Below are 119,296 nucleotides of genomic sequence, written 5' to 3' on the forward strand. Positions count from 1 at the left end.
CCGTCAGGTTGTGTTCCCACATCATTATTAGTTTGGCAAACTCTTCATGAATGAATGAACCGTTTACTTCTGAATGGAAACAACGCCCATAATTCACGCAAGGCATCATGGAACATGAGGCTGGGTCTAGTCATGCTATAGATGGTGTTCGACAAAATGATAAAAAGTGTGCAGATGTTGCAGGAGATATGGTGTGTCGGGGGGGTCTGTATAGCTGGGGAAGATGGTTGGATATACGGTTGTAGAAGTGGTGAGGTTTTGGTTATTGTAATGTGTGGTGTTGTTGAGGACGTATCATTAAAGAAAGACAAAAAGTCTCTCCCTCTCTCAGCATTAGACCATTCCATGGACATGTGTGACAGAAGATTTTGAGTGTCCCAGACTCCATCCTAGTTAATCCAATAATGGATATATAGGCCCAGCTCCATACAAGGGAATACCGTCACTCTTGATAAAAACAGCATTTACTACTGGCAATCTCCCCTGCATGGAGACTTCCACTGGAGTCTTACATCTAATGTCCACATGAAATAGGGTTGAACAGTCTGAAGACAACATTTAGAACATCTAAAAGACCAGAGGGACTGAATCTTTCTACACCAGTGGAATAAGACTAAAATGTCACCTTTGAGGACACATCGGTTTCTGTCGTTTATCTGACAAGGGTATTTATAAAAACAAGACTAAAGTCTAGACATGAAGGCAGCTGTAGCATTTAGATAATCAACATACATTAATTCTAAAGTTTATCGTCAACATTTCAGAGATGTATTATATATATTGTATATGTGTATATATATATATATATATATATATATATATATATATATATATATATATACACACACACACACACACACACACACACACACACACACACACACACATACATACATACATACATACATACATACATACATACATACATACATACATACATACATACATACATACATACATACATACATATATATATATACACACATATATATATATATACATACACACATATATATACATATATATATACACACATATATATATACATACACACATATATATACACATACACACACACATACATCCATACATACATATATATACACACACACACACACACACACACACACACACATATATATATACATATATATATATATATATACACTGCTCAAAAAAATAAAGGGAACACTTAAACAACACAATGTAACTCCAAGTCAATCACACTTCTGTGAAATCAAACTGTCCACTTAGGAAGCAACACTGATTGACAATAAATTTCACATGCTGTTGTGCAAATGGAATAGACAACAGGTGGAAATGATAGGCAATAAGCAAGACACCCCCAATAAAGGAGTGGTTCAGCAGGTGGTGACCACAGACCACTTCTCAGTTCCTATGCTTCCTGGCTGATGTTTTGGTCACTTTTGAATGCTGGCGGTGCTTTCACTCTAGTGGTAGCATGAGACGGAGTCTACAACCCACACAAGTGGCTCAGGTAGTGCAGCTCATCCAGGATGGCACATCAATGCGAGCTGTGGCAAGAAGGTTTGCTGTGTCTGTCAGCGTAGTGTCCAGAGCATGGAGGCGCTACCAGGAGACAGGCCAGTACATCAGGAGACGTGGAGGAGGCCATAGGAGGGCATCAACCCAGCAGCAGGACCGCTACCTCCGCCTTTGTGCAAGGAGGAGCAGGAGGAGCACTGCCAGAGCCCTGCAAAATGACCTCCAGCAGGCCACAAATGTGCATGTGTCTGCTCAAACGGTCAGAAACAGACTCCATGAGGGTGGTATGAGGGCCCGATGTCCACAGGTGGGGGTTGGCTTACAGCCCAACACCGTGCAGGGCGTTTGGCATTTGCCAGAGAATACCAAGATTGGCAAATTCGCCTCTGGCGCCCTGTGCTCTTCACAGATGAAAGCAGGTTCACACTGAGCACGTGACAGACATGACAGAGTCTGGAGATGCCGTGGAGAACGTTCTGCTGCCTGCAACATCCTCCAGCATGACCGGTTTGGCGGTGGGTCAGTCATGGTGTGGGGTGGCATTTCTTTGGGGGGCCGCACAGCCCTCCATGTGCTCGCCAGAGGTAGCCTGACTGCCATTAGGTACCGAGATGAGATCCTCAGACCCCTTGTGAGACCATATGCTGGTGCGGTTGGCCCTGGGTTCCTCCTAATGCAAGACAATGCTAGACCTCATGTGGCTGGAGTGTGTCAGCAGTTCCTGCAAGAAGAAGGCATTGATGCTATGGACTGGCCCGCCCGTTCCCCAGACCTGAATCCAATTGAGCACATCTGGGACATCATGTCTCGCTCCATCCACCAACGCCACGTTGCACCACAGACTGTCCAGGAGTTGGCGGATGCTTTGGTCCAGGTCTGGGAGGAGATCCCTCAGGAGACCATCCGCCACCTCATCAGGAGCATGCCCAGGCGTTGTAGGGAGGTCATACAGGCACGTGGAGGCCACACACACTACTGAGCCTCATTTTGACTTGTTTTAAGGACATTACATCAAAGTTGGATCAGCCTGTAGTGTGGTTTTCCACTTTAATTTTGAGTGTGACTCCAAATCCAGACCTCCATGGGTTGATAAATTGGATTTCCATTGATTATTTTTGTGTGATTTTGTTGTCAGCACATTCAACTATGTAAAGAAAAAAGTATTTAATAAGATTATTTCTTTCATTCAGATCTAGGATGTGTTGTTTAAGTGTTCCCTTTATTTTTTTGAGCAGTATATATACATATACATATATACATATTACATATACACATATACATATACATATACATACATACATACATACATACATACATACATACATACATACATACATACATACATACATACACACACACATACACAGTAGCCACCCTTTGCCTTGATGGCAGCTTTGCACACTCTTGGCATTCTCTCAACCAGCTTCATGAGGCAGTCACCTGGAAAGCATTTCAATGAACAGGTGTGCCTTGTTAAAAGTTAATTTGTGGAATTTCTTTCCTTCTTAATGCGTTTGAGCCAATCAGTTGTGTTGTTATTAGGTAGGGGAGGTATACAGAACATAGCCCTATTTGGTAAAAGACAAAGTCCATATTATGGCAAGAACCGCTAAACCAAGATGGCTTAGCAGTCAGACATCTTTGTCCTTCGTCTTGTCGTGTCCCATGTATATATCTTTTAATATCTTTTTTTCGCATATCTTTTTATATTTTTTCTAAACCTCAACTTCAAAACACTCTCCTGCAACCCGCCTCACCCATGTGGTGTGGATCTGTTTTTTTCTAAAGTATTTTTATTTACCTCGGAACCGGAATCCCCCAACAGAAGCTAGCCAGCTCACTAGTTACTAGCCAGCTAACCCCTGCTAGCAGTCATCAGCTAACCTTAAACTCGGAAAGCTCTCGCCAGTTTGTACAATTCAAACCAGAGCATACCGGACCTATTTTCACTCCATATCTCCGGATTCCTACCGCGTGCTCTGGACCTTTTCACCTGGATCATCGTTGCTAGCTAGCTGCTATCTGAGTGACTACTCCTGGCTAACATCGGTCCCGAAGCAAGCACCAATTAGCCTGGAGCTAGCCCATGCTAGAACCTCTCTCCCGGCTAGCTAAAGAGGCCCATCAGCCACTCCTGGGCTACAATACCCGGACCCCTTCTACTGCCGGTTCAGGGCACGGAACCCCGCCAATCCTTCATGACTGGACTACGACGTAATCTGCTCGAGGGGGTACTCAACTGGCCCCTACATCGCAACGTCCCCTGAATGCCCGCTAGCTGCTAGCCGCGGCCCGCTAGCTGCTAGCCGCGGCCCGCTAGCTGTCTAGAGCCATCGGCGAATTTCTTGGGCCACTATACCTATTTTGCCAATTGGACTTGGACCCCTCTACTACTCTGAACCCTACTAACCCATCACGACTTGTCTATCGACGTCACCGCACATGGAGGCTAAAACAGACTTTCCTCCGTCGAGACGTCCCTCTAAGGCCCTTCTGCTAGCTTGCTAGCCCCGGCCTGCTTGCTGTCTGAATCGCCGTGTCTCCAGCCAGCCCAACCACTCACTGGACCCCTATGATCACCCGGCTACGCATGCCTCTCCCTAATATCAATATGCCTTGTCCTTTACTGTCCTGGTTAGTGATTATTGTCTTATTTCACCTTAGAGCCTCTAGCCCTGCTCAAAATGCCTTAACCAACTATTTAATTCCATCTCCCACACATACGGTGACATCACCTGGTTTAAACGTCTCTAGAGACAATAACTCTCTCATCATTACTCAATGCCTAGGTTTACCTCCAATGTACTCACATCCTACCATACCTCTGTACATTATGCCTTGAATCTATTCTATCGTGCCCAGAAACCTGCTCCTTTACTCTCTGTTCCGAACGCACTAGGCAAACCAGTTCCGATAGCCTTTAGCCGTACCCTTATCCTACTTCTCCTCTGGTGATGTAGAGGTTAATCCAGGCCCTGCAGTGCCTAGCTCCACTACTACTCCCCAGGTGCTCTCATTTGTTGACTTCTGTAACCGTAAAAGCCTTGGTTTCATGCATGTTAACATTAGAAGCCTCCTCCCTAAGATTGTTTTATTCACTGCTTTAGCACACTCTGCTAAGCCGGATGTCCTAGCTGTGTCTGAATCCTGGCTTAGGAAGACCACCAAAAACCCAGAAATGTGCTCAATGCAATGGCACTTATAAATGTAGATCCTTCAAACACCCCCAAACAGGGAAATCTATCCCAATTAAACGTGTTATTACGTGTTCCACTAAGGCAGTTATTTATCTTAGAACTTGTCCTTGTGGTAAAAATGATGTGGGTAAAACAAAGCGTGAATTAAAAGTACGTATCTCAGAGCATCGTAGCACCATTAGGTGCAAAAACTTGACTTACCCAGTTGCGGCCCACTTTTTGGAAGCAAACCATTCGATTTCGTCTCTGCGTTATATTGGCATCCATCTCCCGAGGAGAGGGGGTGACCTTGATAATTTATTGTTAAAACGAGAGGCTGCCTGGGTCTTTAATTTAAAGACCCTTGCTCCCTTCGGTCTCAACATAGACTTTGATCTGAAGCCATTCTTGTGATTATTGTGATTTTGCCATTGTAATTGTTTGTTAGATACATTTTAGACTACAAATGCTATGATCGTATGCTATCCATTTGGTTGTCTTTTTGTATGTTCTTTGTATGCCATTTTTTTAAATATTTGAGTTAACCAATGATATTAGGCCATACTTGGCCATGATTACAAACACCTGTGTGTCTCTTGACACTATATAAATGACTCATCTCGCAGTGTTTGTGATGATACCCTGATGAAGACAGCTTTGCTGTCGAAACGTTGGTTATTAAATTTTTGCATCTGAGCTCTTAGAGTGTGCGGCTTTCCCTTATTTTCTAGTTTTCTACTCCGCTAGCCAGCACCTCGCCTTTATAGGTGTGCGTTTCTTTTTTCTAGATTGGATGTCCTAGCTGTGTCTGAATCCTGGCTTAGGAAGACCACCAAAAACCCAGAAATTTCCATCCCAAACTATAACATTTTAAGGCAAGATAGAACTGCCAAAGGGGGCGGTGTTGCAATCTACTGCAGAGATAGCCTGCAGAGTTCTGTATTACTATCCAGGTCTGTACCCAAACAATTTGAGTTTCTACTTTTAAAAATCCACCTTTCAAGAAACAAGTCTCTCACCGTTGCCGCTTGCTATAGACCTCCCTCTGCCCCTAGCTGTGCCCTGGACACCATATGTGAATTGATTGCCCCCCATCTATCTTCAGAGCTCGTGCTGCTAGGTGACCTAAACTGGGACATGCTTAACACCTTGGCCATCCTACAATCTAAGCTTGATGCCCTCAATCTCACACAAATTATCGATGAATCCACCAGGTACAACCCCAAATCCGTAAACACGGGCACCCTCATAGATAACATCCTAACCAACTTTCCCTCCAAATACGCCTCTGTTGTTTTCAACCAAGATCTCAGCAATCACCGTCTCATTGCCAGCATCCGTAATTGGTCTGCAGTCAAACGACCACCCTTCATCACTGTCAAACGCTCCCTAAAAAACGTCCTGCGGCGTTCGGCATTAGCATCGAATAGTCCCCGTGATATGCAACTTTTCAGGGAAGTTAAGAACAAATATACACAGGCAGTTAGGAAAGCTAAGGCTAGCTTTTAAAGCAGAAATTTGCATCCTGTAGCACAAAACGTTCTGGGACACTAAAGTCCATGGAGAATAAGAGCACCTCCTCCCAGCTGCCCACTGCACTGAGGCTAGAAAACACTGTCAACACCGATAAATCCACTATAATTGAGAATTTCAATAAGCATTTTTCTACGGCTGGCCATGCTTTCCACCTGGCTACCCTTACCCCGATCAACAGGCCTCCACCCCCCACAGAAACTCGCCCAAGCCTTCCCATTTCCCCTTCACCCAAATCCAGATAGCTGATGTTCTGAAAGAGCTGCAAAATCTGGACCCATACAAATCAGCTGGGCTAGACAATCTGGACCCTCTCTTTCTAAAATTATCTGCCGAAATTGTTGCAGCCCCTATTACTAGCCTGGTCAACCTCTCTTTCGTATCGTCTGAGATTCCCATAGATTGGAAAGCTACAGCGGTCATCCCCTTCTTCAAAGGGGTGACACTAGACACAAACTGCTACAGACCTATATATATATCCTACCCTGCCTTTCTAAGGTCTTCGAAAAGCCAAGTCAACAAACAGATTACCGACCATTTCGATCCCACCGTACCTTCTCCGCTATGCAATCTGGTTTCAGAGCTGGTCATGGGTGTACCTCAGCCACGCTCAAGGTCCTAAACGATATCATAACCGCCATCGATAAGAGACTTTACTGTGCAGCCGTATTCATCGACCGGGCCAAGGCTGTCGACTCTGTCAATCACCATATTCTTATCAGCAGACTCATCAGCCTTGGTTTGGGATGTTAGACCGCAGAGTCAAGGAAAAGCAGCCAACAAGTGCTCAGCATATGTGGGAACTCCTTCAAGACTGTTGGAAAAGCATTCCAGGAGAAGACGGTTGAGAGAATGCCAAAAGTGTGTAAAGCTGTCATCAAGGAAAAGGGTGACTACTTTGAAGAATATAAAATGTAAATCTATTTAGATTTGTTTAGCACTTTTTTGGTTACTACATGATTCCATATGTGTTATTTCATAGTTTTGATGTCTTCACTATTATTCTACAATGTAGAAAACAGTACAAATAAAGAAAACCCCTTGAATGAGTAGGTGTGTCTAAACTTTTGACTGGTACTGTATATACAGGCTTTCCAAATACAAAGTATACAGCAAAAGGCTTCTTGATTTGGACAATTTCACCATTTGCATTTGCTGAATAACATGTATATAATGTAGGAACTATGAAATATGAACTTTTCTTAGAAAGCATCATGATTGCACTGATTATAAGTACACAACAATGATTCTCCTTTTCTACCACAGAAGCAGTTTGGGACATAAAGGCAGGAACAGGTCCTATTCTCTGGCACAGTCAGGCATTGTGCCATCCAGTACTAGACTGATTGAGGGTGGTATTTAACAGCACAATGGGGACTCAGACACAACAATGCTTCTCTCCTACTATGTAAGACGGGCAGGAAAGCTGCGTGTCAAACTGTAGAAATAATTATGCAAATAAGGACAGTCTGAGCAGGTTATCATTACAGAACATATGGCAATTATCACAATGCGCTGACAGTGTTACAGTAAAGGTGCAATTTGTAACTGTTGTTGACAAATATTGAAATTGACTGAGTAAAAATAGCAGCGAGTGGCATTGATTGTGCTTACATAATGTAGTAGGAACATTGTTAATAGAAAACAATGGCCGCACCCGAATACCCATACTAGCATAATACATACTCAAACGGCATACTATGTACTCGTCATTGCATACTACTTAGCACGAACCCTTTAGTAAAACATATGCAGTATCCTACAGCCGCAATGCAGTAGCGACTCCTGACTGGCTGAGTAGGTGGGGCGGGGCTGAGTGCGGGTGGATTTTATCAAATTCAACAGACATGCGTCACATTAACCAGTCTGATAATGGCTCATCTTCAATTTGATTATTATTATAGATTTTTTTACTGTGAATAGAAGAGGAATGGAGTTATAGGCCTACTCAGGCTGGTTATAGGCAGACTATCACTTGGACCAAAACCGTAGCCCATAGGGCCCATCTATCCTATTTTAGAAAAGGGCTGAAGATAGAAACAGATCATTTGGTCCCATTTCAACACAATTATTAGTGAAACCAAAGTGCTGTAACATATGTAAATGCAATCAAATAGCCTGGTACACGCACCAAAACTGTTCAAATGTTCAAATCAAAAGGCTACTGCACAGAAACAAGTGGACAGCTCGGTGCATCGCAAATTCAGAACCGCTGGACTGGCTGTTTGAGAAGATTTGAATCTGAAGTAAATACCAACATAGCTACTGTAGGTCAAAGCTGTGTGCTGGAAAACCTTGGTAGACATGGGTGAAATAGGCATTGTTGTGCTCATGTGAATTTCCTTTTGTTCCCGGCTTCAGACCAATACCTATTCTCACTTAAAAGTTTTTTGTTTATAATAAACTAAAGCACTCATCATTGGGAACAAGATCATAATGACTGCTAAGGCTTGATCCATAAATTAAATCGTTAAATAGGTAGCGTAGCCTACTAAACTAAAACAATCCATATATTCAAATCAAAACACCTGATTAACATGGCATCAGTAACGCAGCCACATCCAGTGCTGACACCGAGTCCCCCACATTCACAAATCAAAAGATGGTTTAGTATTTCCTTTAAAATCTCTGACCAAGGCTAAGAAACTCTTTTCAATGAGAAAACACAAGTCCACTTTGGGTTGTGCCCCTCATAGGAACTTCAAAAGTAGAGCAGTGCATGAAATTCAGAGATCATTGGACATTGTTTTTGATCGGATCATTACTGAGCCTGGCTGGGATAAAGAAACAGAAAATGAAGGATTTCATGTTACAAGTACATCAGCTGAAAGGTCATTTTCCTGTAAAACCTACCGATGCAATAGTCATGGACAAGAGAGACTCAAAAATGTAAACGGAAACGTGTGTGCTGCATGAACTTAAGTCCAGTGGAGTACATTTACATTTAAGTCATTTAGCAGACGCTCTTATCCAGAGCGACTTACAAATTGGGTGAGTAGGCTACTGTATGACAGAGTCATTTACCAATTTGCCAGCATGAAAGAGAGGATGATGGCATTCCTCTTACAAGTAGGGTAGGTCAACATGTTTTTCTCTTTGGACTGAATTGTTTTTGGTGTTTTAACATTTCTATTGTATTAGGCTGGGCATGTAGTTAATGTTTGTGTTGTCATCTTCGCTGTAAGATGATCCATTTCTATATGCGTACCATGATATTCATTGTTTTAGCTCAGTTTATTTCATGTTTGCTTCCATCTTCGCCACAAGATGGTAATACTTAACTATTTATCTAGTCTGAACTGTTGGCATATATTCTTCACATTTCTTCTAAGTTGCACATATTATTTTTATGAGTCAGTGTGAATGTGCTCGTTGAGATGCTGCCTCACTGCTGGTGCTGTCCCACTGCTGGTGCTGATAGCGGTAGGCCACGCTCTCCAGTAACTCTCCATGGTTCTGAACATATATTTAGAGTGCACTGTTTTAATGCACATCTTGGGGATACCACAGGTTAACATGAGTATTCTGGTGGCTTTTCTATAGTTAGCCTACAACATCTCAAAGTAGAAGTGCATGACAGGTACATTTCCCATTGGCTATTTTAATCTTGCTGCTTCGGAAACATGTTAGTAATGACATCATTACAACTTGAGCCAACAGATGGTGAAATTAACTTTCCCAAATAACTAACTTGCATTTGACCATGCTGTGTAGGTCATGTAACTGTTTGTTACATACAATATTTTTTCTTTGTGGACTTAAACAGGACAGATGTTACTCTCCGGTTTGAACTGTGATGAAACACAAAACGTATGTGGTTGATTTATTCCGCCACGGTGTGACCGTTGTCTTTTGGAACTGTCTGTAAACGAGGTTGGCTGTGGCTTATCAGCCTTATATTGGCTATCACGGTGCCCAATACATGCATTTCTAACGGGTTATAGAGCAAACAACGCAATTATCACAACACAGGTTGTAAAAAAATATATATCCTGCTTGGCTTCCTCATTGATTTTACCGCCCCACAGCTACTGGAATGGAAAGAGACATCTGTTACAAAACACCCAAAAGTTGAATGACATTCTGAGATTGTCAAGCAAAGCCTTCGATACTGGGTAAGCCTACAAGATTTGGAGGAATGTATTTTCTGTTTGTCGAGATTGACATAGCCTATTTATGGTGGTGTTGAAAACGCAAACCATGATATACTGCCCTTAGTCAGTATGCTTTGTTTATTGGTTGTGTGTTGCATTGGCACAGAAACCTGTCGGTGGGAAACTTGTTGCAAAAATTTATAGAATTCTAAATATGGCATCAACATGTAGAACAGCTGACTTCCTTCTAGCTGATCATTGTCTGCAGCCGGCGCTGATCGTAGTGTAATGAAACAGGCAGGGAGAGTGAGCTCGTCTGTGCTGGTCGGTGAACCCTCAACCTTCTGGCCTGTAGCCCTGCGTGGCATCGACTGTGCCACAAAAGCATGCTGAAGTGGCAATGTCGATATCCACATTTATAAACACAGGGTCACTAGAGTTAGTTTGTAGTCGTAAACATTATTTTGTGTTGATACTATGAGGGGGAGGGTGTGCAAATTATTTTGAAGTACACGGGGAGGGTCATGTGAAACTATTTGTAATGTTGGGGAGGGGGGTGCATTTTATTATGACACCTCGAGTTGGACCAGCCTTCCCCCCAGTAAATTTCGATCTGTCCCTAATCTGTGCAGAATCTCAAACAGCATTGTTCCCTTTCACCATGTACATTTAATGTATTCTCAACTGCAAACCAGGTCATTTGGTTCTGCTATTAGATCAAGAACAGTGATAATACATTAATGTTTTGTATAAATAAACCACATATCTGACATTGTATTCCTATTTGAACTTTGCTGTGCTTTTAAATGATTTAAAGCACATTGATAGACATTTGTGACAATTTAACCAAAAATAAGACATTGTTTTTCCATTGTAATGTGGTTGTGCTTTTAGATGGTGGTTGGAAAGATAGCGATAACACATTGTAAATTCAACTAACTTTAGGCTGTCTTTTTGAGTGGGTGAATATACGTCTCATTGATCAACGTCTCAACCAAATATTACCAAATTATCAAAGTTGAAATGACGTGGTGTGCCCAGCGGGCAACGATCCATCAAATCTCTCTGAAGCAGACAACGATGTGTGTATTTCACACCACGATCATTTTTCACAAGGGATGAAAAACATACGCCCAAGTTTTGTATTGTCAAAGTGCCCTAAGAGTGGCGCGGTTGCCAAAAAACGCACACATCGAATGCGTCTGCGCGTGAAATGTGGACAATGCTCATCACCAAATGTACAACGCATTCACGTTGCAGTTATAGCCTACCCTCGCATCAGAAGTCAAGCATAGCCTATTTGCGGCACACATACAATGCAGAGATATATTAGCAATTTAAAACATGCATTACACTGTGGGCTATAGCAGCTGAGTGTCTCCTGAAACCTATTTCCCATTACTAAAGTAACCTAATAAAACACGAACTATAAAGAAAAGTAGACATGAAACAAAAACACAAAAGTTAACAAAACGCACAATACCGTGTTCGACTGCAAGGATATAAACTCAGTCACTGAGCTTGTGAGTCTTCTGGACTCCACACTCGAAGAAGACAGTATGCGCCTGACAGAAATATTGTTCCCGTTTTAGTCTTGAGCAAAGCCGACAGTGAGCAAGTCTTGGGCGCCTTTCCATTGGCTCACTATCGCTCGCTCTGCCCTCCTCCCAACTTCGTGCGCAACAGTATCTGAATGGCGCTCTCGAGTTAATTAATTTATATAAAATACATTTGTTGGCCCTCTTCAACATTTACTTTTCTTTTATTGATATTATTGTTCACTCTGCATTGTTGGGAAGAGCCCGTAAGTAAGCATTTCACTAACTATACCTGTTGTTTACGAAGCATGTGACAAATAAAATTGGATTTGAACAGTCTGATATTTAAGGTGCTATTTATAGACTACTCTCACCTAACAACGTATTTTTTGGTTGGGAATACCACATCAATGCGCAAAAGTTCGTGGTTTCCTCATAGTGATTGGTGTTACCTTATAATTTATTTGAAATAGCCAATCAATAACAAAGACCATCGTGCATTGTTCTTTCAATCAATGATTGAGTCTGAGTATGTAACCTGAGCTATAGCGTGGGTCAGCTAACATTGTAGGTTATTGAGTCGCCATCAACATGCAAACACAATCCATATTGTCATTTCCTTTAGCCTGGGGTGCATTTTGGAATAACTACACAACCTTGGAGAGCTACAGTGAGCAATTTCCATTCTTAGAATAATAATAACCTACAACAAATGTATTCCCTGTGGTGATTCTCTGATGCTCAATAACTTCTACTTCAAATCATAAATTCTACTAGTTTGAAATTCGTGTTGCACATCTCATTTACACAGTAAACATTCACATGAGATTGATGAAAAGATATATAGCAAAATAGCCATAATCTCCACTGCCCTCTTGAGGAAGTTAAAACCATGAGGTGGTGACTGGGGTAGGCTTTATAATGTTTCAGATCAACCCGTGTGTGTGTGTGTGTGTGTGATCGGAAAGATGGCGAAAGCGGTTGATGAAGTGGACTCAATCTAATGGAGGTATAATCAAGGAGAATTGGAATAATGTCCAAAAGAAAGAAAAACAGAGCAAAGTAGAGTACAGGGATGAGAATGTCACTTGTAGGAGTGTACAGTCTGTAAATGAGGAGCAGCTGATGGAATTACCAATCTTGAGGAATCCATTTGAGATTTCCAAACTGGTGGAGAGAATGCTGAGTAGAGTGAAGGCTGTGAGGATCAAGAGAGGCGGGCTTGTTTATATTTTTTTGTGCTTCTGAGGATCAGAAGAAAAGTGTGTTGCATCTCACCCGATTTGATCAATTTGAAGTGTCGTGTGTGTCTCTTAGGAACAGGGCACCCCTCAAGGGGGTTAAATCTGGAGTCTCATGGGAACTAGATGTTGAAGAGATGAAAAATATTCCTGGAGTGATTCATGCACATCGGATGAATCGTGTGGTGCATGAAGAAAAAGTGAAGAGTATCTGTTCTTTTCTTTTTTGATATGGAGTCTCTCCCTACTCAAGTGCAGTTAGGATATATTAACTACAAAGTCAGAGCATTTATCCCAAGACCAACGCAGTGTGATCATTGTAAAGCTTTTGGTCATGTTTCAAGTGTTTGCAGAAGGGAGAAGCCTGAGATGTCCAAGTTGTGAAAAAGATCATATGTGTTATAAAAGTGATGAAAATGTGACGTTGTAATTGTGGTGGGAACCATGAAGCCTTGTCCTTTGAATCCCCCCCAAGGGTGAAAGAGAATGAGGCGTCCAAAGTCAGGGCTATCCAAAGCATATCATATGCAGCAGCTGTTAAAAGGGTTGAGGGTGTGAATGCTGCACTTGAAGAGTCCATGGTGGTGGATAGACCTTCACTGCAGGCTGCAGGGGTTGCCTTTCACCAGCAGGATCCTGACATTTTAAAGGTTAAGAAGGTGGACTTTGTGGCCTTTATAGCTATTGTGATAAATGGCACTGCCAAGGTAGAAAGAAGGTCCAGGAAGATATAAATCATTGTGGAAATGGCGGAGCGATTCCTGGGGCACAGGCCGTACCACTCTCACAGGCCCTAATGCCTGAGAAGGGAGACATGGAGATTTAAAAGGATGAAGAAGTGGGAGTTTTGTTTTGTCAATGTACTATTTTTATTTGGGTGGATTAAGTTAGTTTCACTATCACGTATGGATTTTATTTTTACCTTGTTTTGGTTTCAACCCATCCAGTTGGTGGCGGCAATACACCTTTTTGGGTTGTAGTCCACTGTAAACCCACAGAAGAAGAAGAATTTGTGCGAGATGGAACAGTACTGTACGGCTTGCGAACTCTGACCCAACTTTTCTCATTTTGTGATTATTTTGCTGTTTATCTTAACTTTTTTTGCACGAACTGTATCTGCTATTAATTTCTTATGATCGAACAAGAACCTTTGAACATTAGATCGGCAGTTACTAACCTCAATTCTGGCTTCAACTTCGACTCATCTGCCCTGGGCTCCTTGTGTAATTCCAACACAATTTTCGGTCTACCCAAGAGGAAACGCCGGCATTACAGAGGCAGGAGAAGGGGAGTCCTGGCGGGAAAACTAGCCACCTCTCCCTCCATTCTATTGGCCAATCAGTCACTTGATAATAAGATGAATGACCTCCGATTGCAGATTTGCTATCAACAGGACTCTTGTAACTGAAATATTCTTTGCTTTTCTGAAACATGGCTTTCGGACAAGATACCCCATGGCCATCCAACCCCATGGATTCTCCATTCACCGAGCGGACAGGGCATTACATTCAGGTAAATCGAGAAGAGGAGGGGTATGCCTCTTCATCAACAGCAAATGGTGCGCTGACAAGCGCAGTCGATCTCTCGACCCATTGTTCACCCATCTTGGAATACCTGATGGTCAAACGCCGACCCTTCTACCTCCTGAGAGAGTTTTCAGCTGTTATTGTGACTGCTGTAAATATTCACCCCAGGACAAGAAAAACAACAAGCTGACGTGTAAACTGTACCAGACTCTAAACAAGCAGGAAACAATGCAACCAGGTTAGGCCGTCATTGTAAATAACACATTTGTTCTTAACTGACTTGCCTAGTTAAATAAAGGTTAAATGAAAAATAAATAAATAAAACCGGAGGCTGCTTTCCTTGTTGCTGGTGATTTGATTTCCGCAGCATTAAGACACCTGAGGCCAAACTTCCATCAATATGTCTCCGCCACTAGGGGCGATAAAGTCATAGACCACTGTTAATATACCTAGAAGCAAGCATACAAGGACCTCCCTTGTCCCCTCTTCAGCAAATCAGATCATGACTCTATACTCCTGATCCTGTCTACAAGCAGAAGCTAAAACAGGTAGTACCCATGACGTGCTCCATATAGAGAAATGGTCCTCCATATCGGAAGCTATGCTACAGGACTGCTTTGCTAGTGCTGACTGGAATATGTTCCCGGACTCCGCCGATAGCATTGACGAGCTAACCACCTCAGTCACCGGCTTCATTTGGAAATGCATCGCCGACGTTGTCCCCACTGTGAATGTTTGCTGCTTCCCCAGTCAAAAGCCCAGGTCTACCTATGGCTGAGGACACAAACAAGTACAAGAAGTCCTGCTACGACCTCCGCAGAGCCATCAAAAGGACAATATAGGAACAAGATGGAATCCTGTTATACATGCTCCACCGCCCGCTGCATGTGGCAAGTGATACAGTCCATTATGGATTAAAGGATGACCCGGCCTTGATCTGCCCAACGATGCCTCCCTACCAGACAAACTCAACGCATTTTATGCATGCTTCGACAAAAACATTCCCAACATCTCACTCTCCAAGACCGTCGTGAGTAAGGTTTTTAAATCAGGTCAACAGTCGGAAGGCCACGGGGCCGGTATTCCAGGGCGTGTTCTCAGTGGGGCGGCAAGGTAGCCTAGTGGTTAGAGCGTTGGACTAGTAACTGAAAGGTTACAAGATCGAATCCCCAAGCTGACAAGGTAAAAATCTGTTGTTCTGTCCCTGAACAAGGCAGTTAACCCACTGGGCCATCATTGAAAATAAGAATTTGTTCTTAACTGACTTGCCTAGTTAAATAAAGATGAACAAAAGAGCATGCGCAGAACAGCTGGCAGGCATATTCAAGGTTCTTTTCAAAGTCCCCTTGTCCCAGTCTGTAATCCCTGCATGTCTCAAACTGTTCACCATCATTCCTCCTCCCAAGGCAACCTTCCACAATGACTACCAACCTGTAGCACACATCTGTAATCATGAAGTGATTTAAAAGGCTGGTTATGGCACACATCAACACCATCATCCCAGACACCCTAGACCAGGGATCATCAACTAGATTTAGCCGAGAGCCAATTTTTTCTTGAGCAGATGGTTGGGGAGCAGAACATAATTACAAATAATTAGCAAAATCGACCGCAAGAGTAGCAAACAGATATATGACTAAAACAACATTTCAAACCTTGCTTACGTTAGTATACGATCACCTCTCTATTATGCGTGGGAATACCTGGGAACAGATTTCCAAAATTAAAATCACTTGGAGCGGATGTCCTGGTGTTTTTACAATCTTTTATGTCCAACAATGAAAACTGATTTTTTTTTTTTCCTTGAAAGAAAAAAAATTGCCCTGAAAACTTGGGGGGCCAAATAAAAACACAGCCAGTTGGGGAACCCTGCCCAAGACACACATCAATTTGCACACTGCCCCAACAGATCCATGGACGACACAATCTCAATTGCGCTCCACACTGCCCTCACCCACCTGGATAAGAGGAATACCTATGTGAGAATGCTGAAAATCAACTACAGCTCTGAGGTCAACACCATAGTCCCCTCCAAGCTTGTCACCAAGCTTGTGACCCAGGGACTAAAAACCGCCCTCTGCAACTTGATCCTGGACTTCCTGACTGGCCGACCCCAGGTGGTGAGGGAAGGCAACATCACCTCTGCAACACTGACCCTCAACACGGGGGCCCCACAAGGGTGTGTGCTTAGTCCCTGACTGTACTCCCTGTTCACCCACGACTGCGTGGCCACGCACGACTCCAGCACGATCATCAAGTTTGCTGATGACATGACGGTGGTAGACCTGATCACCTACGACGATGAGACAGCCTACAGGGAGGTGGTCAGTGAAATGGCAGTGTGGTGCCAGGACAACAACCTCTCCCTCAACACCAGTAAGACCATGGAGCTGATTGTGGACTACAGGAAACGGGGGTGTGAGCATACCCACATGGACGGGGCTACAGTGGAGTGGATCGAGAGCTTCAAGTTCCTTGGTGTCCAAATCACCAAGATTTGGACAGCGCCTCTTCCCCCTCAGGAGGTTGAAAAGATTTGGAATAAGCCCTCAAATCCTCATAAATTCTACAGCTGCACCACTGAGAGCATCTTAACTGGCTGCATAACTGCTTGGTATGGCAACTACACCGCCCTTGATCGCATGGTGCTATAGAGGGTGGTACGGACAGCCCAGTACATCATTTGGGGCTCCCTGCCATCCAGGACCTCTGTATCAGGCATTGTGAAAGGAAGGCCTGTACAATTGTTAAAGACTCCAGCCACCCAAACCATAGACTGTTCTCTCTGCTTCCGCATGGCAAGCGGTACCGGAGCAACAAACAAGTCTGACACCAACAGGCTCTTCAAAAGCTTCTATCCCCAGGACAAGTAGCTAACTAAATAGCTAACAAAACGGATACAGACTATCTGCATTAACCCTTCTATTTTTGCTCTGACTCTATGCAGATTGCTACACACTCACTAACACACACTCCCACCCACCCACAACATGCACAGACATTCATACTGACTCTACACACACACACTCACATACAATCATAATATATACTGCTGCTACTCTGTTTATCATATATACTGATGCCTAGTCACCCTACCCCTATATATACAGTAACTACCCCTACCACTCCAGTATCCCTGCACATTGTAAATATGGTATTGGAACTGACCCTGTATATAGCTACTGACCCTGGAACTGACCCTGTATATAGCTACTGACCCTGGAACTGTCCCTGTATATAGCTACTATCCCTGGATCTGTCCCTGTATAAAGCTTACTGACCCTGAAACTGACCCTGTATAAAGCTTACTGACCCTGAAACTGACCCTGTATAAAGCTACTGACCCTGGAACTGACCCTGTATATAGCTACTGACCCTGGAACTGACCCTGTATATAGCTACTGACCCTGGATCTGTCCCTGTATAAAGCTTACTGACCCTGGATCTGTCCCTGTATAAAGCTTACTGACCCTGGATCTGTCCCTGTATAAAGCTTACTGACCCTGGAACTGACCCTGTATAAAGCTACTGACCCTGGAACTGACCCTGTATATAGCTACTGACCCTGGATCTGTCCCTGTATAAAGCTACTGACCCTGGAACTGACCCTGTATATAGCTACTGACCCTGGAACTGACCCTGTATATAGCTACTGACCCTGGATCTGTCCCTGTATAAAGCTACTATCCCTGGATCTGTCCCTGTATAAAGCTTACTGACCCTGAAACTGACCCTGTATAAAGCTACTGACCCTGGAACTGACCCTGTATATAGCTACTGACCCTGGATCTGTCCCTGTATAAAGCTACTGACCCTGGAACTGACCCTGTATATAGCTACTGACCCTGGAACTGACCCTGTATATAGCTACTGACCCTGGATCTGTCCCTGTATAAAGCTACTATCCCTGGATCTGTCCCTGTATAAAGCTACTGACCCTGGAACTGACCCTGTATATAGCTACTGACCCTGGAACTGACCCTGTATATAGCTACTGACCCTGGATCTGTCCCTGTATAAAGCTTACTGACCCTGGAACTGACCCCGTATATAGCTACTGACCCTGGATCTGTCCCTGTATAAAGCTTACTGACCCTGGATCTGTCCCTGTATAAAGCTTACTGACCCTGGATCTGTCCCTGTATAAAGCTTACTGACCCTGGAACTGACCCTGTATAAAGCTACTGACCCTGGAACTGACCCTGTATATAGCTACTGACCCTGGATCTGTCCCTGTATAAAGCTACTGACCCTGGAACTGACCCTGTATATAGCTACTGACCCTGGAACTGACCCTGTATATAGCTACTGACCCTGGATCTGTCCCTGTATAAAGCTACTATCCCTGGATCTGTCCCTGTATAAAGCTTACTGACCCTGAAACTGACCCTGTATAAAGCTACTGACCCTGGAACTGACCCTGTATATAGCTACTGACCCTGGATCTGTCCCTGTATAAAGCTACTGACCCTGGAACTGACCCTGTATATAGCTACTGACCCTGGAACTGACCCTGTATATAGCTACTGACCCTGGATCTGTCCCTGTATAAAGCTACTATCCCTGGATCTGTCCCTGTATAAAGCTTACTGACCCTGAAACTGACCCTGTATAAAGCTACTGACCCTGGAACTGACCCTGTATATAGCTACTGACCCTGGATCTGTCCCTGTATAAAGCTACTGACCCTGGAACTGACCCTGTATATAGCTACTGACCCTGGAACTGACCCTGTATATAGCTACTGACCCTGGATCTGTCCCTGTATAAAGCTACTATCCCTGGATCTGTCCCTGTATAAAGCTTACTGACCCTGAAACTGACCCTGTATATAGCTACTGACCCTGGATCTGTCCCTGTATAAAGCTACTGACCCTGGAACTGACCCTGTATATAGCTACTGACCCTGGAACTGACCCTGTATATAGCTACTGACCCTGGATCTGTCCCTGTATAAAGCTACTATCCCTGGAACTGACCCTGTATATAGCTACTGACCCTGGATCTGTCCCTGTATAAAGCTACTGACCCTGGATCTGTCCCTGTATAAAGCTTACTTACTTTCTCATGTTCTTATTTCTATTTCTCGTGTTTTTGTTCTACTTTAGTTTTTTTTTTAAATAATACTACTGATTACTGCACTGTTGGGAAAGAGCTTGCAAGGCATTTCACTGTACTTGCACATAACAATAACTTGAACCTAACCTCAAATGAAATGCATCTCTAAATTCTCTTCCACATGGTAGCTTGGGTCAGTTCCTATCATTTTAAATTGCAATATTTGGACCATTTCAAACCTAGTGCTAAATAAGCCCCTGTGCATTTTTTATTTGGGCCTAAAATAAACAGCATAAAAGAAAGGCAAATCTTTCGAAGGGAAAACATGTAACGTAATGTGTGTGATAAGAGACTATCATGCTATTTAGGTTTCATATTTATAAAGTCAATCTGACACAGGCTACAACTCAAATCAAATTATTTCCCTGGAGACCTTTACTTGGAGTCAGGAGTTAAATGCAACCTAGTATTGTGAACAGACCATAAACCACAATGAGCACACTGGACATACACACTCTAATGTACTCTTGAGTGAGGGAGTCTCCCTACTGTACACACTGTTCTGCCCCATTTGGCTTGTAATGAAAGGACATAGCGTTTGCTGCTGCAATCAGGCAACACAACAATGGCCATTACTTCACATTAGCCAACCCTGTACATATTGTGCTGGAGATGAGAGATGATGATTGGGTATGCCCAGCCTGAAGAGTGTGCAGAGATAGGACCACAGTATTTATTTCCAGTACCCAGCCATTCAACTCCACAATAATGTTCCTTTCAGGTTACAAGTGTCCAGTCACATGTAGTGAGCTAACTATTTATTACAATGCCTTTACTAATCTGTCGAATCTATTTTCCAGACTAAAATGCTCTAAGAACTATGTTTCACTGTTCAAGTCCCTGTAGTCTGCACACACTGAACTGCTTATGATTCCTGATTGATTAGTTCCCCAAGGTACATTATTCCTGTTCACCGTGTAGGCTGTTAATTGATTTTACATGTTCACTTAACTGTATCCAAAAGGTCTGAGGGGAAATCAATAGTGCTTTTAGGTGACAGTAATACTCTGATCAATACCTGGTCAGTACATTCTCACACACACACAAAAGTACATTTTCTTCCACTCAGGAGGTTTATTGAACACCGCACAAGCTGATTGTTCAGAATGTTCATCATGAAACATACAAGCATCGTCTTACGTCAGGTGGCATCACTCATACGCGTTACTCGTCCCGACACTCGATTAGTCACGCTATCTGACGTAAAACAATGACATACCAAAAGACACTAAGTATATCCAGATTCAAGCATTCAGACTGACTTTGTGAGTGCATGATAAGGTAACAGTCAGTCGATCCAACAGACAATCTTGCGTCTGAATCCGTCTCCCATCAAATGTGACTTTGCCTTAGCAACAATGCCCCATGCCTCTTTTTGTATAATTGCAGTCAAAGGCCTGATTGCTGCTTTAAAAGGCGTCTGCATGCTTCCCAGCCAAAACAGTTTGTGCATATATAATGACAGCACTGGGATGTTTTTGTTCGTTTTGGACTTCAATAAAGGTTTTTTTGGCTGTTAGGACACACAAAACAATGTTCTAGAGGCAAGCCAAAGTCAGTAGCCAGAGTCTACACCTCTTGGTCGTTGATTGGTCAACAGTAGGGATTCTTCAATTAAGTCTTTGTTGTCATTCAACGAGACGACTCGATTTCATGAACATTTTTTCATTGAAAAATACTGCACCAAACAGTTAAATGTAAAATTGCACGACTAAGTTTTCCTTGGCAAAAACATAAAAATGAATGAACGATTTTTTGAGTTATTCTGACTAGATTGAGGAAGTGTATACAACTAGTGTCTCAAAATGGACAAACATTACTATTGTCGCTTTTTCAAGCAAAAGTCTTTTAAGGGAGTATTCGAGCACACTCATTTGGTTCTCCAAGCTGAGTTCGGCTAGGTGCTAGCCAAACTGAAGCATGCTGACGCCTTCTCTTCCACAATTACCCACATCCTGGTGATTGTGATGTGCTACTTTGAAAAGGTGTCTCAAATTTGCAGTAGTCAAACGCCACACTCCCTTCAAGCTTAAAAATAAATATGCTAATACTAATCATTGATTCAACTTATATACTTAGTAAAAACATTAAGAACACCTGCTCTTTCCATGACAGACTGACCAAGTGAATGCTATGATCCCTTATTGATGTAACTTAGGTTGAAGAAGGATTTTTAAGCCTCGAGACATTTGAGACATGGATTGTGTATGTGTGCCATTCAGAGGGTGGTGAACGCGCAAGACAAAAGATTGAAGTGCCTATGAACGGGGTTTGGTATTAGATGCCAGGCGCACCGGTTTGGGTCAAGAACTGCAACGCTGCTGGGTTTTTCCAAGCTCAACAGTTTCTCGTGTGTATCAAGAATGGTCCACACCCAAAGGACATCCAGACAATTTGACACAACTGTGGGAAGCATTGGCGTCAACATGGGCCAGCATCCCTGTGGAACACTTTTGACACCTTGTAGTGTCCATGCCCCAAAAGGAAGGTGTCCATAATGTTTTGTACAGTCGGTGTATAGCGCTTTTGTAGACACCCAAAGAGCTTTACATTGTAACGGGGCCGCTCACCTCATCCACCACTATGACAAACCTTCAAGAGAAAGCGTGACACAAATTCCCTGGATATATACTTTTTGTCTACATGAGAGCGCTTCCAAAGAAAGTAAAGTAATTTTCAGTGCAAATAAACGCCAAACCACATAAACCCAAATTATATTAGGTCAAACTCATCCATTGTTTTGCCATGATAAATAGTCAAACAGCAATACTAATTGTGGTTAATATTAAAGTAATTTGTCTGTAGACTAGAGTATGTATTAAGTTGTAACAGTTAGTCTTACTGCTCAACCATGCAGCTCTCTCTCTTTGTAATATTAGAAACATTCAAGTCTGACCATTCAAGTCTTTTCTGAACACATTTTGGTATACGTAAACAATGCCTTTATATCGATTACTAATTTTTTAAAATATATATTATAATTTAAAAACAGCAGCACAATAATACTACAAAATAATGCCTTCTACATATGCAATATATTGGTTGCCAGTGTCACACACCCTGAGAATATTGACCTTAGAGGACGAGTTGGAGCAACTACAGGATACAGGAGCTCCCTTTTACCTTCCACCTCCAGTCTACAGACCTGAGTTCTCCCAATCCCTTCTCACCCTGGACCTCCAGTCTACAGACCTGAGTTCTCCCAACCCCTTCTCACCCTGGACCTCTGGGCTACAGACCTGAGTTCTCTCAACCCCTTCTCATCCTGGACCTCCAGTCTACAGACCTGAGTCCTCCCAACCCCTTCTCACCCTGGACCTCTGGGCTACAAACAAACCACTCTAGCCTGCCCCCTGCTGAAGGTTCCTGTCATAGTTCTCCTGGCAGATGCTGATGCGCTGGGTGAAGTACTCTGGGTCTGAGATGGCCCTGAGCAGGTCGTTCTGGACCAGACAGAGGTCATACAGCTCTGAGGTGGAGGCTGTGCGGGTCTCTGAGCCATCTCGGTCCAGAAACACCTTCAGAACCATGGAACAAGAACAAAAACAACATGAGAGGATATTTAAGGCAAAAAACGTATCTGCAAGGGGAAACTAATCCACATCCATATGGGTATGCATAAACCATCCAAAAGCACATTAACCGAGGCAAAAACACACCTTTGGATGGACGATGGTGTCTTTGTCATTCTGTCGAATGTTGTCGTCGATGAAGATGTGCTGGACATCCTGGTCGAAGGGGTCCACCCACAGAGGTTTCCCTCCCAGGATGGAGTAGGTGTTCCTGGCCCACCTACAGATAGAGAGCCCAGTGTCCTGACTACATCAACGAGACTGAAACAGGACAATACAGAAAGAACTTCTCCTTTATAACTCAAACTTGGACTAAATTACTTATTGAAAGATGGATTTATGAGCTTGCCCGAAAACTAGGGCACCTCCAATACTCGAGTGCCTTCATTGGTGTGATTAGGCTAGCCGCTAGTCTTTTGGAAAAGGTTCACCTACCAGTCAAAATGGTCCTGGAAGCCCCCCAGGCACTGGACAGAGCTGAGGTACTGGTACAGGGCTCGCTCCCCGTCACGGGTTGACAGACGCTCCCCTGCCCGGGTCAGGACTGCCCCCTTCTTACTGCAGCGGATCTGGCCTGGCGTCTCATTCACACTCAGCTGGGGAGGGAGCAGAAAGAACACAGCTGGCTTTAGCATGTTATACTCTCTCTGATCAGCAGCGTATTAGAGATGTACAGGTATCTAGCAGAAATTATGGAAATCCTCTGTACTTCAGCATAGCTATCATTTTAGATTCAGAGGAAACAATTAAGCTTACAGGTTATGCAAGTTCCAAACCAGCTAAGTCAAATGATCTTCTTTCACCCTCAATCTCTGTGCCGACACTCTTACACAAATAGCCCTTGACAGGAGACAGTTTGAATAAGTCATCATCTGGATGTTTCTTTTTTTTATTGCAGCTAACTGTGTGCCGTAGCAGCCTTTGAGCCTCCTCCCTGCAGAAATCGATGTGTTCTGCTCCAGTAAACGAACAGGTACAAGAACACGCTGAGGGGGCTGAGAAGAGACTGCAGGCACACTCTATACCCAGGGGAGTCGCACCACCCACCCTACATCTCACTGTGAATGACCTTCTGAACAGGGCACTGTTCCAACATCTGGGAACAAGCTTACAGATCAGATTTTTGACCCCTATATCCCACTGCCACAACCTCACAAACACACACAAGCCCAGATGCACACACACAACCACTGTAGTCTTTCAGATGAAACAGACTTGGCCCAAGCTTAAAAATGGGTCTATAATTGTGAAGTGTGGTTGACCTCTTCAAATCAGGCAGAGGAGGAAGAACATCACCTCTCTCAAAGGACTATGACTCACTCTCAGTAGCACATCCACCTGTAACATGGTGTCACCCTCTCAATGACAAGCTGCAACAGAGAGCAGCCCACAATGAGTAATGATTGCAAGTACTGGGCTATTGGCAGGTTAGCTAACAGTAGTGATTATGATAAGAGCAATGTGCCCATTTAATATGGTAGCCTGTGAGTAAGAGCTTGGTAAAATGCCAGGACAACAATCATTATTGCTACTGTCCTAATGACACCACATCCAGCATCACACCCACAACCACCACCCAAAGCACTCATCAAAATGGTGAAAGACTCCAGTAACCCAAGTCATAGATATAGGCTCTCTGCTACCGCACAGCAAGCGGTACCGGAGCGCCAAGTCTATGTCCGAAAGGTTCCTTAACAGCTTCTACCTCAAGCCATAAGACTGCTGAATAATTAATCAAATGGCTATTTGCATTGACCCCCCCCCCTTTGTTTTTACACTGCTGCTACATGCTGTTTATTATGCATAGTCAATTTTAACCATACCTACATGTACAAATTACCTCGACTACCCTGTACCCCCGCACATTGACTCGGTACCGGTATCCCCTGTATATAGCCTCATCATTGTTATTTTATGGTGAAACTTTTTTATATTTTACTTTAATTTAGTAAATATTTTCTTAAAACTGCATTGTTGGTTAAGGGCTTGTAAGTAAGCATTTCACGGTAAGGTCTACACCTGTTGTATTTGGCGCATGTGACAAATACAATTTGATTTGGTTTACCTTAAGTGCTGGAAGGTCAGGGAAGAGTGGGTGGGAGCCCTGAGTGAGTGCACGGGACACTGCAGACAGCACGCGGGGAAGGTCTGAGCCAAAAGTGCGGAACAGGATAGCAAAGTCCCTCCCCTCTGCCACCAGGTCTTTCAGTAGCTGGAAGAAGGAGGGCAAGATCCAGTGGTACAGCTGTCCATCCTCCCCCTTCACAGCCAGCTCCTTGTCCCCCTTCAGCTCCTTCGGCCATCGCAGCATCGCCAGGTGCTCATCCAGCACACCCCGGAACCGCCGACCTGCAGTGGAGCTGGTGAAGCCTGCCACCCGGCCAAACTGGGAGTAGTAGCTGACAGCGCCCTCACATGGTGGAAGTAGGGAAGGTGAGTCACTCATCCACATCCATTTACCTACAGAGCAGATAAAGAAGCAGGTGTTAAGCAATTGCACACAACAATGAGATCACCATGGCAGGTAGGCACAGTAGTGACTCCACTTATTGAATTGTCATGTCATTTATAGAAAAAGGATAGAGGTGTGCCACTACATTGTAAGTGGGGCATTTGCTCCTTGAGAAATATTTAGTTTCATAGACCACTACTTCAAATAAAACTGTCTACATGTAGGAAATAAGTGACCTTTTAGACTGAGGTCGCCTGGCCCCTCAGAGGCTTGTTACTTATATTGCAACCTGGTCTTACCTTGTTTACTCATTTGTCCCCATGTCACTGTGGAAATAAAGTAATCCAAAGCTGCAATAGTTCCTTGACCTGTCACAGCATCAGACACCAAGATGGTGTTATTGAGGTCAACGTGAAGGACAAGCTTTTTCTTCTTTACACACAACCCATGAGGGACAGACACTGTTCGGGCTTCTTCAGTGGCACAGCAATCGTTCGCATGTCCTTTGGAGTGTGGAGTCGGGTGCTTGTTTGTCGCTGGGTCATGTCCATTACGACTGTCCTCATTGTTTAGAGAAGCTGAGGAATTATCACCTGTCTTGTCGCAGTATGCCATTATGTGGCTCCACTCTCGAATTATCAGTTGTGGAAACCTGATTTTCTTTAACTAACGTTAGCTAGCTAACCAAGTTGTCATTGAGAATTGCCAGAGGGTTAAGGCAAGTTACTGAAACCAGAATCTCTTCGTCCACAACAGCAGGTGTATTTGTAGCTAACTAGCTACATGGCTATAAGACAGCTATTACACTTGTCAAAACAGGTTCGTTTTGAAAAACATAATTTAAAAGGGTTGTCTAAGTTGGTATAACTAGTCACATAAAAATACCACACTCCGGCTTTTCCGTTGACTTTTTACTTCCTCATTCTTTAGCGCAGTTTCTTCTTCTCTTACTGTAAAGTGTGGCGTCTGCAAGTAAATACAATAAGATGCGCCATCTACAGGAGCAGTGTCGGTTGGAGGACCAAAAACTTCACAAAACATACACACTGATGGTAAAAAAAATATCGGATTTGGTGAAAAATGAAATGTTCCCAAACTAATCTCTGCCATGAAACTTCATTCGCGTTACTACTGAATCAGTGTGTACACAAACAACCTTTTAGCGCTTCTCAAAAAGGGTTTTATTTATATTAAACCATTTATTATATTCACAGCAGCATTCTCATTATTCCCCACTTTATATATGCAGTCCATTACAAAGGAAGGGAGGGGTGTACAAGACAGTCCACTCAAACAGAAATAAAGATATGTAGCAGGAGAAGTAACCGCATTCTATTCTAGGGCTACTGTGTATCAACATGCACATTTCAGTGTATATCAAGCTGGTATCTTGCCAAAAATTGCATCCACAGGATTGGATAATTTACCAAGTAAAAATAAAATACATCTAAAGGAAAGCAACTAAATCCAGGTGAGTATGAAAGTAGTAAACAGAAAGATAGTAACTTGTTAAAAACTTAAAAAGGTAGACTCAGTGAAATGACGTGGCCACAAGCAGCACCAGAGAGATGAGCGAGATGTAACACGTTTGCATTTATTAGCCCCCCCATGCAACACTTTGCTCTCACACGGTATCTGCATGGGTTCGCTTCAGGCTGTTCACAGTGTGGTAGCCAGGGCACCAAAAGAGCAGAGAAACTTAGCCTCGCACGTCAACACTCAGTTTCGGAAATTGATCCACTATGCCATTTACTCTCTGCATCAGTCATACCGCTGAGTCTACCTTAAATTTCTGCACCGTCACACTTTTACATCAATTGCTACAATTTCAACCCAGCTTACAGAATACAACAAAAATTACAAAACACATCACACCAGGCAATACCTCAATGAGAAGTATCAAATAAAAACAAATGCTTACACACAGACACACACATCTCCCATCCTCCCACCTCACCGTTTCCCCTCATATTCACAACAGGTTGTTGTTGTTCTGGGGGGGAAATTAGTTTGGTGTTGGCGACTTCCCTTTGTGACCTCTGAGCCAAAGCATGATCATGGGATAAATAGGTGTCATTTAAAGTGGCGTTTTAGGGGATACCCAAACAAAGGTGCATTCTATCAGCCAACAATGGGCTGCAACCCAGAGGCTCTAGGACAACAGGGGTGTGGAGGCTTTTGTTGTATGTGCAAACATGCCGTTTGTATGCGTGTGTGCGCTTAGTATGTGTAAGGAAATACATTGCAAGGATATTAGTACATATACAGTATGAGTTGGTCTGGATCAGTCGATGTGTAAATACAGATGAACGTGGAAAATGTGAGTCTGTGGGTCTGTCCACCGCATCTGTGGAGACGGGTACATGTGCTGGTCTTTCGGCCACAGAACCAGTTCTTTCATTTCTAGCATTGCACCAGTGAGGGACACCCTAAAGATGCCGAGTTAATTAGTAAGCACTGAAGTGTCTTTTACTGAGGAGAATATTTCCACAACTGGAACTTTACGCCGTGTCGGTGGCGCCTCAGCTATGCCCTAATCCACCTCCTCCATGTTGCTGTAGGGCGGAGCAGCACATTCTCCAGAGTGTGCAAACAGCTCAGAGGTCACTTCTGGGGTCAGCGGAGGGGGTCCTTCAGGGTCCAGGTCTGTCCCAAAGAGGGCCTGGCTAGAGGCCTGTAAAATAAACCAGTGTAAATCAATCATGCCTTTTCTGGACCAGCTCCCTGACAGGAAGACCAGAACTGTCTGTAAACAATGCAAAAGCAAAAACACTGGACTGACAGAATGACCACTCCTTGCAGCAAAAATAAAAGCTGTGAAAACATAACAATTTCCATGTTTGAAATAAAATCTGAAAGATTCCTGACAGTAACTGAGTGAAAAATAATATTCATTAACACAGCATAAGATTGACAATTTAAGTGCTTGTTTATTGGAGCATCATTGAGATGGAAGTACCTGAACAAATTGCTGGGGAAATGCATTTCTTTTTAAATAATAGCAACTATTCCAATGACAGAGCACCCTTAAAAAGGAAAAATCTACCTAAAATCTATCTTTTGGTATTTATTCCATTAGTCCATTGTTGATATAGTCCCAAAATGTTTTGCATGTCAGCGATTACATTTTCAACATGCATCTTTCAAAATACAGCCAGTATGATGCATTTTAAGAATGAGATGAAATACATACTGCATACCATCACGATTGCATAAATCAATGTATGTGCCCAGACACATACTGGGCATTTAAATCAGATATAGTGACTAGACTCAGCTCTGAAAACCCACCTACAAGGGAGAGACATGACAGAATGCACTGTGAAATCTCTAAGACTTGAACATATTACTACACTCTTACACGGCGTAGTCTATATACCAGCAGCACCGATAATCATGAAACATTGTAGCAACTTATATTGAGACAGACAGCCTCTTTTTCCTAGTGTCTTTAAATCCCTGCTAAGCTAGGAACTGTTTAAACTGTACATTTGTGCACTTTAGAGGCCGCTTCTCAAACAGTCATAAAGCTCGGACATAGCTAGCTACTTCAAAAGTGTAATGCAAAGCAGCACATTAAAAATGTTACTTTTGCTTAAATGGCTTTCATGAAACAAAGAGAAAACAGTTCCAATACAAGTATGACAGGGATAAGTCAAATGAACGGGCAGAAATAAATAAACCTGCTGAATTAAGAGCCGTTGACATCATAAAATCTAAAATAATCAGCAACGTGACAAACAGGAAAGAGCTAGGGCATATAATAGCTTAGTGAGTCTAGAACACTATTCATTGAGAAGGCAAAAACACAATGTTAACTGTCTTCAGGCTGCAGTACAAAGTCATGACTGTACAAGCAAGCAGATATGGCCAACATACAATGACCAGGGTGGTGTTAAGGATGACATATCTGAGTGAGCAGTTCTAACCCTGTATTATTACAGTAGTCCTTCAAGTCATCTCAGCAGCCTTACTTGTGCAAAGGATGGTGCCATATCCATATGTGCATCCATATGTGCATTTCATATTTTAGTACAAAAAAACCTACAGGGTGAGAGACTTGGGAGGAACACAAATAAAGGGGAGAGTACAGTTGAGACCTGTCTTGGTATGTTCAACTAAAATATAGGGTAGATTATAAAATATAGGGACTAAATTATGGACTGCAGTACACAACAACAAAAATGTCAACCAGGCCAAGCCATGCTGAGCAAAGTAACTATTTTGTTTAATTGAACCTTTATTTAACTAGGCAAATAAGTTAAGAACAAATTCTAGTAGCAGTTCAGTGAGTTTCTCTTTAACGATGCATAGAATTGATTAAAGGATATCATGTGTATACTTTTGTTTAATTTCAATGTGTTTAGCAGAATGTTGATTTATAGGCCATCTACAAATACAAAACAATAAAATATATATATAAATAATGGCATAGACATTTAATTTAAAGTGCAATAAATTTGACATAATTTCTCAGTGTATAAGCTTTCATGTGCATCTGTATTGGGGTGTGTATGTAATGGGGTGTGAGACTGGCCACTTAGCCCCAGTTGGCTCAGTAGAGCAGGGGGTAGATCAGGTCCAGGAACAACGCTAGCAGAGCAGCCAAGGTGCCCAGGACCAAATATCGCACGCAGTCGTCATCGGAATAATCTGAGATCCTTTGGCGCCGCCGTCGCACCTGCCCCTCCACCCCCTCCTCCTCCCTCCTCCTGGCTGCTCTTCTCCCCAGGCTGGTGCGGAACAGGCCCCGGGGGCCCTCTTCAAGACCCTCCTCTTCCTCCTCCAGTTCCTGCCATATTAGAGAGGCCTGCGATGGCGGAAACCTGTGTCAGCTTCTGGGAAAGGCTTGGTTCTAAAGCACAGTCCCCTCACCACAGCCAGACTTCCAGGGGCAGGGGTCGGCAACAGGTGCTTTCTTTTGGCCACCCAAAGGGGAGGGGGGGAATTCAGCATAATCAATGATTGAAATGATTGTTTGAAGAGAACAACCTCTTTGTGGGCTTAGTTGTAGTCAATTTGCTTTGTAAATTATGTTCCGGCCCCCCCCGACCATCCACTTTGTCAAAAATCGTTCCGCAGTTGAATCGAGTTGCCTACCCCTGCCATAGGGTCAAGGACAAGCCAGACTCTTTCAAGGAATACATTACTGGGGTTCTGACAAATTAACCAAGATGCCCCTCACTCATTCACATGGCATACACAGCATGAGGACAGCTCAGAGCGAGGTGAGGGGTGCTTTTCAGAAAGCAGATGGATAACACAAATGTGGTGTCTCATATCTCATAAGAGTTAGCTAATAGATTAATTAAATCACATATTTAGACAGATTCCAACTCCCAATATAAACTAATGAGTTCAAGAGAAAATGTACCATACACCCAATCTTTCTCATAGGCATGAACAGACCACTTGCACAAAGGTTTGACTTGATGGTGAACACACACAGCCCCAACTTATTAATTCTGGCAATGAACTTCGTTTTCAGCATTTGGATAGAATACATCTTAAATGCCAATACAGATCAGATCAAAGAGTCAGGAGAAAGCCAATGTCTGTCACTTCAAAACTGTGCACAGGATAATAAGTTGTAAGTGTGAACGGCTTTTTCTCCAAGCACCTATTCAACTTAGAAACAGCTGGTCTTGTATCAAACACTTCTGATGAACAAACCAATGGCCTTGAGAGCAATGAAATTAGATCAAACCTCTTAGTCTCATCCATAGCTTTAGAAGCAGAAACACACATTAGCCCCTTGGCATCGGAGATCATTTCTCTAAAAGGACCACAAGCAAGCAATCAAATATCCCTCCATGAAGAGGAATAGATTAACACAGTATTACATTTCTTACTCAAGTGGTGAACATTTAATAAAAATTAATAATACGATATACCTCAAGAAAGTTTAATTGAATATACTCCTGCTGCACTACACTTTGAAGAGGTTTTCCTACTACCACCCTGTAATGGATCCTGGGCACCCTCACCTGGCTGGCGGTGGCTCCTGCAGCGGTGGGGGACTCGACCCCGAGGGGCCCTAGGAAGCGAGGTGGTCGTTCCACGGGGGAGTTGCGGCGGCGGTAGAACAGCACGTAGGCGTAGCGCGTCACCACCTGGCTCTCCTCGACTGTCGTCACTGTGCTGTCATCAAACAGACGCCAGCCTGGGCGAGAGAAAGGACGACGAGTTAAGTTTAGTTCTTTTTTTCCCCCCCAAGTACATTAGTATAAACAGAACACAACAAACATCTGTTTAAACCAATGTTTGCCATGGACAGAAATACAATATACACAGAGTATACAGTACCAAACATTAGGTACACCTTCCTAGTAGAGTTGCACCCCTCTTTTGCTCTCAGAACAGCCTCAATTCATCAGGGCATGGACTCTAAATGGTGTTCCACAGGGATGCTGGCCCATGTTGACTCCAATGCTTCCCACAGTTGTGTCAAGTTGGCTGGATGCCCTTTGGGTGGTGGACTATTCTTGATACACACGAGAAACTGTTGAGCTTGTAAAAACCCAGCATCGTTGCAGTTCTTGACACAAACCTGTGCGCCTGGCACCTACTACCATACCCTGTTCAAAGGCATTTAAATCTTTTCTCTTGCTCCTTCATGTCGCAATTGTCTCAAGGCTTAAAAATCCTTCTTTAACCTCTCTTGGGTATGTGGGATGTGACCGTCCTACCTGCGGGAGACACTATTCAACAGCCAGTGAAATAGCAGGGCTCCAAATTCAAAACAACAAAAATCTCATAATTCAAATTTCTCAAACATAGAACTATTATATCCCATTTTAAAGATAAGATTCTCGTTAATCCAACAACATTGTCCGATTTCAAAAAGGCTTTACGGAGAAAGCATAGCATTAGATTATGTTAGCACATCACCTTGACAAGAAAAACCACAGCCATTTTCCAAGCAAGGAGAGGCGTCACAAAAACCAGAAATACAGCTACAATTAAGCACTAACCTTTCATGATCTTCATCAGATGGCACTCATAGGACTTCATGTTACACAATACATGTATGTTTTGCTCAATAAAGTTCATATTTATATCCAAAAACCCCATTTTACATTGTTCAGAAATGTTTTTCCTTCAAAAACTTCAGGTGAATGAGCACATCAATTTATAGAAATACTCATCATAAATGTTGATAAAATATTAAACTGTTATTCAAAGAATTATAGATAAACATCTCCTTAATGCAACCGCTGTGACAGATTTCAAAAAAGCTTCACGGGGAAAGCACCCTTTGCAATAATCTGAGTACGGCGCTCAGAAAACAACATCAGGCAATAACAGATACCCGCCATTTTGGAGTCATCTAAAATCATAAATAGCATTATAAATATTCACTTACCTTTGATGATTTTCATCAGAATGCACACCCAGGAATCCCAGGTCCACAATAAATGTTGTTTTGTTCAATAAAGTCCATAATTTATGTCCAAATACCTCCTTTTTGTTAGCGCGTTCAGTAAGCTACTCCAAATGTAGGAAGCGTGCCGAAAATTTCACGACGAAAAGTCAAAAAAAAGTTTTATTTACGTTTGTAGAAACATGTCAAACGATGTATAGCATCAATATTTAGGGCCTTTTTTACATAAATCTTCAATTATATTCCAACCGGACGATTCCAATGTCTTAAAAAATGTAATGGAACACAGCTACCTCTCACGTGAACGCACGCCACTGAAGTCATATTATTTTCTGAGTCACCAACTTACCGGCCTTCTCGTTCGCTCTCTGTTAACTGTAGAAGCCTGAAACAACGTTCTAAAGACTATTGACATCTAGTGGAAGCCTTAGGAAGAGCAAAATGAACCCTAAGTCACTGTATACTGTGAAGGCAATCACTTGAAAAAACTACAAGCCTCAGATTTCCCACTTCCTGGTTGGATTTTTCTCAGGTTTTTGCCTGCCATATGAGTCCTGTTATACTCACAGACATCATTCAAACAGTTTTAGAAACGTCAGATTGTTTTCTATCAAAATCTACTAATAATATGCATATCCTACCTTTTGGGCCCGAGTACCAGGCAGTTTAATTTGGGCACGCTTTTCATCCAGAATTCCGAATGCTGCCCCCTACCCTAGTGAAGTTAACCTGTCTCCTCCCCTTCATCTACACCGATTTAAGTGGATTTAACAGGTGACATCAATAAGGGATCATCGCTTTTAACCTGGTCTGAGTATACACTGAGAATTTGTTGTTTTCTCAGTGTATACTAATGTGAAGCCTATTTCAGTCAACCACTCACCGACATCACTGCGCTGGCTGTTCTGGGCACTGGGCAGGCGTGCGTAGGCTGTGTAGTGACCTCCGATCATGCCCCCGTAGTGATTAATGACAGCATAGAGGTCATAGATTGGCGGCTGCTGCATGTCATCCTTCTGACCAATACAGAACTTACTGAGGTCCAGGTTCCTGAAAGACAAGAAAACATGCCGTGAAAACCTTGTCGTATTTGAGGGAATTCAACCAAGTCATCGAGTGGTGTGAAGGGTAGTATAAAGGGTGTGATATATTAAAGGGATAGTTCACTACACAATTATATATTGGTTTTCTTACCCTGTAAGCAGTCTATGGACAAGGTATGACAGCAATCCATGCTTTGGTTTAGTTTCCCTGGCACCGTTTCCACATGCTAACGTTTTAGCATTTGTGGCACAAATCCCATTCAAGTCATGGGACAGATATGAGCATTTTTTTAATGCATCATGTTCAGATAATCACACAATTCCACAATCAATGACACTTTTGGATGATTTAGACATGATGCGCTAAAAATGCTAGTAGCAGTCCCATGGCTTGAATGGGATTCGTGCCACAAATGCTAAAACGTTAGCGTGTGGAAACGGTGCCAGGGAAACTAAACCAAAGCATGGATTGCTGTCATACCTTGTCCATAGACTGCTTACAGGGTAAGGAAACCAATGAGTAATTTTGTTATTTGGGTGAATTGACCCTTTAACGTCTGTGTATGTCCTTTTTACCTGACAGGGAAGTCGACCATGTCGTTGATCTTGTCCCTCCAGATGAAGCTGCGGAAGGAGAAGCGCTTGAGCTGGATGATGAGGACGTTGGGCAGACGCCACAGCAGCAGCTGCTTGGAGGCTTCCCTGTGCTGCTGGCACTTTGGACAGTACCTGAGAGAGAGAGAAAGAGGAGCGGGAGAGTTCCTGTTAGCTTTGTAATCCATCAAAACAATGGCGAAATCAGTAAGAGAACAATGCCGACGTTAACTGTGCATGTATACGTGTTAGTTCATCGCATTATGTGACTGTAGGGCTACATTTGATTGAGTATGTGTGCGTGTTAGTGTATGTTGAAGGCTATGTTGATATGTGTGTTGTTCCCACCATGCCTCCTCTGGTGCCAGCACCTCAGGCCTAGTGAAGAGGTTAAGGCACTGCTCCAGGGTGAAGTGTCCAGCCCTGGCCGTCTCACTGACCGACCCAGGGTCCTCCTTAAAGTCCAGCTCCTTGGACCGGACCAGCACATACTCCTTGAGACGCTCATTGTTCTTCCACACTAGTGCCAGGGTGGATTCGTCAGGGAGGTCCAGAACAGCCTCTTCTGGAGGGGGGAAAGACATGACAAACACTGAAAAATACATATTGGAAAAGGAATAATGTTGAATAAAACACAGATCAATGCACTTCTGCGTTGCCTTACATTAGGGGTAAAGGATGGGTATGGGATAGTGACCTATCAGACCCTTGTCTTACCCTTTTCCTCCAGTTTCTGCTCCTTGCTGTTGGAGTCGAGGATGGAGATGTAGAACTGAGAAGTATGGCTGGACGCAGATTCTGATGGTTGCTGGTAGCCTGCCACTGCAGCTAACCACACAAACAGTAGAAAATACAGTCATAAATCACCGAGTGACAGGATTAAACAAAGAAAGATATCTATGGTCAGGTGAAAAATCTCATGGAAAAAATGGAAGTAAAAAACTATATTAAATCGATAACTCAATGACAGACTATGCTTGCCTTTACCTTCTGGCCTGACAGCCTTCTCACAGGACGTCTCCTTCTCTCCCTGGAGGTCCTGGGAGCAGGAGGAGGGCTCAGAGAAGCCAGAGTCTGTGGTGCGGGTGGAGAGGGCGTCTGGGTCTCCGGCTGGGTGTGCTGAAGCCTGGGCTGTTTCTAATGGAGACTCAGGGACCAGAAAGGGGCTCTCCTGATCAGAGTCCCCCGCCCCACCGCCCCTTGCCTCATCCCCTGGCCCCACACCCTCAGGGGTCTCTGCTGGAGGGGGGAGGTCAGCCCGGCACTGGGTGCCCTCTGGGGACGTTCTGCCAGACTGGAAGGGAGGCTGGAACACGTTCACTGAATACCTACACAGAGACGGGGAAAGGGGTGTGAACATAGGAATCAGTGACAGTCCAACGATGACAAAAATCAGCACGTTGTATTGACTAGGGATGTGACAAATTTAAAAATGTTTTTAAAATGTTTAAACTGCTATTTTTGCATTATTTAACCATCTAGAGTCGACCTCCATGCCCCCGCTGAAATCTAAAGGAGCATAATAATAGAAAATGTCCTTCAAAATCTGGCTGATTAGCCTAGAGGTATGTTTTTGTATGGGCTCATCTGAAGAAGGTACCGCCAATCTACCAACCTCTGTCTGTAGTGTCTGAACAGTTCGGGCTACACACTAATATGACCCCTCTGTGGATATCTGAGACTAACGAACATGTCGGTTGTTTTGCTTTAGGACGCCCAAAGTCTCACAAAACTCGTCTGAAGGTAGCCCGGTACCACGGATTACAAAAGGGAAAACCAGCCACGTTGCGGACTCTGACGTCTTGCACCCGGACAAGTTAAACACATTCTTTGCCTGCTTTGATGAAAACAGTGCCACCGACGCGGCCCGCTCCCGAGGACTGTGGGCTGTCGTTCTCCGTGGCCGACTTGAGTAAGACGGCATCCCTAGCTGCGGAGTGTTTACGGACATATTCAATCTCTTCCTATCCCAGTCTGCTATCCCCACTTGCTTCAAAATGTCCACCATTGCTTTCTTGGGTACAGGAACAAAGGTAACTAAACGACTATCGCCCCGTAGTACTCACTTCTGTAATCATGAAGTGCTTTGAGAGGCAAGTTAAGGATGATATCACCTCTACCTTACCTGACTCCATAGACCCACTTCAATTTGCATACCGCCCAAAGACTATGCAATTGCCATCACACTGACCTATCCCATCTGGACAAGAGGAAGAGAATGCTGTTCATGGACTATAGCTCAGCATTCAACACCATACTACCCTCCAAGCTCATCATTAAGCTCAGGGCCCTGGGTCTGAACCCCGCCCTGTGCAAATGGGTCCTGGATTTCCTGACGGGGCGTCCCCAGGTGGTGAAGGTAGGAAACAACACCTCCACTTCGCTGATCCTCAACACAGGGGCCCCACAAGGGTGCGTGCTCAGCCTCCACCTGTACTCCCTGTTCACCCATGACTGCGTGGTCAAGCACGCCTCCAACTCAATCATCAAGTTTGCAGACGCCACAACAGTAGCAGGCCTGATTTCCAACAATGAAGAGACAGACTACAGGGAGGATGTGAGGGCCCTGGGAGTTTAGTGCCAGGAAAATAACCTCTCACTCAACAAAACAGCAGAGCACCCCCCAATCCACATAGATGGGACCGCAGTGGAAAAGGTGGAAAGCTTCCGTGGCGTACACATCCCTGACAATTTGAAATGGTCCACCCACACAGACAGTGTGGTGAAGGCGCAACAGCGCCTCTAACCTCAGAAGGCTGAAGAAATTCACCTTGGCCCCTAAGACCCTCACAAACTTATACAGATGCACCATTGAGAGCATCCTGTCGGCTGTATCACCACCTGGTACTGCAACTGCACTGCCCGCAACCACAAGGCTCTGTAGAGGGTGGTGCCTCTGCCCAACGCATCACCGGGGGCAAACTACCTGTAGCACCCGATGTCACAGGAAGGCAAAAAACATCATCAAGGACAACAACCACTCGAGTCATGGCCTTCTCACCCCACTATCATCCAGAAGGCGAGGTCAAAACAGGTGCATCAAAGCTGGGGCCAGGCGACTGAAAAACAGCTTTTATCTCAAGGCCATCAGAGTGCTAAATAGCCATCACTAGCGGGCTACCACCCAGTTACTCAACCCTGCACCTTTAAGGCTGTGTTTACTTGGGTTATCTTTGTGTAATATTTACATTTGTTTGACGATCTGAAACATTTAAGTGTGACAAATGTGCAAAAAAATAAGAACTCAAATACTTTTCCAAAGCACTGTATATACTTTGTGTGTGTATACACACACACACACACACACACACACACACACACAAAAGTTTGGACACATCTTCTCATTCAAGGGTTTTTCCTTATTTTTTCTACATTGTAGAATAATAGTGAAGACATCAAAACTATGAAATAACACATATGAATCATGTAGTGACCAAAAAAAAATTAAAAATTAAAATCAAAATTTTATATTTGAGATTCTTCACAGTAGCCACCCTTTGCACACTCTTGCCATTATCTTAACCAGCAAGGCTACCACAGCATTCTGCCATCCCATCTGGTTTGCGCTTAGTGGGACTATCATTTGTTTTTCAACAGGACAATGACCCAACACACCTCCAGGTTGTGTAAGGGCTATTAGACCAAGGAGGAGAGTGTTGAGTGCTGCATCAGATGACCTGGCCTCCACAATCACCCAACCTCAACCAAATTGAGATGGTTTGGGATGAGTTGGACTGCAGAGTGAAGGAAAAGAAGCCAACAAGTGCTCAGCATATGTGGGAACTCCTTCAAGACCGTTAGATCATTCCAAGTGAAGCTGGTAGAGAGAATGCCAAGAGTGTGCAAAGCTGTCACCAAGGCAAAGGGTGGCTACTTTGAAGAATCTCAAATATAAAATATATTTTGATTTGTTTAAGGCCAGGCACCACAGGCAAAAACTGTGATTTTGCTTCCATCTGTCAATTTTCAGATTGAAATATTTTTTCAACTTCCATAAATTGTACAAATAAATTGGCAATAATGTATAGAAATACTTTATTTGTATAATTTTCTTAACTCTGTCAACTACACCTACCTAATATGTCATTCTTGATAGCATGTTTCATGTAAAACTTTAACCACTTTTTAAAAATATTTTTTTTTAACTCCAACTCCATGTTGAATCATATCATTCAAAAGCTTGTTTAGCGGTGCATAGTGTTAGCTAGTCCATACATGGCTATATCCTTTGTTGACGTAATGCTTCGTGCTGAAAGATTAGTAATTTCTTGACATTAGGTCCTTGTGTAGTGTGATGTTGCACCTCCTACCCAAATTGTCCTTTGAATATTATTTATATGTATATATATGTACTTCCTGTACTGATTGGTTGGTTGTTAAGAAAAAAGGTTAAAAAAAGAATACAAAAAAAAAAATCCTGACATCAATTGGTTACTGTCATTTAAAGACCCTATCTGGCAACCTGATTGCTTCCCCCACGAAGAAGAATCAACGTAAAGAGAGACAAAATCTCGAAGAATATACCTACAGTATGTGAACAAAACTAGGCTCGCTCCGTTTGCCAATGTCAGAAAAGCAGCTAATGAAAGAAAAAAAATGTGCCTGATCCGCTGATTGAGGCAGTGGCAGTACAGGTAGAGGAGGAAAAGGGAAGTACCCGCAGCAACGCATTTAGACGCAAATGAGTTGAGATGAAGATGACAACTAGCAGCTAGCAGCGATCAACCAGACAGCTGACAGTCAACAGCGGCTACTTATTTGAGACTACACGTCTCAAATAAACCAACTTGTACATGATTTGATTTCCCCTAAGTGTCTAAACACTGGACTGAAAATCACCATAGACTTCACCAACCAGTGATTCTGTAATTCTGTCATGATAGAATGTGCAGACTGACGGTGATCGTGATACATTTAGGAGTGTTTACACTTCCTCCAGGCTGCAGGAGTGCTCCAGGGGAGATGTAGCATTTTATATAAATGTGAGGATGGTTCTTCTAGTCCTAGGGATTCCTTCCTTGCGTCTCAGCTCATATCAGAGATATGAGAGAAGAGTGACAGGTAAATAAAAAGGGAGAATGGCACATTGTCAGGTGACTTGCTGTGTATACATAATATTTATTTCCTTGCTCCAGCAAATGTATTCAAAGTTAATAAAACAGAGTGATAGGAAAACAAACTATACAATAAGACTGTCACATAGGCCTACAGTGTCATAGGGCTGTAGCCTAATGCAGGGATGCAAACTGGTGAGGGCCCAAAAAGGTGACCTTTGTTTTGCACTGAAACATGCAACAACAAAAAATCCCTGCTAGGGGGAAATGCAGGTTAACTAATGAAACAAAGAATATGATCTACATGATCAGTCTGTGTAAAATAGTGGTTAATGTCAACCTAACTCAAAGCTAAAAAATGTAAAGAAAGCAATCCAATATTTGTTGCCTAGACTTTACTGCAAATGACAAGTCTTGAGAAGAAGAAAAAAACAATACACTAATATTGCAGTTAGCCATGACAGCCTTGTGACCATAAATATTGCACTTGGGAAAAAAACATCTTAAAAGCATAAATTGTTTCATTCTAACAAGCATTCTATTTTTGCTCTATTATAGTGGCCACTATAGACAACGATCGAGTGCACAAGGGTACATGTGTGCAAAAATAACATTCACTGAGTTTAAAAAAATTGATAATCCCCCCCTCACACGTTAATGTCTAGGTCAACACAAAAACAATATATTTGGCCTACACTGCACATTATACACTTTCTGCCTGTGGACATCTGTTCTACAATGTGCCAGCAAAAGTGAGAAAGAGGGAAAGTGTGTGGTGTTCCTTTCACCTCTAGAGGCATCCAGCTTAAACTTCTTCAGGCTCCTTTTTTTCTCTCCACTTCCTGTCTGAATGACGTGTCCAAAGTAAACTGCCTGTTGCTCAGGCCCTGAAGCCAGGATATGCATATAATTGGAAAGAAAACACTTTGAAGTTTGCTAAAAAAATTTAAATAACGTAGGAGAATATAACAGACCAATAGAAAAACCAACCAGAATTTTTTTTTTTGGAGACCATCCTCTGAGAAATGCAAGAGTAAGGTCATATTGAAAATGAGCTCCCTGGATGCAAATCCTATGGATTCCACAGGGTGTTAGCAGTCCATGTTCAAGGTTTCAGGCTTGGAACTTCAAAAACGAATAAGAAATAGTAGTTTTACAGAAGGACAGTCTTGGAAATTCATGTTTGTGCACACCATTAAGAAATCACGCACCTGCTAAAAATCGGTTTCCTATTGAACATACTTTTTTCCGTAAGAAATATCATAGTTTGATTACATTTTAGGGTATCTGAGGAGTCAATAGAAACGTATTTTGACTTGTTGAAACAAAGTTTAGGGGTAGATTTCCGATTTCCTTTTGCATGTTGAACAAGTGGATTACTCAAATCGATGGTGCCAACTAAACAGACCTTTTGGGATATAAAGAAGGATTTTATCTAACAAAACGACAGTACATGTTATAGCTGGGACCCTTTGGATGACAAATCAGAGGAAGATAATTAAAAAGTGAATATTTAATCGTTATTTGTAAATGTATGAACCCTGTGCCGGTGGAAAAATATTTTGATGTGGGGCGCTGTCCTCAAACAATCGCATGGCATGTTTTCGCTGTAATAGCTACTGTAAATCGGACAGCGCAGTTAAATTAACAAGAATTTATGCTTTCAGCTGATATAAGACACTTATATGTACCTAAATGTTTAATATCCATAATTATTATGATTATTTATTTGAATTGCACACCCTCCAGTTTCACCGGAAGTTCTCCCGCTAGCGGGGCTCCTATCCCTAATTAAGCCAGGCCCAGCTACACTTTTTTTATTTAACCAGATAGGCAAGTTGAGAACAAGTTCTCATTTACAATTGCGACCTGGCCAAGATAAAGCAAAGCAGTTCGACACATACAACAACAGTTACACACATGGAGTATAACAAACATACAGTCAATAACACAGTAGAAAAATAAGTCTATATACACAATGTGAGCAAATGAGGTGAGATAAGAGAGGTAAAGGCAAAAAAAGGCCATGGTGGCAAAGTAAATACAATATAGCAAGTAAAACACTGGAATGGTAGATTTGCAGTGGAAGAAAGTGCAAGTAGAAATAGAAATAATAGGGTGCAAAGGAGCAAAATAAATAAATAAATAAATAAATGTAGGGGAAGAGGTAGTTGTTTGGGCTAAATTATAGATGGGCTATGTACAGGTGCAGTGATCTGTGAGCTGCTCTGACAGCTGGTGCTTAAAGCTAGTGAGGGAGATAAGTGTTTCCAGTTTCAGAGATTGTTGTAATTTGTTCCAGTCATTGGCAGCAGAGAACTGGAAGGAGAGGCGGCCGAAGGAGGAATTGGCTTTGGGGGTGACCAGAGAGATATACCTGCTGGAGCGCGTGCTACAGGTGGGTGCTGCTATGGTGACCAGTGAGCTGAGATAAGGGGGGACTTTATCTAGCAGGGTCTTGTGTACAGGTCGCAGTGGTGGGTAGTATATGGGGCTTTGGTGACAAAACGGATGGCACTGTGATAGACTGCATCCAATTTATTCAGTAGGGTATTGGAGGCTATTTTGTAAATGACATCGCCTAAGTCGAGGATCGGTAGGATGGTCAGTTTTACAAGGGTATGTTTGGCAGCATGAGTGAAGGATGATTTGTTGCGAAATAGGAAGCCAATTCTAGATTTAACTTTGGATTGAAGATGTTTGATGTGAGTCTGGAAGGAGAGCTTACAGTCTAAACAGACACCTAGGTATTTGTAGTTGTCTACATATTCTAAGTCAGAACCGTCCAGGGTAGTGATGCTGGACGGGCGGGCAGGTGCAGGCAGCGATCGGTTGATCCCTTGATCCACTTGTTTAACAAGCAACGTCTCATTTTCACCTAATTCTCTCATTCTGAAAAGTAACCAAATCAACCACATACTGTTAACAGATAGTGGTTAGTTCGTTAGCTAGTTAACATTTCACACAGATTGCCAGGGTCCAATAAGCAACTAATGCGTTATAACTTGAGGAACGGCAAGGAGTCATATACACCAGTTAATACTATAGAGAATTGGTTAGATTACTAATGTTAGCTAGCTGAAGTTACAACATCAGATGAGCTAACGTTAGCTGTCTGACTTCATTAGCAAGCTAATTTTCACACCATAAACTCAATTATTTGATCAGGTGAGTTGGCTAATGTTGCTTAACATGTATCTGGCTAGCTAACGGAGAATTCGATCCAGCTAGCAAGATACTTAACAATGCTAATACTTGTTCCACCACACTTTCTCCCTCACCTCAAACTTGCCAGATGTTTTTCGGTTACAGCTCATGAAGTACGCTTCATCACCTTCTCACCCCGGTCTCCGTGGTCAGGCTTCTCACCTAACGTTAACTCTTCGTTATCGTTCCGGTCGTCGCACTGCCTTTTCCCTCTATGCGGTCTTTCCACAGTGCGCGCTGATGCTGTAACTTGCAAATTGGTTGTCTCTTCTCTCTCCTGTCACTTGTTGCGCTGCATTCTGTTGTTAAGTTAACGATTGGCTGAGCTTTGGATACAGCCAGTACTGCTCAAAACGCTCATCACTCGTTAGCTTACAACCAAATCCACCCCCCAAACTTTTCTCATGGGATCTACACGAATCAGGTAGATCACATATTTTGGATTCAAAACGGCTTATTTCGCCGAAAGGTGACTAGTTTGCATCCCTACTAATGTGATTAGTGAGAAATTAGCTTTACATAACATAAATACATGCTGATATGATAATATTTAGTCCTGCAGTTATGTCTAATGTCGACAGACATGAGTACTTTCCCCCCCACCTTAGTTGCAGAGATTCAGAGATGGCTACAGTCAATGGAGAGTGCCGCAAAGATAATTAGAAGAGCATACACAGATATAGACCCAGACAGGCGGCAGGTAGCCTAGTGGTTAGAGCATTGGGCCAGTAACCGAAAGGTTGCTAGATCAAATCCCCGAGCTGTCGTTCTGCCCCTGCACAAGGCAGTTAACCCACTGTTCCTAGGCGTCATTGTAAATAAGAATTTGTTCTTAACTGACTTGCCTGGTTAAATAAAAAAATAAAAGTAAAAAAATAGCGGAGATGCTGAAGGAGGATGAGGATGCCATCATAGACATTAATGCATCCTTCGATGGCACAAGAGAAGATTCACTTCCAACTATGGGATAGGTGTGTACATTGGTGCTGGTACCAGTGAGCCACAGAAAACAGTGAATATCCACCCTGTCACAAAAACCTTCCCGTATCCATCCATTTTTTAATAAATGTTGCACAGAAAATGGTACCTGTATATCATAGGATGTCAAATCATAATGTCCTCGAAAGAATGTAGCACGGAGGAACCCAGAATGTAAATGAATGTCTGAACTCTGTAATATGGTCACGATACCCCAAAACTGTCTTTGTGGGCAAAACCCGCATTGACAGAGCAGCCAGTATGGCAGTAGCTACGTTCAATGAGGGAGCCACTGAATGACAGCCCTTTGGTGACACTGGAGCAATCAGAGAGGAGTTGAGAGCCGATGCTGCTTCAATGGCGTGTGCCAAGCGTAGGCACAGGACTCAGTCAAGAAAGTAAAGCGACACCAGCAACAACTCATTGGGCCTTACATATGGGGCAGGCATAGCTAATTAATGTTCTGCACATTTCAACAGCCATACAAAATCCTTGTATGTGACAAATTGAGCAAAGTGACTGCCAGGTCGCCATTGCAAATGAGAACTTGTTCTCAACTAGCCTACCTGGTTAAATAAAGGTGGGGGAAAAAATTACAAATATATTTTTTTGCCCAAAACTGCATATTTGCCCAACAGACCAGTATTCAAAGCATATGCTCTATCGCTTCAAACAAATGTATTAAACGTGCCAATGTATTTGTAAAAGGTATATTTGTTGTTTGTCAGTTTAGAAGTGATCTATGAATAAGAGTTTAATTAAATGTAACATTTATGTAAAGTACATTTTAATTGTATTAGCCTATCTTTATTGGCCATTTTCTCAAAATAACATGTTCCCGGTACACAAATAAATTTCAGTCTTCAAAGGACGTACATTCCCATTATTCCACACACAGGTTCTTAGGTCTTATAGGCAGACTGAGGCCTTTTTCTAATATATTGTTTCGTTCTGATTTTAAGTTGTCATTTTATGTGTAAATATATGCAAAATATGCATCCGTCATACATGAAGTGTTTTTTAAATAATTCCATGAAATGACAATATTTTGATAAGACAATGGTCAGGCTTTCACAGATCAGTTTATCACAAAAGCATTCTGCCTTGAAGCAATGTGTTAAAAACTGATTCTCGTAATATGCAAATTAGCGCATATTTAAGAGAGGTTCTCTCATTTGCATAAAATTTGTAATACAATAATATATTGTATTTATGTATACTTTCAACTGGTAAAGATTCAGTCTGATGAGTGTAAAGAAAAAAAAATCCCTATTAGCCTGTGGTGCCTGGCCTTAACACTTTTTTGGTTACTACATGATTGCAGGTGTGTTATTTCATAGTTTTGATGTCTTCACTATTATTCTACAATGGATTGTCATACAGAACTTCACTGCTGTCGCTTCCCTGTCTAACTCTCTGCCATTCTTCCAACTCAACAACAATGACATGCAGAGCGCTTTCTATCCCTGGCAACTGTTAACAACGATGACGTGTGGATCGCTTTCTATTCCTGGCAATATTAACAACGATGACGTGCTTTCTATCCCTGGTAACTCATTTGAAAGATGCATATCTTCTCCTAACGTACAGCATTGTTGTGTTAGGTATTTGTTATGATGTACATATGATAATAATCGGACCTGTTAATGGTATTTTTGCGATAACTGCACTGATTTTAATTTTGTAAAAAACATATCCGTTTTAGGTTAAGAATTTTCTCTCTCAACTTTAACGACCTCAAATTCATTTAAACGTCAGACCCCTAGTAGTGGCATCTATATTTGATTTTATAAAGAGCAGCATTCATATCATCCATCGATTGCGGAGATCCAAGTGGTACCTTGAGTATCCTTCCAGCAGCTGGGACAGACGGACGTAGGTGAGTCTGGACTCAGGGACACTGACCAGGAAAGGAAGCCCCACATTCTCCATGTTGGGGTGACACAGACCCTTGTGGTTGGACCAGTGATTTTTCTGACAAGCCCTGAAACATGAAAAAAAAAATTGGGGTGTTTTTCACAAGTTAGGAATCATTTAGGAGACAAAGGGAAATAGTTGTGAAATAGTTATCCTGTGTCATTGTGTTATTATTGGTAGAGAAACTCAATTGCCTCGCGACATTAGTGCCAGCTGACATTTAGTGTGTTGACTCACTGGTTGCAGTAGCCCACGCGGTAGCAGCGGGTGCAGCGCTTCAGCTTCTCCTCCTCTGAGACGGGAGGCTTCAGGCAGGCAGCACACTTCGAGATGGGGATACTGGGGACCTGAGGCCTCTGGAGGGGGGACAGACACACAGATGTGACTTAAACACAGATACAAGGAACTTCTGTTATAGCTCCGTATGGCTTAAAATAGAAAGGCTAGGGAATTGAAGCTGCCGTTTACCTGCTGGACTCTGAGCACCACCACCCTCTCCTTGGCCAGCTCTTTAGACAGCACCTCGAAGCAGAAGAGCATGTCTGAGGAGGAGACCGTGTCCAGGGAGTGAGAGGGGAGGAAAATCCTGTGGAAGCGACTCTTCACCACCTCTGCCAGTCTCAGGTTCTCTGCCTTGATCCTCACACTCCGAGAGATTGACTCCAGGACCTCGGCTGTGCTCGAGTTCTCTTTACTCACACTCACCAGGAACTGACACACACAAGGTACGAGAATCAGAGTAAATAGAGAATAATCAAATTAATCTGTAAAATAAAATAAACTGAAACCGTCTGAACAAAACCAACATCTCATCTTACCTTGATGGGTTTCTTGTGAGGCTCTTTAGCAAAGTAGAACACGGTGAGGACCTTCTGCTTCTGGGGCAGGGGCACGGGCAGGTAGAGGAAGGGGTCAAAGGTTATGGAAACCTTGAGAGAGTGAGAGGAGAAAGACATCTGACCTTTACAAAACATACAGGTCAGAACAGTGGCACTGTGAATCAGATTACTGAGTTTTAGTGCTCCCTATCGCACCACTGAAGAAATAAGTTAGTTCCACTCTGCCACACAGCCAGCAAGCCATCCACACAGTAAATACTTCTGATGGGTCCATTTCCTCTATTATTAAATCAAGTTTTCCTGCATCTCAGCCTGACAGCCAGGCCCCTGAGTCTCTCATTATCTGCATCATATTAAAAACGGCCATTATCATGGTGCCTTTGGAGCAGACATGCCCAAAACAACAATCAGGGTATGTATTCAGGAGTGGACGGTCGCAACAGAGGTACTATAGTATCATCCCTGTGAGTTTGACTGATGTATTCTAAGACTGACAAAAAAGATCCCAGCTCCACCCTCAATACGAAACACACTTCAATACAAACACCTAGAAATATTCAGACAGGCAAGTATTGCTTGGGAATTGCAATAACTCCTCTGTCTCTTACCTTGGAGCACATAGGGCAGACAAGCTTGGACTTGTACTGGCCCTGGAAGAGGTCCACGATGAAAGAGTCATTCCTCATCTTGTGCCTCTGCCACGCCTCCTCTGCCACCACCTATTACGTCACAACCACACCATCATGTCATTTTCCAGGACAATTGGACTCAAGGGAACAGTGACACAGCAGTCATCAATGTGAATATGCGAATGGTGCTGATCGAACCTCTATTTCACCCACCTCGTCCAGCCGTCCGTCTGAGTCCACCGTCTCTGTGTAGGGCTTGTTCTGGATGCGGTTCAGGTCCTCATGGAGACCATCCAGGAGGAAGGCCATGAACTCTTGGGCATCGTGCTGGGCATAGCCTGTGAACTGGCTGGCCTTACTGGCCACGATCGCCTGGGGGATAAAAGACAAAATATCAAGTTGAGAAGACTAAAGGGAGAGGCTGTACTTAACCCGAATACTGCCGGTGTTAATCCGTGTAGAAGGCATGATGGTGTGGTGGTGAAAATAACAGGAGGGGGTTAAAGATGGGACTCTCAAAAGAGTGTGGATTGTCACCTTTAACTTGGAGGGCTGGAAAGCATGGTGGGTACCCTTCCACAGAGCCCGCAGCAACACAGCAAACCCGATGGCCAGCCGACCACCCGTCCCCAACGGGTTATTACAGTTGATCTCAGTTTCAAACGCCCGGTCTGCACATAGGGGGAAGAGAACATAGTTCATTGTTTAATATCAATCTACAGCAACAGATACTAGCTCCACATGCACATTACAAGATATTTATTTCATAAAAGTAAAATGTGATCAACTTAAAGAATGAAGAGTAGGGAAGACTGACCATGAAAGTAGTCCCTGAGTTCCCGGGTGTTGGACAGAGACTGGATAACGCTGTTCATGAAGCATGTGTTGCCCAGGTTGACCAGGCCTGTGAAGCCTGGCACACACACCTTCTCCTCCTCCTCCTCAACACTGCGCTCGCTGCCAGCAGGAGGCGCGTGGGTCATGGGCTGGACCATACAGGTGGGCTTGGGCTGAGGGGTAGAGGCCGAGAAACAAAGGGATGAAATACCAACCTTCGAAGCTCAAAGGATAGCGTGATAAAGAAAATGAATTCCTTCTCTCTACTCATTTCCAAATCACATTTTACATAATTTTTTTTTTTTACATTTTACTCATTTTTAGCAGACGCTCTTATCCAGAGCGACTTACAGTAGTGAATGCATACATTTTCTTTTTTTCCCCGTACTAGTCCCCCGTGGGAATCGAACCCACAACCCTGGCGTTGCAAACACCATGCTCTACCAACTGAGCCACACGGGACCACCTCAATCACCTCAAACCATTTCCCTTTTTGGCCCATTCTCTCACCATATCGTCCTTGTCAAACTCACCGTGACTGCAGGCTCCTGTTTGATAGGGGCATGGTCAGAGACGGTGCGGGAGGACACATTGTCCAGGCCTCCGTCTTCTGCCCGGGGGAGCTCCTCCTTGGCAGGGAGGGTGTGCTGGCTGCTGCCCGGCTGACTAGTCTGAGATGACGGCCCGGAGGGCACAGCAACCTTTGCGCCCCCCACTGCACCTTAAACAGAGGGGGATGGAGCTTGTGGTCAACGACAAACGACTGTCAGGACCAAGAGAAGAACAATTGCATACGGCCGATGAACTGAGTATTCATTTATCGAAGTACAAACATTATATTGTCTGCTTGCTGTGTTTAGACAGGAGCAACTCGTACAAGTACCACCAACTGCATCTAGGCCTACCAGTATTGTAAACTATATAAAAAGATACCAGTGCCAGCACAACAACAGATATTAGAAGTTAAGGACATACAGAAACACTGCAGTGCCTAAGCTAAGACACCCAAAGACCCGTTGGGTTGGGAGAGCAGCAGACGGGACTGAGGCACACATATTGAGTTACTGGATTAGTTCCAGTGCTCAGATTCCTGTCTGGAAGTGCTGTCTTGAATGTACACACCCACACGCCTGCCTATCACCCAAATCTATATAAGGTCCACACACAAATCCTGGTATCAACCCTCCCACGTAATTCACATGCTTACAGACATATCAGGACTAGCCTTACTGGTTTACTAGAATATTGGTTCAACTGAAAACGTATCCGTGTGCTTTCCAAAACAGCGATATAAAGTAAGTCAGTGAATACATTTGTGTGGAAGTAATTTTGTAGCAACATAAAGTACAGTAAGTCAGTGAATAAATGAGTGTGAAGGTAACTGTGTGTAATGTTGATAAGGGATGCTATATCTCAAACTGTGTGATAGCTAGTGTAATAGATGTGTGTATAGTGGTTGCAGTGTGCAGTAGAAGCCAGGCAGCAGGAAGACCTTGTGTAGCGGGGGCCTCCAGGCCCCCCCAGCGCTGGCTGTGTCTCTTCTTCAGAGTGATGTCTATACGGGACGGGGTGAAGGAGTACGTAGACTGCTCAGGCTGGATGAGGTTCCTGCAACAGTGGATCACCGCTTGTGAAAGTCATGATCTCATTGAGAGCCAAGGGCCCAATTCACATATCAATAGAAACTCCACACACCAAGTTCAACTTCAAAGTCTTACCTGAGTTTGACTTGCCACTTAAAAACGGTATTCGCTCCACAGTCCGCATGAAGGCGCAAGAAATTTGCATCGCTGTTAGAAAGGGAAGATAATTCAGTAAACCAGAAATACCACTAAAATCACATTAAATTTACAAAGGCCACTGAGGTGAAAAGTCAGAAGCACCAAGGTACCTGGTCTGGAAGAGGAGGGTGAAGTCCTGTTCCCTGAAGATCACCCTGGCTGTCTCTCTGCAGATGCTCTTCATGTAAACGTTGACCACCATTAGGTCTGTGCCTTTCTCGTACGAGTCGTTCTTCACAAAATTGAGGTTGACCATTGGCTCTGGAACTGCTAAAAGACAACCGCAGGCAGGCTACGTTTCGGATCACTGCGGACCTCAAAGCTTAGAACAGAGTCTATCCTCACTGCAACTGATCTGTCCATTTCACTTACAAACCACAGTTCTATAGTCATCTTCTGCCTAGAGCTATCCTGACAAATGAATGACGTGACAAAAAGCACATTTCAATCATATTTGTGAAATATCAGTGTCCTTTTGACCCCCAGTCTACTGACCTTCCTCCAGCTGCTTAATCTCCAGAGGTTCCTCTTTAGACTGGTCCTTCTTCTCCTCCTCTGTACTGCTGGTGAACTCAGCCTGCTTGCTTGGTGTTGCAGTCACAGGCTCCCCTGATCCTGGTCCTGACTGCTGGGTTGGTGTTAGAGTGGCCTGGTCAGCCTCATCCTTGGACTTTCTCACTACCGTAGAGGACTCGGTCCGCTCAGCCTCCCCTTGCCTCTCTGTTCTGTTTGTGGAGTCTTCAGCCTTGTGGCTGCTCACAGCACTGGACACAGTGGCTGCCGGTATGCATTCCTCTCCTGCCCGAGCCTTGAAATCAGACTCTGGGGCCTTCTCCAGCTGAAACAAGAATGGGCTTCACAAATCAGATCAAGAGCAGCAGCTAATCAAACACATCTAAACCCACACAGAACTCAGTGCCTGGTGAGATGCTACAGTCTAGAGAAACGGGCACTCACCTGAACTTTCATCTCCTGCTGTGTGTGGCTGACGGCCATCTCGGGTGTTGTACACTCATGACCGTTGCCTAGCCTTTCGACACGATTGTCACCAGCTGTATACGTCTGGGGGTCCCGGCCAGTGGGAGTAGGGGTGTGCGGTTTCCCATTGGCTGTGGACTTGGGGTGTGTATCCTTGGGTGTCTGTGAAGTAGGGTCCTTGGAGGCCTTGGGAGGACGGGCGGTGCGCTTGGCACAAGGCTCCTGAGGCAGGTCCCCTTTACTGACAGGCCTGGTCTGCCCCTCTTCCGCAGCTTTAAGCCCAGATTCTGGCCTGTCTGCTGCTGGTTTGTTCTTCATGGTGCGTTTGACACCTCGCTCAACTTTGCCACGTCTCTGTTCGCTCTGTGCCAGTGGAGCAGACGGGTGGGTGGACAGTTTGGGCTTGTCTGCCGTCTCAGGGACAGATTTCTCTGGCTTTACCACAGGCGGTGGTTTCTGCTCTTTGCCATTCTTGGCCTGCACATTCACAGGCTCCTTCTCCTTTTTAGTTTGCTACAGGGAGAAGAGACTAAATGTTTTTTTTTGTATGCATTTCTTTTGAAATTGTGTTGAAACCATCACAAGGCATAGGCAATAGGTACATTTAAGGTTAGCAGTTGATGCTTTTCAATGAAAGAACCATAAAGCTAAACGACAGGAGGGAGGCAGGAAGGAGGCAGGGAGGGCAGCAGGCAGACTCACCTTAAGGGAGGGCCAGGAGTGAAAGGGGATCTTCTTGTGCATGACCAAAAGCAGGAAGCCGCACTTCTCTTTGTACTGCACTTTGCTGCAGGAGCCCTCAATCTCCTCATGCAGGTGACAGTCCCACTGGCGACCATCTGAAGAGAGGGCAGCGGCCATCAGACTTGTGCTAATGCTGCACGTTCACAGTGAAAGACTAATGCCACGCAAGCACACGCAGCTCAGACACACACGTGTAAAAACAGAAATCATTCAAACACCATCTTAGCACACGCAGACAGGTACACTGCCTTGCAAAAGTATTCATCCCCCTTCGTGTTTTTCCTATTTTGTTGCATTACAACCTGTAATTTAAACAGATGTATTTGGATTTCATGTAATGGACATACACAAAATAGTCCAAATTGGTTTAGTACATTTTTTTTTTTTTTAAATAACATGTATTCACCCCCTTTGTGATGAAGCCCCAAAATAAGATCTGGTGCAACCAATTACCTCCAGAAGTCACATAATTAGTTTAATAAAGTCCACTTATGTGCACTCTAAGTGTCACATGATCTTAGTATCTATACACCTGTTCTGAAAGGCCCCAGAGTCTGCAACACCACTATGCAAGGGGAACCACCAAGCAAGTGGCAACATGAAGACCAAGGAGCTCTCCAAACAGTTCAGGGACAAAGTTGTGGAGAAGTACAGATCAGGGTTGGGTTAGAAAAAAATATCCAAAACTTTGAACATCTCACATAAGCACCATTAAAGCCATTATTAAAAAATTGAAAGAATGGCACAACAAACCTGGGCCGTCCAGCAAAACTCACGGACCAGGCAAGGACAGCATTAATCAGAGGCAACAAAGAGACCACAGATAACCCTGAAGGAGCTGCAAAGCTCCACAGCGGAGATTGGAGTATCTGTTCATAGGACCGCTTTAAGCCGTACACTCCACAGAGATGGGCTTTACGGTAGAGTGGCCAGAAAAAAAGCCATTGCTTCAAGAGAAAAATAAGCAAACATGTTTGGTGTTTGCCAAAAGGCATGTGGGAGACTCCCCAAACATATGGAAGGTACTTTGGTCAGATGAGACCAAAATTGAGCTTTTTGGCCATCAAGGAAAATGTCTGGCACAAACCCAAAACCTCTCATCACCTCGAGAACACCATCCCCACAGTGAAGCATGGTGGTGGCAGCATCATGCTATGGGGATGTTTTTCATCGACAGGGACTGGGAAACTGGTCAGAATTGAAGGCATGATGGATGGCGCTAAATACAGGTAAATTCTGTTTCAGTCTTTCAGAGATATGAGACTGGGACAGAGGTTCACCTTCCAGCAGGACAATGACCCTAAGCATACTGCTAAAGCAACACTTGAGTGGTTTAAGGGAAACACTTAAATGTCTTGGAATGGCCAAGGCAAAGCCTAGACCTCAATCCAATTGAGAATCTGTGGTATGACTTAAAGATTGCTGTACACCAGCGGAACCCATCCAACTTGAAGGAGCTGGAGCAGTTTTGAAGAAATGGCAAAAGTCCCAGTGGCTAGATGGGGTATGCCCCTATAAGCTTGGCACATACCCCAAGAGACTTGCAGCTGTAATTGCTGCAAAAGGTGTCTCTACAAAGTATTGACTTTTGGGGAGGGGGGTGAATAGTTATGCACGCTCAAGTTGTTTTTCTGTCTTGTTTGGTTCACAAGAAAACATATTTTGCATCTTCAAAGTGGTAGGCATGTTGTGTAAATCAAATGATACAAACACCCCCAAAAAAATCTATTTTAATTCCAGGTTATAAGGCAACAAAATAGGAAAAATGCCAAAGGGGGTGAATACTTTTGCAAGCCACTGTCTTACATGTACAATCATCATATACACTTAAGCAGAAGACATGTAGGCGGCCTAGTTAGTTTCATATGTGTGTTTGTGTAGCTTGTTATCTCACCTGGGAAGCAGGCCTGACAGTCTGTGTCAGTGAAGGTAGTGGTGACGTCCTCCACACTCTGAACCCCCTCTCCACAGCGCAGCCTCACTGTCACCTCATTCGCATTCTGCTTCCAGTCCACAAACACATCTACACAGCACCGAGCAGACAGAAAAATCTGTCAGAGGAATAATTGTACACTCAGCAGATCACAGAGAGCACCTTCAAAATAAGAAGAACAGCATGTGCTGTGACTGTTTGGCAAGTAAACAAATCGAAACCCAAGTCAGCCTACAATGGTCTACAATAGATGAACATACTTTGTTGGAGGACTACATCGATACCTTTACAATTACAACTAGATAAAGATCTAACTAATTTATTCATCAGAGAAAATACTTCTAAATATACTGCATCTACACAAGAGACAGATCTACAGAAATGCACACTGATTCAACTTCTTTGGACAATATAGGCCTTAGACAAAGAGGAACCTACTACTAAATAGTAAACTAAGCCTTAAAAATGCACCCCCCCCATGACAGCTGGTCAAAACACTCAAAATAAGATTAGAATAACCATCTTTCTGGTAACAACAAACCGGAATCAGAAATCACAACAAACATTGGCAATGCCTCGGCTAGTCTACACTGTACCTTTCGTCATAGTGAAGCTAGAGTGCCATCGGTCACGCATGTGCCATGTATGAGTTAAATTCAGTCCAAGGTGCTCACGTTCACCCCTACTACAGACTATGCCTTGTTTATTCTCCCTCTCAATGGCTCTCACACACACACACACACACACACACACACCTCTCTCCCCCTCACTCTCTCACACACACAGCTGCTGTAAATAAAAAGGTCACAGGCAACACCAAACCCTCTACAGCTGGGCTCCTAGTCGGGTTGTATTCCATGTGACACCCTCTCCCGAAACCCTGCTACGGTCCACTATGATATCACTGTAGCATTGACATTTTTTGTTCTAATTTGAACTGCCAACCCACTTTACCAATAGGCTAGTCTGTGGTGTCATTTGTGTTTTCTATAAATTGTTGAACGGCCTGTCACTTATTATCAGGGCCTGTCTACCAGCCACCGTGGCAGCTAGATTTTTTTACCAGGCAAAATTGTATTTTTCAAACTAACTCTAAAAAAAAAAAAAAAAAAGAGGAGCAGGCTTAGTAACGTTTCTAAAACAAGGAATGTATTACTAGTAAGAAGTTATGGTATATTGCTCAATTTAATGTTTTGTAACCCAAGTCTTTTAGCCAAAATATCAGACGACAAAAATGTTCAGCCGCCCCTTTAAGGTTACCATGATACCGGGGCCACTCCGGCAGTGTAGCCACCTTAGCGACTTTGTGGCTATATTTAGAGAGTTTTAGACCCCTCCAGCGACTTTTATTGGTATATGATTCTAGCGACAAATTCAGCTACTTTTCAGCAGACCCGGAGCCAGAACGAATCTACCAATCTGCTTGGCAGTTATGAAGCACTAGCCCCCGCCATATGAACACACTGTGATCCATTCATTGGTGGCTAAAGAAATGAGCATATAACCCAGAGATAGGCTTACTGCTGCATTGGCCTATAGAATATAACTTCCATAATCAAGTAAGTAAAATACATAAGCCTAAAGCCGACAAATAAAAACCGTAAAAATTACCTGATGAAACCTGAAATTCTCTCGCTTTTCCGCCTCCATTTCCGTCGGTCTTGACTTAAGCTATTGCTAGTGAAGTTCAACATTGTATCGGTCCAAAGCGGTGCTAACAATCTTTCAACATTGTATCAACTAACCTACTCCTGGTCCTCAAAGTTTTCTGCACCAGTGAGCTCGGGACAGCAAGCTGTTTTATGACATTTCCACTGGATATGTGCAATCAGCAGATCATGATATTCTGCTATTTACATTTAACATTTTAGTCATTTAGCAGATGCTCTTATCCAGAGCAACTTACAGTAGTGAGGTCATATGTTTTCATACTGGTACCCAGTGGGAATCGAAGCCGCAACCTTGGCGTTGCAAGTGCCATGCTCTACCAACTGAGCAACATGAGGCACACCGAAGCTTGGTGATTATCGAGGACGGAAGTGTTGGGAAGATTTTTCAAATTCTGAGAAACTATCATGAGTAATAGATGGAAAAAAGAAGAGAAAAAAGACTTGACTTGTGTGACTAAAATGAGTGGTATACGTGCTGAGTTAATACAATCAGAAATAAGACATTGCCAAACGGGCACATTACTACATATGCATGCATTCCGGAGACGCACCATATCTTGGCCACACCCACCTCCCCTTCTTGATGCAACATTTTAAAATTATACTCAAGACATTACCTTCACACATATTTTAGACGCTTTTCACTGGACAGCTGCAACTCAAATCAGCTAGACCTCTTGCCACACACACACTACCCAAATTGCGGACTTCCTAAACACACTGGTGATTTGAAACAATCCACAGATATAATTTTTTAAAGAAGCTAACGATCCTCTGTGGCTAAATCATGCTCTCTGGTGAAGTATTTTGAATGATTTAATTTAGACAGGAGCAATTATACACAAAATAATACACAACTTCTGATGGCATTGAAGAGTACACCACCAGTCACTGGCTTCATCAATAAGTGCATCGATGACGTCGTCCCCACAGTGACCGTACGTACATACCCCAACCAGAAGCCATGGATTACAGGCAACATCCGCACTGAGCTAAAGGGTAGAGCTGCTGCTTTCAAGGAGCGGGACTCTTAACCCAGATGCTTAGAGGACATCCCGCTATGCCCGCCGACAAATCATCAGACAGGCAAAGCGTCTATACAAGAATGAGATCGAATCCTACTACACCGGATCCGACGCTGGTCAGAAATGGCAGAGCTTGCAAACTATTACAGACTACAAAGGCAAGCACAGCCACGAGCTGCCCAGTGACACAAGCCTCCCAGACAAGCTAAATAACTTCTATGCAAGCTTCCCACTGAAGCATGCATGAGAGCATCAGCTGTTCCGGACAACTGTGTGATCACGCTCTCCACAGCCGACGCGAGTAAGACCTTTAAACAAGTCAACATTCACAAAGCCGGAGGGCCAGACGGATTACCAGGACGTTTACCCCGAGCATGCATTGACCAACTGGCAAGTGTCTTCACCGACATTTTCAACCGGTCCCTGACTGAGTCTGTAATACCAACATGTTTCAAGCAGACCACCATAGTGTTCTTGGGCACAGAGAGTAAGGTAACCTGCCTAAATGACTACCGACCTGTAGCACTCACGTCTGTAGCCACGAAGTGCTTTGAAAGACTGGCCAAGGCTCACATCAAGACCATTATCCTAGAAACCCTAGACTCACTCCAACAGATCCACAGATGATGCACTCTATTCTACTCCACACTGCCTTTTCCCACCTGGACAAAAGGAACACCTATGTGAGAATGCTATTCATTGACTACAACTCAGCGTTCAACACCATAGTGCCCTCAAAGCGCATCACTAAGCTAAGGACCCTGGGACAAAACACCTCCCTCTGCAACTGGATCCAGGACTTCCTGACGTGACGCCCCCAGGTTATAAGGGTAGGTAACAACATCTGCCACACTGATCCTCAACACGGGGGCCACTGAGGGGTGCGTGCTCACGCCCCTCCTGTACTCCCTGTTCACCCATGACTGCATGGCCAGGCACGACTCCAACACCATCATTAAGTTTGCCGACATCACAACAGTGGTAGGCCTGATCACCGACAACGATAAGACAGGCTATAGATAAGTCAGCAGAGACCTTGCCGTGTGGTGCCAGGATAACAACCTCTCCCTCAACGTGATCAAGACAAAGGAGATGATTGTGGACTGCAGGAAAAGGAGGACAGAGCATGCCCCCATTCTCATCGATCCTGTAGTGGAGCAGGTTGAGAGCTTCAAGTTCCTTGGTGTCCACATCACCAACAAACTAACATGGTCCAAGCACACCAAGACAGTCGTGAAGAGGGCACGACAAAGCCTATTCCCCCTCTGGAGACTGAAAAGATTTGGCATGGGTCCTCAGAGCCTCAAAAGGTTCTACAGCTGCACCATCGGAGAGCATCCTGACTGGTTGCATCACTGCCTGGTGTCGCAACTGTTCCGCCTCCGACCGCAAGGCACTACAGAGGGTAGTGCGTACGGCCCAGTACATCACCAGGGCCAAGGTGCCTGCCATCCAGGACCAGGTGGTAAATTAGTTAATAGACCAATAAGAGAGATTTCCAAACCTCTCTAGTTTTCCCCACTCAGACAATGCTAGCTAAGTTCTTGCTAGATAAATTGCTCTTTGCCAAGCCATTTATATATATATATATATATATATATAGCTCAAAAAAATAAAGGGAACACTTAAACAACAGAATGTAACTCCAAGTCAATCACACTTCTGTGAAATCAAACTGTCCACTTAGGAAGCAACACTGATTGACAATACATTTCACATGCTGTTGTGCAAATGGAATAGACAACAGGTGGAAATGATAGGCAATAAGCAAGACACCCCCAATAAAGGAGTGGTTCTGCAGGTGGAGACCACAGACCACTTCTCAGTTCGAATGCTTCCTGGCTGATGTTTTGGTCACTTTTAAAGCACCGCCAGCATTCAACTCTAGTGGTAGCATGAGACAGAGTCTACAACCCACACAAGTGGCTCAGGTAGTGCAGCTCATCCAGGATGGCACATCAATGCGAGCTGTGGCAAGGTTCTCTGTGTCTGTCAGCATAGTGTCCAGAGCATGGAGGCGCTACCAGGAGACAGGCCAGTACATTAGGAGACGTGGAGGAGGCCGTAGGAGGGCAACAACCCAGCAGCAGGACCGCTACCTCCACCTTTGTGCAAGGTGGAGCAGGAGGAGCACTGCCAGAGCCCTGCAAAATGACCTCCAGCAGGCCACAAAATGTGCAAGTGTCTGCTCAAACGGTCAGAAACAGACTCCATGAGGGTAGTATGAGGGCCCGACGTCCACAGGTGGGGGTTGTGCTTACAGCCCAACACCGTGCAGGACGTTTGGCATTTGCCAGAGAACACCAAGATTGGCAAATTCAACACTGGCGCCCTGTGCTCTTCACAGATGAAGCACGTGACAGAGTCTGGAGACGCCGTGGAGAACGTTCTGCTGCCTGCAACATCCTCCAGCATGACCGGTTTGGCGGTGGGTCAGTCATGGTGTGGGGTGGCATTTCTTTGGGGGGCCGCACAGCCCTCCATGTGCTCGCCAGAGGTAGCCTGACTGCCATTAGGTACCGAGATGAGATCCTCAGACCCCTTGTGAGCTTATATGCTGGTGCGGTTGGCCCTGGGTTCCTCCTAATGCAAGACAATGCTAGACCTCATGTGGCTGGAGTGTGTCAGCAGTTCCTGCAAGAGGAAGGCATTGATGCTATGGACTGGCCCGCCCGTTCCCCAGACCTGAATCCAATTGAGCACATCATGTCTCGCTCCATCCACCAACGCCACGTTGCACCACAGACTGTCCAGGAGTTGGCGGATGCTTTAGTCCAGGTCTGGGAGGAGATCCCTCAGGAGACCATCCGCCACCTCATCAGGAGCATGCCCAGGCATTGTAGGGAGGTCATACAGGCACGTGGAGGCCACACACACACACTACTGAGCCTCATTTTGACTTGTTTTAAGGACATTACATCAAAGTTGGATCAGCCTGTAGTGTGGTTTTCCACTTTAATTTTGAGTGTGACTCCAAATCCAGACCTCCATGGGTTGATAAATTGGATTTCCATTCATTATTTGTGTGTGATTTTGTTGTCAGCACATTCAACTATGTAAAGAAAAAAGTATTTAATAAGATTATTTCATTCAGATCTAGGATGTGTTGTTTAAGTGTGCCCTTTATTTTTTTGGAGCAGTATATATCACAATTTTCATTGAAAACAAATCACAGTAAGGTACTTAAGTTTCACCCAGAAATGATTTGATATTGAGATAAAAAAGTCCAATGCAGCCGTATTTAACAATTTCGACTGAACACTTTACGTAAACACTTTTACAGGTAGAAATGTGCAATTACAAAGTTTAGTAACAATAAAACTGAGGGAGATTTTACACGCAGTTTTTCCAGTAAATAAATAAAAATAAATAAATAAATATATATATTTTTTATTTATTTAACTGGGCAAGTCAGTTAAGAACAAATTCTTATTTACAATAATTGCCTACCCCGGCCAAACCCTAACAATGCTGGGCCAATTGTGCGCCACCCTATGGGACTGCCGGTTGTGATACAACCTGGAATCGAACCAGGGCCTGTAGTGACGCCTCTAGCACAGAGATGCAGTGTCTTAGACCACTGCGCCACTTGGGAGCCCAAAATGTACTGTGTAAATTGTTCAAAGTAGTAATTGCGCTTTGTAATGGTTTGTTAAACTTCGAAAACATCTGGGTGTTTTTTGGCAAACATTTTCAAGTAAAAAAACTTGGCGTCTCAGCGCAATTCAGTTTCCGTGGAATTGCCTGTAGCTAGATGAGGCAATAGAGGAGGACACTGTGTGGGTTGGTGGAGAGTCACGCTGGCCGGGCCTCTGAATTGATTGGGCTCGTGTTCTGGTTGGAGAGAGCTGACCAGAGACGCACAGCAGCTCTTGTGACCTTGACAAAGCATGTTTCCCTGTGGCCGGCCTTACACCAGCTAGGATTACAAATCTTCAGCATTAAGCAGAGAGCAGCAACATAAACGGCCGGTGACCATGCATGAGCTCACTCCATCAGCACTCACATCTTACTTTCAAACACAATACATAGGCAAAAGCTGCTGTACATTTGTTTCCTCAGCTGTGTGTCTTGTACTAGACATCATTCGTACTCAGCATAATATTTTCAAGTTCTTCTTTAAGTGGTTATGGGAAAAGTGATAATTCCTGCATTAGCATTTTTACCTACCTCTTAGTATGAACAGATGATCTTATAAATATAAAGCATTATATTTTCTACATACTTTATATCTGGTTTTAGGCGTTTAAGTTTACCCCGGGGGAAAAAAATTGTCCGATTTTTGGGAGTGGCAGAAACAATTTAGCTAAATGAATATAGGGGAAACACTGGAAAGTGACACCTTGTAAGACAAAGAAAATACCTCCAAGGCCCATAACACATTATGTGACCTGTTCTATATACTACAATAAAAGAGAAGGCTGCAAATGACAAACAACTTACTGGAGGATGCTAAAAAAAAAAAAAATACATATATAGACAAATGTAATGTATCAAAAGTCCTTTAGGAACCACAAATGGGGAAGTCAGCAGTACTCCCCATAGATGACACAAAGCAAACCTGAAGTACCCTTCAACACCACTAGTTATCCCCATTGTATGGTCAGGTTTTTGCATTGAGGCTCAACATAACAAACAGGCTTGCTCACAGCAAACACTGCACACATTGCTAGTAAAGAAACACCGCCTGCCTTACCACACCCCAAATATCTCATCTCTAACCCGCTCACCTTTCTTGTGCTCTGCATTGGCCCCTGCTGCTGCTCGCTTGGCCTCCCTGCTCTCTTGGTTGGCCCTGTCCTTCTGCTTCTTCTTGCTGGTGCTGTCATCGGCGCTGCGCTGACCCCCATTCCGCCGGCCTGATTCACTGCTGCTGGCCATCTTCAGGCACTTAGCGCTCACGGGACGCCCGTCGCCTGCGTCGCTGCTGCTGGGGTCTGGTTCTGAGGTGTGCCGCTTTCTGCCCGGTCCAGCTATCTTGGCGATGTAACAAGTTAGAACTCTCCCAAAACAGAATCAAGGGGCCTGAATAGAGTCAGGAGACCAACACAGTAATCAATGAGTGTTGCAGAGCTACATAAGAGTCATGAAGAGTGTAATTTATGCAGTTGGGCCCCAAGTTCAGACCCCCTTTAAAGACATGTTCCGGTACTTTGGCGACTAGTAAGTATTTTTTTTAAACCTCCTGATTTGGGCTGGATGTGTCAATGCGTAGTTCATACATGCATAATCTATGAGCAGAATTACAGTCTTACCTCAACTAGCCATGGAATCCCTTGTTTAAAAAGTGTGTTTCATGGAAGCAGTGAGCCGCCGTTTTCCCTACATTTACCCTCACGTGGGCCAGCACACAAGCAATTCAAGTTTCAGCCCCTTGCCATTTGAGTGACAGCTAGCAAGATACACACACAATAGAGCGAGATAGAAAGCAATGACTTGGTGCACATATCTGCGACGTAGTAGCAGAGTTTCTAAACCCAGAAGTGCAACATCGCGAGACTTCCAGGAACGCTTGCGAAATAGACCAAGCTGGGGTTTGAGAAGTCAATGAGAAAAGCGCAAAATTCTTCCTTAGTTGTTAATATTCTCAAAATCTAAAAGGCACAACCTAGATTCAAGACAATGTCTTAAGTAGTTGAACATGTTATTACTCCAACCGAGTTAAAGTTACACCTTTTGATTTGTCACGAACAACTTTGTATTGAAGGAGTGCCTTTGATTTGACGGCCTGCACATCAAATCAAATTTTATTGGTCACATACACAGTTCAGCGCGAGACGACCATTAGACTCAATGACGCGTTTCTGCGCATGAGCTTAGGTAACCAATGTTGCCATGACATTGCCTACAAGTGTGATCGTGGATTTCTATTGGAGAAGCAATTTCTGCCCATCTTCAATAGTAGGCAATTTTTACGGACCCCTTTTGGCTCGTGGGCACTAATTTCAGAACTACTGGCTAAAAAGTATACAAAAGTACCGGATAATATCTTTAAGTTGAATGCACTAACTGTAGCTAAGTCACTCTGGATAAGAGCTCCTGCTAAACTACTTAAATGTAAATGAAGTGTAAAATGAACCCTCACCCGTTTCAGATTAAACAATTTAACATTTCCTGCATATTGATCCATTTGCATTATCTCTGCAAACTTTCTCTGCATCCATTATTTTATTTAACTAGGCAAGTTAATTAAGAACAAATTCTTATTTTCAATGACAGCCTACCAAGAGGCAAAACACCTCCTGTGGGGACAGGGGCTGGGATTAAAAATGTAAATGTAGGACAAAAACACACATCACGACAAGAGAGGCACCCACAAGCGCACAACACTACATAAAGAGAGACCTAAGACAACACCACAACAAGGCAGCAGCACAACATGGTACAAACATTGTTAGGCACAGACAAAAACACAAAGGTAGAGACAACAATACAACTGTCAGTAAAAGTGTCCATGATTGGGTCTTTGAATGTAGAAATGGAGATAGTGTTTTTTGCAGCTCGTTCCAGTCGCTATCTGAAGCGAAATGAAGAGGAGCGAAACTGGGATGTGTGCGCTTTGGGGACCTTAACAGAATGTGACTGGCAGAACGAGTGCTGTATGTGGAGGATGAGGGTATTAGTTGGTATCTCAGAGGGGAGTGAGGCCTAAGAGGGTTTTATAAATAAGCATCAACCAGTGGGTCTTGCGCCAGGTATACAGATATAGCCAGTTTACAGAGGAGTATAGGAGTGCAATGACGTGTCCTATAAGGTGCATTGGTGGAAAATCTGATGGCCCGAATGGTAAAGAACACTTAGTCTCGCATGCATAGTGACTTTAATAACTCTACCTACATATTACCTCGACTAACCAGTGCCCCCGCACATTGACTCTGTACCGGTGCCCCTGTATATAGCCTCGCTACTGTTATTTTACTGCTGCTCTTTAATTATTTGTTACTTTTTTTTCTAATGATTCTTATTTTTTTTACTGCATTTTTGGTTAGGGCTTGTAAGTAAGCATTTCACTATATGGCTACACTTGTTGTATTTTGGCGCATGTGACATAACATTTGATTTCATTTTGATTTGATCTATAAATTAATGTCTCCGTAATCTAGCGAGGGTAAAATTAATCAGGATTAGTTAGTATTATCTAGCTACTAGAAAGCTAAACCGATTGGTGGTGGCTGTCTAATTTAGATACACATTAAACACCCCAACAATTTGTGATATTAACTGTGGTCTCTAGCTAACGTTAAATGTCTTGAATGTTCTGCCTTGGCTTTTGCAACCTGGATTGTTAACGTTAGTCAATGTGGCTAGCAAATCTCTACCTTTTTGGTACAATGCTGGCTAACTACAATATCTTTAAGTAGCTAGTTATGTTTAACTTTACAAATTGCATTTGGCTATAGCTAGCTCCCTGGTTAACGTTACACCTTGATGTACATTTCTGCCACAGCCTCTTTATCCTCAATGTAATGGCGTCATGTTGCTGCGGCAAGTCAGCTAGCTACTGTAGCTACATCACGTTAGCTATCTAGCATACTAAAATAAGTTACTTGGCTGTCAATGATCATTGGCAAACCAAGTTGTTCAATAATCAGACAATGCAACATTAAAAAAGTGAACATGTGATTTCTCTCATGTCAGTAATGACAGGAATAGCTAAATTGACAATGTAACGTGGGTCGACTAACGACGTTACTAGCCAACGTAGCTAGTTAACGTTACTCAACTAACAGTTTAACGTTAGCTAAGCTAACAACAGTTAGCTAGCTAACAAACTAAAGATAGCTAACGTGTGTTATGTTGACAAGCTAGACAAACAATGCATATTGACAATATCACCTCATGCCTTGTTATAATAAATAAAAATAGCAATTGTGGCGGACTACTTACAAAACGTATAATTTGGAGTATGGTCTCGGGGTCTTTGGGCACAATGCCGGTGAGTCCGTAACGTTACTTCTTCAGTCCTCGCTAAGCTTCTTGAAACAGCCGCGGGCCTCTGCTCATCCCTGCTTGCAATCGAAACCCCGTACTCCGGTGTCTCTCGAAAATTCTCGTTATCCAGGACCCATCTCTTATATATACCGAATATATAAAGCAAATAAATTGGACGTAAATGACAACAAATCTATCAATTGCGTCAACCTACTTTACCGGCCCCCGCGCAATGACTCGCACTTTGTTTTGGAACAAAAACAGTCCAAATCGAAATCCACTCTGAAGAGTAGCCACTTCCTGAAGGCAGCACTGTAGCTACCAAACCCTCACCATGTGATCAAGGTTTTCTTGGTTGGTTCTACAGGCGGCTATGCAAGCAGGGCATGCGATTACTAACACGTTCTTCTTCTTCTTCTATCACGGTGGTCCGCAAACAATCGTGTAAATGCTTTTCGCCGTGACACAGGATTATTATAGGGAGGTTATTATAAGGGGATATTTAATAGGACATGACATTTGTTGACATCTTCTCCTCAGGGGATCCATACCTCTCTCCCCACCATGCCAATGTATGTTTATTATGTGCAGCGATGTTATAGTCACACAATTTCAGTTTCTCGAATGGAGGGTGGAAATGTTTTTTCAATGTCTATTTTCAGGTAACCCCAAAACAGTTCTGTCCATTACAACAAAAAAGAATACAAACCACTTAATGTAAATGGGGTTTAATGAGCACATTCATCCATCATTGAGCCAGGAGAGATATCAGAAACGATGTCAAAGTGACCTTTCATCCAGTGGGTAGGGTACACAACTTTTATTCATTGTTTGTTTATCCAGAACAATGTATTCATACGTATTTTTTGGGGGCATTCTTTATATTATGAATGTGGCAGTGTTCTGGGGTGGTGATCTGAGTTTTGGGCCAAACATCATGTGCAAATTTCAGTATTTTGCATGCAAACATTGACACATTTTAATTGACATGTCATGTGGAGGCACTTCTATCCTTCAGTTGAAAGTCACACAGTAATACACAATGTGGCCACACAATGTTATATTAGTTGTGTGTGAAATCTCACAATCAAAAAGGCACGGTTACACAGTGTAGTCGGACAGGCACCTCCGTGGCGAGGTGCATAGTGTACAGGCTCAGCAGAGTGAAACAGTGGTAGTTTCATATAGCGTCTGTCACTGTTGGTTTGACCAGCCAGGTCCCTGTTACTGACAGGTGTTGTAGATCTGGATCTGTTTGTTGATGTTGTTGAGGATAGCCTTCATCTTGTCTTCTAGGCCGTCCAACTGCTGGGCTTTGCCCTCTAACGTTTTCTGGTTCTCTTCATAGTCTCTCTCTAGCTCTGTGGATATAACGTATGTCAAGTTTATATTTGAATGTTTCATCTTAGAATAACCAGGACTGGCTGACAGACCTACATTTTGGTCTCTGGTCGAAGTACACCACAATCAGACAAATTCAGACAATAGAGTGACACTTTTTAACCACACGAGGGCAATGTTGCCTTCGCTATTCTCCAAGGTTAGCGTGTGAAAATCAAAAGTAATGCTGCTTTAAAACAAAGGCGACCCAGTTCCCTCTTACACACCCGCTAGTCTCTGGAGCTTGTTCTGGGCGTCCTTCAGTAGCTCTTTGGCCTCATCTCTTAGGCGCTCTGCTTTCTTCTTCGCCTCCTGGACGGTCTTGGCTTTCGTGTCCACTAACTCCTGCACTGTGTGATACTTATCCATCAGCTCGCCATCTAAAATCTGCGAGAAAGAAGACCACAAAATCAGTAAGAGACACGGTATGACAGTCACAAATATACACAAACAAACAACACACACACACGCACACACACACACACACCTGCTTGGCCTCATTGGCTTTGTCCCGTGCCATAGTGGCTGTCTCCTCAGCTCGAGCTGCTGCCACGCTGTTGTGGGCACGTTTGAGCTTCAGAGCATTAATCTCCCGACCTAGGTTGCCCATGCGGTTCATGGCATCATTTAGGTCATGTTCACTGCTGGAGGTCTCAGACTCGATCTAAAAGCAGGGAAAACATCAGGAATGTATTATCTTTTGATCCCTTCATCACATAAAACTGCATGCAGATGGTGTCCACACACTTGAGTACCTGTGCTAGTCGATCCTCCGTTTCACCAATGTCAGCCCGAGCCCGCTGTATGGCCTTTTCTGCTGCGGCCTGGGCCTTCTTAGCATCCTCAAGTGCCTGTTTTACCGTCTCTGCTGTGGATTTCACCCCCTCTGCCCGATTCCTACATAACGGAAACACATGTTAGAATCAGGAGCGTCTTGCTCTGCTGGACCATTTCCTTTATCTTGACACGGCTATAATCTACACTGAGTGTACAAAACATTAAGAACACCTTCCTAAGATTGAGTTGCACCCTGCCCCTTTCTCCCCCAGAACAGCACAATTCGTCGGGGCATGGACTTTATAAGGTGTCAAAAGCATTTCACAGGGATGTTGGCCCATGTTGGGTGGTGGACCATTCTTGATACACACGTGGAACCGTTGCAGTTGAAGCACTTACTACCATTCAAAGGCACTTAAATCTTTTGTCTTGCCCATTCACTCTCTGAATGACACACATACACAATCCATGTCTCAATTGTCTCAAGGTTTAAAAGTCCTTCTTTAACCTGTCTCCTTCCCTTCATCTACACTGATTGAAGTGGATTTAACAAGTGACATCAATAAGGGATCATAGCTTTTACCTAGATTCCCCTGGTCAGTCTTTGTCATGGAAATGTTTTGTACCTTCAGTGTATAACCCTCTACATACAAGGCACACACACACACCTGGCCTTCTTGGCCTCCTGCAGCAGCTGCTCTGCTTTGCGCACATCGTCCTGTGTCTGTTGCAGAATGGCGTCTACGTTGGAGAGGCTTCGGACCCGGTCCTTGATCTCCTCTGCCAGGTGTCTGATCTGCTGTGGTGAGGCTGGGATGGACAGCTCCAGGACACGGTTGGCAACTGTCTCAATGCTGTCTGGATCAGCACCCTCCTCTGCAAGGAGATGGATATTCAGATCAGCACAGCTATTTTTGATGTTGATTGGGAAGTTAACACTTAGTGATGATGCGGATCATGATGATGATCCTGAGTTTAAGATAAATTGCTTTTATGTAGACAAGGAACTTACTTTTCCTCGAACATCTGAATTTTCTTTCACTTTAGCCAACTCACGCATGAGGAAGTCCCGGATCTGCTTGATGAGGTCCCGCAGGTCATTGTTGGAGCGCTCCACCTTGTTCTTGGTGTTGGTGGCCTTGTCCAGAGCTGCCTGGGCTTTACTCTTCGCCTCCTCCGCCTTGGTCTTGGCATCTGCAACCTGAGAAGCCATCAGAATCAGGGTTAACTGTTATCAAGTACCCTCATGCTGTAGGTCATACAGCTGTATGCATTAGTGGCATGCCGCAATAGATTTTGCAGGTCTCCATTTCCTGTCAAGACAGTGTTGGTTTAGGTACACTTATTGTAACTGACCTTGTGGAAGAGCTCCTCTACCTCCCCCATGGCTTTGTTCAGCTCTTTCTCTGCGTGCTTGGACCTCTCCAGAGCGTTATCTGCCATCGCTACGGCACCGTTGCAGTTCAGGCCTCCGCAGTGCCTGTTCCCCTCATCGTCACGGCAACCTGCTCCTCCGCAAAGGCTCTCTGCACAGGGGGCATCGCCAGGGGTCCCACAGACCTGATCAAAGGGGGTGGGGGTGGAACATGTATCAGATTACTACATTTGTTTATTACTTTGCCTGAACTCTTCTTCTGGTCTTGTGCTGTTTAAGGGGTTTAATACAATCAGACAGATGATGCATGCTTCACCTTCTCGTTGATCTTCTTCATGTCCAGGGTTTGAGCCTTGGCATTGAGGTCCCCCAGGGCTCGCTTGTTGGCAGCGTTCTTACGGTTGAAGTCATCTTTCTTGGCAGAGATGAGGCGTTCTGTTTTGCGGCGTGTGTCTGCTGATTGGCTAACAGTGCTGGGCGTGGTGGTGGTTGACTGGTTGGCTCGCCGCTCTGCGTCACGGGACTTGTTATAGGAGCTGCGGATGCTGTCATATGCACCTGGAGGAAAGAGAGTGCCAAATAATGATAAGAACATATTTAATACTACAAATAACTAATATTTTTAAAGTATTTCTACAAAAAAACATTAATAACATAAGTCATTAGGGCACTATTTATCCCAGAAACCCTATGTTGGAAGGGGGAAAGGAAGTCTCTGCTCACCCAGGAAGTTGGAGTTCTTGAGGATGTCTAGTTGACGGTGGAGCTGATCTGAGGTCAGGTTTAGCTGTTTGGCCTCTCTCTCCAGAGCACTGAGCTCATTACTGGCCTCAACATTGCTGTTCTGCACACTGGTCAGGTCTCCCTCTAGACGATTCAGTGTGTCTGTGGTCTCACCTATCTGAGACCTGCAGGAGAAAGGGACAGGAAATTACAGTTAAACTCCAAAACTGGAGGAGAGGCATATTTATGGTGAATCTTTATGCAGACTGAAAGTCTATCTATGTATTGTTATGTACAGTATAATACAGTGTCTGTGTGTATGCCTTGTACCTGAGGTCTTCAATGAGCTCCATCAGGCTGCTGACTGCCTCTGCGGTGGTGTTGCGGGTGTTGACGATGCCCTGGGCCTGTGCCAACTTCTTCTCGAGGTCTCTGAAGGCCTTCTCATAGGCTCCAGTCAGGCCCGTGGTCTGGATCTCTTGAGCCCGCTCCGACAGGGTCTTGGTTCGGACAGCCAGGTCCTGCACCACCCGGTCCCAGTCCCCAAAGCACTGATGGCAGGGCTGGCAGTTAGGGAACTGTCCTGAGAAGCCCCGGGCACACTGGTCACAACGTACGCCCGACACCCCCTGCTGACACACACAGTGGCCTGACTTCTGGTCACACTGGGATGTCTCTATGCCCCGGGGGTCACAGTCACAGACTGAGAGAGATAGAGAGAAAGTGAGGGATTGTTAGTATGCAGTGCATTCAGTATTCAGACCCCTTGACTTTTTCCACATTTTGTTACGTTACAGCCTTATCCTAAAATGGATTAAATAAAACATTTTCCTCACCATTCTACACACAATACCATATAATGACAAAGCGAAAACATGTTTTTCGAAATTTTGCTAATTTATCAAAAAAATTAAAATAATAATACTTATGTAAATAAGGTATTCATACTCTTTGCTATGAGACTCGAAATTGAGCTCAGGTGCATCCTGTTTTCATTGGTCATCCTTAAAATTTGAGTCCACCTGTGGTAAATTCAATTGATTGGACATGATTTGGAAAGGCACACACCTATCTATTTAAGGTCCCACAGTTGACAGTGCACGTCAGAGCAAAAACCAAGCCATGAGGTGGAAGGAATTGTCCGTAGAGCTTCAGGACAGGATTGTGTCGAGGCATAGAATTGGGGAAGGGTAACAAAAAATGTCTGCAGCATTGAAGGTCCCCAAGAACACAGTGGCCTCCATCATTCTTAAATGGAAGAAGTTTGGAACCACCAAGACTCTTCCTAGAGCTGGCCGCCCGGCCAAACTGAGCAATCAGGGCAGAAGGGCTTTGGTCATGGAGGTGACCAAGTACCCGATGGTCACTCTGACAGAGATCTACAGTTCCTCTGTGGAGATGGGAGAACCTTCCAGAAGGACAACCATCTCTGCAGCACTTCACCAATCACGCCTTAATGGTAGAGTGGCCAGACAGAAGCCACTCCTCAGTAAAAGGCACATGACAGCCAAATAAGACTCGAGGCTGTAATTGCTGCCAAAGCTGCTTCAACAAAGTACTGAATACTTATGTAAATGTGATATTTCTGGTTTTTATTTTTAGTAAATTTGCACACATTTCTAAAAACCTGTTTTTGCTTTGTCATTATGGAGTATTGTGTGTATAGATTGATGTGGGGAAAAAACAACTGAATCCATTTTAGAATAAAGCTGTAACATAACAAATGTGAAAAAAATGTATGTGGTCTGAATACTTTCCAAATGCACTGTATGTCTGCTGCTGATATTTTGATGCCACACTTATGAATAACACGTTCCATGACTCATGAATAACACGTTCCATGACTCATGAATAACACGTTCCATGACTCATGAATAACACGTTCCATGACTCATGAATAACACGTTCCATGAGTCATGAATAACACGTTCCATGACTCATGAATAACACGTTCCATGACTCATGAATAACACGTTCCATGACTCATGAATAACATGTTCCATGACTCATGAATAACACGTTCCATGAGTCATGAATAACACGTTCCATGAGTCATGAATAACACGTTCCATGACTCATGAATACCATGTTACATGAGTTATGAATAACATGTTCCATGACTCATGAATACCATGTTACATGAGTCATGAATACCATGTTACATGACATTAATGCTGACCTCTGCACTGGATCCTGGGGTCTCCCCAGTAGTGCTCTTGGCAGTCTGTGCAGGTCTTTCCACCGAATCCATCACGACACTGACACTTTCCAGTGAACTGGGGCACAGGGAGGTCAAACATGAGCATGAGGTCACATTAGAGGACTGTCTCATAAAGCACCTTAGTTATGCATTTAGCTACACTATAATCATTTCGGTACACTCACAATAACATCTGCTAACCATGTGTATGTGACCAATAAAATTTGATTTGATAATGGAACCACACACACACACACACACACACACACACACACACACACACCTCGTTGCAGGCCGAGTTGACAGCGTTGTTGGGGTCACAGCCGCAGGCCTCACAGCCCTGCCCACTAGCCAGGTTCCAGTAGTTGGGCTTACAGTGGTCACATGTCAGGCCGATGGTGTTGGGTAAACACTGGCACTGCCCCGTGGCACGCTGGCAGACACACTCATCCCGCGCTGTACACTGGGTATGCTCTGTGCCCAGGAAGCTGCAGGTGCACTCTGGGGAAGCATACAGAAGAGAATAGATTGAACCTTTACTAGGGTGCACGACACATACAGTTTCAATGCAACATTCCTAAAATGAATGGTTCTTAAGTTTTCTGGTGTGTGAAGAGGATGTGTCAACAGAGACTCACTTCTGCAGTTGCGTCGCGAGGCGTCTCCATAGTAACCGCTCTTGCACACGCCACAGTCCGGTCCCTCTGTGTTGTAGAGACACTTCTTACACTCTCCTGTCCGCCGGTCACACGCATCCAGGTCTGACATGTCAATGTTATTACTGCACCTGCACGGCTGGCACCGCCCACCTGGCTGGGAGGGGTTACCGTAGTAACCAGGGGCGCACTGCTCACACCGGGAACCTGTGACCAATAGGAAAAAAGGTTGAGGGAGAAGGTGTGACATTTTTGAAAAGAAAGAGTAGCTAAGTGGAACATCTCATGTTGAGATTGAGATATTTATTGGCTGGGTGATGGAGAAAAATTACTTGGTATTTCCAAGTATTTCCAAACTGTTTTCCAGTGGACTTAAGCGAGACGGTTATAGCGTGACAGCTTCTGCAGACAGAGAGTCATGTGCTGTGTGTGAAACCTACCTCAGTGACTATCAGTAAAGTAGTTATCACAATGTTACTCAAACTGTACACATCATGTTATAAACTTAATTAGTTTTGATATTTTATCATTGTGCAATGCTATTATATCTTGGGTTAAAAGGGAGTTGGTTACCCAGGAGATTAACAGTGATTAGTGAGGATCTCTGTGATCACACTGTTGCAAAGTGGATTATGTTCAGTCTTTCGGCAGACATCGTGAACAATTAGCTTTTCTCACAAAGGGCCCATATCTTCTTAAGATGGATTCAGAGGAAGGGAGACATACTTGCCATTTTTGAGTCCAGCTGACGGCTGCAGGGGGCAGAGTATGCTGGTGTGGGAGGGGGCTGACTTTTGGGTCTGACAGACAACTTACAGCTGCTGGTCTTGTGGTCTCTCCAGCATACTCTGCCCCCTGCAGCCGTTAGCTGGACAAAAAAAAAGGGAAGTACTGTATTCTAACCCATAGTGGAACAAAACATAGGATTTCCTCATTTAACGGACAAGATTTCCTCACTGATTGATAAAGGGGCATTGTGATACTATTATTTTGTGTTTAGGTGATTCATTGTGTCTTTGTTTTTTTGTCTTTGTTTCTTTGTGTCTTTGAGGAGCAAACGAAATATATTGAATAAAAGGATATGCCACATAGAAGGGGCTGTTGATGGTAAGGAGGTTTACAGTAAAGCACATCATATTGAGCTCATTGCAGCAAAGCTGTCTGAAGCAGAGTAAGCAGAATGCTTGTTTGTCTTTCTGCCACAGGCTCACAGTGGATGTGAATGTACAATAGGTTGGCGGATTCTCACAGCTTCAGCTTGTCTTCTATGATATACCTGTTACTGTCTTTTGTGTCTGCAACAGAGGCAGAGAATCACAAGGCAAGATGCAGCGTGGCAGAGATTCTGTTGTTTTCAGCTGGTTGACTGTCTGCCTGCTTAGTGCCTGTGTGAGCCAGCAGGAGTAACAAGCTCGGACTGTATGTGCCCAGTATAACATTATAGTTGTTATACACAGGAGACACTGTAGAAGTTGACCCAGACTCAGTGTCAGTTATTTGTGTTATACAATCAGTCGAAACTGATTCTTGGTCAGTTCTTGGGAGCTCCATCTACTCTGAGGCAGGAGTGCACTGTGGCACAGCACCATAGATGGGTGGGGTGCTGAAGCCATGCAGGTGGCAGGGGGGAAGGGGGGGGGGTCACCATCATCACTACTCACGCTTGAAAGAACCCTCGGAGCGCTTAACCATCCCCCCTGTGCCAAGTTGGGTAAGGGAGGAAACAACACACATTATCATTCCACGTTTATCCTGGTAGGATAAACGTTCTATAAGAGAAGTGTCTATTTGGCTCACCAAAAGACCCACCATGGCAAAGCACTTGGAATATCACACCATGGACATTTCGCTGAGTTAAATCACACTAACAGATCCTCTTTCACAGTACATCATCAACCCTAGGAAGCATCTGCTCATCCATGCAGACATGATCAAACTGTTCTCTTTCACAGTACATCATCAACCCTAGGAAGCATCTGCTCATCCATGCAGACATGATCAAACTGTTCTGCGTCCGCTTACCTGGCTGAAGAAGAGGAGGAAGAACAGTAAGGAGAGAGAGAAGACACCTCAATGGAGAAATGGAGGCGTGGGTTGTACCTGTGTATCCTTGGTTACAGTTGCAGACCACCTGTCTGTTGCGGTTGTCCTGGTAACAGGAGGCAGCGAAGTGGCGTCCGCTGTTTGGGCCATCTGGGCAAGGGCAGGGCCGACATTGGTTACCCATACCTGTGCCCAACACTGGGTTGCCGTAGTAACCGTTGGCACACCTTGAAATACAGCAATAGCAGTATGCTTGTCAATAACATTACATTGACTACCTTAATTCTTATTCAAGATTCCCCACTGACTCCGTGGTGAATCCTAACCTGTCACATTTGTCCCCTCCAGTGTTGTCCCTGCAGTTGAGACAGGCTCCGGTCCTCTGGTGGCACTCCTCAGCATGTCCATTACACAGGCATCGCTTACAGTTGGGGAAGCCCCAGTGTCCTGCCTGGCAGCCATCGCACCGCTGGCCGAACGCACCCGGGCGACACGGGCACTGCCCAGTCAACTGGTCACACGACCGAGTGACCGCACCTTCCAGATTGCACTCACATGCTAGAGAGAGGGGGGAGGGAGGGAGGGAGATTTATTGGAAAGTATAAATTAAGAGAGGAGTGGGTCAGTAGGTAATGAGGCAGCAGGGGGCGCCACCAGTACAGCTGTTCACATAAGTGGGATAGACAGACTGTACAGTCCAATGCACCTTTGCAAAATAAACTATTTGTGTACCTTACAGGATAACACCAGGAGTTTTGCCATTACTCTTTGTGCGGTTGACTGGGGTTACGACACTAACCTTTACATCCTGCAGGTCCAAAGCCGTACGTCCCAGGAGCACACTGGTCACAGCGAAGTCCAATCACGTTTGGCCTACAGCGACACTGACCTCCGTGTGTGTCACACACTGAGCTGACTGAGCCCTGGGGGTCACACTGGCAAGCTGTGAAGAAGAAAGACGTGATGAAAACGTTTTCATTTCATTGTGAAAATAATTACCAGGCATCCTTGATGATAGCAGATCGTGATTATGTGTACCCCTGGAATGACTTACGCAGGGCTCCATGGTTAATGATGGCTGACATGCTGGTGATGAGTTTGGCACAGACGTTGCTGATCTGGGAGCGTGTCACGCTCTTGGCCACCTCGTGGCAGCGGTAGCGCTCGAAGCTCTGCTTCCTAGCGATGGAGGCGGGGTCACCGCCAATGAACATCTCCAGGGAGGAGTAACGAGGGATCAGGGAGATCTGAAGAGGAAGCAGGGAGGAGTATTAGTCGGATTGCATAAGAAGAACACAATTAGACAGAGAGAGAGAGAGGGAGAGAGATAAAGAGAGAGATGTGCAGACAAGCATAATTTGTTGAGTAAGTTTCTTAAAATTGTATATAATTTACTTTGTAATTGTTGCCCTTTTTTAATTCACAGTTACAATCTTGTCTCATCACTGCAACTCCCCAACGGGCTCGGAAGAGGCAAAGGTCAAGTCATGTGTCCTCCGAAACATGACCTGCCAAGCCGTGCTGCTTCTTAACACACTGCTCACTTAACCCGGAAGCTAGACGCACCAATGTGTCAGAGGAAACACTGTTCAACTGATGACCGAGGTCAGCTTGCAGGCGCCCGGGCCGCCACAAGGAGTCGCTAGAGCACGATGAGCCAAGGAAAGCCCCCCAGCCAAACCTTCCCCTAACCCAGACGACAGTGGGGCAATTGTGTGTCACCCTATCGGCTACCAGTCACGGCCAGCTGTGACACACCCTCGGATCGAACCCCCGGCTGTTGTGGCGCCTTAGACCGCTGCACCACTCGGGAGGCTCAATTTTTTGAGTCTTGATACTCACAGAGTCCACAAGAATGTTGGCAGCGGTTGTACCAAGAATGAGAATACTGTTCCCATCCAGATAGCGACTGAACTCAAAGCGAAGAGTGTAGCTCACTCCTCTCTCCATGCATACAGGTGTAGGCAGCACGACAAACCTGCAGCAAACACACACACCACACACAGGAAAATACTAACTTTTAAGAAAATCCACCATGTAGTAACATCAAATTACGCAAGTGTATCACTGTCACCTGAGCCAGACACAAGGGCACTGTATATTCCATGGTGAGGTGTGTGTGAGTTTCTCACCTGGAACCTGCAGGCAGGGACACAGTGAGCATGTCGTCTGCAGGGATGGTGTTTCCACATGGGCTGCTGGTGGGAATGGGCCCTGGCCGAATGATCGTCACACGGACCTCCCCCCAGTCCCGTGGCATCTACACAACACACACACACACACACACACCACAATAACAGTCATATACAGTTACACACTGTACTGTGCACATCCAGAAAACAGAGGGGAGTGTGTGTGTGTGTGTGTGTGTGTGTGTGTGTGTGTGTGTGTGTGTGTGTGTGTGTGTGTGTGTGTGTGTGTACGTATATACAGTTGAAGTTGGAAGTTTACATACACTTAGGTTGGAGTCATTAAAACTCGTTTTTCAACCACTCCACAAAATTCTTGTTAACAAACTATGGTTTTGGCAAGTCGATTAGGACATCTACTTTGTGCATGACACCCATTCTAAAAATGTTTTAGAGTAAAATAATATAATATATACAATTTTGCAGATGCTTTTGTCCAAGGTCATTTTTCCAACAATTGTTTACAGACAGATTATTTCACTTATAATTCACTGTCTCACCATTCCAGTGGGTCAGAAATGTACATACACTAAATTGACTGTGCCTTTAAACAGCTTGGAAAATTCAAGAAAATTATGTCATGGCTTTAGACGCTTCTGATAGACTAATTGACATAATTTGAGTCAATTGGAGGTTTACCTGTGGATGTATTTCAAGGCCTACCTTCAAAACTCAGTGCCTCTTTGCTTGACATCATGGGAAAATCAAAAGAAATCAGCCAAGACCTCAGAAAAAAAATGGTAGACCTCCACAAGTCTGGTTCATCCTTGGGAGCAATTTCCAAATGCCTGAAGGTACCACGTTCATCTGTACAAACAATAGTACGCAAGTATAAACACCATGGGACCACGCAGCCGTCATACCGCTCAGGAAGGAGACGTGTTCTGTCTCCTAGAGATTAACGTACTTTGGTGCGAGAAGTGCAAATCAATCCCAGAACAACAGCAAAGGACCTTGTGAAGATGCTGGAGGAAACAGGTACAAAAGTATCTATATCCACAGTAAAACGAGTCCTATATTGACATAACCTGAAATGCCGCTCAGCAAGGAAGAAGCCACTGCTCCAAAACAGCCATAAAAAAGCCAGACTACGGTTTGCAACTGCACATGGGGACAAAGATCGTACTTTTTGGAGAAATGTCCTCTGGTCTGATGAAACAAAATGACCATCATTATGTTTGGAGGAAAAAGGGGGATGCTTGCAAGCCGAAGAACAACATCCCAACCAACCGTGAAGCACGGGGGTGGCAGCATCATGTTGTGGGGCTGCTTTGCTGCAGGAGGGACTGGTGCACTTAACAAAATAGACGACATCATGAGGAAGGAAAATGATGTGCATATATTGAAGCAACATCTCAAGACATCAGTCAGGAAGTTAAAGCTTGGTCACAAATGGGTCTTCCAAATGGACAATGACCCCAAGCATACTTCCAAAGTTGTGGAAAAATGGCTTAAGGACAACAAAGTCAAGGTATTGGAGTGGCCATCACAAAGCCCTGACCTCAATCTTATAGAAAATTTGTGGTCAGAACTGAAAAAGCGTGTGCGAGCAAGGAGGCATACAAACCTGACTCAGTTACACCAGCTTTGTCAGGAGGAATGGGCCAAAATTCACCCAACTCATTGTGGAAAGCTTGTGGAAGGCTACCCGAAACATTTGACCCAAGTAAGACAATTTAAAGGCAATGCTACCAAATACAAATTGAGTGTATGTAAACTTCTGACCCACTGGGAATGTAATGAAAGAAATAAAAGCTGAAATAAATCATTCTCTCTACTGTTATTCTGACATTTCACATTCTTAAAATAACGTGATGATCCTAACTGACCTAAGACAGGGAATTTTTACTATGATTAAATGTCAGGAATTGTGAAAAACTGAGTTTAAATGTATTTGGCTAAGGTGTATGTAAACTTCCGACTTCAACTGTATGTGTGTATGTGTTAGGCTTGGGCGGTATACCATACGTTTTTCAATAAAATATAATATTTGCAGCTACTTTTTTATTTAATATCTGCAGTCAACTTATGCAATACGGATATAAAGCAGATTGCGTTCTTCATTTCACCTGTCACATTATTTTACATGATTGTCCCTCTCCTTGTTCGGGTGGCATTCGGCGGTCGACGTCACCGGTCTTCTAGCCATCGCCGCTCCACCTTTAATTTCCATTTGTTTTGTCTTGTTTTCACGCACACCTGGTTCACATTCCCTCATCAGACTAAATGTACATTACCATCTGTTTCCCCCATGTCTGTGTGTGGAATTGTTCTTTGTGTAGGGTGTTACGCTGCAGGCTGGCTTGCGCTAGGTTTGTTTCAAACCTGAATCGATGAGCGCCTTATGCTGGGAATGCGGGGAAAACTCAGGAAAGTTGGCTTGCAAAAACAGGTGGGCAACAGAGGGCTCTGGGTGAGAATGGTGTAAGCTCACCTGGGATGACGCCAGAGCGCTCTGCCTGCTGCCTCGACCACAGATGGTGCTCTGCCTGCTGCCTCTCGGGGAAAGCCCTGGAGTGGGCTAACGCCGTGTGGGTAGAAGGAGATGCGGCGCTTGACCACATCGAGGGGTCAAATTCACCCGCAGTCTTCGACCACCCGCCCGAGCGTAGAGCAGCGGGTGAACGTCTCTTCCACCTGAGGCAGGGGACAAGGAGCGCCCAGGAGTTCGCCCTGGACTTCCAGACCCTGGCCGCCGGAGCGGGATGGAACGACAGGGCCCTGATCAACCACTATCGTTGCAGCTTGCGCAAGGATGTCCATCGGGAGTTGGCCTGCAGGGACACCACCCTCACCTTTGACCAGCTGGTGGACCTGTCCATCCGGCTGGATAACCTGCTGGTCACCCGCGGACGTTCAGACCCGGCTCTGTCGGTTTCATCTCCCAGCACCACCGCTCCGGTGCCTATGGAGCTGGGGGGTGCTGCGCTCAGGGAGGCTGGAGGGGGGGCCTTCACGTGCACCATCTGTGGCTGCAGAGGTCACACTGCCGGTCGGTGTCGGGTTGGTTCCTCTGGGGGTCGAGGCAGCAGGCAGAGCGCTCTGGCGTCATCCCAGGTGAGCTTGCACCATTCTCACCCAGAGCCCTCTGTTGCCCACCTGTTTTTGCAAGCCAACTTTCCTGAGTTTTCCCCGCATTCCCAGCATAAGGCGCTCGTCGATTCAGGCGCGGCTGGGAATTTTATCGACAGAGCATTCGCCCATAGTTTAGGGATCCCCATTGTTCCAGTGGTTAGGCCCTTTACAGTTCACGCGTTGGACAGTCGACCATTAGGGTCTGGCTTCATCAGGGAGGCCACCACTCCTTTGGTCATGGTGACGCGGGGGGGTCACAGGGAGAGAATCAGTCTCTTCCTCATTGACTCTCCTGCATTTCTCGTGGTGCTAGGCCTTCCCTGGTTAGCCTGTCATGACCCCACTGTTTCATGGCAACGGAGGGCTCTCACAGGGTGGTCGGGAGAGTGCTCGGGGAGGTGTTTGGGGGTTTCCATTGGTGCTACTACGGTGGAAAGTCTAGACCAGGTCTCCACAGTGCGCATTCCCGAATATTCCGATTTGTCTCTCGCCTTCTCTAAGAAGAAGGCGACTCAATTACCACCCCATCGTCGGGGGGATTGTGCAATAAACCATCAGGTAGACGCCGACACTTCCCAGGTGTATCCCGTCACAGGCGGAGACGGCATCTATGGAGACATATGTCTCCGACATATGTCTCTGCATCAGGGGGACATTCGGTCCTCCACTTCACCCGCCTCCTCGAGTTTCTTTTTTGTGAAGAAGAAGGAGGGAGTTCTGCGCCCGTGCATTGACTATCGAGCCCTTAACCAGATCACTGTGAAGTACAGTTACCCGCTACTTCTCATAGCCACAGCGATTGAGTCAATGCACGGGGCGCGCATCTTCATTAAACTAGATCTCAGGAGCGCTTTCAACCTGGTGCGTATCCGGGAGGGAGACGAGTGGAAGACAGCGTTCAGTACCACCTCAGGGCATTATGAGTACCTCGTCATGCCTTACGGGTTGATGAATGCTCTGTCAGTCTTCCAGCCTTTGTGGACGAGATTTTCAGGGACCTGCACGGGCAGGGTGTAGTGGTGTATATCGATGACATTCTAATATACTCCGCTGCATGCGCCGAACATGTGTCCTTGGTGCGCAAGGTGCTTGGTTGACTGTTGGAGCATGACCTGTATGTCAAGGCTGAGAAATGCCTGTTCTTCCAGCAGTCCGTCTCCTTCCTAGGATACCGCATTTCCACCTCAGGGGTGGAGATGGAGAGTGACCGCATTTCAGCTGTGCGTAATTGGCCGACTCCCACCACGGTAAAGGAGGTGCAGCGTTTTTCAGGGTTTGTCAATTACTACCGGAGATTTATCCGGGGTTTTGGTCAGGTAGCGGCTCCCATTACCTCACTGCTGAAGGGGGGCCCGGTGCGTTTGCAGTGGTCGGCTGAGGCGGACAGGGCTTTTGGTCACCTAAGGGCTCTGTTTACCTCGGCTCCTGTGCTGGCGCATCCAGATCCCTCTTTGGCGTTCACGGTGGAGGTGGACGCGTCTGAGGCTGGGATAGGAGCCGTGCTCTCTCAGCGCTTGGGTATGCCACCGAAGCTCCGCCCCTATGCCTTCTTCTCGAAGAAGCTCAGCCCAGCGGAGCGAAACTATGATGTGGGGGACCGGGAGCTGTTGGCTGTTGTCAAGGCGTTGAAGGCGTAGAGATATTGGCTTGAGGGGGCTCAACACCCTTTTCTCATCTGGACTGACCACCGCAACCTGGAGTACATCCGGGCAGCAAGGAGACTGAATCCTCATCAGGCAAGGTGGGCCATGTTTTTTACCCATTTTATTTTCACCCTTTCTTTCAGACCAGGTTCCCAGAATGTTAAGGCAGACGCACTGTCCTGGCTGTATGACACAGAGGAGCGGCCCATGGATCCTACGCCCATACTCCCAGCCTCCTGCCTGGTGGCGCCGGTAGTATGGGAGCTGGACGCAGACATTGAGCGGGCGTTACGTGCAGAGCCCGCTCCCCTCCAGTGTCCTGCTGGGCATCTGTACATTCTGTCTGCTGTCCATGACCGGTTGATCAATTGGGCCCACATGTCACCCTCCTCTGGTCATCCAGGCATCGGTCGGACGGTGCGGTGTCTGAGTTGGAAGTTCTGGTGGCCCACCTTGGCAGAGGACGTGAGGGTTTATGTTTCCTCCTTCTCAGTGTGCGCCCAGTGTAAGGCTCCTAGGCACCTGCCCAGAGGTAAGCTACACCCCTTACCCGTTCCACAACGGCCTTGGTCGCATCTGTCGGTCGATTTCCTCACCGATCTTCCTCCCTCACAGGGTAACACCACGATCCTGGTCGTTGTGGACGGGTTTTCCAAGTCCTGCCGTCTCCTCCCTCTGCCCGGTCTCCCTACGGCCCTACAGACTGCGGAGGCCTTGTTTACACACGTCTTCCAGCACTACGGGGTGCCTGAGGATTATAGTGTCTGATCGGGGTCCCCAGTTCACTTTGAGGGTCTGAAGGGCGTTCATGGAACGTCTGGTGGTCTCGATCAGCCTTACCTCGGGTTTTCACCCCGAGAGTAATGGGCAGGTGGAGAGAGTGAACCAGGATGTGGGTAGGTTTCTGCGGTCTTATTGTCAGGACCGGCCGGGGGGGTGGGCTCAGAACTCCCTCCGCCACTCCTCCACTAACCTCTCGCCCTTCCAGTGCGTACTGGAGTACCAGCTGGTTCTGGCGCCTTGGCATCAGAGTCAGACCGAGGCACCTGCGGTGGAAAACTGGTTCAGGCGCGCGGAGGAGACCTGGGACGCCACCCATGTTCACCTCCAGCGGGCCGTCCTGCGCCAGAAGGCCAGCGCAGACCGTTACAGCAGTGAGGCCCCGGTGTTCGCACCGGGGGACCGGGTCTGGCTCTCGACCCGAAACCTGCCCCTCCGCCTGCCCTGCCGGAAGCTGGGGCCGCGGTTTGTGGGGCCATTTAAAGTCCTGAGGTGACTGAACGAGGTTAGTTACTGGTTACAGCTTCCCCCCGATTACCATATTAACCCCTCGTTCCATGTGTCTCTCCTCAGGCCGGTGGTGGCTGGCCCGCTCCAGGAGTCTGAGGTGCGGGAGGTTCCTCCGCCCCTTTTGGACATCGAGGGGGCCTGGCGTACTCTGTTCGCTCCATACTGGATTCGAGGCGTCGGGCGAGGGGCCTTCAGTACCTCGTGGACTGGGAGGAGTACTGTCCGGAGGACGTTTTGGACCCTTCTATGCTGCGGGAGTTCCACCGTCTTCCTCCGGATCGCCCTGCACCTCGCCCTCCAGGTCGTCCCCGAGGCCGCTGTCGGCGCGCTGCTGGAGCTGCGCATCAAGGGGGGGAGGTACTGTCATGACTTCCACCAAAGTCGGTCCCTCTCCTTGTTCGGGCGACGTTTGGCGGTTAACGTCACCGGTCTTCTAGCCATCGCTGCTCCACCTTTCATTTTCCATTTGTTTTGTCTTGTTTCCCCGCACACCTGGTTCACATTCCCTCATCAGACTAAATGTATATTACCCTCTGTTTCCCCCATGTCTGTATGTGGAATTGTTCTTTGTGTAGGGTGTTACGCTACAGGCTGGCTTGCGCCAGGTTTGTTTCAAACCTAGGTTTGTTTGTTTTGTTTAATCCGGTTCATGTTACCGTGGTTGTGCTTTGTGCTGCCACGCCTGTGCCTTTGGGCCAGGGTGTATATTAAAGTTCTCCTGTTATCACCCATCTCTGCTCTCCTGCGCCTGACTTCCCGGCAACCTGTCACTCACCCCGTTACAATGATGAAGCTTACCGTAGTTCCCCAGAACAGTTTTTTCATTTGCAATTTCTCTCATTCACTTTCGCTTGTAAATGTCCACACTACTACTAGCTATGCTTGTATAACTTTGTGAGCTGGATTTGCCTATCTTTGCAATTAGTTTATGTTCGTTTTCGCTCGTTAGCATTTAGCATCTATGTGATTTCGCTATTTGTATTGTGCAAATTTTGTTAGCATTCTGGTAATAGAGGCCCAAGGGCTTTTCTTGCGTTTACCGCCCCCGTGTGTGCTATGCTGCTAACAGCGTAAATCCCGGTATGAGAGAAGGACGGTATGACGATATGAACATCTGAATACCGCCCAAGCCTAGTATGTGTGTGACTAGGCACTAACCTGTGGCTCATAGCGGATGAGGAGGTCATACTCCATGGAGTAGGGGATGTTGTTGATGGAGAACTCCAGGCTGCTGCCCTCTGGGACCTTGGCAAACCCAGTGCCAGTCCAGGTGGCAGGGCGCCCAGGCTGGTGCTCCCTCTGCTCCACACTGCAGCCCTGGAGAGACACACAAATACCATCAAGCATTCACACAAAGTCAAACATAGACAGTACAAACAATGCAAATAAGGGTCCACCCCAGTCTTATCTATAAGAAGTAGTAGTTACCTGTCCCAATATGGCCAGCTCAGCCTCATAAGTATAGTGGTCCAGAGCCATAAAGTACCACCCAGACTCCACCTGGGTACATTGACGGCCCATCATATGACTACGACAGCGGCACTGCCCATTCTCCATTGAGCAGCTGGGGAAGACACATAAGAAATCTATGCAGTAAGCATGTAACCCGTCGACAGCACCCCCCAACCCAAAACATCTTCCTGTGGCCACGCTGTCACTCACTGGTTATCTGTGGCTCCGCCCACATCACAGTCACAGTCTCTGCAGCCATTCAGGTCGTGACTCAGTGCCCAGTGTTCTGGCTGTGGGCAGACAGACAGACAGCTGTTAGCACCAGACAGATGACATTCCTGACTATCTACTACCTCAGCCAGGGTTACTGGACCTTACATCATAGGTAACTACTCAGATACTTAAACCAGGTGTTCCTAGCTCCAAAATGACATACTGTAGATACATGCTGCTTATCAAAGTACAGGCTGGTAGAGCTTAAGTTATGGGTGCAAAATAGTGGTTGTCTGTTCTTGACTTTAAAACAAGCCTTTATGCAGCTTATGAGAGTTTAGGATCCACTTCGTCCAGACTACAGCTGACCATTTTTAGCATGCTGTAACCTACACCAACCGGAGAGGCCTGACAACCCTAGACTACATTTAGATATGAAGCCCCAAGCAGGGCTTTACATTCCTGGGTATTGTTACTGGCACGGCAAGGAAGTTATGTGAGAGACAGGGGGATGTGCATGACTCAGAAACACCTATGACTCTTCGGGAGGGTGCATGTATGCATGTACGTATGAATGAATGGAAAGAGAGAGAGAGAGAGAGAGAGAGAGAGAGAGAGAGAGAGAGAGAGAGAGAGAGAGAATCTCTGTGTGTTATGGTTCGAAGAGGGAGGCTCTCCTGGAGCTTTACCAGACACTGGTCACAGCTGCGTCCAGTGACCAGTCGCTTGCAGAAGCAGTCCCCGCTCTCAGGGTCACATTTTGGGCTCTCTGACACAGTACCCCTGGGGTCACACTGGCAGGCTGAGGGGGCAGAGCAGGAATTATGGGGGCATGGGAACACAGAAATGTGGCACATGAATTTTTTCAAAGCGCTGAGAGAGATTAACAAAAGATTGCTCCAAAATATCTAACATAACAACCACACAAAATGAGGGTCATTTGGACTACAATCAGTTCAATTTGTCAGAATGATTCACGATTGTGCTCCTCTCCACTCACGTTGGCAGCCACGGGGGTTTGCTGCACTCAGGCCAAAGAAGCCAGACTTGCATTTGTCACAGCGATGCCCTTCCACGTGGTCCTTACAGCGGCACTGCCCAGCGATCATGCCCAGGGACGGCTCGTCATGCCCGTCACAGATGCCCCCGTTCAGGGAACCATCAGGATCACAGTCACAGGCTGGTAGAAGGAAGACAACAAACATCCTGTTAAACTTAACAACCATAACCATACAGTAGTACGTACTACCTAGAAAACGTGTACACACACTCACATCGAATGGACATAAAGTGATACCAGGGTTTCAAACGTGAAAATAACCTGTACATGTACATACCTATGCCATCACCCATACACAGTACGATAATGTGAGAAATACACACACAGTTCCTGTGCCCCAGTTCTGAGAAGCGGTCGACGCCCTCTACTCACCAGTACAGACCCCGGGGTCTCTGATGTCCCTACTGAGGTCCTTGTAGTAAAATGGTTTACACATCTCACAGTTGCGTCCCATGGTGTTGTGGAGACAGTGGTCACAGACGCCACCGCCGGCATTGCCCGTGGCCAGGTACACCGCCATGTCAAAGTGACACTGGCTGGAGTGACCGTTACAGTTGCATTCTGTGAGAGACCGAGGGTATAGATACTAACACCATAATCAAGATTCTCATTCCTTTGGTTATGACTTATGGTGAGTCCATAATAATAATCAGTGATGTTAGGAGAGGAGTAAGAGACGTTTCTTGTTATGGTGTGGTACACCACCACTCACTCTTGCAGGCGTTGGTGTTGCGTCCCTCAGCCGGTCTCCAGGGCATGTCACTATGGAAGTCATCACACAGCTCACAGTTCAGACCCTTCGTGTTGTGCTTGCAGACACACCTCCCATGGACCTGGGGGACAGGGAGGCTGAATTACACAAATCACAGAGAATTCTAAACAAAACCTCCCATTCTAACTCCCCTCTGCACAGATGCCTCTGCTTTCATACACAGCAATCTATATAGGGTGGTCTTCCTCCATACAACTAAGGGCAGTTCTGTGTCCCCTTACTCACCATGCCCTCCTCATCCTTGATCCCATCGATGGGGGCACACTCGGAGGCGTGGCCATAGCAGAAGCAGTTGCCGCGGACGACCAGCTCGTACATGGCGTAGTAGTACTTCTCCTTGATCTCCACGCGGGAGTCCAGCAGGTTATCTCCCAGAGTGTGCAGCTTGGTGAAGTTCACGCGCAGGTTAGTGATCTTCAGCTGGTCTTCAGGATGCAAGAGAAGAGAGGAAGGGGGGGCAGAGAGATTAGGAGATATACAACAAGCTATTTCAACGTCCAAATGAATACTTCAAAGGAAAAAGGAAAGGTTCCAGTCACACCATTAATTATCCATTAACCCTAACCCCCACCACAGACATAAGCAGAGACACTCTCCCCCGTAAAAGGAAGAAGTCAAGGCCAGCCGAGCATGACATCGCTGAAGGGGGCCGGGACCTGGAGAGGAGGGGTGAAAATAAGGGGGGACTGAAAGGGTCATGGAGGGTGATGTTAGGAGACTTGAGCTGCGTCCCAAATGGTACCCTATTTCCTATATAGTGCACTACTTTTGACCAGAGCCTTATGGCCTTGTGGGCCCTGGTCAACAGTAGTGCACTAGAAAGAGAATAGGGTGCCATTTGGGACGCACACTTGATAAACTCTCACAGAGGGGCGGTAGGTTGCTACTGTGCACAGAACATTCCCTGCTGTCAGTCACGTTCCAGCTGTTCACTAGGAAACGATACACAAAATGTATCATTTGACCAAATATTTATGAAGAGGTCATCACTTCATGGAGTCTGTGAAGGAAGAAACCACATGGAAGAGTGGAAAGCAAGTTAGGTCCAAAAAAACGGATTTTCCCCAATGGCTCATCTTACCCCTACAGACTAGAGAGAGATGCCCTGCAGACAGCATGTGGAATCAATCAGCACTCTCTCTCTCCACTTGAACACAGTGTTTCAACACAAACAAATGGAGAACAAGTCACACCTCTAAGCGAAAAAGCGGTGTTTTGGGGCGGCTACCTTCACTGTACTCATACAAAACACTTAGTATTCTTTGTGTGGTTACTTCCATTACCTACCTTCATTTGACTCACATACAGTGCAGGAGTTATTGTTTCATTCAACTAAAGTTAGAGAATAACATAGAAAGAGATTCGTGCAGAGTTCCTCTGTTACATTCATCTACACTGAAAATGAGAGAGAGGGGAGAGCGGCAGAGCAGCCTCAAATCCGGGCCCTATCAGTACTCCTGGCCTCTATTATCTGAGTGTATCCTTTCTCACACACAGAAGAGGCCTGTTCTCTAGACCTTGACAAGCAAAACACCACTCCCTTTCTCACAAACCAGTGGGACAATAAGTTCCACTGTTCCACAGGACTTTGGGGAATATCAGGCTGTTGCCAGGGCCACAATATGCCATGTCCAACTCTTATGAGTATCTGTCAAGCCACTGGTAAAGTCATTTCATTGTTATTATTAACATACTAATGTACCTCCTGCTAACAGCTCCCCCAACTTCCCTGACAGGATTGCCTCGATCAGGACAGAGCCATCCATCTTTAAACTCCCTAGCTGTGGAGGAGCTCTGCATGGGAAAGTGCTCAAACTAAACCATAGGCATTCTGTAACGGTATTCACCCCTGACAGGCAGGCTTCATTTTAACGCCCTCCTCTCAGACATCCTCCCTCCATGTTGATATTCTGTGACACGCTAGCAGATTCCACTTTACAGCAGGAACACATCAGGTTTCAGCACTTTAATTACTAAACGCCTCAAAATGTGTCTCTCTGTCAAACCCGGGCTAAAGCCCATATAGAGCGAGAGCTCTTTATTTATGCATAGTCACTTTACCTGTAAGGTTCTGCTTTTCTTTTCTTAGTCAACCTTGTGTTCATTTTCTTTGTGTTCTGGAACGTAGCCCTGTTTCTTTGTGTTCTGGAACGTAGCCCTGTTTCTTTGTGTTCTGGAACGTAGCCCTGTTTCTTTGTGTTCTGGAACGTAGTCCTGTTTCTTTGTGTTCTGGAACGTAGCCCTGTTTCTTTGTGTTCTGGAACGTAGCCCTGTTTCTTTGTGTTCTGGAACGTAGCCCTGTTTCTTTGTGTTCTGGAACGTAGTCCTGTTTCTTTGTGTTCTGGAACGTAGTCCTGTTTCTTTGTGTTCTGGAACGTAGCCCTGTTTCTTTGTGTTCTGGAACGTAGTCCTGTTTCTTTGTGTTCTGGAACGTAGCCCTGTTTCTTTGTGTTCTGGAACGTAGCACTGTTTCTTTGTGTTCTGGAACGTAGCCCTGTTTCTTTGTGTTCTGGAACGTAGCACTGTTTCTTTGTGTTCTGGAACGTAGCCCTGTTTCTTTGTGTTCTGGAACGTAGTCCTGTTTCTTTGTGTTCTGGAACGTAGCCCTGTTTCTTTGTGTTCTGGAACGTAGTCCTGTTTCTTTGTGTTCTGGAACGTAGCCCTGTTTCTTTGTGTTCTGGAACGTAGCCCTGTTTCTTTGTGTTCTGGAACGTAGCCCTGTTTCTTTGTGTTCTGGAACGTAGCACTGTTTCTTTGTGTTCTGGAACGTAGCCCTGTTTCTTTGTGTTCTGGAACGTAGCCCTGTTTCTTTGTGTTCTGGAACGTAGCCCTGTTTCTTTGTGTTCTGGAACGTAGCCCTGTTTCTTTGTGTTCTGGAGCGTAGCCCTGTTTCTTTGTGTTCTGGAACGTAGCCCTGTTTCTTTGTGTTTTGGAACGTAGCCCTGTTTCTTTGTGTTCTGGAACGTAGCCCTGTTTCTTTGTGTTCTGGAACGTAGCCCTGTTTCTTTGTGTTCTGGAACGTAGCCCTGTTTCTTTGTGTTCTGGAACGTAGCCCTGTTTCTTTGTGTTCTGGAACGTAGCACTGTTTCTTTGTGTTCTGGAACGTAGCCCTGTTTCTTTGTGTTCTGGAACGTAGCCCTGTTTCTTTGTGTTCTGGAACGTAGCCCTGTTTCTTTGTGTTCTGGAACGTAGCACTGTTTCTTTGTGTTCTGGAACGTAGCCCTGTTTCTTTGTGTTCTGGAACGTAGCCCTGTTTCTTTGTGTTCTGGAACGTAGCCCTGTTTCTTTGTGTTCTGGAACGTAGCCCTGTTTCTTTGTGTTCTGGAACGTAGCACTGTTTCTTTGTGTTCTGGAACGTAGCCCTGTTTCTTTGTGTTCTGGAACGTAGCCCTGTTTCTTTGTGTTCTGGAACGTAGCCCTGTTTCTTTGTGTTCTGGAACGTAGCCCTGTTTCTTTGTGTTCTGGAACGTAGCACTGTTTCTTTGTGGTCTGGAACGTAGCCCTGTTTCTTTGTGTTCTGGAACGTAGCCCTGTTTCTTTGTGTTCTGGAACGTAGCCCGGTCTTTCATTTTTGTTAATTGACTTCACCTGTGTTCGTTTCTCACCTGGTTTCATCAGCTCCTTATTTAGTTCAGTTCTTTCTGTTAGTATAGTTGTGAGGTATTGTTTTTGACTGCCTGCCTGTGTTTGACCATTGCCTGCCTGTGTTTGACCATTGCCTGCCTGTGTTTGACCATTGCCTGCCTGAGTTTGACCATTGCCTACCTGTGTTTGACCATTGCCTACCTGTGTTTGACCATTGCCTACCTGTGTTTGACCATTGCCTGCCTGTGTTTGACCATTGCCTGCCTGTGTTTGACCATTGCCTACCTGTGTTTGACCATTGCCTGCCTGTGTTTGACCATTGCCTACCTGTGTTTGACCATTGCCTACCTGTGTTTGACCATTGCCTGCCTGTGACCACGATTCCTGCCTTCTGCTGAAGGCTTAATAAATATCTGCTGCGCTCTGCGCGTGACTCTACACCTTTTTCTCCCTGAGTATTCATTACATTACCTCAACCTATATGTACATATTACCTCAATTACCTCGACGAACCTGTGACCCTGCACATTGACTCTGTACCAGTACTCCCTGTATATAGCCTCGCTACTGTTATTTTACTGTAGCTCTTTAATTTTTTGTTATTTTTCTATTAATTTTTTTTTACTTAACACTTTACTTAAAACTGCATTGTTGGTTAAGGGCTCGTAAGTAAGAATTTCACTGTAAGGTCTACACCTGTTGTATTCAGTGCATGTGACAAATACAATTTGATTTGATTTGAGAGCTCCCATTAGATGTACCATAAGGGTGCACTAATGAGTGACATAGTCTAAGTCTCCCTTAAACAAGTGGAGAGAAGTAATGAGCATGGCAGTGTGCTAGCTACTCATTCAGAGTGTGTGTCTGGACAACATGGAACATCCAGTTAAAGGGTCAGGGTCAATCCATACCTTGGTTTTATTAGGAACAGAACCTCCCCTGTCACTACTTAGGGAGGCTGCTCTTACTCCTGGGGAAACAGTGAAGTCATGCCAGTCAAAATAGAAGGGACAGCTTGTGTGGGGGAGAGAGAGCAGCTGGTTTTCACATCCCGCTAGGCTTCAGAGTGCAGACTGTCATGTGCCATTCTGTTTAGGTGTTGTACTGTACTGAAATTATACGGTAGGGTGGCAGTTTCTGTATCATGTCAGCGATGTGAGTTTGGCTTAACATGGGGGGAAGTGGTTGCTAGTTGTGGTGACTGGTGAGTGTATCTTACTCTGAATGTTGGGGCTGTAGGGGTCCTCAATGTGGATGGCAGGGTCCAGAACTCTGTAGATCGCCTGGAGGAAGAAGAGGGACAGGACAGGTGGTTGAATGCCATTTTAATGTGTGTATACAACTGTAGTAAACTAGTGAGCACAACACATTGAAAATACATATTTTCAATGTCTATTCAAACAAAATTGTATTTTCAACCAAAAATAAGTATTTTCAACATCTTTCCAATGTCTTGTGGTCTAAGGGAAGAGGGATTTATCCCTAGCCAATCAGACTCACCTCTCCCTCTGTGGACGGCTCGATGTCAGAGTAGCGCGACTCACAGATGACGTCGTCAACTTTGCGCAGGGGTCCCTTGGATACCCCGGGGAAGATCGAGGCACAGTCGTAGGCAAAGTAGCGGTACACCTGCCAGTTACGTCCAAAATCTGCCGATCGCTCAATCACCATGGCTGCTGGGCGAAACGTCTGTGTGCCAGGAGAGGGGTGTGATATGTGACATGTGTAGTTGCTCATTTGAAGACACAGAACATTTGACACACTGTTTAAGGCAGGGGTCTCCAACAGGTTGATCATGAGCTACCACCTATGAGTAGCTCGTCAAACAATTCTGAAAGCACATGCAATTTTCACGTGTTCCACCACAAACTGTCATAAACAAATCTCACAAGTATCCCGACACCGCGAGCTCCCAGCTACTACCTAACCAACTGAGCATTGACATTATCCCACCCCTGGTTAGCCACTATTGGCTTAAAAAGACAAACCTAACACAATATCTGCCAATTAATTTCCAGCAATATTGCCTCTTTCTGTCTGTGTGGTGCAGGAGTTTGTCCATCACTCCATGTGTAGCCAGTTGATATGATAACTAACTTGTGGGTTGACAGAAATGGAAAAAAGGGGAATTAGACAAAAAAAAAAGTATTCTGATGTGATTTAAGCATTGACATCAACTCAGAACATCCAATTTCGCTGTTTCTCTATGAATAACTGTAATGAAAAACCAAACAAAACATCATTTGGGGGGGGAAAACAATTTTGGGAAAAAATAACCGATTTTATAGGGCCCCCTTAGTTGTTTATTAACCATTATTTTACCAGGTATATTGACAGAAAACACAGTGCACGACTTTCTCTTGTACACTAAAGACCCGTAGCTCGTGACATGTTTCATTTTTTAAGTAGCTCTCATGGTAGAAAAAGTTGGAGACCCCTGGTCTAAGGTTTACTAAGTGCTCTGTGTCTAACCTTGAAGATCATGATAAGATGAGTAAAATGGAATTCTGCCTCAAGGTCCAGCTGAATGAAGACATCAGGCTTTCCTGAAGACAAAACGAGAGGGATGGAGGAAGAGAGGGAGAGAGAGAGAGAAAGGATGAGAGAGGGCATGTCAATCTTTATGTTGTTGCTATTGAATCTAAAATGTATGCACTCAATCAACCTGTCAATCTGTCTGTTACAGGAAATGCAAACCCATGTTTTCACCAGTGATAACTCAACTACCAGCTGTGAGGGAAACCCCTGTCTGTCCCTTGGCTTGAGTAATGGCATCTGAACAGGAAAAACCATTCTCGTCTTGGCTGGAGATGTGGTCGTCAACATGGGTAATCCCACACACTTCCTGAGCATGATCCATCCTTAAGAACCACTTGAGTTGGTCCATTATTAACAATGAATTGGTAGAGAAAAAGTCTTAAGTTCCAATAGTAGTGTAGGGGGTTCTGCCTTATGCTCAGGGAGCATGTCCCCTTCTAGCAGTTGGAACATTTAACTGCTACAGCATATAAATAACATAATAACCACAGTAAAAAGTCCCATCAGAAATGTCTATATGCCACAACGTAGTTCAAAGGGAAATCTCTGAAAACACCCAAAACACATGCTCATAAAGCCAAGTGCTTTGAGGATCCTTTCCCCCATCTCCAAATGTAGTCTGAAGTGAACACAAACAGCAGGAAGACAACAGTAAAATCCATAACTCAGCACATGAAAAAACGAGAGAGGTAATGACAGAGTACATCTTCCGGGTTGGCACCTCAACATTAACATCACTAGCTATCTACCCCTCAGGCAGGCTGTGGTGTGGTGTGATGGGAGCCAGGCCTGTGGAAAAGTAACACAATAAAATCAAAAAAGTCTCTGGAGATAACAGAGAGAGAGTCTCACAAATCTTCTGAAGATTCATACAATGATAAACCAACCTGACGCACATATAGTGTAAATACACACAGAGACACACTAGTGAGTAAGAGGTCAAACTTGATTCCGGACATTGGGTCTGTGAGTCTGTGCTGTAGGCTGTGAACCATAACCTGCACTCCTTAATGAAAGGCTAATCAAGGAAGGAAACGGAGGCAGAGGAAACAGAGGCAGAGGAAAGGAGAGGCAGGGTATGCTAGAGCCAAGGAGTCAAGTTGGAGGAGAGGGAGAGAAAGAGAGGGAGAATGAGGAGGAGAGAGAAGGAAAGAGAGAGAAAGGGCAAAGAAAGGGAAAGAGAGATAGAACTGTAGAGTGGGAGAGGGGACACACCAAATAGTTACATTTTTGTTTCTCCCATCACTGCTGTTGTGAGGCTTGGCTAACGGAGAGCAATTAGTAACTGGTACACTCCACTAACGGAACCAACCCACTCGCACATCCTTCTAGTAGCCTACTTGGTACCACTTCAAACAGAGTAGAATTGGCCCGAGCTGCTCTACAGAACAGTGGATAAGGTACCCACCCAACCTAGCCTTTCACTCCAAGCCCTTAAGGAACTAAGTGAAGGAAGGGGCCTCACACCAGAGGGACACAGGGACAGTGGTCTACACACATGTAGGACAAGCAGCCCACTGTGCTCCATGTCACATACTCTAAAGCCCTGCTAGAAACACCATGGAGACCGGGAGTAAAAATAGTGACTGTTTCCTGTCCCCCACCTCTCAGTGTTCGACATAGAGTACAGGCAGTGCTATACTGGTCCACAGTAGTCAATCACTCAGAAATAGACCTGAAATGGGACTTTTGTTTGCAGTGATGTGGGCTCTGTATTAACAATGAAGGGGAATTGCTCAGCTGGTGTCTTGAAATCCATTCTCCAAATCTCATTTTCTATCCCTCCCTCAATGTACACCCTCTCACTCTTTCTCTCCGGCTCCCACTCTTCCTCTGACCCCTTCCCTCCCTCCCCACCCTCCTTTCCTCTCTTCTCTTTCTCGTTCCTCCCTTTGTTGGTGTGCCAGGGTACAGCCTGCTCTGTTATTATCCCCATACAAACAGCTGTGGGCCTGTGGCTGGTCTGGGTCTGGTCCAGGCAGAGGCTACTACAGAGTACAGAGGGTGATTTAGTGTGATGGAGGCCGTGGACCTCTGGGCTTTGAAGGCCCTTCAGAACAGAGCTACCAGAACTCACTGTAATGACGCACTGTGGCTTCCAGGATCGTCGGCCCCATCTCTCTCCCCCATATCTCACCCTCTCACTACTGCTTCCTTTTATGCTCCACTCATGGTCTCTCCCTCTTCCACTCCCCCTCTCTTTCTCGGTCTCTGAACAGACCTGTTATTAATAGTAGTAACCAAGATTAGGCCTCTAATAATACGGCTGATATGGATTCTGTATGAGTTCATACCACTGACAGCTGCATGTTGGGGGTATGTCATGTAACCGAAGGCAGGGGCACAAGTAGAGGACAAATCTGTTTTAACACTGCTTCTCATAAAATCAAAGGTTCGCTATTTAAACATGGATATAATTGCAACCTCTATGAACGCAATCTCAATTCTCACCATTCTCTGACTGCCACCATGACTTCTTGCGGTGTGGTTTGAACGTGGTGATGACGTTCTCAATGCGGTGACTGATGGTGTTGTAGACAGGATCATATGGGCGGCGAGAGTCACACTGGAAACATTTCTTCTCATCCTACAGGGGTCAGAGGTGACACAGGTCAGAGGTCAAACAGAAGCTCAGGACAGAGGGAGGTAGGGGGAGTGAGAGGATGTTAGAGACCCACACACACACACACACACACACACACACACACACACACCTGTAAGTGACTGACGATGCAGTAGGGGTCTTTCTTCCTGGAGCCGCATGTAGATGATGCCTTCAGGCTCTTCTCACGGCCCACCAACAGGTCTCCTGTTGCCGGGTAACAGCTGCCATGGGTACAGCCGTGGGCGTGGTCTGGCTCCCGGGCGGTGGCATATGCCAGGGCTGGAGAATAGAGGAGGGAGAGGAGGTTAAGGAAAGGAAACAACATCACAGCTGGGCGGTGTTATTGCAGAGTCACTTAGAGTGAAGAAAGAAAGACGATGGTTTCGCTAGACAGATCACTCCTCTGTCTTAGAAAACAAATCTCTCTCTCTCTCTCTCTTTCTACGACATTACCACAAACTCTAATCAGTACAGGAAAAGGACATCAAGAGAGGAAGTAAGCCTACGTTTTAATCCTGAGACCAAAACAGAGCCCAACTAAAGCTGCTGCTAGCCCACCTGCAGCTCAACAGTCAATGTTTAATTAAAAGGAGTAACAATGTTGAAAAAACACTAAGAGAGATGATCTTTTGGGTGAATATGTTAGCAGTGCCTCTCTCTCCTGTAGTCCAAAACGGTTGACCTGACATGGGGCCCTACAGCCGCTAAATCTGGAAATGAACCCAAAGGTCAACTAGGAGGTCAACGAGGCCAGGTTCTGACAGCACAGCAGAAAAGTATGTGTGCATGGGTGTGTGTGTGTGTGTGTGTGTGTGTGCACGTGCGTGTGAGCATGTGAGCTTGTGTGTGTCTTTTTGTGTTAGTTTGTGTGGGTGTGCCTGTGCATGCATTTTCGTGTGCGTGTGACTCGATGGATGAACTGTGTGTGGGGTGTTTGAAAATAGCCCAACAGTCGTCAAGCAGTCCAGTCAACATCCTGAAATATATTCCTAGTGAAGCGTCAGTGGGACAGGGAGACGCTCAGTCTAAAGAGCAGGGCCAGGGAGGGGGTCTGACAGGGTCTTACTGAGAGGCTCTTTCTGTCTGTCTGTCTGTCTGTCTGTCTGTCTGTCTGTCTGTCTGTCTGTCTGTCTGTCTGTCTGTCTGTCTACAACAGGTCCTTCTAAGGCACTCTATGGATACAGGAAGCAAAAACATGCAACACAAACAGAAATAAATATGTACACGATGAATCAACATTCAGTATTCTGCTGCATATTACGATTTTAGGACAGCTTTGGATTGTGAGTGTCCTAGGAAAAGTCCTGAGGAGATTTCACAGAGACGATCAACAAAAACATGACACTCTCTAGAGGAAACCTGTGTTTGCCTGGCATACAGACAAGTCTCACACTGGTACCACTGCCAGGCACCGAACACACACACACACCACAGTGATACACTTGGCATTCAGTCAACACATAATAATGACTGCACCTTCGAAAATGTCTTGATCATATGTTTCCTATGCCAACAGTGCATTTGTGTACACAGACAATGATGGGAATATGTTAAACACTTTTCTTTGAGTAAGGATATCACCTCAACACGGAGGACATGTTATCTGAATGCTGTAGTAATGTTATCTCAGTTCCCTTTCCTGTTGCCAGGAAACCTCTGTGGTAAATCAAGCTAGGCCTGTGTAATTATGCTGTAACCCAAAAAATCTGCCCTCAACAATTACTTAGCAAATTAACAATAGAAGAACAGAAGAACAGAGACCAAACTAAATGGCCTGAGACATAACTGCACAGGAAACTTTTCCTTCTTTTTCTGAAAAGGCTATAGTCTTCGGTCGTGAGGGGTATATAGAGAGGAGGGGAGAGAGAGATAAGAAACAGAGTGAGATGTGAAAAGAAAAAGGAAGAGAGGGAGAGAGAGATGGAGTGGGAGAGAGAGAGGGAGAGAGAGAGAGGGAGAAGGAGAAGGAGAGGGAGAGAGAGAGAGAGAAGGAGAAGGAGAGGGAGAGAGATAGAGAGAGAAGGAGAAGGAGAGGGAGAGAGATAGAGATAGAGAGAGAAGGAGAAGGAGAGGGAGAGAGATAGAGATAGAGAGAGAAGGAGAAGGAGAGGGAGAGAGATAGAGAGAGAGGGAGAGATGGAGAGAAAGCCGATGTATAAATACAAAGCCTCTGTAGTGACATAGCAACTTGATATCTATTTTGGTCGTTGGCACACACTCAAAGGTGTGTGTATAGTCTGTAAAGAGCGGCGATGGAAGGGGGGGGGGCAGAGAGGGCTGAGGTACAGACTATAATTTCAGGGCCTCTCCTAAACTATTTTATCTTGTCTCTGTCTTGTCTGTCTCTGTTGGAGAGCTTTCACAGGCATCCTATACCCCTGTCCCAGTCTCTGGACAGAGGCTGAGGGAGTTGACATCACAGTCCCCCCAGAACACAACAAGATTGGCTCACCAGGTTATATATAGTTATAACATCAGTCAACTGAAAGTATTTTTTTCATTTCAGTATTTATTTCTGTTATTTTGATCAAAGCACAACGTGTGAGAAGAGAACCTGTAACCCTATTTGATGATTAACCACCCTCTTTCTGTCAAGTAAGTCATATGGAAATTGGTTTGAACAAATTACATTCCCACTTGATGCTTTAATAACGAGCATATTTGGAATGTTTGATTTCAACCAGAGAGGATGGAAAGGGATGGTTGACTAAGCAGCAGTGTGGCCATCTCATCTCAGCAGCTCTCTCTTACTCTCTGCCATTCTCTCCTCTTACCCATACATGGACAGGCAGTGAGGAATGCAGGCTGATCAGCTGAGAGGGGGGCGTACCTCCGAGCTAATAAAGCCTAGCCTAGCCACAGACCAGGATAGGTTTTTATTAGCTTAGCCACAGAACAGGAGTTGTATTAGCCTAGCCACATACCAGTAGAGGTTGTATTAGCCTAGCCACATACCAGGATAGGTTGTATCAGCCTAGCCACAGACCAGGAGAGGTTGTATTAGCCTAGCCACATACCAGGATAGGTTGTATTAGCCTAGCAACATACCAGGATAGGTTGTATTAGCCTAGCCACATACCAGTAGAGGTTGTATTAGCCTAGCAACATACCAGGATAGGTTGTACTAGCCTAGCCACATACCAGGAGAGATTGTATTAGCCTAGCCACATACCAGGAGAGGTTGTATTAGCCTAGCCACATACCAGGAGAGGTTGTATTAGCCTAGCCACATACCAGGAGAGGTTGTATTAGCCTAGCCACATACCAGGAGATTGCACAAGTGAGCTTAGCCACAAACAGTATATTCTTTTGTACAAGTCAACTGTTGAAAGTAATGCTAACAAGAAGAAACATCCTCCCCTTTTTAGCAGAAATAAAGAGATCAAATCCATTAAATGTGCTCTAAACTGACCATCATGATAAATCTCAGTCAACATGCTGTTCCATTATGAGTGATTCTCTCCTCTGCCCTGGGCTATGACTGGAACTCCACTGCACTATACACTACTGATGTGGTTTATTATGTGTATAATAATAGTTCTTTCCATCTCTTCCCAAAACAAGTGTAATGAGTTTGGATTGGACAGCTCCCAGCATCCTCTCTGTTCTGCATTCAGCCTTGCCAAGGCTAATCTCCCTGTAATGGCCTGGACCACTACACAAAGAGAGGGGGCTTTTCTCTTACCCCCTCTCCCCCTCACTGCCTCTCTCTCACTATTCTCTCCCTCAATCTCTCGATTCTCTCTCTTGATTTTTCATTCAACCTCCCTCTCCCTTTCTTCTCCCATTGTCTCGCTCTCTCTATTTTCTCTGTCTTTCTCTCTCTCTCTGTGTCTGTCAGTGTGGTATATACTGTACTATAAGCATCTATGTGAAACCACACTGCCTGTTCTAGCACACTCTGGAGAGATGGGATTAACACTGCTGTGCCTGTCAGCTTTGTTACACCGCTGTGTCTGTCAGCTTTGTTACACCGCTGTGTCTGTCAGCTTTGTTACACAGCTGTGTCTGTCAGCTTTGTTACACTGCTGTGCCTGTCAGCTTTGTTACACAGCTGTGCCTGTCAGCTTTGTTACACTGCTGTGCCTGTCAGCTTTGTTACACCGCTGTGCCTGTCAGCTTTGTTACACAGCTGTGCCTGTCAGCTTTGTTACACCGCTGTGTCTGTCAGCTTTGTTACACCGCTGTGCCTGTCAGCTTTGTTACACCGCTGTGCCTGTCAGCTTTGTTACACCGCTGTGCCTGTCAGCTTTGTTACACTGCTGTGCCTGTCAGCTTTGTTACACTGCTGTGCCTGTCAGCTTTGTTACACTGCTGTGCCTGTCAGCTTTGTTACACTGCTGTGCCTGTCAGCTTTGTTACACAGCTGTGCCTGTCAGCTTTGTTACACAGCTGTGCCTGTCAGCTTTCTTACACAGCTGTCTGCCACCGAGTCACTTTCTTCTGTTTCTTCTACTTTTCCTCAACTTTCAATAAAGATGTTTGCCACTTTGTTTTCAAAGGAAGACTTAGGTGGAGGATTGTAAAAAATGAGACCTCCAGTCATTGTCCCCCATAGTGAGAGGAACAGGGACCTGACATGTCACTGCTTTGTGTTAGGAAAGAGACAGGAGGGATGGCGATGTGACATCAAGACAACACATTCCAATCTGACTGGGTGACAGAGACGAGAAAGAGTCTGCTCTCAGCAACTTCCTAGGAGTAAACACTGGAACCAATCATGAAGACAAACACACTCGCATTCAGTACACAAATACACAGACACTCATAGAAGATTAAAGGGAGATTTTTACCGCCAAAAAAAGGAGAGCTTTGGAGATGATGCTACTGTACATCTAGAACACTTGCTTTTAGGAGAGTTGATGGCAGCAATTTGAGCTTTTGGAGCACCTTGCATGGGACGTGAGGAAACAGAATCAGAATAGCACTGCAGACAGACAAACATCCCTGCATGGCATACAGTACCTGACTGTGAGTGTGTGTTTGAGAACACAGATAAGTATAGAACTGGCCCAGGGCAAACTGGCCTCCACAGGGCAGGAGAAAGTCAACAGCCTTTTATTTTTAAACCCTCCTGCTAATTAGTTTACATTCGCTCTATCCTCCTTTCTTTCCCTCCTCTCTCTCTCTCTCTCTCTCTCTGGTCTCTTCTAATGATCCGTCTACTCCCACATCCAGAGAAGGGTGACTCTCTGCTCCTTCTCCTCCTCCCTTCCAGCATGGAATTCTGGATACAACAGGTGTAAACCTTAGAGTGAAATGCTTACTTACAAGCCCTTAACCAACAATGACGTTTTAAGAAAATACCCCCCCCCACACAAAAAAGTAAGAGATAAGAATAACAAATAATTAAAGCGCAGCAGTAAATAACAATAGCGGGGCTATATACAGGGGGTACCGGAACAGAGTCAATCTGCAGGGGCACCAGTGTCGAGGTAATTGAGGTAATATGTACATGTAGGTAGAGTTATTAAAGTGACTATGCATAGATAATAACATAGAGTAGCAACAGCGTAGAAGGGGGGGCAATGCAAATAGTCTGGGTAGCCATTTGATTAGCTGTTCAGGAGTCTTATGGCTTGGGGGTAGAAGCTGTTTAGAAGCCTCTTGGACCTAGACTTGGTGCTCCGGAACCGCTTGCCAAGCGGTAGCAGAGGGAACAGTCTATGACTAGGGTGGCTGGGCCTTCCTCTGACACCGCCACAGTAATGTACTGGGCCGTACGCACTACCCTCTGTAGTGCCTTGCGGTCTGAGGACGAGCAGTTGCCATACCAGGCAGTGATGCAACAAGTCATGATGCTCTCGATGGTGCAGCTGTAAAACCTTTTTAGGATGAGGACCCATGCCATATCTTTTCAGTCTCCTGAGGGGGAATAGGTTTTGTCGTGCCCTCTTCATGACTGTCTAGGTGTGCTTGGACCATGTTAGTTTGTTGGTGATGTGGACGCCAAGGAACTTGAAGCTCTCAACCTGCTCCACTACCGCCCCGTCAATGAGAATGGGGGGGTGCTTGGTCCTCCTTTTCCTGTAGTCCACAATCATCTCCTTTGTCTTGATCATGTTAAGGGAGAGGTTGTTGTCCTGGTACCACACGGTCAGGTCCCTATAGGCTGTGTCATCGTTGTTGGTGATCAGGCCTACCAATGTTGTGTCATCAGCAAACTTAATGATGGTGTTGGAGTCGTGCCTGGCCGTGCAGTCATGAGTGAACAGGGAGTACAGGAGGGGACTGAGCACGCACCCATGAGGGGCCGTCGTGTTGAGGATCAGCGTGGTGGATGTGTTGTTACCTATCCTTACCACCTGGGGGCGGCCCGTCAGGAAGTCCAGGATCCAGTTGCAGAGGGAGGTGTTTAGTCCCAGGGTCCTTAGCTTAGTGATGAGCTTTGAGGGAACTATGGTGTTGAACGCTGAGCTGTCGTCAATGAATAGCATTTTCACATAGCTGTTCCTTTTGTCCAGGTGTGAAAGGGCAGTGTGGAGTGCAATAGAGATTGCATCATCTGTGGATCTGTTGGTGCGGTATGCAAATTGGAGTGGGTCTAGGGTTTCTGGGATAATGGTGTTGATGTGAGCCATTACCAGCCTATCAAAGCATTTCATGGCTACAGACGTGAGTGCTACAGGTCGGTAGTCATTTAGGCAGGTTATCTTAGTGTTCTTGGGCTCAGGGACTATGGTGGTCTGCCTGAAACATGTTGATATTACGGACTCAGACAGGGAGAGGTCGAAAATGTCAGTGAAGACACTTGCCAGTTGGTCAGCGCATGCTCGGAGTACACGTCCTGGTAATCCATCTGGCCCTGCGGCCTTGTGAATGTTGACCTGTTTAAAGGTCTTACACCGGCTGTGGAGAGCATGATCACACAGTCGTCCAGAACAGCTGATGATCTCATGCATGTTTCAGTGTTACTTGCCTCGAAGCGAGCATAGCTCGGGCCCCTGGGCAGCTCTTGGCTGTGCTTCCCTTTGTACTGTAGTCTGTAATAGTTTGCAAGCCCTGCCACATCTGATGTGCGTCGGAGCTGGTGTATAACGATTCGATCTTAGTCCTGTATTGACGCTTTGCCGGTTTGATGGTTCATCGGAGGGCATAGGGGGATATCTTATAAGCTTCTGTGTTAGAGTCCCGCTCCTTGAAAGCGACAGCTCTACCCTTTAGCTCAGTGCAAATGTTGCCTGTAATCCATGGCTTCTGGTTGGGGTATGTACGTACGGTCACTGTGGGGACGACGTCCTCGATGCACTTATTGATAAATCCAGTGACTGATGTGGTGTACTCCTCAATGCCATCGGAAGAATCCCAGAACATATTCCAGTCAGTAAAACAGTCCTGTAGATTAGCATCTGCTTCACATGACCACTTTTTTATAGACCGAGTCACTGGTGCTTCCTGCTTTAATTTTTGCATGTAAGCAGGAATCAGGAGGATAGAATTATGGTCAGATTTGCCAAATGGAGTGCGAGGGAGAGCTTAGTACACATCTCTGTGTGTGGAGTAAAGGTGGTCTCGAATTTTTTAACATGCTGATAGAAATGAGGTAAAACTGATTTAAGTTTCCCTGCATTAAAGTCCCTGGCCACTAAGAGCGCCGCCTCTGGATGAGCATTTTCCTGTTTGCTTATGGCAGTATACAGCTCATTGAGCGTGGTTTTAGTGCCAGCATCGGTCTGTGATGGTATGTAGACAGCTAAGAAAATACAGATGAAGACTCTCTAGGTAGATAGGGTGGTCTACAGCTTATCATGAGATACTCTACCTCAGGTGAGCAAAACCTTGAGACTTCCTTAGATATCGTGCACCAGCTGTTGTTTACATATATGCATAGGCCCCCGCCCCATGTCTTACCAGAGGCTGCTGTTCTATACTGCCGATAGTGTATAACCCGCCAGCTGTATGTTCTTAATGTCGTCGTTCAGCCACGACTCGGTGAAACATAAGATATTACAGTTTTTAATGTCCCATTGGTAGGATATACGTGCTTTCAGTTCGTCCCATTTATTTTCCAGCGATTGAAGGTTAGCTAGCAGGACAGAAGGCAAAGGCAGATTAGCCACTCGTCGCCTGATCCTAACAAGGCACCCTGATCTTTTTCCGCAAAAATCTCAGTTTCCTTCTCCAGCAAATGATGGGGACCTGGGCCTGGTCGGGTGTCTGTAGTATATCCCTCCCGTCCGACTCATTGAAGAAAACTTTTCGTCCGATTTGAGGTGAGTGATCGCAGTTCTGATGCCCAGAAGCTCTTTTCGGTCATCAGAGATGGTAGCAGCAACATTATGTACAAAACAAGTTACAAACAAAGCGGAAAAACAAACAAAATAGCATAGTTGGTTAAGAGCCGATAAGACGGCAGCCATCCCCTCCAGCGCCATCATCTCACTGCAGATCGTGATTCCCCAGGGGAGGGGAGAGGTGTCACAGGCAGGCAGGCAGATTGGCTGAGCGAGGATGGAAAACAAAACTCCCGTGGGGCCCTCGTTGCCACGGTGCTGTGCTGAAAGAGCCTGCCTCGTTACTTACCCAGCTGTAAGAATAACTACGCCTGCCACTGAGAAGCATCTGCTCCTGCTGGGTGTAAAACACTCTGGTACTTCCACCTCGGGAAAAAGTCGAGGACCACCAGACAGGTGGGCATGAGAGACCAATGCTGGATACACAGCTGTTGCCCATGGTCTGGCTGCCCCAGTTCCATTCCCAGAACCTGATATAACATAAAGCCCAAGCCCCAGGTCTCTGACTCCAGTCTCCAGAGTCCTATGACTGCCCCAGACCCATGCCATACCGCTTATCCCCTATGGTACTCCCAGGTCCCAGACCTACTCCCAGGCACCAGCCCCTGGCCATGTTGCTGAGTCAAACTCTAAGGCGCAGTCAGACACACATGTGCAGCAGATGTTGGGTGCAGCCAGCCAGTCAAGTGGCTGTGGGTTTGATTTACATACTGATTACTGCGCTTGGTTTGCCTCCTCACCAGCTGGAGTGACCGAATGGAGATTCAGTCAACATCTCCATTGGATCCATTGGACCGAGCAGATGTGAACATGAGCTAATTACACTCACACAAATGTGTTTCTACTTAGAAAGTACATAGGGGATTTGTAATTTTGTTATACTCCAAGTGTACTCCAGTCTCCTGATACATTTTATCAGGGAGACAATCAAAGACTTTTGTGTAAATCTGTCTGGTATTTAAATTGATTTCCTGTACAATCTTTGAATAACTATGGGATTAGATAAAGTCTGTTATGTTCTGTTCAGTGTGTGTGTGTGTGTACTGTACATCTGAGCCTGAACATAACTCCGTTCATATGTGTGACAGTAGGAAGCCATTTCTCTTTCCCCTTCAGTTGAACCAAGACGAACAGCTGGCCCTTCCTATGCCTTGGGACACAGAGGAATGCGGCAGGTAGCCTAGTGGTTAGAGCATTGGACTAGTAACCGAAAGGTTGCAAGATTGAATCCCCGAGCTGACAAGGTAAAAATCTGGCAGTTAACCAACTGTTCCTAGGCCGTCATTGAAAATAAGAATTTGTTCTTAACTAACATGCCTAGTTAAATAAAGCTAAAATAAAAAAACAGTGGAATGACCTGGGTAAGGCAGGTGTCTGACATCCAGAACGCCAGACCATTCCTCCCATTTCTGTCCAGGTATTCCCAGAGTGTCACGTCCTGACCATAGAAAGCTTTTATTTTCTATGGTAGAGTAGGCCAGGGCATGACAGTTTTTTTCTAGTTGTTATTTTCTATGTGGGGTTCTAGTTTAGTTTTTCTATGTTTAGGTGATTGGAGTGATTCTCAATTAGAGGCAGCTGGTAATCGTTGTCTCTAATTGGGGATCATACTTAAGTAGCTTGTTTTTCACTGGGGGGTTATGGGATATTGCTTATGTTTAGTTGTATTATAGTCACGGTTCGTCTATTCTTTATTTGTTTTGTATTTGCATTACGTTTCACTTTATAATAAATTATGTGGAACGCTACTCACGCTGCGCCTTGGTCCGATCATTTTTATGACGAACGTGACAGAATATCCCATCCGACCAGGACCAAGCAGCGTGACCAGGTGAAGGAGTCCTGGACTTGGGAGGAGATTCTGGATGGGAAGGGATCCTGGACTTGGGAAGAAATCCTGGCAGGAAAGGATCGCCTTCCATGGTGGGAGACGCAAGCGGTGAAGGAAGGACAGTGACGACGACAGGGTTCGCAGCCACGACACAAGCATAAGAAGCAACCTCAAAATATTTTGGGGGGGGGCACATGGGTTGGTCGGCGAGGCCGAGGGGCGAGTCGGGGAGCGAAGAGGAATATTGGGGTGAGTCAGAGTTTGTTGAGGAGTTATTGGATAAATTGGAGGAGAGTGAATGGAGGGGAGATTTAGAGACTTTTGAGGAATTGTTGGATAAATTGGAGGAGAGTGAAGAGAGAGAGAGCTGTTGGTTTGGCGTAGTATGCATGGCATTTGCCCTGAGGAGCGTGTTAGTCGTTCAATGCCACCTGTGTCAGCTTCCCGTACTCGTCCTGAGAAGCGTGTTAAATTTCCGGTACAATTGAGGCCGGCTATACGCACCAGGTCTCCAGTGCGCCTTTACAGCCCAGTACGTCCTGTGTCACCTCCTCGTACTCTCCCTGACGTTTGTGTCCCTAGTCCGGTATGTCCTGTGCCTGCTCCTCGCACTCGCCTTGAAGTGCGTGTTCCCAGTCAGGAATGTCCTGTGCCTCCTCCTCGCACTCTCCCTGAGGTGCGTGTCACTAGTCCGGTGCCACCTGTACCGGTCTCACGCATCAGGCCTCTAGTGCGCCTCCCTAGTCTAGTACATCCTGTGCCTGCTCCTCGCACTCGCCCTGAAGTGCGTGTCACCAGTAAGGTATGTCCTGTGCCTTCCTCCTCGCACTTTCCCTGAGGTGCGTGTTTTTAGTCCAGTGCCACCTGTACCGGTCTCACGCATCAGTTCTCTAATGCGCCTCCCTAGTCTAGTACGTCCTGTGCCTGCTCCTCGCACCCGCCCTGAAGTGCATGTTCCCAGTCAGGTATGTCATGTGCCTCCTCCTCGCACTCTCCCTGAGGTGCGTGTCACTAGTCCGGTGCCACCTATACCGGTCTCACGCATCAGGCCTCTAGTGCGCCTCCCCAGTCTAGTACGTCCTGTGCCTGCTCCTCGCACTCGCCCTGAAGTGTGTGTCACCAGTCTGGTGCCACCTGTCCCGGCTCCACGCACTAGGCCTCCAGTGCGCCTGCCCAGTCCGGTGACAGTCTCCAGTCCAGAGCTTCCGGCGACAGTCTCCAGTCCAGAGCTTCCGGCGACAGTCCCCAGTCCAGAGCTTCCGGCGACAGTTCCCAGTCCAGAGCTTCCAGCGACAGTTCCCAGTCCAGAGCTTCCAGCGACAGTTCCCAGTCCAGAGCTTCCGGCGACAGTTTCACAGTCCGGAACCTCCAACGACGGTCCACAGTCCGGAACCTCCTGAGACGGCCCACAGTCCGGAAACTCCTGAGACGGCCCACAGTCCGGAACCTCCTGAGACGGCCCACAGTCCGGAACCTCCTGAGACGGCCCACAGTCCGGAACCTCCTGAGACGGCCCACAGTCCGGAACCTCCTGAGACGGCCCACGGTCCGGAACCTCCTGAGACGGCCCGCGGTCCGGAACCTCCTGAGAGGGCACGCGGTCCAGAGCCTCCTGAGAGGGCTCGCGGTCCAGAGCCTCCTGAGAGGGCTCGCGGTCCGGAGCCTCCAGCGGCGGTCTGCGGTCCAGAGTCTCCAGCGACGGTCTGCGGTCCAGAGTCTCCAGCGACGGTCTGCGGTCCAGCGTTTCCAGCGACGGTCTGCGGTCCAGAGTCTCCAGCGACGGTCTGCGGTCCAGAGTCTCCAGCGACGGTCGGCGGTCCAGAACCTCCAGCGACGGTCGGCGGTCCAGAGCTTCCACCGATGATGGCGGATTCGCAGGATGAGAGGGTTCGTCGTCCTGCACCAGAGCTGCCTCCTATGCTGGCGGATAAGCAGGATGAGAGGGTTCTTCGTCCCGCACAAGAACCGCCTCTGATGCAGGAGGATCCGCGGGATGAGGTTCTTCGTCCTGCACCAGAACCGCATCCTATTCTGGCGGATCCACAGGAGGAGAGGGTTCTTCGTCCTGCACCAGAGCCGCCACCGACACTAGACACCCACCCACCCTAACCCTCCCTTTTTTTTGTTGTTTCAGGTTTTGCGTTCAGAGTCTACACCTTTGGGGGGGGGGTGGGGGTACTGCCCCGTCCTGACCATAGAAAGCTTTTATTTTCTATGGTAGAGTAGGTCAGGGCGTGACAGGGTTTTTTTCTAGTTGTTATTTTCTATGTGGGGTTCTAGTTTAGTTTTTCTATGTTTAGGTGATTGGTGTGATTCCCAATTAAAGGCAGCTGGTAATCGTTGTCTCTAATTGGGGATCACACTTAAGTAGCTTGTTTTTCACTGGGGGGTTATGGGATATTGTTTATGTTTAGTTGTATTATAGTCACGGTTCGTTTATTCTTTATTTGTTTTGTATTTGCATTATGTTTCACTTTATAATAAATTATGTGGAACGCTACTCACGCTGCGCCTTGGTCCGATCATTTTTATGACTAACGTGAGACAGTGAGATGAGTAATGGAGCAGGGAAGACCTAAGAGATCTCACTTCCAGACGACTGGAACATACAGTGCCTTCAGAAAGCATTCAGACCCCTTGACTTTTTCCACCTTTTGTTATGTTTACAGCCTTATTCTAAAATGGACCAAAAAATATATACACTACCGTTCAAAAGTTTGGGGTCACTTAGAAATGTCCTTGTTTTTGAAAGAAAAGCAAATTTTTTGTCCATTAAAATAACATAAAATTGATCAGAAATACAGTGTAGACATTGTAAATGTTGTTTATGACTATTGTAGCTGGAAATGGCTGATTTCTAATGGAATATCTACATAGGCATACAGAGGCCCATTATCAGCAACCATCCCTCCTGTGTTCTAATGGCACGTTGTGTTAGCTAATCCAGGTTTATCATTTTAAAAGGCTAATTGATCATTAGAAAACCATTTTGCAATTATGTTAGCACAGATGAAAACTGTTGTTCTACTTTAAGGAAACAATAAAACTGGCCTTCTTTAGACTAGTTGGGTATCAGTATTTGTGGGTTCGATTACAGGCTCAAAATGGCCAGAAACAAAGAACTTTCTTCTGAAACTCGTCAGTCTATTCTTGTTCTGAGAAATGATGGCTATTCCATGCGAGAAATTGCAAAGAAACTGAAGATCTCGTACAATGCTGTGTACTACTCCCTTCACAGAACATCGCAAACTGGCTCTGACCAGAATAGAAAGAGGAGTGGGAGGCCCCAGTGCATAACTGGGCAAGAGGACAAGTACACTAGAGTGATTAGTTTGAGAAACAGACGCCTCACAAGTCCTCAACTGGCAGCTTCTTTAAAAAGTACCCGCAAAAAGTCTCAACGTCAACAGTCTCAACGTCAACAGTCTCAACGTCAACAGTGTCATGATGTGCCCTGGGGGGAGGATCATAGCCCCCCCACCTCTCTCTTTCTCTAGAGTTTATGACAGTCGTAAATACTCTGCTTCTGGGTCTGTAGTATTGAGATTGGAATGTGTGATTGTGGGACACAGATCAATCTACACACAATACCCCATAATGACAAAGCGAAAACAGGTTTTTAGAAAGTATTCAGAACCTTTGCTATGAGACTCGAAATTGAGCTCAGGTGCATCCTGTTTCCATTGATCATCCTTGAGATGTTTCTACAACTTGATTGGAGTCCACCTGTGGTAAAGTCAATTGATTGGACATGATTTGGAAAGGCACACACCTGTCAATATAAGGTCCCACAATTGGCAGTGTATGTCAGAGCAAAAACCAAGCCATGAGGTTGAAGGAATTGTCCGTAGAGCTCCGAGACAGGGTTGTGTCGAGGCACAGATCTGGGAAGGGTACAAAAAGCTTTGAAGGTCCCCAAGAACACAGTGGCCTCCATCATTCTTAAATTAAAGAAGTTTGGAACCACCAAGACTCTTCCTAGAGCTGGACGCCCGGCCAAACTGAGCAATCGGGGGAGGACCTTTGTCAGGGAGGTGACCAAGAACTCCATGGTCACGCTGACAGAGCTCTACAGTTCCTCTGTGGAGATGGGAGAAACTTCCAGAAGGACAACCATCTCTGCAGCACTCCACCAATCAGGCCTTTATGGTAGAGTGGCCAGACAAAGCCACTCCTCAGCAAAAGGCACCTAAAGACTCTCAGACAATGAGAAACAAGATTCTCTGGTTTGATGAAACCAAGATTGAACTCTTTGGCCTAAATGCCAAGCGTCACTTTGGAGGAAACCTGGCATCATCCCTACGGTGAAGCATGGTGGTGGCAACATCATGTTGTGGGGATGTTTTTCAGTGGCAGGGACTGGGAGACTAGTCAGGATCAAGGCAAAGATGAACAAGCAAAGTACAGAGAAATCCTTGATGAAAACCTGCTCCAGAGCACTCAGGACCTCAGACTAGGGCGAAGGTTCACCTTCCAACAGGACAACTACCTTAAGTACACAGCCAAGACAACACAGGAGTGGCTTCGGAACAAGTCTCTGAATGTATTTGAGTGGCCCAGCCAGAGCCTGTACTTGAACCCGATCGAGCATCTCTGGAGAGACCTGAAAATAGCTGTGCAGCAATGCACCCCATCCAACCTGATATAGCTTGAGAGGATCTGCAGAGAAGAATGGGAGAAACTCCCCAAATACAGGTGTGCCAAGCTTGTAGCGTCATACCCAAGAAGACTCGAGGCTGTAATCGCTGCCAAAGGTGCTTCAACAAAGTACTGAGTAAAGGGTCTGAATACTTATGTAAATGTGATATTTCAGTTTTTAATTTTGTATAAATTAGCAAACATTTCTAAAATCCAGTTTTTGCTTTGTCATTTAATAAATTTTAGAATAAGGCTGTAACCAAACAAAAGGTGGAAAAAGTCAAGGGGTCTGAATACTTTCCGAAGGCACTGTACCTTTAGCCAATAGGGGAAGACATTCACCTTCTGGCCCCTTGTTCACAATTTCACATAAACCAAATCCACATGTAATGCCAAAGTAAGCAAGCCAACCCAACACTCCCTATGGGGGTATCTTTAAATCAGTCAATTACAGGTGAGCACTGACCTGTCTTTTTATGACCACACATAGAGCTCATCTGGGTTTAAAGGTGAGTGGTTTTACGAGGCAGCCGTCTGTCCCTATGATTATAACTGGGGCAGTGGAGACTGGAGACTGTGCAGGGAGAGGGAGGGCGGTGTTAGAGGGACTTTGGTTGACTGACCATCCTCCTCAGGCACCATGCAATGAACTTCATGGCCACTCTTAAAGCGGCAATCAGCAGTAGATATATACTGTGTGTGTATATATATATATATATATATATATATATATATGTATATATATATATATATATATATATATATATATACAGTTGAAGTCGGAAGTTTACATACACTTAGGTTGGAGTCATTAAAACTCGTTTTTCAACCACTCCACAAATGTCTTGTAAACAAACTATAGTTTTGGCAAGTCGGCTAGGACATCTACTTTGTGCATGACACAATACATTTTTCCAACAATTGTTTACAGACAGATTATTTCACTTATAATTCACTGTATCACAATTCCAGTGGGTCAGAATTTTACATACACTAAGTTGACTGTGCCTTTAAACAGCTTGGAAAATTCCAGAAAATTATGTCATGACATTAGAAGCTTCTGATAGGCTAATTTACATCATTTGAGTCAATTGGAGGTGTACCTGTGGATGTATTTCAAGGCCTACCTTCAAACTCAGTGCCTCTTTGCTTGACATCATGGGAAAATCAAAAGAAATCAGCCAAGACCTTTGGAAAAAAATTGAAGACCTCCAAAAGTCTGGTTCATCCTTGGGAGCAATTTACAAACGCCTGAAGGTGCCAGGTTTATCTATACAAACAATAGTACGCAAGTATAAACACCATGGGACCACGCAGCCGTTTTAACGCTCAGGAAGGAGACGCGTTCTGTCTCCTTGAGATGAACGTACTTTAGTGCGAAAAGTACAAATCAATCCCAGAACAACAGCAAAGGACCTTGTGAAGATGCTGGAGGAAACAGGTATATGTCCACAGTAAAATGAGTCCTATATCGACATAACCTGAAAGGCTGCTTAGCAAGAAAGAAGCCACTGCTCCAAAACCGCCATAAAAAAAGCCAGACTATGGTTTGCAACGGCACATGGGGACAAAGATCGTACTTTTTGGAGAAATGTCCTCTGGTCTGATGAAATAAAAATAGAACTGTTCGGCCATAATGACCATCGTTATGTTTGGAGAAAAAAGGGGGACGCTTGGAAGCCGAAGAACACCATCCCAACCGTGACGCACGGGGGTGGCAGCATCATGTTGTGGGGCTGCTTTGCTGCAGGAGGGACTGGTGCCCTTCACAAAATAGATGGCAACATGAGAAAGGAAAATTATTTTGATATATTGAAGCAACATCTCAAGACATCAGTCAGGAAGTTATAGCTTGGTCTCAAATGGGTCTTCCAAATGGACAATGACCCCAAGCATACTTCCAAAGTTGTGGCAAAATGGCTTAAGGACAACAAAACCAAGGTATTGGAGTGGCCATCACAAAGCCCTGACCTCAATCCTATAGAAAATTTGTGGGCAGAACTGAAAAAGTGTGTGCGAGCAAGGAGGCCTACAAACTTGACTCAGTTACACCAGCTCTGTCAGGAGGAATGGGCCAAAATTCACCCAACTTATTGAAGCTTGTGGAAGGCTACCCAAAATGTTTGACCCAAGTTAAACAATTTAAAGGCAATGCTACCAAATACTAATTGAGTGTATGTAAACTTCTGACCCACTGGGAATGTGATGAAAGAAATAAAAGATTAAATAAATAATTCTCTCTACTGTTATTCTGACATTTCACATTCTTAAAATAAAGTGGTGATCCTAACTGAGCTAAAACAGGGAATTTTTACTAAGATTAAATTTCAGGAATTGTGAAAAACTTAGTTTAAATGTATTTGGCTAAGGTTTATTTAAACTTCTGACATCAACTGTTTTTATACACACACTATATTTACAAATGTATGTGGACACCCCTTCAAATTAGTGGATTTGGCTATTTCAGCCACACCCATTGCTGATAGGTGTATAAAATCGAGCACACAGCCATGCAATCTCCATAGACAAACATTGGCAGTAGAATGACCTTACTAAAGATCTCAGTGACTTTCAACATGGCACCGTCATAGGATGCCACCTTTCCAACAAGTCAGTTTCTGCCCTGCTAGAGGTGCCCAGGTCAACTGTAAGTGGTGTTATGTTGAAGTGGAAACGTCTAGGAGCAACAACGGCTTAGCCGTGAAGTGGTAGGCTACACAAGCTCACAAAATGGAACTGCCAGGTTCTGAAGTGCGTAGCTCATAAAAATTGTCTGTCCTCGGTTGCAAACACTCACTACTGAGTTCCAAACTGCACCTGGATGCAACGTCAGCACAAGAACTGTTCGTCGGGAGCTTCATGAAATGGGTTTCCATGGCCGAGTAGCAGCACACAAATCTAAGATCACCATGCGCCAATGCCAAGCGTCGGTTGGAGTGGTATAAAGCTCGCTGCCTTTGGACTCTGGAGCAGTGGAAACGAGTTCTCTGGAGTGATGAATCACGCTTCACCATCTGGCAGTCAGACGGATGAATCTGGGTTTGGCGGATGCCTGGGGAACGCCACCTGCCCCAATGTATAGTGCCAACTGTAAAGTTTGGTGGAGGAATAATGGTCTGGGGCTGTTCATGGTTCGAGCTATGCCCCTCTTAACGCTACTGCACACAATGACATTCCATGCGATTCTGTTTCCAACTTTGGGGCAACAGTTTGGGGAAGGCCCTTTCCTGTTTCAGCATGACAATGCCCCGTGCACAAAGCAAAGTCCATACAGAAATGGTTTGTCGAGATCGGTGTGGAAGAACTTAACTGGCCTGCAAAGGGCCCTGACCTCAACCCCATCGAACACCTTTGGATGATTTGGAACGCCGACTGCGAGCCAGGCCTAATCGCCCAACATCAGTGCCCAACCTCATTAATGCTCTTGTGGCTGAATGGAAGCAAGTCCCTGCAGCAATGTTCCAACATCTAGTGGAAAGCCTTCCCAGAAGAGTGGAGGCTGTTACAGATGCAAAGAGGGGACCAACTCCATATTAATGCCCATGATTTTGTAATGAGATGTTCAATGAGCAGGTGTCCACATACTTTTGTCCTTGTGTGTGTATATATATATATATATATAATGATTTTAGTAAAAAAAAAAGGTTTATATATTTGATTTATTAATATTACTATTATGAGGTTTTTTTTCTGCATTGTTGTGAAGGACTCGTAAGTAAGCATTTCACTGCATTTCACCTGTTAACGAAGCATGTGACAATTAAAATGTGATTTTAAACAAAAACAAAGCGTTCTCACCACCCATTTCTGTAAAAAGCTGAGGGATGGGGCTGGAGAAATATAACCTCTCAAATGTGTAGTCTGAGCTATGGATGCAAGGATTGAGCATCCATGATATCAACATTATAGTTTTAACCATGTTCTGAGGCTATATTGTGTTTGTTTATATGTACTTTGTTTACAAATATTGGAGTAAAACAAGCTTATATTTTGGGTTCTGATAGGTTACAACAGTAGAACTAAACTCATGAGGCTAGGTTATATTCTTCAAGAATCAATGGGTACATATCTTTCATTTCTAAGTTCAAAAATGGATATAGCAACTGCAGATTGCTTTAAATACAGGTGCGTAAGTAACTGCCTTTGAGTGTTTTTTAACGAGACGCACAACAGAACCTGTCATTATACAAAGCGCTTGGCTGTAGATACATACAGCAGGTGAGATGAAGAGGCAGAAGCTGGACAGGCCTGGAGGGGCCACACAGTCCAGGCTTTCTCCTCCCCTCACCAGGGGCCTTGTCTGTTCTGTTTCTAAGAGTAAGATTAGAAGAGAAAGCAGCCCATCAGAGTACGTAGAGGAAGTGCTTCTTTCCTAGCAAAATGATATTTGCAGAGTAGAGAAACAGCTAATGGGAACACCGTAGGCACTGTGGTTAAAGCTTGAGAAACACACATGATCTTATCAGGTTTTCACATGCAAGCCCACAGCAAGACGGGGCTATGGACAGCGGAGAGAGTAAGGGCAAGGTAGAACATATAGAAATACTACACTTCGAACATGCACCCACTGTTTCAAGTGACAACTGGTAGGAAGCAATCCTAACTTTTACGTGTCGCATTGTGTTTACACTCTTAACTTCAAGTGCACTCACGTTATACACAACCTCAACTTAACTCTAACAACTAGTCATTGTCGATAATATACAAGCCCCAAAACACAGTCCACAATAGCCACTGTGGTAATCTAAGCTGATAGCCATGACAGACCAGGTGAATCAGGGAGAAAGCTATGATCTCTTATTGATGCCACTTGTTAAATCCACTTCAATCAGTGAAGTTGAAGGGAAGGAGACAGGTTAAAGAAGGACTGTTAAACCTTGAGGCAATTGAGACATGGATTGCGTATGTGTGCCATTCAGAGCGTGAATGGGCAAGACAAAATATTTAAGTGCCAGGCGCAGCGACGCTGCTGGGTTTTTCATGCTCAATAGTTTCCCATGTGTATCGAGAATGGTCCACCACCCAAAGGACATTGTAACGCCCTGGCCATAGAGAGGGGTTTTTGTTCTTTATTTTGGTTAGGCCAGGGTGTTACATTGGGTGGGCGTTCTATGCTCTTTTTCTATGTTGGTTTGTTTTGTTGATTTTGGCCGTGTGGCTTCCAATCAGGCACAGCTGTAGAGTGTTGTTGCTGATTGGGAGTCACACATAAGTGCCTGTTTTTCCGTTGGGGTTTTGTGGGTAATTGTTTCTGTTAGTGTTTTGCACCTGACAGGACTGTTTGGCTGTCGGTTTTCTTATTTTTGTATAGTGTTCTTTCGTCTATTAAATATTCAATGATGAACACTAACTCCGCTGCACCTTGGTCTACTCTCTCTCACGACAGCCGTTACAGACATCCAGCCAACTTGACACAACTGTGGGAAGCATTGGAGTCTACATCGGCCAGCATCCCTGTGAATGCTTTCGACATCTTGTAGAGTCCATGCCTCAACAAATTGAGGCTGTTCTGAGGGAAAAGGGGATGCAACTCAATATTAGGAAGGTGTTCCTAATGTTTTTCACGCTCAGTGTATATGAACTACACTGGGGTCAGATTAAACACGTGGATACCAACAATGCCAGTCTCCTCCTCCTTTCACAAAGAAAAGTCCCTGCCCACGGGAGGGAAACCTAACCCCCTCTCTCTCGCTCTCTCTCTCTCTCTTCCTCTCTCTCTCTCTCTCTCTCTTCCTCTCTCTCTCTCTTCCTCTCTCTCTCTTCCTCTCTCTCTCCCTCTGGTTGCGGCAGTTGGCTTTTACTGGCCCATTGTTCTGGAATCCACCAAGTTCCGGAGTCTCTGCTCACAGAGGGGCTCAGGATCACACAGCTCCCGCCCCTGGGCGCCAGACCGTGCCTGTCGCTCACCTGCCCGCCTGCCCGCCCGCCCTCACTCACACACACGTCTATGGAGAGCATAGCACAACAACAAAAAACATACCATTGCTCCAGGAGACTATGAGAATGCTGTGTAAGACAGGATTTAGTTCTATAGTTTAAGCAAAGCTTCTGTCCTTTTTCATGTGAGCCTAATCACTCATCACCAGCGTACAGCCTTTCAGAGGAAGATTCATTAAAAAAACACAGTTTGTTCAGCCTTTTAGGAACCCTATTTTTCTTCTCTCCTTTCTCTCTACAGTAACGAACGTCCCTGTTCAGGGTCTTTCTTAACACTGCTGCTGATAACTTTTGACAAATCACTAAATTAGGGGCTCACGTGTAAAAACACCTGCTAGTCTTTTCACAATGTTTGGGTGGAGACTACAGTGATACAAATGACCCAATGATTATAACCACCATTTCACCACAGCCTGTCATGCACTGGCTGTCAATCAGCAGTGGTCCCACCCACCCATAAGACCTCCAGTTAAACATGTTGAGGGTGAGACAGGAGCCTCAGCTGCCCCCCCCCCCCCCCCCAGCCCTCTCATCCTATAGCATCATCAGAGGAGGAGGAGAAAAGATGAGACAAGTGAAAGGGAGAGGAGAGGAGGAGCAAGACAAGAGCTGAGCCTTGTCTGTGATCAGCCTGGCCCTTTTACCCACTCATGTAGAGCAATTAACCTAGTCTGGCCCATGACCTGAGGGGATGGAAATGAACCCTGACCTCCAGGAGGTCACTCTGTATCTCTATAATGACAGGCTGCTGGGTAGACAACACTCATAGGTAGAATACTCTAACAAAGACCTGTCCTCAGCTGAAGGTTTAAATAAAGCTTCAACATGTTAGGAAGAGCAACAACAAACTGCATAACCCCTATGGCAAACATGAATCAGTTGGTATATGGGCCTATAGATTAAAAACTGGACACAATCAAATCAATCAGGTACCATTATGATGTGATCTAAATGCCAGAGGGAATCTCTTTTTCTGAGAACTTTGTTGTGCCCTATTAACCACTAATCCCACCCTATCACCCCTCATACTCACACACACACGCACGCACGCACGCACGCACGCACGCACACACACACACACACACACACACACACACACACACACACACACACACACACAGTGATGCTGTCCTAGGGGGGTATGGATTGTCTCTATTTGCGGATTCAGCTGGGCTGTTTTAAGAGGACCATAAACAGAGTTGATGGTTAGCCTCCCCACAGCGCAGAGTGCCTCCCAGGGACCTCCAACACCACCCAGGAAGGTCCGGAGGGGAATTTAACACCAAGAACAGTTGCCTGGTTTTGAACAGGGAAGTAACCTCCAAAGAAGAGAGGAAATCCCCCAAAAGAAGCAGGCTGTCTTGTCTCAGAGCTGGAGACAGTAAACAACCCTCTGCCTCCCTCTTTGTCCCAACCATCAGCCATGTACAGCATCTGTCCATTTGTTTGAATTATGAACGCTTGAGGTACACACATTTCGCTGTGATTGTAACGTATAAAGTCTGCATCACAAGTTCACAACACATCTACTCAACAAAGACACAACCACAGAGCAGTTCTCAACTCATGCCCTTTTTCATTGCATCATTAAGCTGTTGGTTGGCATACGAATATGTTCATTGCCTTCAAAGCACTGTGCACAAGGCTACTTACCACATATGAACATTACCAGTGACGCGTGCATGGTTTTATGTTCATGGGTCAGTCCTCTTTGACTTGTACAGTAGATTCAGCCTGAAAATGTTACGTAGAAATAGCCTGGTATGAATAATGTCACACGTTAACTCAATCAATAAAAAAAGACGGAGCTGTTTTGATTCTGCACTTATTTATTTAAAAAAGAAAACTACTTTAAAAAACTGATACGGCATTAGAATATAACGTTTGCTGGTTGGAAAGTAGGTTTAATATCATAGTTAAACTATAATAAACAATGTCAGAGAGATTAAAAAAAAAAAAAGACACTTACACTTTAATATTAGTAGGTTTGATCCCCCTGTCTTTTAAATCAACACGAATCCATACGATTCCCCCTGTTTCATTTGATGCGAGGCTGAGCGGAGTTAGCAGTATTATCTGAAGTCTGACCACCGCTCTCCAAAGTATTTGATATCTGATGACCACTCTCCAAAATTCTGTCCCGAGTCTCGTTTGATGGAAACTCCGCAACGGAGCCTCGTTTCGTAGGAATGGACCCTAGAGCGCTTCTGACTGCTTATTGTGGTGTAATAACATCAAAGCAAAATCCACTATTATACGTTTTTAACATTAATTATGACTACGATCAACATAAACATTGTTAATACGGGAATCGCTGACTAGACTCGATGCTGCATAAACGTGTGACTTTGATCAAATCAAAAGCGAAGATTCAGATAATAATTTTGCCATGATTGATACACATATAATGACAGTAGACTCAGATGCATTTAGCTGCCGAGCCTGTACCTTGAAGAAGTTAGTGAAGTTAATTCAAGAAGTGTGTAAAGTCCACCACCGGTTTTCAGAAGACCCTAGTGTCTGTCAGAGAGAATAGATGTGCGCCTTGGAAACAGGAATGCGCGCTCAGGGGAGAACGGATTAGGTTCCCTTTGATTGCTTCAGTGAACAATCCATGCTGCGCACATAACCACCTACCACACTTACCATCCCACTCTTCGCAGGCTCTAAAAAAGCAGATGTTTCCAGTTTTCAGGGATACAGTATTTTTCAACCTAACTTGTTTCCCCTGAAAAAAACCGAGGTGGGGATTCCGCTCAGGTGTCTTGTTAGGCCTACTATGTTAGGTTAACCATCACCAGACCATGCTCCTTCACAACAACAGGTGGTTGGGAAAAAAATCCTGTTCATTTGGTTGTAATTCCTACAGGCATTTTAATGAATTGGAACATGTTTTCAGACAGAAAACAACATTGCATCTTATGATTACACATGTTATATATCTCTATTAGGCTATTCGATTTTCATAATGGTTAAACGACATACAGTGTATGTAACAATGTTAGCACATCCTGAAACATGCCTACGGATAAATTGTGAACTTGTGATGTTACATTCGCTCTCTGTGGACAGTCAAGCTTTTTATTTTACCCCCTAAACCTGGGACTAGTGGCGCGCATCGTTCTCTCGCTCTCTCTCAGGACTGGGTGAGGGAAAGAATTTTCACTCAATGCGCACAATGAATGCACACTGAACGTTAAGACGCACACACAGTTGAGGTAGGTAGAAGCCACAATGCATTCTCACAACGTAGCAAGGGAGAAGCAACCTACAAAAAGCCCCAACCAACATATGATGTTAACTAACACAAAGAATGAAACAAACAAAGGCTGGCCGAAAGGCTTCTGGCCTCACCTCAACAAGAAAAAAATCCTCCTCTTACAAAAATCCTGATTGCCCACACCTGAGTAATTATCAAGGCTTTCTGGCAGAGCACATCCTCTGCTGCCCCCTGGGAATGAAGGGGTAATACTCATTACACATGAGTATGTTGTCCATCTATGTGCCTAAACTACATATCATAACATGCCCAACAAAAAACTTCAACATTATATCAAATGTATATTTATTTTTCATAGATGTCTGTTTCAATTATACATCAATGGGGCTGAAATTTGTGTAGAACATTTTTTGTTTGTGTGAGTGATTTTTGTGTGTAATGTACAGTATCTCACAAAAGTGAGTACACCCCTCACATTTTTATAAATATTTGAGTATATCTTTTCATGTGACAACACTGAAGAAATGACATTTTACTACAATGTAAAGTAGTGAGTGTACAGCTTGTGTAACACTGTAAATTTGTTGTCCCCTCAAAATAACACAACACACAGCCATTAATGTCTAAACCACTGGCAACAAAAGTGAGTACACCCCTAAGTGAAAATATCCAAATTGGGCCCAAAGTGTCAATATTTTGTGGGGCCGGCATCATTTTCCAGCACTGCCTTAACCCTCTTGGGCATGGAGTTCACCAGAGCTTCACAGGTTGCCACTGGAGTCCTCTTCCACTCCTCCATGACGACATCACGGAGCTGGTGGACGTTTGAGGATGCCCCACAGATGCTCAATAGGGTTTAGGTCTGGAGACATGCTTGGCCAGTCCATCACCTTTACCCTCAGCTTCTTTAGCAAGGCAGTGGTTGTCTTGGAGGTGTGTTTGGGGTCGTTATCATGTTGGAATACTGCGCTGCGGCCCAGTCTCCGAAGGGAGGAGATCATGCTCTGCTTCAGTATGTCACAGTACATGTTGGCATTCATGGTTCCCTCTATGAACTGTAGCTCCCCAGTGCCGGCAGCACTCATGCAGCCCCAGACCATGACACTCCCACCACCATGCTTGACTGTAGGCAAGACACACTTGTCTTTGTACTCCTCACCTGGTTGCCGCCACACACGCTCGACACCATCTGAACCAAATAAGTTTATCTTGGTCTCATCAGACCACAGGACATGGTTCCAGTAATCCATGTCCTTAGTCTGCTTGTCTTCAGCAAACTGTTTGCGGGCTTTCTTGTGCATCATCTATAGAAGAGGCTTCCTTCTGGGACGACAGCCATGCAGACCAATTTGATGCAGTGTGAGGCGTACGGTCTGAGCACTGACAGGCTGACCCCCCCACCCCTTCAACCTCTGCAGCAATGCTGGCAGCACTCATACGTCTATTTGCCAAAGACAACCTCTGGAAATGACGCTGAGCACGTGCACTCAACTTCTTTGGTCGACCATGGCGAGGCCTGTTCTAGGTGGAACCTGTCCTGTTAAACCGCTGTATGTTCT

The 119,296-nt window shown here is 45.1% G+C and overlaps 3 protein-coding genes across 16 annotated transcripts; all 3 read right to left on the reverse strand.

Moving 5' to 3' along the window:
- Nucleotides 1–22,348: 22,348 nt before the first annotated feature.
- On the reverse strand, nt 22,349–26,881 carry si:dkey-32e6.3 (uncharacterized). Of its 4 annotated transcripts, none has more exons than XR_003870257.1 (6): nt 26,056–26,881; nt 25,370–25,764; nt 23,740–23,900; nt 23,392–23,524; nt 23,004–23,250; nt 22,349–22,956 (listed from the first exon to the last, which is right to left on the reverse strand). XR_003870257.1 is itself a non-coding variant. In XM_029719548.1 (5 exons), exons 1-5 carry the CDS (start codon nt 26,369–26,371, stop codon nt 23,074–23,076), a joined length of 1,182 nt encoding a protein of 393 aa, XP_029575408.1. In that variant the 5' UTR covers nt 26,372–26,881; the 3' UTR covers nt 22,349–23,073. The 4 variants fall into 4 exon arrangements, 2 of the variants coding, with proteins under 2 accessions (XP_029575408.1, XP_029575407.1); XR_003870256.1 differs by having other exon boundaries at nt 22,909–22,924; nt 22,972–23,250; nt 23,392–23,565; XM_029719548.1 differs by having other exon boundaries at nt 22,349–23,250.
- Nucleotides 26,882–26,913: 32 nt separating this feature from the next.
- Nucleotides 26,914–64,619, reverse strand: usp19 (ubiquitin specific peptidase 19). 10 transcript variants are annotated; one of them, XM_029719544.1, is made up of 25 exons: nt 64,257–64,617; nt 61,100–61,394; nt 53,636–53,764; nt 51,700–51,836; nt 50,977–51,510; nt 50,515–50,857; nt 50,130–50,289; nt 49,957–50,028; nt 49,731–49,846; nt 48,772–48,959; nt 48,219–48,411; nt 47,939–48,072; nt 47,600–47,773; nt 47,381–47,491; nt 46,752–46,862; nt 46,402–46,644; nt 46,171–46,289; nt 45,857–46,000; nt 35,759–36,105; nt 35,495–35,605; nt 35,126–35,342; nt 34,760–34,912; nt 34,024–34,190; nt 31,744–31,919; nt 26,914–28,430 (listed from the first exon to the last, which is right to left on the reverse strand). In XM_029719544.1, the coding sequence occupies exons 2-25, from the start codon at nt 61,248–61,250 to the stop codon at nt 28,290–28,292; spliced, it is 4,371 nt and encodes a 1,456-aa protein (XP_029575404.1). In that variant the 5' UTR covers nt 61,251–61,394; nt 64,257–64,617; the 3' UTR covers nt 26,914–28,289. The 10 variants fall into 10 exon arrangements, with proteins under 10 accessions (XP_029575404.1, XP_029575405.1, XP_029575398.1 ...); XM_029719545.1 differs by having other exon boundaries at nt 35,765–36,105; nt 47,615–47,773; nt 48,772–48,953; nt 64,257–64,616; XM_029719538.1 differs by lacking the exon at nt 26,914–28,430 and adding an exon at nt 28,662–30,566 and having other exon boundaries at nt 50,130–50,286; nt 64,257–64,619.
- Nucleotides 64,620–65,013: 394 nt separating this feature from the next.
- On the reverse strand, nt 65,014–116,639 carry lamb2 (laminin, beta 2 (laminin S)). Of its 2 annotated transcripts, XM_029719549.1 has the most exons (35): nt 116,487–116,639; nt 116,171–116,251; nt 93,987–94,156; nt 93,724–93,859; nt 91,207–91,280; nt 90,235–90,423; nt 89,954–90,017; nt 85,375–85,574; nt 85,090–85,210; nt 84,750–84,938; nt 84,318–84,497; nt 84,007–84,119; nt 83,315–83,394; nt 83,081–83,216; nt 82,811–82,969; nt 75,588–75,715; nt 75,298–75,433; nt 74,510–74,702; nt 74,255–74,398; nt 73,782–74,013; nt 73,513–73,682; nt 73,074–73,109; nt 71,395–71,619; nt 71,040–71,257; nt 70,736–70,832; nt 68,887–69,259; nt 68,557–68,741; nt 68,150–68,391; nt 67,815–68,018; nt 67,515–67,659; nt 67,127–67,334; nt 66,437–66,578; nt 66,169–66,345; nt 65,909–66,068; nt 65,014–65,662 (listed from the first exon to the last, which is right to left on the reverse strand). In XM_029719549.1, exons 2-35 carry the CDS (start codon nt 116,199–116,201, stop codon nt 65,526–65,528), a joined length of 5,394 nt encoding a protein of 1,797 aa, XP_029575409.1. In that variant the 5' UTR covers nt 116,202–116,251; nt 116,487–116,639; the 3' UTR covers nt 65,014–65,525. The 2 variants fall into 2 exon arrangements, with proteins under 2 accessions (XP_029575409.1, XP_029575410.1); XM_029719550.1 differs by lacking the exon at nt 73,074–73,109 and having other exon boundaries at nt 116,487–116,638.
- Between the last annotated feature and the right edge of the window lie 2,657 nt (nt 116,640–119,296).

Source organism: Salmo trutta, chromosome 28 (genome assembly GCF_901001165.1).
Source record: "Salmo trutta chromosome 28, fSalTru1.1, whole genome shotgun sequence".
Classification (NCBI taxonomy): domain Eukaryota; kingdom Metazoa; phylum Chordata; class Actinopteri; order Salmoniformes; family Salmonidae; genus Salmo; species Salmo trutta.

What these genes read in the sequence shown, in the direction of transcription:
- si:dkey-32e6.3 (XM_029719547.1), bottom strand. Translation starts at nt 26,371, where the DNA reads ATGGCATACTGCGACAAGACAGGTGATAATTCCTCAGCTTCTCTAAAC. An exon ending in CTGACCTTCCAGCACTTAAG is followed by an intron (nt 23,901 to 25,369) that starts GTAAACCAAATC and finishes CTCCCTCCCCAG; the next exon opens with CTGAGTGTGAATGAGACGCC. An exon ending in ACACCATCGTCCATCCAAAG is followed by an intron (nt 23,251 to 23,391) that starts GTGTGTTTTTGC and finishes ATGGTTCTGAAG; the next exon opens with GTGTTTCTGGACCGAGATGG.
- usp19 (XM_029719537.1), bottom strand. Translation starts at nt 61,250, where the DNA reads ATGGCCAGCAGCAGTGAATCAGGCCGGCGGAATGGGGGTCAGCGCAGC. An exon ending in AAGTGGCAAGTCAAACTCAG is followed by an intron (nt 49,847 to 49,956) that starts GTAAGACTTTGA and finishes CCACTGTTGCAG; the next exon opens with GAACCTCATCCAGCCTGAGC. An exon ending in ACTCAGGGACTACTTTCATG is followed by an intron (nt 48,073 to 48,218) that starts GTCAGTCTTCCC and finishes CCCTATGTGCAG; the next exon opens with ACCGGGCGTTTGAAACTGAG.
- lamb2 (XM_029719549.1), bottom strand. Translation starts at nt 116,201, where the DNA reads ATGCACGCGTCACTGGTAATGTTCATATGTG. An exon ending in CTACAGCCCCAACATTCAGA is followed by an intron (nt 85,575 to 89,953) that starts GTAAGATACACT and finishes TGCATCCTGAAG; the next exon opens with ACCAGCTGAAGATCACTAAC. An exon ending in GGAGGGGACAAATGTGACAG is followed by an intron (nt 73,683 to 73,781) that starts GTTAGGATTCAC and finishes CTGTATTTCAAG; the next exon opens with GTGTGCCAACGGTTACTACG.